Source organism: Mesocricetus auratus, unplaced genomic scaffold, assembly GCF_017639785.1.
Source record: "Mesocricetus auratus isolate SY011 unplaced genomic scaffold, BCM_Maur_2.0 Super-Scaffold_100006, whole genome shotgun sequence".
Taxonomy (NCBI): Eukaryota; Metazoa; Chordata; class Mammalia; order Rodentia; family Cricetidae; genus Mesocricetus; species Mesocricetus auratus.
Genome location: NW_024429190.1, coordinates 78,682,296 through 78,797,126, shown reverse-complemented (window position 1 = coordinate 78,797,126; position 114,831 = coordinate 78,682,296). Strand labels below are relative to the sequence as shown.

The 114,831-nt window shown below is 40.2% G+C and overlaps 1 protein-coding gene and 1 pseudogene across 1 annotated transcript; both read left to right on the top strand.

Annotated features, from left to right (window-relative positions):
- The first annotated feature begins 30,526 nt into the window (after window positions 1–30,526).
- Window positions 30,527–71,148, top strand: LOC101830879 (ATP-binding cassette sub-family G member 3-like). Its single transcript, XM_005076380.3, has 15 exons — window positions 30,527–30,729; window positions 32,547–32,606; window positions 33,192–33,306; window positions 34,002–34,154; window positions 37,473–37,609; window positions 42,312–42,463; window positions 43,467–43,568; window positions 44,837–45,087; window positions 47,692–47,774; window positions 53,085–53,174; window positions 54,490–54,614; window positions 63,571–63,725; window positions 66,733–66,822; window positions 68,652–68,737; window positions 70,854–71,148. Exons 1-15 carry the CDS (start codon window positions 30,527–30,529, stop codon window positions 71,038–71,040), a joined length of 1,989 nt encoding a protein of 662 aa, XP_005076437.2. The 3' UTR covers window positions 71,041–71,148.
- An 8,696-nt stretch (window positions 71,149–79,844) lies between these two features.
- On the top strand, window positions 79,845–85,049 carry LOC121140991 (annotated as a pseudogene).
- Window positions 85,050–114,831: the final 29,782 nt, after the last annotated feature.

The window sequence follows — 114,831 nt, the reverse complement described above, 5'->3', positions numbered from 1 at the left end:
CTTAACAGGGAACTACATACTGTTAATTATCATTTTGATATTATTTCTTTTTGTTTTGATAATTTTTGGTTTATCTCTATAAAAGTTGGTTTATATGTGTGCTAAGATCCATGCCTGAGAAAAATTTATTAACATAGATTTTAGAGATTTACAAACCTAGACAGATGAATTACATGAATAAACAAGTTCAGCATTACATTTTCAGGTAAAAAAGGAATACTCTAAGGTCTTAAGAGAGACAACTTTAATATATCCAGTAACCTTACAGTAAGGCCAAATGAATCAGGTTCTATAATAACTACTGGGAAGTCTGTAACAGTGTTAGATTTAGGGAAATTCAAGGAAGTGATAGTCTCATCAATTTCGAAGAAGATGATAAACACATGATCAGTTTGTAACAGGGTTATCTCTATAGATAGGCCTTTAAAAGCAAGATCAGCACCTTTGGATGATTGGTTCCTGAGATAAGATTAACATAGATGCTCATAACCATGATGAAGATACATGGTTAGGTGAGGTGATTCCAAGAGGTTTAAAGAAAAATCAAAATGTCAAAATTTTAATTGTGGAAAAAAGGGTCACTTGAAAAGGGATTGTAAACAGGACATTTCTAGAAACAATGCTTTTTGTAAATGTAATCCAAACAGAGTGCACCTCTCTTCTGGATTATGCAGAAGGTGTGTCAAATGCAGGCTTTGGACAAATGAATGCATATCAACAAGAGATTATGAAGTTGATAGTGTGCCTTTGGGAAATGCCTTAAGGGGATTCTCAAAAGCCCCTATGCCAAATCACATTGAGTCATTTCCTATAATCATGGAAGAAACTTCTTCACAGAGCAATTAAAGAACCTAATGCCAGCTGGGTGGTGGTGGAGCATGCCTTTAATCCCAGCACTCAGGAGGCAGAGGTAGGTAGAACTCTGTGAGTTCCAGACCAGCCTGGTGTACAAGAGCTAGTTCCAGGACAACCTCATAAGCCACAGAGAAACCCTGTCTCAGAAAAAAAGAACCTAATGCCTAATGTAAGGAACCATACTGATGATAGAAGAGCTTTAGAAGATCAAAGAAAAATGTCAGGAGAAACCATGAATCAAAGTTGATAAATAGATAATAGATTAAGAACACCCCCAACATCCTAAACAAACTTCTTGCAAATTTAAAGAACTTTGGACAAATAAACATCCAAAGAAGAAGGGGGAACTACCTGGAAAATATTACCAAGAAAAGAAATAATTTGACCAAATGAGATCTCCGACGTCTCCAAAAAGAAGATTGAATCCAAGCATGGCAGAGGTCATGTATGCCTTTAATCCCACCACTCAGGAATAATAAGCATTAGAATCTCAGTGACCTCAGTCAAGTCTGGTCTCCAAAGTGAGTTTCAGGACGTCCAGAACTGTTAATACAGAAAAACCCTGTCTCTAAAAACAAAACATACAACCAAACAAAAAAGATGGAGCCACACAATGACAATTTCATGAGGACTGTGACAACAACATTAAACTGAACAACTCTAACTATAGATTGGCTTTGCATCACAGACTCGGCTCAAAAACATTTCAGGTAGCCAGTTTAGGTGATTCAGCCTCACAGACTACTCTAGCCAGGGCTTGAAATAAGCCCTCCGCTTTCTCATTATGCAGACTGGACAAAAATGATACAGCTTGACAGTTAACTCAGGATCCACTAAGTATGTCATTGCCCGCAGACAGCAGGAAATAACTTTAAGAACATAACATCCATATTACTAAAAGTTGGGGTGGGTGTTTTTTGGTCACTCATCGGGTTATGGGTATTTGTCATTGTTTTTGGGAATTTGCTACAAAATGTTATTGGTTGTGGTCAGGAAGAACGTTGAACAAAGGGGACTAGATTCGAGTATTTTGTCCTGAAAGTAGAAGAATACAGATGTTGGACAAAAAGGTAGATTACTGAATCTACTTTTAAAAAGTCTCTACTAATTTTAAATATTTCCCATTGGATTAGACTTCTGAATATTGTCTACACATACTGTATATTGATGCAAATTTGAAATCCATTGGTTAAAACATACTGTGCATACATTTCTAATGTTGTTCAAGGTATTGTACCTATACAGCTCATTTATCAATGTAATGTAAATATCTAGTCCTTGATAGCTATTTTTAGCAACTACATAGGATAATAAGGAAATGCGGGTTAGTAATCAGTCATCTTTTACTATAGAACTTGTAGTCAACCTTATATATGTTTTCAACATCAAACACATATATATTTTAGAAAGACAAGTCATCTTCAAACACTTCAGAGATCTACAGAGTATGGCATTTAAAATGTCTTGATAACATAGGTTTTTTTATGACAATGGGACATGTCTGTTGCTGGCAGCCCCAATATACTTCAGAGAAGATGATATGCATCAAAGAAACTACAGGGAAGATGATAGGTATTGAAGAAACCCATATGGAGTTTACTTTGCTTGTGGCAAAAGTAAGCCACTAGACAAGAAAGTGCCCTTGCCTTGACAGCTGACAATATGTGATCCAAATTGTACAAGTAGGACATGAATGAGAGTAACTGCCAAACCTTGCCAAAATACGGTTGAACAGACTTTCCAAAATTCTGCTACACAGAAAACTCTGCCATGCTAGACCTACATGCTGAAGATGGATGCCCAAAGTAGCAGAGGAACCTTGAGTGATGGTCTATGCGGCTAGCTGTTTTAGCATTTCTCACATATTCTGGAAGTTGAATTTCCTGCTTACTCAGTTAATATTTTTCCCTTCTTCTGTCTCTGAGGGAGTCGAAAACTAAATAGTTATATTTATAGTTTTCCTTGTTTACCAAACTCAGAAAAGAAATTCACTAAAGAAATGTACAGTATATAAGGTTTGAAAGACATAAAAAGATAATTTGATAATTCAAATTAGACTGGAAAGTAGACTAGGTACAAGACTTTGGACTAACTACAATAAGAGAGATAATGAAGTATTATTCTCTGAATTTGACAACTGCAAATGGACTAGATATTTTCTCTGGATTTGGCAAATGTAAGTAAATATATATTGCTAATGTACTTATTGCTTGTATACATTGCTTATACTTATTGTTTATATATTCTCTTATGTTAGCTGGTTAGCTGTAGCCTTTTTTTTCTATTAGACTAAAGAGGAGAATTGTGGTGATATATTATTTATGGTTTATTAAAGCCACTGGAGATCAAAATAGCAAAGCAGCCATACTAGTTAAGCATCGAACCCAGGCACTGGTGGCACACAACTTTACTCCCAGGACTCAGGAGACAAAGGCAGATAGATCTCTCTGAATTAAAGGACACCCAGGGCTATACAAGATTGAATCAGTCTAAAAGAGTAACAGAGCTCAAGCCTTTAATCTAAGGCATCATGAGAGAAGTTTAAGACAAGAACAGGATCTCAGAGCTGGCAGTTATTCTCCAGGCCCATTGAGGATAGGAAGATGCTTATTCTCCAGCCACATTGAGGAAAGTTAGCAGTCTGAGGCTTGATGAGAGGCCATGGAGACAGGAGCATCCATTTCAGCCTCAGGTAAATGTAAGAGCTAATGACTTCTCTGGGTTTTTATGTTACATGCTATGGTTATATACATGATATTTAAGATAATTATGTGAACTATGTATGCATGTATGTATGTATGTATGTATGTATGCATGTATGTATGTATGCATGTGACCTGATATTTAAACTTGTGAATAGCAGGAATTGTTTGACATGGTCGAATAATTACCTATGGAGTTTGACATACCTTCAGGAAGAACTGAGTTGATATTTTGGTATATTTATTATGAAGAAAGTCAATGGTTTGAAATATAGTTAAAGTTGTACATGTTCTAGTAACTTGAGAACTCACCATCCTCGCTGCTGAGAAAATTACTGGTTTATCTTGAAAAATAATCTAGTATATTCAAAACTTACATCCAAATGTGGCCAGAATAGCTTCTAAACAACAAGGAGTAAGGAAGAAAGATATGGTCTGATTAGGCCATAGTTTGATCCCTGATACACACTGCTAAAATATTATCATAGAATTTGGCACCCTTTAACAAACTCATTTATATTTCCTCAGAAATTTGCAACTCAAAAAGTGAATTGAAGTAGTTTCCATAGCTTCTTGACCGGACATCTTTCTCAGGAGGGAGAAAAGACATCCCTTAGATGCTGTAGCATCTCTTTCTGTGCTCCATAGAGAAAAGACTAGCTCCAATATGAAACTTTCAGGTTGCAATACCACAAATGCTCTTCCAAGAGAAGATAAGAGACTAAACACCCAACAACTATGGCCAAACATAGCAATTCCAGCACCATTCTCACCTCCTCCGACATTCCCACTCCCCTGACACTTCAAAGACATTTACTCACATTTGTTTAACTTTGTGTTCCTGCTTTAGATCCTGGTGTCAGAAGCGACATCAGGAGTGGGAGACCCTTGGTTTCACTGATCCATCTGCCTAGGACTTGCAGAAAGAGTTCCTGCTGAGGGGTCCAGCACAAGCTTCAAGTGCTGAGAACTCAGGAGGGAAGAGCCCTGTGCCACACAGGAGTCCTGGAGAGTTCAACACTGAGGCTTAGGACTGGAAGATTGTTGTTACTGTTTGTTTATTTAATTTGTTTTTAGTTTCATGAAATACTACTACATTTACATCATTTCCACCCCTCCATGTCCCCCCAAATAAACTCTTGTCTTCCCACATCCTCTCAAAGTCATGACTTCTTTTATAAATATTGTTACAACTCTCTCTCTTTCTATCTCTGTCTCTCTCTCTTTCATGTGTGTTTGTGTATTTGCATGCACATGTGGGTGTATGATCCACCAAGTTATTCAATGTTACTGTATGTATACTTATTTAGGACTGACCAATTAGTTTGGACAATGTATCAGGAGCTCCTATTTGGAGAACACTGACTCTCCCTCTCAGCAGCATTGATTGTCTGTAGTTCTTCATCTAGGTGGTGGCTTTTGTTGAAATGTTGGACTGCCATTGTCATTATACTTACTGGTCTTGCTTAGGCAATCATGTTGCTGTGATTTCATGGTTCAGCATTCCAATCAGTTCTATAAGACATTTATTCGCTGTTGATAGGATTGCAAACTGGTTCTTCCACTGTAGAAATCAGTGTGGAGAAATCTCAGAGGACCAAATTAGATCTACTACATGATCTATACTGTTCCTCTGCACAGACCCACTGGAATCAATATCCTACTGCATATGTACTTGGTCAGCCATGCTCGTTACTGCCCTCTTACAATTGCTAGGAGATGGAATCAGCCTAGAGGACTAGATAATAGAGATGTGGTCCACGTGCACTGTGAAACACTATTAGCTGCAAAAAAGTGAAACACAGATAGATGGATAAAACTGGAAACCATTACACTGAGTGAGGTAATCCATATCCACAAACACAAATGCCACACATTCTCTCTCACTTGTTAACTCAGGTTCCAGCTCTTTGGGAATATATAATGTAAAGTAACTGCAGAAACCAAAATACATAAACAAATAAACAGACAGATAAATAAAAGGATGCTGCAGAGGCAAGTGCTCTAGTGTAGGCTTCAACGGACGAAGATACCAAACCCAGAGGAGCCAAGCAGTCTTCAGCCGCTGAACTGGAAGCCGAACTCCAGGAAAAGAGACTGAGACTTCCTGTGTGCTGTCTTTTATACCTTCCCCCGTAACGCCCCCTAGCCATGCCCAGAAGTGGGCCTGGCTAGTGACATAGTTCCGCCTACGTACATATACGTCTTTAGTCCTGCCTAAAGTGGGTGTGGTTAGCGGTGTGGTAAACCGCCCTTTTATTACCTCATCTGTATGCGCCTCTAATAAGTCACATGTTTAATGGCGGCATCAGACTTCCTCCTACACTCTAGCTATAGAGAAAGGGATAGTGGAACAGGTGATATAAAGAGAGAAATAGGAGAAATGGTGTGTGGACTTTAATTGGGAAAGGGAGGGGAGGGTAATACAAGTGGGAGAGATAGCATGGAGAAAGAAATGGCACTAAAGATGTTTGAAGAAGCTATAAGGAAACACTGTGTTGTAAATTAACAGATAATCTGTCTGAATATATATATATATATAATTAGAAATTATATTGGTTTAGGAAATGACAATGGTAGAGTCTCTCTGGGGTCCATGACCACTCCAGCCACAGGTTATGTGCTAGTATTACTAAGGCAGTCCCGCCTATGGAATGGGCCTTAAGTGCCAATGAGAAACCTCCCCTCAAATTGTTCATCAGGAAGGATCCAAGAGTCTCACAAAATAATCACAGCTGCTATCGTTGGCATTCGATGCCTTCTAAAAGTTGAATATAAGACGTCCATGCTTCAGACACCACACTTAGAGGGACTGACCTGGAGCTCACCTTGCAGCCTGCTCCATGAGGATTTGCTCTCATGGTATCAGAAGGTGCTGTGTAAGCTGCCAGGGAGAAAAGCCATCAGTAGTCCTACCCAAACCTATCTGACAGCTTCCTTACATCTGGCAGGCTCCAGCTCCTCAACCGTACTGCAGATAGCCTAGCTTTAGAGTAGCAGCAGCAGCCATAGCCACAGCAGAAGAAATAAACCACTGAACTACTGAAGGAAGGCATGCACCAGTAACCAGGTAGCAGGCACCAGGCTGCAGAACACCAATGCTGCAATAAGCAGCACTTATATCTTGGGGTGGTCAACAGGTGTCTAATTGGACTTTATATCAACTGAATAATAAAAACATAAAATGAAATATGCTATCTGCGTACTTTAGTCTTCACCATGGACATTTGAAATCAGGCAGACCTTTCACAAGTGCTCCTGTGGATGGATGACTGCTGAGTCGGAGAACTCTGAGTAGGTGCTGGAAGATTCTTTGGTTTCTGAAACTGCCTCATGAAGTTGTTGGTCAATGACTTATTCAGGGTTTCTATTACTGTGAAGGACACCATGACCATGACAACTCTTACAAAGGAAAACATTTAACTGTTGGCTCACTTACAGTTCAGAGTTTTAGTCCATCTTCAACATGGTGGGACATGGTTCCTTGAGGCAGACATTTTGCTGAAGAAGTAACTGAGAGTTCTTCATCTTGTGCAGGCAACAGTAAATAGTTTGTCTTGCTCATATATGAGTCCACAAAGCCCATCTCTACAATGATGCACCTACTCCAACAAAACCACACCTACTCCAACAATGCCATACCACTTACTAGTGCCAATTCCTTTGAGGGACTTTTTTTTCAATAAACCACAGTCACTGACTGCCAAGACTTATGTGCCACTCCTACACCCACAGGGTCATTGTACAGGTTATCATTGATGTGGTTTGTGAGTGTCATTGTTACATAGTCTGGGCTGTTGTTGCCTCTCTACTTTGGAGTTTTTATGCCTTCTAGTAACATGAAAGATAGTCCTCAGGACAGGGCAGGGCGGGGGGGGGGCATCCAAGTTAGGTAGAGCTCAGGGGACTCTGGGTCTTGTGTCTGAAAAGCATGGTGTCTTTAGCAATATGGAATTAGCATCCACCTCTGGGGGATAACTAAGGGTAATAACAATAGACTGTATGTCCCAGGAGTGTCTTACAGACCTTGTCAACAACTCAAAAGAGGTCTTCTCATGTCTAGTACTTATTTTGTTTTTTGTTAGGGAGTTTTTGGGAGTTCCATTAGCCTAGATGAGAGATGAGAAAAGTTCACTAAAAGTATTTATGTATACACTGAATTGTGGACATTATAGCTTTTATTATTTTCTGTAAACAGTTAATAGTGTGAATCCTTGAGGCTATTTCATCCATCCATATTGTTATTTTTGCATGAATTTCTCCTTCTATTGTGTTTATTTCCCTCCCCCTTTCCCAAGCCTGTGCTTGGGGTCTGCCACTCTGGCTTCCATCCGGGCAGACGGAGCCAATGCACAACACCATCCAAGTCTCCTGCTCTACCTATGGGGCTAAGTAAACTGGGCCCATTCTCAGGCCACCTGCCTGGGCTTGGGGTCTGCCACTGCAGCTTCCATTGCAGCAGAAGGAGACAACACACCCCAGCATCCTAGTCTCCTGCTCAACCCAAGGGACTAAATCAACCAGGGCCTGTATCCAGGCCGCCCTCCTATGCCTGGGGTCTACCCCTGGGACTTCTATCCATCCTGGAGGGACACAAACGAACCTAGCACCCTAGTCCATTTCTCCAGCCACAATACCAGGCAGAGCAGAGCTACCAGAGCATTGGACTTGCCTACACCTGCCTGAAGAAAACTCTGGTCCCGTACCCACCAGGAGAGGAAGATGCTCTTTCTGCACCCACTGGAAGAAGGAATGGGAAAGAGACAATATAAAAATACACACAGCAACAGAAACCAATATGACGCTGCCAGAGTCTAGAGACCCTACACCAACAAGACCTGAACACCCCAACGCAAATGAAATACTTCATGAAAGTGATAGAGGGTATGAGAAAATCCCTTAAAGAGATGGAAGAAAAAACAATAGAAAAAATGCAAGAAATGGAGGAAAAGACAAAACAAAAATTTCAAAAACAAAAAAACCATTTCGAACAGTGCAAGGGCTGAAATATGAAATAGAAATGATAAAAAACACAGTCTGAAGAAATGCTGGAAATAGAAAAGCTGGGCAAATGGTCAGGTACTACAGATGCAAGCAAAACCAACAGAATACAAGAAATGGAAGAGAGAGTCTCAAGTGTTGAAGCTACAATAGGAGAAATAGATTAATTGACCAAATAAAATTTTAAGTCCAACAAATTCCTGGCACAAATATTCAGGAAATATGGGACACCATGAAAAGACCAAACTTAAGAATAATAGGTACAGAAAAAGGTGAAGAAACATACCTCAAAGGGCCAGAAAACATATTCAACAAAATAATAGAAGAAAACTTTCCCAACCTAAAGAAAGACATGTCAATGAAGGTGCAAGAAGGTTACAGACCACCAAATAGAGTGGACCACAAAAAAATTGCCCTTGCCACATAATAATCTTGACCCCAAAAATACAGAATAAAGAAAGAATATTAAGAGTGGCTTGGGTAAAAGGCCAAATAACATATAAAGGCAAACCTAAGAGAATTAAACCTGACTTTTCCATGGAAACTCTGAAAGCCAGAAGGTCCTGGATAGATATTCCACCAACACTAAGAGACCACAGATGCCAGCCTAGACTGTTATACCCAGCAAAGCTTTCAATCACTGTAGACAGAGAAAACAAGATATTTCATGACAAAAGCAGATTTAAACAATACATATGCACTAATCCAGCCCTACAAAAAATTCTGGAAGGAAAACTCCAATCCAAGGAAGTTAACTACAACCAGAAATACATAGGCAATAGATAATCCTACTTTACCAACAGGCAAAAGAACAATGGGTAGAAATCCACATACAATTCCACCAACAACAACCATTCCAAAACAAACAAGAATGAGCAATTAATGGTCATTAATATTCCTCAATATTAATGGTTTTCACTTGCCCATAGAAAGACACATGGTAACAGAATGGATTCGAAGACAGAATCCATCCTTCTGCTACATACAAGAAACACACCTCAGCATCAAAGATAGATGCTATTTCATGTTAATGGTTGGGAAAAGATTTTAAAATCAAATGGAACCAAGAAACAAGCTGGTGTTACAATCTTAATTCCCATCAACTTAAACTTTAAAATAAAACAATTCAAAAGAGATGAAAGCGGTTATTTCATACTTACCACAGAAGAAATCAATCAAGATGAAGTCTCAATTCTGAACATCTATGCCCCAAATACAAAGGCATCCATGCTTGTAAAAGAAACATTACTAAAATTCAAATCTTAGAGTGGGAGATGTCAACACCCCATTCCCACCACTTGACAGGACTACCAGACAGAAACTTAACAAGAAAACAAAGGAACTAATAGAAGATATGACCTAATTGGATCTAACAGACATCTATAGAACATTCAATCCAAACACAAAAGAATACACCTTCTTCTCAGAGCCACATAGAACCTTATCAAAAATCAACCACATACTTGACAACATATCAAATCTCAACAGGTACCAAAAAAAAGTGGAATAACCCCCTGTATCTTATCAGACCATGATGATCAAATTAGAATTCAACAACAATACAAACTGTAGAAACCATGCAAACTCATGGAAATTGAATAATGTGCAAAACAGAAAGCTATAGGACAAAAGGAAGCAAAGTCACTCCAGTGGAGTAGACAGCAGGAAACAATCAAATTGAGGGCTAAAATCAATAAATTAGAAACTAGGAAAACAATACAAAGAATCAAAGTAACAAAGAGTTTGTACTTTGAGGAAATCAACAAGATAGACAAACCTTTATCCAAATTTATGAAACGGCAGAGTGTGAACATGCAAATTAACAAAATCATAAATGAAAAGGGGGACATAACAATGGACAGTGAGGAAATTCATAGAATCATCAGGTCATATTGGGAAAACCTATACTCCACAAAATTCAAAAATTTAAAGGAAATGGAAAATTTTCTGGATAGATGTCACTTACCAAATTTAAATCAATAAGCAATTTAAATAGTCCTATAACCCCTATGGAAATAAAAGCAGTAATCAAAAGTCTTCCAACCAAAAAAAGTCCATGGCCAGATGGCCTAAGTGCAGAATTTTACCAGAATTTAAAGAACAGCTTATAACAATTCTCCTCAAAGTATTCCACACAATAGAAGCAGAAGGGTCTTTGCCAAACTCTTTCTACAAGCCTTCAATAACCTTGATCCCCAAGCCACATAAAGATAAAACTAAGAAAGAGAACTTCAGGCCAATATCCCTCATGAACATTAACATAAAAATACTCAATAAAATACTGGAAAATTGAATCCAAGAACACATCAGAAAAATCATCCACCATGATGAAGTAGGTTTCATCCCAAGGATGTAGGGATGGTTCAACATATGAAGATCCATCAATATAATCCACCATATAAAACAAGCTGAGAAATAAAATCACATGATCATCTCACTCAAAAAATCCTTTGACAAAATCCAACACCCTTCATGATAAAGGATTTGGAGAGATCTGGGATAACAGGAACATACCTAAACATAATAAAAGCTATATACAGCAAACCAACAGCCAGTATCAAACTGAATGGAGAGAAACCCAAGGAATTTCCTCTAAAATAAGAAACATGACAAGTCTGTCCCCTCTCCCCATACCTCTTCAATATTGTACTAGAGTTCTAGCTAGAGCAATAAGACAACAAAGGGAGATACAAGGGGATACAAATTGGAAAGGAAGAGGTAAAACTTTCACTATTTGCAGATGATATGATAGTTTACATAAGTGACCCAAAAAACTCTACCAAGGAACTCTTACAGCTGATTAACACCTTCAGCAAATTGGCAGGATACAACATCAACTCAAGAAAATCAGTATCCCTACTACATACAGATGATAAAAAGGCTGAGAAAGAAATCAGAGAAATATCATCCTTTATAATTGCCACACAACATAAAATACCTTGGGGTAATGCTAACCAAACAAGTGAAAGACCTATATCACAAGAACTTTGAGTCATTAAAGAAAGAAATTAAAGAAGACACCAGGAAATGGAAAGATCTCCCATGCTCTTGGATAGGTAGAATCAATGTAGTAAAAATGGCAATCCTGCCAAAAGCAATCTACAGTAGCACAGACAGTGAGATCAACAATTAATAAATGGGACCTCCTGAAACTGAGAAGCTTCTGCAAGGCAAAAGACACAGTCAACAAGACAAAAAGCCCACAGAATGAGAACAGATATTCACTAACCCCACATCTGAAAGAGGGCTAGTCTCCAAAATTTACAAAGAACTCAAGAAGCAAGTCTCCAAAACACCAAAGGATCCAATTAAAAAGTGGGCTACAGAACTAAATAGAGAATTTTCAATAGAGGAGACACTTGAGAAAGTGCACAACATCACTAGCCATTAGGGAAATGCAAATCAAAACAACTCTGAGATACCATCTTACTCCTGTCAGAATGGCTAAAATCAAAAACACCAATGACAGCCTGTGCTGGAGAGGATGTGAAGAAAGGGGAACACTCTCTATTGCTGGTGGGAGTGCAAACTTTTACAGTCACTTTGGAAACCAGTATGACAGTTCCTCAGGAAAACTGGACTCAGTCTACCACAAGACCCAACAATTCCACTCTTAGGCACATACCCAAAAATGCCCATTCATACAACAAGGATGTCTGTTCCACTATGTTCATAGCAGCACTATTTGTAATAGCCAGATCCTGGAAGCAACCTAGATGCCCCACAACTGAAGAATGGATGGAGAAAATGTGGTACATTTACACAACGGAGTACTAAGTAGGGGAAAACAACAATGGAATCTTGAAATTTGCAGGCAAATGGATGGCACTAGAAGAAACCACCCTGAGTGAGGTAATCCAATCACATAAAGACAAACATGATATGTACTCACTCATATATGAATTCTAGACATGGATCGGGGAGTGCCACCCTACAATCCCATTGCCAAACCTTCATCCAGTAACTGATGGAAACAGAGGCAGATATCCACAGCTAAACACTGAACTGAACTGGAAGCCAGTGACAGAGATGGAGGAGTGATGAGCCAAGGGGTCAAGATCGTGTTGGTGAAACCCACAGAGACAGTGGACCTGACAAGGGGAAGCTATTCGACCCCAGACTGATAGCTGAGAGGCCAGCATGGGACTGATCCAGAGACCCCTGAATATGGTGTCAGTGAGGAGGCCTCGGCAATCTCTGGGGCCTTAGGTAGTGGATCAGTGTTTGCCATGGTGTACAAATGAACTTTGCAAGCCCATTCCATATGGAGGGAACCTCTCTCAGCCTGGACTCATGAAGGAGGGCCTAGGGAGGAGGGGTGGGAGAGGTAGCTGGGATCGACATGTGATGAAAGCACGTTTCTAATTTAAATAAAAAATTATATTGAGAAAGAAAAAGAAACACTAAATTCATTCTTGATTACAATCCTGAACAACCCAGGAGGAATAAATTCACACCTGGGTAAAATTAAGGCTTTTGTAATAATCCTACCAACAGCATTATACAGAGTAGGGAATAACTCAAATTAGTTTCTGTAAATACCAGATAGAGTCAAGGGTGACTCTCTTTCAATTATTATTTATTACAGGGCTTGAATCCTCAGAGAAATAGAACTAGAGAGAGTGTGCGAGCCCACAGGTGACTCAGTTTCCTCCTGGAGTCTATTCTGACAGAAGACATTAGAGTTCAAGAGTTCAAGCTTGCTTGTTTCATTCTCCATGAGAGCCCTGAGAAAGTTCTGATGAAGCCCATGGAGAAGAGCATATTATCTAACTAACGAACTTCTGATGTCAGCCAAAAGGCACATAGAGATATGGAATGGAGATGCTTGATGCTAGCAGGGTGATAGTGAGCCTGGCTAATCCTTAACTTAAGGACAATGCAGGGAGCTGGTTAACTGACTATGCTGTTCTTTGTTCTACTTTGTCTCTAGTCTGTATATAACCAGGGTCTAAATTATACTCAGGCTGTCTGCTGTGTTGAAAGGCATGGAATGGGCAGTCTTCCTGAACCTATCCTGTGTTTCTGTCTGTTTCTTTATTTGGCAATTCTCAATCCTCACGTCCCAGCTGACTCCTTGTAGCAGGCTCTGACTAGACTGACGAGAGAGAGAGAGAGAGAGAGAGTTATTACCCTGTAAGTGGATGAACTGCTTCTATGTTTAAAGTCCCACTGAGGTTGGGCAGTGGTGACATGCACCTTTGATCCCAGCAGCTATATTAGTTATCTATAGAAGCTATGCAATGGTTGTACACAACTTTAATCCCAGGGTTTGAGAAGTATAAAAAGAAAAAGCAAAGTCAGGCTTAGAGAATTTGTATCCAGACACATTGAGGAAAGGCAGCATTCTGGGACTGAAATCAGGATTGGTAGAGACATGACCACCATTTCAGTCTGAGGTAGAGGTAAAAGCTAGTACCTGGTTGCTTTGCATCTCTGATTTTTCAGCTTGAAGCTTGAACCCTAATAAAGGTTTCTGGATGCTAATTATTTGTGCTACATAAATAAGATAGTGTGAATCCAGGGGCGAGGGAACAATCCTCAAGAGCCAGGCTCATCTGTGTGTTGATATCCTGACTTCACCCTCTCCCCAGGTTATGGGCAACCTGACCCTGTTCCTGCTCTTGACTCCTCTCCTTTTCCAGCCCAGTGGTTTCTCATCATCATCATCATCACCCACTTGTCACTCTATGCCAGCCCTCTCCTGGTCCTGAGACTTCTCCATAGGTATAATGATAATCGAGGCTATATAGGGAAAAACAATATATTTATTTATCAGGGAAAGAGAGAGTCGCACATACCAGGAGTTAGAAGCGTGGCTGGCTTCCAGGAGAAAAGAGGGAGGCCCCTTTTTCTTTCACTACCTTTTATCTCTACCTTGACCCCGCCCTGTTGGGCAGGTAGCTTTGTGGGGTTCACTCCTACAATTCCCCTTTTAGTCTAAATAGAAGATTTAAATTTGATACAAACTCAAACATATACAACATATATACATAGAGGGTGATAATTAAGTTATAATCTACTTATCCTAAACTAAACATATCCATTCCACCTAAATTCTAAACTTATCTGAAAAGGATGCCTAAGTCTGAACACCTCCTTCCAGTTCCAACACTAAATAATTGCAAATTACACTAACAGGGGTAAACTATCCTTTATGTCAATAGTAGGGAGAGGGGACGTGGAATTTCTCAAAGTTACTTCCTGCTGAAGTGGGACGATGACAATCATGGGGACCTGTGGGAAAAAATTGTTAGTATAACAAGAGTCTTAAATAGGTCGTTTTGCAGGAGAGGCTTGACTGAAGTTCCGGATTAGATTTCTGATTTTGATTGAAGCTCTTGTCTGAAGCTCTGATCAGATTGTAGAAGATGCACTGTATCAGTTTCTTGGCCTGACGATGTGTCGGGTGATGTAGTTCCAAGCTGGTTTCAGGATGGTGCCTGTCAGGTGGGGTCGATGATGTGGGGCAGTTTAGATGTATCCAGTCGAATCAGGCAGAGTTGGGAAAGTGAATCCACATTGTCTTTCTGAAGCAGTTGAAGATCACTGTCAAGAAATCCCTTTGTCTCTAGAAAACTGAAATATTAATGTTAGCACAGAAATTCTTAACTTCTATGTGTATGAATACTGGAAAAGGCAACCCTGAGGAAGATAATACACATGAAGGAGATTAGAGTTTTAGAAAAATCAAATATACACAGATGACAGTCCCCATATATGTATGTCTTTTTTTGATGTTGTTTCTGTCTTATATCAATGGCTCTTTGATATAATACAGAAAGTCTGAATTACATTTTAACAATATGCTTGGGTTTAAAGCAGGAGAGCCAATCCAACTCCAAAGCCAGCAATAATTAAATGAATTGGGACTCAGGCATATTAAGAAGTGGAAGAAATAGAAATTATAATAACACAATACAGAGATGTAGACATTGATAACACATCACATTATTGCATGTTTGGTGATCCTCTGAGTAGCTATCCTTTCTTCTTTAGGTATCCATATACCTAGGGTTTTCTAATTGCCCTGTAAAGACATAAAAAGAATACTTCTCTTTCCTTTTATGAGGTCTCCTTATGCTTAGCAGACCTTGTAGATGAGCTGTCATCCTTCCTCCTCCTGAGACGTTTTCTGTTCTGATCGAATCTTAATTAATTTAGATGGGATCCAAAGCTTTTCTTCTCCTGTGGAAACAAAAGCATAGCCCCTTCCCCAACGTAACACATATCCTGGTTTCCAGACTGAGGTCATAACATCCTTAAAATACACTGGTTGGTTCAATTCAGAAGTCTTCTCTCTAGTCCAGTGTCTTTCTGCTGCAGTTTGTCCTTTTTCATCAGCATTAAGAAAATTCAATGTTAGTAAAGCATTATGTAACCTGTGTTTAGGGGTCTTTGTTCTCCCCGGCTGTTTATGGAGCATCTCTTTTAAGGTTCGGTTAGATCTTTCAATCACTGCTTGTCCTGTGGGATTGTAAGGTATACCAGTTACATGTTTTATATTATAATATTTGAAGAATTGTTCCAATTTACTGGAGACATATGCCGGAGCATTGTCAGTTTTTATCGTTTTAGGTATACCCATAACAGCCATCACCTCTAAGAGGTGTGTAATAACAGAGTCAGCCTTTTCAGAGCTGAGGGCAGTAGCCCATTGGAATCCTGAGAACGTGTCTATGGTATGGTGTACATATTTTAAACTGCCAAATTCTGGGAAGTGAGATACATCCATTTGCCAAAGTTCATTTCTATGAATACCTTTAGGATTACAACCTGCTGGTAATGGAGTTTGATTGTAGAAGGAGCAACTGGGGCAATTTTTTACTATTTCTTTGGCTTGTTGCCAGGTGATAGAAAAATCCTTCTTTAAGCCTTTGCTGTTGACATGGTGTTTCTTGTGAAATTCTGAAGCTTCCAACACATTACCTACTAACAAACGATCAATTTCATCATTGCCTTGTGCCAGAGGACCTGGCAAACCTGTATGGGACCTGATGTGTGTTATATATATAGGATGAGTCCTGTTTCTGATGGTTTCCTGTAATTGTAAAAATAATGAGGTTAATTCTGTACTATCAGGAACAAATTCTGCAGTCTCAATATGCAAGACAACTCTTTCCGCATACTGAGAATCTGTGACTATATTGAGAGGCTCTGTAAAGTCTTTAAGTACCATGAGAATGGCATATAACTCTGCCTTTTGTACGGAGTTGTAAGGGCTTTGAACTACTTTACTTATATTTCCTGATTTATACCCTGCCTTACCTGATTTGTTTGCATCCGTGTAGAAGGTAAGAACTCCAGAAATAGGTGTTTGTCTCACGATACGTGGAAGAATCCAAATTGTTTTCTTTATGAATTTGATTCTCTCTGTTTTGGGATAGTTATTACTAATAGTTCCCAAAAAGTCACTGCAAGCTATTTGCCAATACTCATTATCTTTCCATAAGGAGGAAATTTCGTCATTTGTTAATGGTACAATAATTTCAGCTGGATCTTTCCCAGTCAATTGACGAAGCCTTAACTTACCTTTTAATATCAAATCAGAGATCTTTTCTACATATGTTTTCAATTTTTTATTCTGTTTATGTGGCAGAAATACCCATTCTAGTATGATGTCTTCCCTCTGCATTAATATTCCTGAGGGGTATTCTCTAGATGGTAAAATAACTAGAAAACAATCCAGGTTTGGATCCACACGGTCCACATGTGCTTCTAATATTCTCTTTTCTACCCATTCTAATTCTTTTTCAGCCTCAGCTGATAGTACTCGTGGGCTGTTTAGATCTTTATCTCCTTTTAAAGCCATTTTCAAATGTTTCAAATCATGCCCTTCTACACCGATAATTGTCTGTAATTGAGAGATTTCACCTAATAGTTTTTGAAGATCATTAAGAGTCCGGTAACGATCTCTTCTAATCTGTACTTTCTGTGGTCTAATTTTCTGAGCATCTATTTTATAACCTAAATAGTTAATAGAATCTCCTCTTTGTATTTTTTCTGGGGAAATTTGTAATCCCCAGCGAGGCAAAGTTTCTTTTACTGCTTCAAACATCTTTTCCAATGTATCCTTATTTGAATCAGACAATAATATGTCATCCATATAATGATATATTAACGAATGTGGAAATTTTTTACGAATTATTTCTAGAGGTTTATTCACAAAATATTGACACAAAGTTGGACTGTTTAACATACCTTGAGGTAGTACCTTCCACTGGAATCTCTGTACTGGACGGGAATTATTATAGGTAGGTACCGTGAAGGCGAACTTTTCTCTGTCGTTTTCTTGTAACGGTATGGTGAAGAAACAATCTTTTAAGTCTATAATTATAATTGGCCAATCCTTAGGAATTAGAGAAGGTAACGGCATCCCAGGTTGTAGAGACCCCATAGGCTGAATTACCTTGTTGATGGCTCTAAGATCAGTAACCATTCTCCACTTACCAGGCTTCTTCTTGACAACAAAAACAGGCGAATTCCATGCACTAGTTGATTCCTCAATATGTCCAGCATCTAGCTGTTCCTGAACTAACTTCTCCAAAGCCTCTAACTTCTCAGATGTCATAGGCCATTGACCCACCCAGACGGGTTCATCTGTCAGCCATTTTAAGGGTAGAGCTTTTGGTTGCTCTGTTGGTTTGGCACTAGCATCTTGCATCTGTACAGCCTGTACATTTGGCATCTGTTTTCTGTACTGCCTTACTTTATTCTTTGTACCACTAAAAGCTTGTCTATAATTCCTAGTTGATACAGGAGGAATGTTAATCTGTGTATTCCATTGCTGGAGTAGATCACGACCCCAGAGGTTTATAGCAATATCTGCAACGTATGGCTTTAACCTTCCTCTCTGTCCTTCTGGCCCAATAAAGTCAATCCATCTAACGCTCTGTTTAACTTCAGATAGGGTTCCAATCCCTAAGAATTGAACATTAGCCTCTTTTAAAGCCCAGTTATGTGGCCAGGACTGCTGATTAAGGATAGTGACATCACTTCCTGTGTCCAGTAGACCGTAAATTACCCTATTATTTACCTTAACTGGCAGCTTGGGTCTATGATATTGTATAGAAGTTTGCCAAAATATATGTTTTGTATCTCCTCCTGATGTAATTGATTCATCCTCTGGAGCTAATGTATTGTCCAGTGCCGTATAATTTACAATGGGCAGTGGATCTTCTAATTGTCCTGGGAGAGGCTGTCCTCCACTGTCACTGGGAATGACCGGATAATCTCTCTTTTTGGGGCTCGGTTGAGCCCCTGAGATCCGTTTTTTGGCTTTAAAGATCTACCTTGTCTATCTGTTGTGGATCTGCATTCATTTGTCCAATGCCGGCCTTTTCCACACCTCCTGCAGAGACCAGGAGGTTGAGGCCTTCTGTTTGACACATTTCTGGTAGAAGAATTATTCCTAGGAATGTGTTGTCTACAGTTCCTACTCAGATGTCCCATTTTACCACAATTAAAACATCTAAAGTTTTGATGTCTTTTAAAATTTCTAGAGATTGCTTGCCCAACCCAATTTGGTATCTCCTCTTGGGTAGGCCATATTTCATCCTGATTCCTCCTAAATCCTTTAGAAATGGCTTCTCCTATCCAAGTTCCTGCCTCTGGATTGTCATACTCAACATTAGTTGTATATAAGACCCATTCCTCCAATGGTGCTGATCTTACCTTTAATGGCCACAGTATCTGTTTGTAATGTGGGTTTGCATTCTCATAAGCCAACGATTCTGTAAGAAGTCGCCTAATATTAGGATCAGTTATTTGTAAATCTACTGCTCTGGATAATCTTTGTAAGAATTCAGAGAATCTTTCTCTCGGACCCTGTATCACTTTCGAATATGCTTCAACTCTTTCCCCTGGTTCACGAACCTTATCCAAAGCATTTAGTGCTGCTGTTTTGCATAAATCAAATGTACGCTCATCATAACCAGCTTGGACCTGCGGGTCAGAAAATTGCTTCTCTCCCATAATCTTACTTTCAGAAGCATCAAAGCCATCCTTCAAACCTTGAAGTTCAAGGGCCTTGGCTTCCTGTCTCCACAGAGCTTTCCACTGTATTTGAGTAGACTGGTCCAACACTGCAGATATTAAATCATTCCAATCTGAGGGAGTTATCTTATTAGTAGTTGCCCATGTGCTTAGTAACTGTTTTACATAAGTACTGTGGACCCCAAAAGTCATGATCGCATTTTTAATTGTTTTCATATCTTTTATGGGAATAGGTTCCCATTTCTGTGTAGTGGAACCAGATTGGTGCCTCCGTGATGATGACCTTTCTACTACAGTTACTGGAAAGGCCACCTTAGGATGTCTAGTAGCCGTATTTCGTTTATTTCCTAGTGGCCTAGCATCCATTGACTCCACTTCTGATATTTCAGAGGATGTATCTTCTAAAGATTGAAATTTTGCAACCATGTCATCCTTTAAGTCTCGTATTTCCTGCATTAAAAATTGTTCCAATTCCTTGGACTGTTCATTGAGGTCTTCTATTTCCTCCATTAAAAATTGTCCCAAGTCCTCATATTGTTCATTAAGGTCTTGGATTTTCTGCATTAAAGATTGTTTTAACTCTTTGGATTGTTCATTTAAACGAGATTCCAAGCTTTTCATACCATCCTCCCTAAAAACTCCAAAGGCATCTATTTTTCCTTCCAGAAAACACATTCGATCCACTAGATTGCCATTATTATCAGACATAGATTGAATCGACCCTGCTAATTTTGAAAATTCCTCCTGGTTAGATTCCATCTTAGCCATAAATGTAGTGGACATCGAATTGAATGTGCAGGAACCGTTCCTGGTCATGGGACCTCTCTAATCCTCGGGTTCTTTCCCTGACACAGGATTGCTCTTCTCTGGGTGACCTTCCCTCCACCCCAGTATCTGTCTTCACTGGGTGATGGCTGCTCACCCTACTCCTTGTTGATATCCTGGCATTATGATGATAGCTCACAGACTGTCACAAGTTGATAAACTCAGTTCTTTTTTTTTTTTTGCTTGTTTTGAGACAGGGTTTCTCTGTGTAGCCCTGGGTTTCCTAGAACTTGCTCTATAGACCAAACTGGACTCAAACTCATAGAGATTTGCCTGTCTCTGCATCCTGAGTTCTGGGATAAAGGCATGCACCATTACTATGTGGTAGTCAGATGTATTATATTAGGGAAAACATGCTTTTATAATTCCCATTTGGGTGAATGACTTGAATCCAATAAATATTTAGCAGTTAAATTTCTGGATTCTATGTAGAGTAGTTAGATATTAGTGAACAAAACAAAGGATTTTCCTTCTGATAATCCTACTAGTTTCATTGAGAATTCCACTTGTGTGTACTCTGATATAGTCCATTACCTGAAGAGAAGCAGGATGCAGAGGGGAAGAGCTGTCATGGGGCAGCCTCTGACCTCTGAACTTCAGAACTTTTGAGCTAGCCTGTGTTGGGTCAAGGGTGTTGAGTCTCTATCTGTCATGCCTACCCACCATAGGAAGTCTGCCCTGGAGGCCTTTGTCATTCAAAGAGAATGAGAGCTGTTGCCCATAAGAACTCCCATAACTGGAGGAACAAGGACTTCCGTTTTTAAATGTGACCCTGGCAGCACAGTGTTACTTCTACTAGGGGATGCTTTGATGAGAAGGTGAATGACATCATCTAGGAGCACTTAGGTGAAAGAATGCTTTGATAAGAAGATTGATGACATCAGCCCATCTTAGTGGATGAAGAATGACTTCTGTCTTGTCACCTGAGATACCTACAATACATTTTGGGGTGGGTTAAGGAGTTAGGTTTCTATATTTGAGAGATACTTTTATTTTGTGTAGTATGTATGTCTGCTGTGGTATATGCATGTGAATACAGATATCTTTGGTGTTCAGAGGCTTTAGATTCCCCAGAGCTGGAGTTACAGAAAGTCAGAAGCAGCCTGATGTGGATGCTGGGAACAAAATTCTGTCCTCTGGAAGAGGAGCAAGGGTTCTTGCCACTGAGTCATCTGTTCAACTGTCAATGGACATTCTGGAAGTTCTTGAGAGAGATAACTCTATATTGTTTCCAACATAATAACTACTTAGATGAGTTTGGTTTTCTTAAGTAGTTGAACTGAGTGATTAAAAAAACAAAAAGCAAAAAACTACTGTTGTTGTATGTGAGATGTTGTGTGTTTCACTGAGTGGCTGTGTTTGTGTGTGCCTGTAGGCACATGCCACACCTCTTTCCACCTTCATCTGGGTTGTAGAGATTAAAATAAACTGGCTGTAGCAGTGAGAGCCTCTCCACCCTGTGTCATCTTGTTTGCTGATTCATCCTTTATTCCTTCCCCGGGTTTTAGACATCTGAGAGCAGTGTCTAAATTCACAGGTTTTCCATTTTCCTGCAGAGAGGCATTAGTAGCACAGTGTCTTTGTATTTGGTTCATGTCATGTAGCCCACTGCTCTAAGGTTTATATGTATTGTTTCCAATGGCAGGCTTTCTTTCCTTTTTAAATGCTATGTTCCTATTCCACATGTCTTTACCCATCCAGCCACTGAGGAGCATTCTTTGTAGATCAACACTTGGATTGTTCTGAATTTTTGGGAAAGAAACATGGTGTTGTTCTTTGCTGCATTTTCAGGGGATGTATCAGAAACCTTCAAATTCAACAAATGCACTGGGAGTTTATTGGGAAAGGGAGAGAAGGGAGGGTTAGGTGCAGAAATGGAAAGAGAAATAACAGGCTGGAGAGGCTTGCTTAAAGGGGAAATGGAGCTGTTTAGAAGGAGGTTCAGCCTTCTCTGTTCATCCCTGAACTCCATCTTCCTGATCCCTCTTGTCCTCCTTCCCCCTCTGCTTCCTCCTATCTCCCTCCCTCTTTGTGACCCACCCCCACCATGTGTTCCCAATTTGCACAAGAGATCTTGTCCCTTTCCCCTTTCTCCAGAGGTCCATGTATGTCTCTCTTAGGGTCCTCCTTGTTTTCTAGCTTCTGGGGCTGTGGATTATAGGCTGGTAATTACTTGCTCTATGTCTAATATCCACTTATAAGTGAGTACATACCTTGTTTGTCTTTCTGTGTCTTGGTTACCTCGCTGTGGATAGTTTCTTTCAGTTTCCTCCATTTGCTTGAAAGTTTCAGGATTTCATTGTGTTTTTTTGTCTGAGTAGAATAGAGAAGGAAAGCAAGAAAAGAGATACCTTAAGAGAAGGTGGAATTGCAGGTTTAAAGAGAAATCTTGCACTAGAGAAATATTCAGGGATCCACAAGGATGACCCCAACTAAGAATCTAAGAAATAGTGGATAAGCTACATTAAATGCCCTTCCCCTATAATGAGATTGATGACTACCTTAAATGCCATCCTAGAGCTTTCATCCAGTAGCTGATGGAAGCAGAAGCAGAGATTTACAGCTAAACACTGAGCTGAAATTCATGAATCCTGTTGTAGAGACAGAAGAGTGATGAAAGGGGTCAAGACCATGCTGGCGAGACCCACAGGTATAGCTGACATGACCAAGTGGGAGCTCACTACCCCAGTATGGTAGCTGGGGAACCAGCATAGGACTTAATCAGGCCCCCTGAATATGGGTGTCAGTTGGGAGGCCTAGGCAATCTATGGGGCCTCTTACAGTGGAACCAGTATTTATCCCTATTGCATGAATGGACTTTGGGAGCCCATCCCTATGGGATTCTCTCTCAGCCTAGATACATTGGGGAGGGCATAGACACTGCCCCAAATGATGTGACAGACTTTGATGATCCCCCATAGGAGGTCTCACTTTCCCTGGGGAGTGGATGGGGTGTTCAGATGGGAGTTTGGTGTGTGGCATGGGAGGACAGGAAGGAGAGGGAATTGGGATTAGCATGCAAAATAAGATTGTTTTTAATTTAAATTAAAAAAGGAGGCTCTATACTTGGGGCCTTTGGAACTGAAGTCATGGAGCTTCCATTGGCCCAGCTCTGCATGGCCTCAGCTCAGCAAGGTTTCTGCATGCAGAGTCCTTACACAGCCGCTTAATACTTTGTACTATGTAGTCATGCAACATAATCCTGTCTCTAGCAGTTCTGACTCCAGTCCCAGAATGTTGTCTTTCCTCAAAGTGACTGGAGACAAATTCTCTAAGTCTGACTTTGCTTCTTCTTTATATAGCTCCCAAATCTTGGGATTAAAGGTGTGTACCACCACTGCCTACCTTCTATAGACAACTAGTATGACTTCTGGGATTCAAGGTGTGTCACTGCCAGATCTCTATAACCTGTGACTGGCTTTGCATCATGAACCCTCACGCGAGCTTTATTAAATCATAAGTAATATAAACCCACATACCTACTTTCTGTTTCTTTGACCAAATAGCTGACAACAAACAAAAACAAAAGACTAAAACCTGACTCACAGGAGAAAGGGTTTGTTTTGTTTGACAGTTCAGGAGGACACAGCCCATTGAAGCAAACAGCAGGACCGTGAGGCAGTTGGTGAAGTTTCATGAAGTAGAGGAACAAAGACTCATTTTCAGTTCTCTTCCTCCTTTTCCATGAGCTTGAGTCACAGCAGATTGAACAGCATCACTCATCTTTAGGACAGGTCTCCCACACAACCTAATGTGACAACCCTTCATAGAAATACCCAGAGATTTGTTTCCATGGAGATTTAAAATTCCATCAAGACAACAATGAATAGAAATAAGATATTTGGATCACACAGAACTTGTATTTTTATTATTTTAGGAAATGCTCTAATACACTGCAGAGTGTCTATACTAATTTTTATATTATCCAATGGCAAACAGTGTTCACATTTTCTCTACCTTCTTCAAAACTTGTTATCTCTTGTCTTTTACTGAAAATCACCTAAAGACCTCTGATGATTCTTCATTTCAATTTTGGCTTACAGTTCCCTGAAGACCAATGATGTTCTCTATCTGCCAATAAACTAAAAGTCATTGTGTGCTTTTCTTTTAGATATACGTATTCAAATTCCTTCTCATTTTTCATTGTGTATTTGATTTTTTATGTTGACTTATATGATATTTTTATGTATTTTGAATATCTCCTAGAAAACATGTGGTTTGCAAATTTTGCTTTCCCATACTGGTTTGTATTTTTCTTAGATATTTCTTCTCCTGGCAGTTAGCCTTTTGGTTGGATTTTGTCCTAGTTGTATTTTTTATTTTGTTTCTTGTACTTTTTGTGTCATAGCTAAAAATGCCATTGTCCAGGTTAAGGCTTAGAAACTATGTTTTTTCTTCTCATGGTTTTATGCTTTCTGTACATTTCCTTTTTTATGCAACTGGAATTTTATGGAATTTGGTTTTTTGCTTGTTTTTAGCTATATCTTTTGCAAAAGAGAAAGTTTTTTTCTTTTTTTTTTTACTCTAATTTTAAATAGCTTGCTTCACATGTCAATCCCAGGTCCCTCTCCCTCCCCTCCTCCCGCACATCCCCCAAATACCCCTCAGCCTCCCACCCTGTCCCCACTTCCTTCCACATAGGGGATATCCAGAGTCTGTCATTTCACTCAGGGCAGGGTCCAGGCACTCCTCTAAGAGTCCAGGCTGAGAGAGCAATATCCCCTCCTCTAGACACAGGTAGCCAGGCTTCTGTTATTTCTAGCCAACCTTTTAAGATTTGTATGTTCCTGGGATCTTGTGGAATTTGCCTTTCTGTGTCCAGGTATTCCACTTACCTAGCTGCTTGCTGTGCTCATCTACATGTTTATATCACAGGATTTCTTGTTTTGTATGTCTGTATCAGTGTCCCTTGCAAATGTATGGCATGGTTTCTTTTCTGTTCATTACTCCATGCTGAGTCTTCCTTGGCTGTTGAAGATGCAGCTCTTCCTGTCCTGTGCTGGTCTGATGCCTTTGCACATGCACACTGGTGGATTGCTGTGTCCAGTTTCACATCGTAGCACTTAACTCTGTGTCTGTTTGCTGTCATTGTGTATAGTGTGCATAGGATTTAATTCTGCCTCTTTGAATGTGGATGCCATTTCTCCACCACTATTTGTTGAAGACACTGTTTTCTTCCTTCTATGTGTTCTTGACACTCTTGGCACACATCAGGTGATAATTAATTCATGGATGTATTTCTGTGTCTCTTATTCTGATCCATTGGTGTATATCTTTGTTTTGTTATTACCATACTAACTCTATGCCCCTCCCCCACCCAACAGAGCACCTCCTCCACAGAACCTCCTCAATAGCAGCCAATCCTGGAGCTCCACTTCCTCTTTTCTTTGGGTGTCACCCAGGTCCCCGCCCCCTGAAGGCGGGCAGCATAGGTGGCCTGGAAGCAGAGGCTCCTAGAAGCTATAGGGCAGAAGTCTTAAGTATAAGGCCAGAGCTGCAACTCTCCTCCCATACTGTACACAAGGTGACTGAGCCCCTGCTTCTGACCCTGGTGAGTGTGGGTAGACAGGGCTGAGAAATCCTGTTTGCTTCATTTGCAAGTGTGAAATGCAAACTAATGGTCATGTCATCTGTCTGTAGAGGAAAGGTATGGTGTTTGGGGTGCGTTGAAAATGTACAATCGCTGTTCTTCAAATGTATGAAGGTAAATAAAGCTGGTGACTAAAAGTTTTATCAAACAGGGAAGTTACCACAAGTGCACAGGAAATTGGTTACCACCTGTGTTTTAAGGGAAATGAACAATTCATTCTTTTTCTTTATCAGGTGATTTAAAATGTGTCCAAACATCTCTCATTTGCTATACAGATATTCATGAATGTTTTACAACTCTTAATCAGATAGTCAGGAAACAGTTTGAACAGACAGAGAAATTAAAGGTAAAACAACTACATTGTAAAATTTTCAGTGTATTGTGTGTCTGAAATGCTAGCTTCTTTTCTTTTCCATTGCAATACTAGAAATGTAATCACCTTGCTAGTTTTATAAACAGGGAAAATTTTATAGTAACATATATTTATGAAGCACCATATGTCTCGGCCTCGGCATTTCCATGGAAGAGTCCTTCTTATGAAATTGACATATATCTTTCCAACAGTGCATTCTCTTCAATCAACATGTAGTAATATGTATACATAAGCAGATCTTTTTCCTGCTCTTAACTGTGGTTCAGTATCTGTAAAGTATTTGGAAGAAGAATAAATATGATAAGTGGAAAATAAAATAAAAGGTAGAATGGAGAATTGTTGTGAGAAAGAATATCAGAAAACACAAGCAGCTACATTCATTGAGTTGAGTTACATTTTTAGTGATCTCGTTTTTATTTGATGTGTATGAGTGTTTTGCTTGCTTGTGTGTAAGTCCACTGCATGCATACCTGGTGCCCGTGGAGGACAGAGATATCCTTTCTCATGTAGGTCAATGGATCCCCTGGAACTGGAGCTGCAGACAGTTGGATATCTGCTTTGTAGGTGCTGGGAATGGAAGTCAGGTGCTCTGCAGGAGTGGTGTGTGCTCCTGACTGCTGAGCCTTCTTTCCAGCCCCTTAAGTTGCTTTCTTGGGATCATAGACAGAAGAGGATGATTAGAATCACAGCTCAGGAGCAAGAAGGGGAAACGTAGCTTTTTCAGAGAAGCTTCTCCTGGCCTTTGCTTGAGAGGGAACATCTCTTCTGTGTATTTTATGAGATGGTGATGAGATCAAAGGAGGGCTATTCCTACAACCATCCCATAATGCCAGTAGCAGTGCCTCTGCAAAGGTAACCTGTAGCTGTCATTTCCTTCCCTGACTGTTACATATACCCTTGATAAACAGGTATTACTTAAACATAAATCAAGGTTTAGTATGCGTTATGGGAAATTCCTGCTCTTGAAATAATTACCTCACAACCACATTGCATGTAACCAGGTGACATCTCAGTGCATTTGAACACTGTATGATCAGGATGGTTTTCAGGGACTTTTTCTGAGGTTCAGCAGTACAATCCAGAGACTTCTGTATGTTAGGCAAGTATTCTCCCAGCCCAGTGGAATTTTAAACATAGAAGCATTTCATCCACATCCACTTATAGGGTAATTTGCTTTCTTCCTCTCTCTGTCTCTGTCTCTCTGTCTCTGTCTCTCTCTGTCTCTCTTTCTGTCTCTGTGTCTCTGTCTCTGTCTCTGTCTCTGTCTCTCTCTCTCTCTCTTCAAATCCTCCATCAAGGAGTCAACTGGGTTGCCTGAGCAGGGACATGAGAATTGAGAAATGGCACATAAAGAAACAGAGACAGAAATACAGGATAGGTTCAGGAAGACTGCCCAGTCCATGCCTTTCAGCACACCAGACACCCTGATTTTAATTTAGAGCCTGGTTATATACAGACTAGAGGCAAAGCAGAACAAAGAGCATCAAAGTCAGTTAACCAGCTCTCTGCACTGTCCTTGAATCAAGCAGCAGCCAGGTTCACTGTCTATCCCATGAGTCCTGCTAACAGCAAACAGCTGCATTCCCTGTCTCTAAGAGCCTTTTGGCTAGCATCAGAAGCCTGTTGGTTAGATAATAAGCTCCTTTGCATGAGCTTCACTAGAATTGTCATGACTCTCAAAGAGACTGAAACAAGCAAGCTTTAACTCTAATGTCTTATGTCAGAATAGACTCCAGGTGGAAATTGAGTCACCTGTGGGCTCCCACACTCTCTAGTTCTGTTTCTCTAAGGATTGAAGCCATGTATTATATAATAGTTGAGGGGTGGTTGCCCTTGGCTTTATCTGTATTTAGAGGAACTAATTTGTGTTATTCCCTAATCTGTATAATACTGTAGATAGGATTATCACACTAGCCTTAATTTCGTCCAAGTATGAACTTTATCTTCCTGGTTTGTTCAGGGCTATAATCAAGAATGAATTTAGCTTTTCAAAACTATCTATTGTGAATACTATCTTGTAGGATACAAGAAATTACCTTTTTATTTGTTAAAACTTGAATTACAGCTTAAGATGTGATCTGTCTTGGCAAAAATGAATGAAGTGTTCAGAAGGATGCAAATTCACAGATTGTGTAGAATATTCTGGAGAAGTCTTCTGAGTCCATTTGGTCTATAATTCTGAAGTTTGTGGAATTGTAGGTGCCTGGAGACTGTATGGATGAGAGCAGGGTATTATACTAAACCTGGGAGGACAGAGAATATTATCATTTCCCCTGTGGAAGGAGGACACACAAATTGGTGGATTCATATTTTTAGGATACAACTTATCTGATAGGAGAAAAGGTGTTCTCCTTAGGAAAGGGGGAGGGAAGTAAACACAGGAGAAGGAGAGGTGCAAGCAAAATAACAATATGGATGGATGAAATAGCCTCAAGGAATCTCACTATTAACTATTTACCTAAAACAATAAAAAACTATAATGTCCACAATTCAGTGTATGCATATATGGTTATAATGAACCTTTCTCATGTAGGCCAATGGAGCTCCCAGAGACTCCCTAACAAAAACCAAAAACTGATACCAGGCATGAGAAGCCCTCTTTTGAGTTGGTGAGGTCTGTCTAAGACACTCCTAGGACATGCAGTCTCTTGCTATGGCCCTTAGATACCCCCCAGAGGTGGTTGCTAATCCCACATTTCTGAAGACACCATGCTCTTCAGACACAGAACCCAGTGGCCCCTGAGCTCTAACTGATTTAGATGCTCCCCTTCCCCACCTTACTCCACCCCAAGGACTATCTTTCATAGTTCAAGAAGGCATAATGAAAACTTCCAAAGGAGAGTGGCAACAACAGTCCAGACTATGTATCAATGACACTCACGAACCACATCAATGATAACCTGTACAATGACCCTGTGGGTGTAGGAGTGGCACATAAGCCTTGGCAGTGACTGTGGTGGTTTGAAAAAATGGTCCTCAAAGGAATTGGCACTAGTAAGAGGTATGGCATTGTTGCAGTAGGTGTGGTTTTGTTAGAGGAAATGCATCACTGAGGTGGTGGGCTTTGTGGTCTCATATATGAGTGAGACAGATTACTTTCTGTAGCCTGTGTTAGATGTAGCATTCTCAGCAACTTCTCCTGCAAAATGTGTGCATGCATGCCACCATGTCCCACCATGATGATAACAAAGTAAAACTAGACTCACAGATATTTGAAAACCTTGTCCAAGATAACAAGCTAGTGTGTTTGTCCAAAACACGCGAGCCATGAGCTCTGCAATGCCCTAACTTGCCTCATACTCTGAGCCATCATCAGGCCACTGGGTATATGAATCACTAGCTACAAGTAAATGAACTCTCAACTCTGTCCCAAGGTCTTCTGCTTATCATGTTCATCCCAAATTGAAGTGGCTCACTTGAACTCACAATTGTTCACACCTCTTATGCCTGAAATCTATGCTTTGAATAAATCTGCACTTTGAGCTATCTCTATATCTTGAACTGATACCAAGCCTTGAAACAATTGTGTATATTGGCCAGCCTGTTCCAGAACAGCTTTTTCTGTAGGTGCATGTACACACACACACACACACACACACACACACACACACACACACACACCTCATGATCATGCATACATTATATACATAAGAGATGTGGTAGCCTTTAATCCCAGCACTCGGGAGGCAGAGGCAGGCGGATCTCTGTGAGTTTGAGGCCAGGCTGGACCGACAGCCTCCAAAACAGAGAAACCCTGTCTCGTAAAAACAAAAAAAAAAGAGAGAGAGAGAGAGAGAGAGAGAGAGAGAGATGTGGTAATGGTGGTCAAATATTCTAATTCTGAACTTACATAATATCATAATATGCTTTTGAAGTAAGAGAAATCTGACATCCCTTCATCCTTTATTTATTATGAATACCGTCATTTATACTATACTCAGTTGGACTCATTTGTTTCTTAGGAATTTGAAATCTCAGGGGCAGTGTATATACTCAGTTATGTCTGCTTCTCATTGGATCATTAGGTAATCACAGAAATATGTAGTACTAATTTGGAAACCATTTGCTTGTGGCAGCACAGTTTAAAACAACCTGTAAATGTGATGTGTTGTGTCATAATGTTGTTCATGTAGACCATCAACTTACTATTGCTGTTCCTTCTATAGGAAGGAAGAACCTGTCAATATGTCTTCCAATAATGACACTGCTACAATCCCAATGACAGAAATAAATCCCAATGATGTTACTGGAATGGAGACCAGTGGCCAGAAGACATTGAGTGAAAAGTTTGTGTTAAGTTTTCACAACATCAGCTATCAAGAAACAGTGCAGAGTGGCTTTGCATTTTGTAAGAAATCTAGCAAGATAGAAAAACTATCAGATATCAGGTATGTGCATGAAATAAAGTATATTGAACAACTTTTTTAACAATCATAGAATTCTCTACTATTATTATTCTGTGTTTCTTGTATGTGCATTTGTGTACATGTATGTTTTACTGTGTGTATGTTTGTATAATTTTATATGTACGCATGTTCACATGTGCAGATGTGTGGGTGCATTGGCACACCCCAGCACAAGGCCATGAAAGGAAAACCTTGAGCATTGGCATAGAGAGTGATGTTACAGGTGCCCACAACTGCACCCAACTTCATGTGAATTCTGGATGTTTACTTAGGTTCTCACCCTCGCACAGGAAGTTCCTCACCCATTGAAACATCTCCCAGTCTCACTTGTTATACATGCAGATAGACTCATGATCACAGTGAAATTAATGAGATGGAGACTAAAAGAACAATATAATGGATTAATGACACTAAAAGTTGCTTCTTTGAAAACACAAGCAAGCTTGACAATCCCCCAAATATACTTTTAAAAATTCAATAAAATTATGGATGAAAACATAATATAAAAGATGTCCTGTTAAACCCAAAGGATTATGCAGATATGAAAATTTAATTCCTAGAAATTTGAATATGTAAAAGAACTGTATATGGGTCTATGTGATCATGTACTTCCAAAACTGACCTCAGAGTTTATAACAGGCTGACTGGGGCAGTTACAAGTGATGAGATGGAAACAATGAAGATGTCCCAACAGCAGAAAGTCTGGGTCAAGAGCTACAAAGAGAGAAAAATAACATTCTACACTGTTTCATAAAATAGAGAAAGAATGCTTCCAACCAAATCTAAGGAAAGAGCAAACACAATGAGAATTTGTCCATCTCAGTTGGCATAGCCTCTTCCTCCCTATCCCTACCATTGCCCCTCTTCTTGGGCACTGATTGTTTCTTCTCTTGCACCTACAACCTCCATCATTTTCTTACCAAGAGGGGAATGGGCAGGGAAAATAATTGACACATTGTCTTGATATGAAATAACAAATGGGAACAGAGCTAAGTTTCTATAAGAAAATGCCTGTTTATCTGTATTCAATCTGAATACTCACTACTGTGAATCTGTTGGCTGACACAACTTGTATTTGTGCTGTACCTATTAATCAATTAAGAATGTCCTCTTCATCAGGGATTTCTCCCAACTATAAACTGAGCATATTCTAATCTCTTTATCATGGAAGGAAATTATCATTTTGTGTGTCTGTATTTAGCTTTTCTGTTTTGAGTCAGGTGGTTTTGTTTTCCGGTTTTGAGTGTTCAACTTGGCAGTGCACTCCTGTTCTGTGGAGCACTTCTTTCTAATTTTTGGATGCCTACATAAGATGCATTGACTTTGATTTTATTCTATTTTAATAGTAAGGACACATCCACTGATATCCCTTGACTTTTTGTTTTCATGTGATGAGGTTTACTAGGGAGCAAGCAGGGCTATATGAAGATACTGATCATCAAATATTAGCAAGAGGCTATTAAATACATGACACATACAGGTTGTATGTATGTGTAATGGAGTCTTGATGAGAACCTGCTACTTGTTTCAAGGAACACTGAAATTAGAAGCACCGTGTTTCAAAACAGACGAGTCATTTAAATAATAATCAAGGGATTTTGTGATATGTCAGCCATTTTCTGATGAGTCCCCACTAGCAATTGACATATTTTATAAATAATAGACTTCTACTAATATTTTACTTTTTATGAGTATTTGCTTATTTTCTTTGTACACTTTCATTAGAATATTCAGTGTAGGCACTTACTTAATATTTCTTTTAAATAGAAAAATCACCCAGTTTGATTTTGTGTCTGCAGTGGGATCATGAAACCTGGCCTCAATGCCATCATAGGACCTCAGGACGGGAGCAGATCTTTGTGAGTATAATGGAAAGCATGTGCAAGCCCTTTGCATCCAGTTTCCATGCTGTAAAACCACTTCTATAGGAGTTATCTAGGTATTGTGTGAGTGTATATGTGTGAGTCTGTCCCATGTACTGTGGATAATGTGAAGGATGTTGCATTCTCATTTTCTAGCACCAAGAGAAAGTCTTACTAGGTCACTTTCCTGATGGGAAATAATAGAGCAATTAACATTTGCTATTGGGACATATTATTATTTAATGTGGGGGAGATAGTATTAAAATTGAAAAGATGAAGTAGAAGTTTCTAGGGAAAAGAAAGCATCATCAGGCCTAATTTTCAAAATACAGAAGGACATTACCTGTTTTAGTCCCCAAGGTCAGATATCAGAGAGGGACTCCTGGTCATGTGGATCATGTCTTGCATTCATGTGTCTGGGCTGTATTAGAGAACACAGTGAACAGAAAGTAGTGTGTGTGTGTGTGTGTGTGTTTTCAGCTAAACTTTTGACATGAATAAATTTTATTCTGAGTGGTTGAATGGTTATAGCTGTTACTGAAAGGAGAAAGTAAACTACACAACATATGTAACCCTCTGTAGGTTATTAGATGTCTTAGCTGCAAGGAAAGACCCACGTGGATTATCAGGAGATATTTTGATAAATGGAAAACCTCGACCTGCTAATTTCAAATGTACTTCTGGTTATGTCCCACAAGTAAGTGTTGGGTTTGTAATTTTAGATTTCCTCTGCTTCTGTATATTTAGATGTTCAGATTGTAGATTTGTATTTCCAGTTCATTATATGACACATTTATAAACCCAACTTTCTCTACAACAGCTTTCCCTAATAACTCGTTAGCCTGAGGCTGACATTATTAAATAGGAAGATGTGGAGAGATAGAGTGTGACATCTGTGGTACAGTATTAGTAATTGCAGCTATGATTTAATTCTTCAAAGGACTGCTGTTGTTCAACATTGCCCTTCCTCCAACTTTCTCCACTGCTTAGATGTTTTATGCAAATAATTTCAGGTAGCAGTCACCCAAATCCCTGAGCTCTACTTGGAAGGCAAATGGGAGGGTGGTGAAAGTGGCATCAGGCACTGTAGTTGAAACTAGTAACACTGAAAGGCTAATTTTCTTTTCTTTTCTTTTCTTTTTTTTTTTGGTTTTTCAAGACAGGGTTTCTCTGTGTTGTTTTGGAGGCTGTCCTGGAACTTGCTTTGTAGACCAGGCTGGCCTTGAACTCACAGAGATCCACCTGCCTCTGCCTCCCGAGTGCTGGGATTAAAGCCCGGCTAAGGCTATTTTTCAGTAGAGTATTAGAGTACAGTTGTCTGAGGATTAGGTTACATTTGTTACACTGATTGTCTTCATGATAACTATGATTAAAATTATGTTTACTCTTAAGAAAGATGTGGTGATGCACACGGTGACTGTGAGAGAGAATGTAGAGTTCTCAGCAGCTCTTCGACTTCCAATGTCTATGCCAAGAGATGAAAAAAGTAGGAGAATTAATGAGGTCCTTGAACTTCTGCATCTGGATGAGGAGTCAAATGTCAAGGTAATATGAGGAAAAAATCCTGAAAGTCTCAGAGGAAAAAAAAATCCCTGTGTGGATAATGTTTCCTATAGTGTGTGTGTGTGTGTGTGTGTGTGTGAGTGTGTGTGTGTGTGTGTGTGTGTGTGTGTGTGTGTGTGTGTGTGCATGTGTGTGGTCAAGTTTGCTGTTCTCTGTGTCTGTGAGTGAGTGACTGGTTACATGATGTGAAGAGAAGATTAAGCTGGGAAACCTTCAAGCAATGGTAAAGCCTGGGAATAGAGTTGATCCTGCAGGAAAGGTGTTCCTCACATGGCCATTTCTGTGTGTGCCTCACATGAGCCTCCTCTTCCTTCAGCCTTAAATTCAAGACTCTTTAGAGAACCTGACAAGTGAGTTCTGTTTCTTGTCTCTTCCTCTCTGAGCCTTACTCCTTTGTTGTTTCAGATTGTATTTCTGGACTGACATAGGATGTGAGATGGAGGACTCTGGTTCTTTGTTTCACTCTGCATTCATTTCCCTTCAGGGTTGTACTTGGCCTCTTTAGCATTTACTTTTACTTGTTTGGTGCCTGTTATTTCCTGTAGTCTTTCTCTCTGTGTTTTTATCTCATCCTGTTTGTGCTGGCTAGTTTTAACTGTCAAGTTGACACAGTCTTGAATCACATGGAATCACCTAGCAGAGTCTCTAGGAGGAATTGTAGCCAGGTTGCCTTGAGGGTATCTTTGTATGTGATTGCCTTGATTAAGTTAAGTGATGTGAAAAGACCTAGTCCATTATAGGCCATTCTTTGGGTTTGGGTCCTGGGTGGCATGAGGATGGAGAAAGTGATTTGAACACTGACAGGTATGCATACATTCATCCTCTCTGTGCTCTTGACAGGATGTAACCAGCTCCATCAGCTTCCTGCCTTGACTTCCCTGCAGTTGCGGATTGTACTTTTGAAATGTGCAGAAATAAAACCCCTTGCTCCTTATTTACTCTTTGTAAGATTATTTTATCTTAGCAATGAAATGGAAACCTAGCATATCCTTTTGCCTTCACTCTCTGCTTCCTTATCTTTTGTCAAAATTTATTGCCATCTTCTGTGTTAAATATGACCTGATGATTCTCTGGATTTCCTCACTGTCCGTTGTTATGTCCTCCTTTTCGTTTCTGATTTTGTTAATTTTCATGTTCACACTCTGCCATTTCATAAATTTGGATAAAGGTTTGTCTATTTTGTTTTCTTTCTTTCTCAAAGAACCAACTCTTTGTTATATTGATTCTTTGTATTGTTTTCCTAGTTTCTACTTCATTGATTTGAGCCCTCAATTTGATTATTTCCTGGTGTCTGCTCATCCTGGGTGAGTTTTCTTTCTTTTGCTCTAGAGTTTTCAGTTGTGCTGTTAATTCTCTAGTGTGAGTATTCTCCAGTTTCTTCATGTGGGCACTTGGTGCTATGAACTCTCCTCTTAGCACTGCTTTCAAAGTGTCCCACAAGTTTGGGTATGTTGTTTCTTTATTCTCATTGGGTTCTAGGAAGACTTTAATTTCTTTTTTTATTTCTTCTTTGACCAAGGAATGGTGCAAATACACATTGTTCAATTTCCATGAATATGTAGGGTTTCTGCAATTTGTGTTATTGTTGAATTCTAACTTACGGCATGGTGGTCTGATAAAATACAGGGGGTTATTTCAATGGTTTTGTACCTGGTGAGGTTTGCTATGTTGCCAAGTATATGGCCAATTTTTGAGAAGGTTCCATGTGGCGCTGAGAAGAAGGTATATTCTTTTTTATTTGGATGGAATGCTCTATAGATGTCTGTCAAACCCAATTGGGTCATAACTTCTATTAGTTCCTTTGTTTCTTTGTTAAGTTTCTGTAGTCCCGTTGAGTGGTGAGAGTGGGGTGTTGAAGTATCCCACTACAAATGTGTGAGGTTTTATATGTGATTTAAGTTTCAGTAATATTTCTTTTATGAATGTGGATGCCTTTGTATTTGGGGCATTTGTTTATCTTAACAATCCCACACTTAACTATCAAGATGCCCTGTCAGAGCTATAATCATTCACATTCCCCAAATGTTCTTATTATTACATTGTTTGTGGAACCTGATAGGTACTGTCTTTGTTACATGCTTAGAGATTATAATATCAAGAATGCTTCCTTCTTGTGTCCTTGTGTCCCATTGAGAAGATCATATGTAGATGCGTGATGAGCAGACAAGTGGGGGTACAGATGAAAATGGTTTCCTAAAATTAGGATTCCCATGGATATATGTAAAAGGAGTCCTTAACTGGTATAGATAATAAACAGCCTGAATCAGATATAGAGGGAAATTCTGAGAGATCAGAGAGAAGGAGCAAGCCACAACACACCTTAACTCCTAAGTTCCTCCACCTAGAAGAGAGCCATTTTCTGTTTGTTCTTGCTTATATCCCATTACTGCCCAGCTACATCATTTTTTACAGATCCCCAAACCTCTATGGTTAGCTAGTGGCAATGTCCATTCTCTGACCACCAGACAGGCTTTATTTGTACAAGAAAGATATCACCACTGATTAACTTCTGTGCTGGCTGCACCTTAGAGACTGTAAGGAATAGGTAGATACTGGTTCTTAACTCCCATGACACATCTAGGCAGTCATTTATGAGACTTGTTTGTCTTGTTGGGAAGAGCAATAGAAAGGCTGACATTCATTACACTTTCCTTTTTCACAAGTGATGGAATTTTGTGTGTTTTGGCACTATTTAATAATGTTGTTTTATATTCATAATAAGATACTTTTTCTATGTTTATGAATAAGCAATCATTGTCTTAAATTGCTTATTGGTTTTTAATAGACAACATATAAAGGCATTTACTAACTTTTTGGAGTCATGAAATGCAATATATTTCAAAATTTCAATATAACTTAAAAAAAAGGTATGTGTGTGTGTGTCCTTACACACCCCTCAAAATGCTTGAGTGTGTGTGTATGTTTGTGTGTGTGTGTGTGTTGGGAGGGTGGTAATTGAATATTAATTACGAGAGATACTTCATCTTCTCCTGTCCTGTCATCCCTGTTCCTTAGACAATGATTCCACTGTGCCAGTCTGGGATTTTGATAACTCATTGCCCTTGAATATGTAACTTGATAAATAATAAACAGTAATTGTCACAGGCTTCATGTCAACTCTCACATGATCCTCTTTCTACTCCCTTGGAAAAGAGGAATGTCCTGCTTCTTCTCTCAGATGCCCAAACTCTGAATCTCAGGATATTGATATAAAACATCCTTTTATTGCTGGGACAGGAGAGTTCCCCAAATGATAATGACTGTGGTTGTCCTTGATATTGATGGCTGTTGGTGTTTTAGCCTAGATCTAAGAAGCTCTTGAAGAGGACCAGTATAGCAATGGAGCTAGTCGCCGAACATCCCATTTTGTTCTTGGATGATCCCACCACTGTCTTAGACATGATAACTGCTATTGATATCATCTTAGTCCTGAGAAGGTAAGTGCCTAAAGAACATTAGTTTTATTCAATAAATCTCTGGTCACTTGTGTGCATTTTGGTTCAGGAAATTCAGAAGAAAGCAAGAGAATTTCTTCCTTGTTTATTAGAGGGAAATTTCAATTAACAAGGAATACAAACTGAGAACAATGAGAGAAAAGCATAGGGAAAGATGGCTGTGGTGAAGGTGGAGCCCTGCTTTAAATAGTGTTGTCTCCATAACACCCAAGCACATGACAAGTGAGCTGGGATGAGTGAGTGGGAGCTGAACAGAGTTCTGGGCAGAGAAAGAATCATTTGTTCTCTGAATAAGCATGTTTGGTGTGTCTAGAACATTAGAGAGACAGAGTGGACTGGTTCCCAGTGACCTGAGGAAAAGAAAAGTTGCTAGTTAACTGCCAAGGACACCACAGACTGGGTGGTGTTAAATTTCTTACAGTTCTGGATCAGATATTAAGTTTCCACAGACTGTGTCTGTTGCAGCCTGGGTCACTGATTGTGAATGGTGTCCTCTCACTCTTCATGTGTCTATGTCCTGATCTCCAGAGGGACACCAGTTACATTAGGACACACTAGCAATCTAATTTAAACTTAGTTACCTTTTAAAGACTCAGTATCCATTATAGCCACATTCTAAGTTCTTAGATGTGAGGTCTTCCACAAATGAGTCCTTGGATGGGCACAATTCAGCCCTCACATTCATAATAGGAGTGAGAAGGGTTAGGTGGGTTGGGTGTAGATTGCCTAGACTAGCTAGGCCACTGTAAGGACTAGGGTTTTTCATGGTGTGGAAAGGCTTCTGAGTTTAGATCAGAGCAATACATCATGGAGAAGGTTGTGCAGTTGCACCGTGGGACATGAAGATGTAAGCAGGAGCCTGAGGTGTGGGGGTTCCTTTGCTTTAAAATGATGGGTTCTGGATAGTTTCAAATAAAAAATAAAATGGATTGTCTGTAGGAATAGCCCTGGGTTTGATGGTTGAGGAATGACTCCTAAAGTCTGAGCCCTGAATCTAGAGAAGGATGAAGGAAAAGATATGGCATTTCCTTCTCTCAATAAAGAAGTCTGTGGCTGAAGTAGTGATACAAAAATATGTAAGGATTAGGTTTTTTCATTTTAAAATATAATAAGAAGTACCCCAAGAGCCATATAAGGGTTAACTCATTTCCATGACATATGTTCCTGGCAATGGAACTTACTGATCTATGTCTTTCTTTTCTTCCCCCTGTACTTTGGTTTTGGCATCATGGTCCATCACCTTAAACACTCCACCCTGTACCCCCATAGTCAAGATGTCTCTATCATTGTTCCTTCCCAGTGAGGAATTCAATAACGAGACCTTGCCACCTTCTAGTCTGTAGACTCCTCAGGCATCAACACTTTCCCTGTCTGTCTCCTTTCCTGTCTGCTTCAGTATACTCTAAGATCAAGTTCTTGTTCATTTTCCAGTATAGAACACTTCTTTCAGTCAGTGTGTCTTATTCCATGGCTTGTCTTAGTGCATTGCACAGGGTCATCCTAGTTGTGGTTTCTCCCCATGTTCTGGGAGCAGACTCAGGCCCTGATATGTTGTCTTCTTCTTCGTCTCCAACACCTGGTAGTATACCCTCTACGGTAGAAATATTTCCAATTTTTTAATTTATTTGTTTGCTTTGTGTGTGTGTGTGTGTGTGTGTGTGTGTGCGTGTGTGTGTAGGTATGTGTGTGTATCTATATGTTTATAGCTTTCCTGCAGAAGTCAGAGGAAAACTCCACAGACTTGTTTTTTTCTCTTTTCCAGTGGGTTCCAGGGACCGAACTCAGGTCTTTAGACTTGGAACGAGTTCCTTTACCTATTGTGCCATCTTATTATTTTCCTGGCTTGAATCTTAATCATTTAATCATGCTGGCAGCTGCTGTGTTATATGATATGAAATTGCCATTTTCCCTTTTGTGGCTTATTAATATTCTGTCAGAAAAACAATTGGCAGTTGTGTCAATATTCTGATGTTATCTTTCTCTAACAACCAGTTTTAACATGATTTAGTAACTTCTGTTCTTGTGTTAGTTACTTCAGAAGCTGACATGACCTTCTGTGTGGAAATGTTTCTCTTCTCAGTTCCTTTTTTATACAATGGTCTGTAATATTATTCTTCTTTATTCTAAGTATTAAACCAATCTCAGTTTGGCTAAAGGAAGTCCCTTAACTGTGAGGTTTATTATGTTTTTAAGGAAATTCACACAAAGTATTTCAATTCTATTTTTCCTTGGAGATGGTTTCACATATTTAAAATAATAATGTTTAAAGTAAATCTTTGACAAGAGCTGGTGAGATGGATTAAGAGCACTGGCAGCTGTTCCAGAAGACTCAGGTTAAATTCCCAGCATCCATGTGGTGACTCACAACTATTTGTAACTACAGTTCTGGGGGATTTTATGCAGTCTTCTCGCATCCACATATCTCAAGGACACAGGATATGCAGACATTCATTCAGATAAAACACGATGTACAATAAATAAATATTTTTTTGGTTTTATGAGACAGGGTTTCATTTGTATTGTTTTGGAGGCTGTCGGTCCAGCCTGGCCTCGAACTCACAGAGATCCGCCTGCCTCTGCCTCCCGAGTGCTGGGATTAAAGCCATCCAGCTTAAATAAATATTTCTTAAAGAAACTGCTGATGAGGATACATATTTTTAAAACACAATTTTACTTTCATGTAAAAAAATCTTCAATTTCTGTAGGTATGATTCTGTCTGAATGTGTGATCCTGTAGGTGTGATCCTGTAGGTGCGATCCCATAGGTGTGATTCTGACACTGCCAAGGATTCCAAACTGAAGGCTCTGGGAGGAGATACTGAGGCCGCAGACCTCGACAAAGTCTAGACCTCACTTTGAAGAAGGCTCTTGCCATGTCTGCTCTCTGCTCTGAACCTTTGCAAGCTCTCTCCTAACATCCACCTAATGTTCCAGCTTCTGACAGAAGGGCTTTTCCTGCACCTGAGCTGTTCATACAATGTCTTTCAATATTAATTCCACACCTCTTATTTCTCTCTCCCTCCATCTTTTTTTATCTACCTCTGTCTTCTTCCTTGTCTCCCCTTCTCCGCACTTTCTCCTTTTCTTAAACACATTCAGGCACACACAGTCCTTGCTGTGTAGCAGTGAGCTCTCATAGTTTCTTGGATAGACATTTCAGTTCACACTGTGTACAATAAATAAATATTTTTTTGGTTTTATGAGACAGGATTTCATTTGTATTGTTTTGGAAGCTGTTATCAGCTGGTTATCTCTCTTAGTACTCTGCTTTACCTTCAGTCAGGGTTGCAAGTCTATTTTGCTTTCCAGCAATCCTTGTCTATTTCTGCTCCACCTGCATCATATTATTAGCTGCCTTGATTGTCTTTGAGGCACTCTGTCTTTGGACACACTGACACCTCATAGTGTATGCTTATGAGATGCTTTTCTTGAGGTTTCCTGTTTTTTTGTTTTTTCATTTTATTGTGTAGCCCAGGCTGATTTCAGTTTCTTGCCTCTGAATGCTAAATCCTGGCATTCAAGTTGTGTCCTACATATCAGTTTCTCATTCTCTTTTCCTTTTCTCCCTCCTTTGTTCCCCCTTCTCTCCTTTCTTTCCTTCCCTTCTTACTTGCTCCTTCCCTCCCTTCCAAACCCTCTCTTTCATTCATTCTTTCTGTTTGTTTTTTGAAACAGGGTCTCATGCAACCTAGGTGGGCTTTGAACTCCTGATCTTTCCAAGTGTTAGGATATTACAGATGCGCCACCACACACATCTTTTATAGAATATTTTCATAACAGATTTAAATACCGTTTTTGATATTGGTTCTCCTAACAGAAGATATGACATCCTGAAATGATAGATCAGCTTATTTTTCCCTATCATGGAATTAAAACAATGATTAAATAGCAGGTTTGCCCCTCACAACTGTGACCACTTGGTCTTTTGCTTGAAATTTTAAGCTTCATCAACAGAAAGGTGAAATTATATTAGAATTGCCTTATGCTGATACTGTGAAGATTGAAATGAGGTTATTGCTGAAGTGTTTAGCAGGGAGAGCAAGGTTAGGAATGTGAATCACATTGTCAGAACAGTGAAAACTGATTCCTGATGAGGCAGAAAGTAAATGATTAGAGGAAATTGTGCATACAGCCATAGTTGTAATGTTTGCGCTATCATTGGTTATCAAGCTTCAGTGAGCCTGTCCATCACCTGGGCTGCCTGTTCATAATATAGATTCCTTGAAATGACTCCCAGATAGTTTCATTCAGTGTCTAGAAGACTGCCAGGGATTTTCTTTGTCAGTAACATTCAACTGAACCCTGGACTACTGACACTTCACCTGTTGGAAGTCCTAATCTTCCATTTATTTATTTATATAATTTTTCATTTTTCAAGACAGGATTTCTCTTTGTAGCTTTGTAGACTAGGCTAGCCTCAAACTCAGAGATCTACCTGCTTCTGTCTCCTGAGTGCTGGAACTAAAGGCTTCAGCCACTACAGTCCAGCTTAGTCTAAATCTTTAAATAAAAGCTTTAGCCTGGTTTCCTATCAGGTGGTCAATACAAGTGAGATGAGGTGTTTCTAAGGACAATTCAAGCTGAAATTGGAACAAAGAGTATAAATTCAGGACTGAAACATTTTGCTGAGACTCTCAAGGTTCCTCTGTGCAGTGACTTACAGTTTCTCCCTCTTTAAACTTAGGATGTCTACGAGGGGACAGACAATCATCTTCTCCATTAATCAGCCCCCATACTCCATCTTCAGATATTTTGATAGCGTCACCTTAGTGGCCTCAGGAAAACTCATACTTCATGGCCCTGCACACAAGGCTTTGGAATACTTCGCATCTACAGGTATGGCTGACTTTTGCTGTGAGAGCTCCTTCATTCACACAATCTGGGAGGAGGACAGGGGTTCTCAGGAATGTGGCTTGACCCTCCTGTAGACATGCAGTGTGTGTTTCTCCATTTTGAGACCTTTGGTTAATGTGGTGACAGGATTCTGATAGTTGCAAGGCCTGAGCTTGTTGATCATGTCTCTCTTCTTTCTCCTGTCCTGTGTCACCTGTGTCACAGTGTTTACTGAGCCACTTGTTCTGCTTCCTGGTCAGGTGACCCTCTCGATTAACATGCTGGCACCAGGCATGGGACAGCTTTGGAAAGGCCCTGTGTCCTCATGTTGTTACTCACTTAGCAGATTGTGGCTTTGAGTTTTCCCTTAGCTTGATCAGACTGAGGAGCTATGGATACCTTACTGTATTTTGCAGTAACTTTGCATTTTACATTTAGGCTATGCTGGAGGCTATAGAGGCAAAAGACTGGATTTTATGACTCCTGTTTTTTGTCTGCCTCTTTTGTTCAGAGTCAGATCCAATGATGACATATTTTTTATTGGTAGGTGCTATCAGTTTCATCTTATTGAAATATGAGTTGATTTATGGATCATTCCCTTGACTCTAAATATAAATTTAAATATTTGCTGTCTATCACTCTTTGTTTTTGATTAATCTTTGTCATTTAAAATTTTGTAAACATTTGTGATTTTTTTGGAGTCCTATAAAAATGTAGGTCACATTCAAATAATACTTTCATAAGAAGAGGTCACATATGTATGTATAATATACACATAAACATATATTCTTTAATGTGTTTAAACATATAATATATATGTATATATGCATATATACTGGGAATCAGATATTTTTGAAATATTATGAGTGCATATAATAATAGGAAAGGATACAGTAATTGGAACAGGGACAAGCAGAGGAAGTTGTTAGATTTTGTCTCCCCTCCCCTTTCCCACTCTCTGAAAGAGGGGCCTCAGGTTTGTGTTCATGGCCTACCTTCTTTGTAGGTCTTAACTATGTCTTCCTTAACCACCCTGGAAACTTCCTCCTGGACATCATTACTGGAGGTTTCTCTGCTATATTAGACACAGAAGAAGATGACCATGAAGGTATGTGAGTCTTCTAGAGTCAGAATTTTGCCTAACTGATTTCATTAAAACACAACTGTGGTTCATTAGAATTGAGCTTTTTATGTGAATTCAGTGTCCTCAAATCAGATAATAGCCATTGCTGTCTGTGCTTTGTGTTTTTTATTTAACTTATGAAAGTAAATGTACTCATTGTTTGCCCTATTGTTCTTTATATTGTTTTAGATAATTTGATTATTATAGCCAGACTGGCTTGAATGTGTGTCCCTTCTCACTCATTTTCAAGCACAGGTATACAGGGTAAATTGCTAATTTTACATCAATTTGACACAAGCTAAAGTCCTGAGATGAGGGAACCTCTGTTAAGGTAATACTTCCTTGAGATTGGACTGTGGGGCATTTTCTTTATTAGTGACTGATAGGGAAGGGCCCAGTCCATTGTGTGTAGGGCTGTCCCATGGACTGGTGGTCCTAACTTCTATAAGAAAACAGGAAGAGCAGGCCTCAGGGAGGAAGTCATAGAAACAGCCTCCATGTTCTTGTCCTGTATGACTTCCCTTCCTGACTTCCTTCAGTGATGCAACACAGTGTGGAATTGAAAGTGAAATACCCTGCACCACCACAACTTGCTTTAGTTCATGTGGTCCATGACAGCAACAGAAATGCTAACTAACACACAGGGCTATGTCACCCTGCCTGGCTTTGTTTATAACATGCTAAAACAAGACACTTGGCAATTTATGCATTTGCATAAACACTTACTTGTACATTCAGTTGAAGCAGAAAGGAGGGACCAGAGTTTAATGTTAAGAAGCATAGATCCATCAAGGAAGGACGACTTTGTTAAGAATCAACGATAGGAAAAGGCCATTTAGTTATCTGTGTCCATGAGATAATGACAGTAGTCAAGTAAATTAGGAACAATTTCCTAATCTGTAAGGGAATTACACGGGAGTAATTTTATTATGTTCAAATGCAGTGGGCTGAAGATGTAGCTTGGCTGATGGAATGCTTGCATAGCACACACAAAGCCTTCAGTTTTTTTTCCTTGCACATAATACAGTGTGAAGGTGCATGCCTGCAATCATAATGCTTGAGATAGAAACAGGAGGACCTGAAGATTTGCAGTCACCCTTGACTTCATGCAACTTTGAGGCCACTCTAGGGTACATGAGATTATTTCAAAGAAAAAACTGATACATAATTTATGTGATATTCATGAAAAGTGTCTCAGAAAAATCAGTTAAAATATTGTCTGTTTCTTGTCTTTATCCATTTTTATCCTAAAGCCAACAATCATAAAGAACTTTCTGAGAGACAGCACCAAGTCACAGAACAATTAGCCAATATGTATGTCCAGTCCTCCTTATACAAAGAAGTGAGAACTGAACTGGATCCACTCTTGGGGGAACAGAAGGCCGGGAGGAGCTCAGCCTTGGAGGAGGTCACGTGTGTCACCCCTTTCTGGCATCAGCTCTGGTGGATTATCTGTCGTTCATTCAAAAACTTCCTGGATTTTTCATGGTTCACTACAATTCAGGTAATCAGATGAATTATTTTAATTGTGTTGTGGAAAACTCCATTGGGAGCAATTTGACTCTGAGTGAGTCTACTTCAGTCACACTTACCTTCTACTCCCTTCCATGTATTTGTCCTCTCATATCTACTTGGCTCATAGAAATTTTCAATAAAGCAAGCAAAACCTAATTAACTTTTTACTTTTGGAATGTTTTTAGTGATTGATTTTATTTAGAGGAACTATAGTGACTAATTCAAGTAGGAAATTTAATTCAGGGAGTACAAATGGTATTTCATCCCACTTGAGAGTTCCTCGCATCTGTTTACTTTAATTCACTGTGTATCTTACAAGTTCAAGTCCAGGGCTGAATAAGGGAGAAAAAGGCTTTTTTTCCTGATGCAACTGTTCCTGTGGGTGGATGGATGGTAACTGGATAAATAGATGGATTTGTAGAGTGTCAGATGGGAGAATGGACTTGGAGAAAGTTAAAGTAAAGAAGGGGTGGAGATGACTGGAGAGAGGAAGGAGAGTTGATCTGTAGTTGAAATTGTGAGGTGAGGAAACAGGGCCATTGGACCACTTTGAGGAGTCTGTACATCTACTGCCTTACAGATGAGTCTTCTGTGGGATGCTTTTCCCTTATTGGAGTCTAAGGTGTGAAAGCAGTAGCTACTCACAGAGTGCAGTTCACATACAGAAAGTAACTGGACTGAACTTTGCTCTCCCCTGTCAGATAACTGAGAACTGGGAGGAAGTGACATTCTTCCTTTCTTTAAACTGGCTCTATAGCAAGCATCATCATATCTGTTATTTTAACTGAATGACACACAGATATGAAGTTTTTCCAGCTCATTGGGCCATCACTTACTCATTCATTTTTATTCAGGAGGTCAATGATTCTACTGTGTTAGTTATTGATCCCAGGGCTTTAGCCACTGGAGGGCAAACACTCTTCCCTGGACCTACATCCCTGGCCCTGTCCAACCAGAGCATGGAGTCAGTTCTTCTTTTAGTGTCTTGTTATTTTATTCTCAGGCATTTAGTTTCTGCCGAATACTGAAAGGTTGGATGTTGTTGACTGTAATAGAGGACTGTTCTACATATGATTACCAGCGTTTTCATATTTAAATATTTCTGCTTTCCCGCAGTGTATGTGAATATTCTTTCCATTTGAGTTATACTGTCTGTTGCTCCAAATACTTTGGTTTTAATCTTGTACGTTTATATAATAAAAGGGGTATTTTTGTGTTTGATTTCTTTGACAACCAAAGATTTGATATGATTTGTATTAGGTGAGTTTCACTCATCAAAAAGGGTTATTCATTTTGTTTAACACTGAGCAGTATCATAAGATAAAAATATGTGTGTTGGCAATGCTAGAAATTGTGGAATAATTTTAATTAATTATTTATTTATTTCATGTTGGTGTTTTGTCTGCATGTATAACTTTCCATCATATGCATACACAAAGGCATCAGGTTGCTAGGGGCCATTCAGGTGCTAGGAGCTGAATTCTAGGTCCTCTTCAAGAACAAGTGTTCTTAACTGCTGAGACCTATCTCCAAGTCCAGGGATTTGAGTTTCTAAATTATCAAGTTAAATGGTAGGATGCTTTCCCTTAGATAATAATTTTCTAAACAGTAGTAGAGGAATAATATTTAGAATCTTTCAAATAAGTTACTGCATCATGTATCCTTACACCTCTGGTAAGTGCAGCACCTTTTAAAGCCATTTTAACCCAAAACCAAAGCAGCGACTATCTGCACAGATTGAGTCAATGGAGGTAGATGAGAGGCTGGAAGAGTTGACAGCTTAGCACAGACTGCTCCAGCGGAGGTTGATGGAGCAGCAGTGACAGAGACGATGGGCAAGGGACCATCAAGTGACCCAAAGGACGCTGTGTGTATACATTGGTGGCAGCAATACAACAATAGTTTTCCTTCCCACACAGGCACAGATTTCCCAGAGGTGACAAAGGTGAGGACCAACTGACCCCTTCTTAGCACACAAAATCCCATTGCTAGGAACTGTGTCGCGAGTCATTTTTAATTTCCTTATTTGGTTTGCAGTTGAGGGGATCAGAATCTCCTGTATATTGTTCAGGGCTCTGCCCCCAAGCTGTCCTCCAGGCCTGGGGTGTATTTGTTTCTAACTACAAGAGTAAAAAGAGCCTGAAGTCTTTTCAGTCACTTGAAGTAGAAAGTTGCCCATGCTCACTGGCATCAGAGTTGATATCTCAGTTTTTGTGAACACTTTTTGTCACTTAATTTGGTGTGTTTCCTAACCTCCCAGGTGCCTGCCTTCTCTTTCTGCCTGTGTCATCCGTGTTTCAGTGCCCGAACTGAGCCCTTCACTGGCCCTTCCCGGTGGAGGACTGGGAGAAGTCTAAGCTTCCCAGGGTCTGTCCAGTCAGAGCCTCAGATTTCAGAGACCTGAATTTTCAGTTTGACTTCCAAGCAGTTTATTGACATATGTGTTTTCTATTCTCCCAGTATCCTGACCAAAACATAGTGTTTATCTTACTGGAGAGATCTGATTAAGAAACTATGTATCTGAAAATAATGGACAATGTGTAAAACAATTTCTACTCCTAATGGAAAATTTTCCCCTGTATTGTTTTGAAAGGCAATCAACTCAGTCATGGTGGCCATAATTGTGGGTACTATCTTCCATTTCCTACAAGATGATTGTATTGAAGTCCAGAGGAGGTAAGCAGATAACAAAATGCTGTTACTTTTTGCAAACTTATATAAATCCATTAAAAGTTGGGATTTTCCGAGCAGTGATGCCAGCACACCTTTAATACCAGCACTCAGGAGGCAGAGGCAGGTGGATCTCTATGAGTTCCAGGTCAGCCTGTGGTACAGAGTGAGTTCCAAGACAGGCTCCAAAGCAAAACAGAGAAACCTTGTCTCAAAAAAAAAAAGAATTGGAATCTGTAACAAGAACAGAGTAAACACCTTACCATGTGATAGAATGTGTTCATATATTGAAGACTGAGTGGAGGAATTCACCTTTTCACAAATGTTTCTGTGTAGATAATATGAATCTATAACACCACACATTTCACGTTTTATTAGTTGTAGTATATGGAGAAGCTTCATATTATGCGACCATCATCACAGTCTAAATGTAGGGCATTTCTTCATCTTCCTGAATGGCACCCCATAGATCTGAAAGAAGAATCCCCAAAGGACCCAATTAAAAAGTTGGGGACTGAACTAAATACAGAATTCTCAACAGAGGAGTCTAAAATGGCTGAGAGGCACTTGAGAAATTTTTCAACATCCTGAGCCATCTGGGAAATGCAAATCAAGACAACCCTGAGAAATCATCTTACTCCTGTCAGAATGGCTAAAATCAAAAACAAAAATGGCAGCTTATGCTGGAGAGGATGTGGAGAAAAGGGAACACTAGTCCATTGCTGGTGGGAGTGAAAACTTGTACAGCCACCTTGGAAATCAGTATAGAATTTCTTGTCAGTATAGAGATTCCTCAAGAAAATGGGAATCACTCTACCACAAGATCCAGCAATTCCACTTTTAGGCATATTCTCAAAAGATGCCCATTCATACAACAAGGACATCTGTTTCACTATGTTCATAGCAGCATTGTATGTAATAGCTAGTTCCTGGAAGCAAACTACATGCCCCACAACTGAAGAGTGGATAGAGAAAATGTGGTACATTTACACAATGAAGTACTACTCATTGGAAAAAAAAACAATGGAACAATGAAATTTGCAGGCAAATGGATGGCACTAGAAGAAACCATCCTGAGTGAGGTAACCCAGTCACAAAAAGTCAAACATGGTATGTAATCACTCATATATGGATTTTAGACATGGATCAGGGGAGTGTCAGCCTATAATCCCAGGGCCAGTGAGTCTGTGAAACAGGGAGGTTCCCAGAGATATGTATTATACCCCAGAGAAGTGGAATGAGGCAAGATCTCCTAAGCAGATTGAGAACATGGGGGAGGGGAGAGGAACCAGAAAAAGAGAGGGGGATAAGAGGAGGGGAGAAGAAGACATGGGGGAGTAAGTCAGGGTAAGAATAGAGGAGAGCAGGATGAGATACCATAATAAATGGAGTCATTATAGCTTTGAAGAGAGAGCTGACACTAGTGAGATTTCCAGAGATCTACAAGGACAACACCAACTGGCAAACTAAGCAACAATAGAGAGACTACATTAATAGTCCCTACCTGATGATAAGGTTGATGACTACCTTATATGCCATCCTAGAACCTTCATCCAGTGACTGATGGCAGCAAAGACAGATACTAACAGTTAAACACTGACTGATCCCCTGGAACCCAGTGGCAGAGATGGAAGAGTGATGATCAAAGGGGTCAAGGCCATGCTGGTGAAACCGACAAAGACAGCTTACTGGACAAGGGGGATCTCTTGAACCCCATACTGATGACTGAGAGGCCAACAGGGACTGATCCAGACTCCATGAATGTAGTGTCAGTGAGGAGGCCTCGAAATCTCTGGGGCCTTGGGTAGTAGATTAGTGTTCACCATGGTGTAAAAAATGAACTTTGGGAGCCCATTCCACATGGAGGGATGCTCTGTCAGCCTGGACACATGGGGAAGAGCCTAGGTCCTACCCTGAATGGAATGACAGACTCTGCAGATCCCCTTAAGGAGGGCTTCACCCTCCCTGGGGAATGATGTGGGGATTGGGCTAGGAGAGGGGAGGGAGGGGGCTGGTGGAGAGACAAGTCAGGAGGGGTGGGAAAGGGAGCTGGGATTGACATTTGAAGCATGCATGTTTCTAATTTAAATAAAAACATAAAAAGAAATAATTAGACACAGACATTTATCCTGTGCATACTTATATGACTGTTGAAAATCATTTATCCAAAATGCTTGTGATGTCTGAATTTCATTGGAGTTTTAGACACAGTAACCCAGTTAAGGAATTTAACTGTCTTCCAACAGATAGCTGGTACAGAAAATGTGATTTGGAATGCTGCTTATCTTTAAAATGAGAATTTGTAACAATATGGATAGAATTGAAGATTTGAGGAACATCATGTAAAGTAAAATAATCCAAACCCAGAAAGACGCACATGTTTCACTTACATGTGAATTACAAGCAATTGTCCTCCAAGCAGCATACTGTACACTACAATTTTCCATATAGGTTAAGAGTATAAAATCTGTTAAACATGAGAATTAAGATTTTATTCTTTTAAAATAAATTATACAGCACATTCAATCCCAGCAAATATTAATATACATTTCAAAGTTTTTGAGATATATTTCTAATGTGTTCCCATAAAAATGATATATATTTCTAATGATGGACAGCACCTAATTTAGTTTGATATAATTTATTTCACAAAATTATTCCTGAATCATATTAGTTTTATACATAAAATGTGTAGCTGTAGGTTGTGAACCTACAATTTTAATATCTAAAACTACAGATCAGAAAGTAGATGTTATATAAATGGCTAAGTATAGCCAGGGCCACAATGTTACTGCTTTTGTTGATAAAAACATGAAAGTAAGTACAGATGGAACTTGAGGACAACTTTTGGAGACAGAGAGATGGAGAATTCCCTGGTTATCGGGGAATGGGTGTGTGTGTGGGGGAATGGAAGAGTGGAGAGAGTGAAAATTGTGTATTTAGTAAAGTTAAACAGATGATCCTTGAAAGCAAGACATGCTCATTAGGAGAGGAGGGTAAACCCAGGTCCTCTGCTCTGTGGGTCGGTCATGGGGTGCCAAGGCCCTCTGCACTGTTTTTGGCTTGTAGTGCCCAGGTTTTCTGTTCTGTTATTGGTTATGGGATGCCCTGGTCCTCTGCTCAGTTGTTGGTTATGGGGTGCCCATGTCTTCTGTTCTATGTTTGGACCATGGAAGCAGGGCCACAGTTGTGACTGACAGTTCCAGACCTTGTCATATAGCCCAGGCATTCCTCGTGCCCCTGTCTTCCAAGTTCCAGGAGTCCCACAGTTCAGGGTTTCTGATCTTCTCAGAGTCTTACCCATTCTTAGGTTGTCTTTTCTTTTCAATACTTTCTCTTTAATCTGACTTTGCTAAAGTGCAAAATGGAATTTTTCTTTGATGCAGGAGGAAACTACTCTCTCCAATAAGATCTCCCTCACCTGATCTGATGTCTAATTGTGAACCTAGATAGTCACTGACCCCTGACTATCAGTTGAAAAGGTGTTATATAGCAAGCTGTTAGGCCCCACTGATGCTAGTGATGCTGTATGTCTTAGAGGAAACTGACATGTGTGTCCAGGAAACAGCTGCAGAGGGCCTTTTGTTCCCCATCCTCCTGTTTACCATCCCCTATGCAATGGACACAAACAATTTCTTCATAAGAAAATATAATTGAATTCATATTTGAGCTCTTTGGAAACTATGCAGAAAGTTGTTGACCTATTTTAGGGACAACCAAGTCTTTAAAGATGTTTCCACAATCCATGACTACAGTAAGCTGCTGGGTGGGAATTCCCCCACTCTTTCATATTCTGTGAAATCAAAGTGGCCAATGGAATATAAAGATCCCTGGGAGTTTTATTTGTCTTTATGTTTCTCTCTTTATACATTAGGAAAGATGCTTACCAACTTTGTTAGTTAAAATGAAGTGATGGGTTAGGCTGCCATAACTACATACCACAGGTCAGAGGATTTAAAAGTAAATCACACCACTGTGTGAGAGTCTGAGGTGAGGACTCTCCCCCAGGTCTTCCTGTCTGGTCACCTCTTCTCAGCCCTTTCCTGGCAGCCACTGCATTTCTGTTTCTTCCCATGATGAGGACAGAGATTATATCATGGGGCTCCACTCTCATAATTTCACTTAAACCAATTAAATTATAAATTTCATTCTTTAGGAACATTATATTAAAGGTTATTATCAAACTGTTAGATATCAAGGGAATAATTAAATTAATAGACACTACTGAGGGGACAAAAAGTAAAATAATAATGGGACTCATAACACCTGACCTTTTAACCAGAACACTTCCACATTTTCCTTCTTTATTCTTTAAATACTTGTTTTACTTTTATGTGTATGAGTGTTTGCCTTCATGCATGTCTGTGTGGCTATCAGAAGGAGGCATTGGATCCTGTTTTGGTTAGGGTTACTATTGATCAGATTAAATACATGACCAAAAGCCAAGTTGTGGAGGAAATGGTTTATTCAGCTTTTGTTTCCACATTGTAGTTCATCACTGAGGGAAGTCAGGACAGGAACTCAAACTAGGAAGAAAGGAGGCCATGGAGAGGTTATGCTTACTGGATTGCTCCCCATGGCTTGCTCAGCCTGTTTCCTTACAGAAGCCAGGACCATCAGGTCAGGGATGTGCTGTGGAATGACTTTCTGTAAGCTGTGAATATGTATTTCTCTTATTGGTTTATAAATAAAACTGCTTTTGCCTCTGGCAAGGTCAGATAAAGCCAGGCAGGAAATCTAAGCAGAGATACAGGAGAAGAAGAGCAGAATCTGCAAGACGGCCTCTAGCTGCCCAAGACACAACATGCCAGCAGCTAATAATAATCCTGAGCTATTGGCCAAACAGTTATAATTAATATTAACCCTTTGAGTGGTTACTCGGGAAATGGCATGGTGAAGAAAAATGTTCAATTACAGCGATGTACCACCCACAGTGGACTGGCCCATTCTTCATCCATCAGTAACTAAGAAAATGCCTTACAATGGACCTTATGGAGACAATTGCTCAATTGAGGTTCCCTTCTAGATAACCCTAGCTTGTGTCAAGTCAGCATAAAACTAGAAACTAGGAAGCACAGGCTCTCTAGAACTGGAGTGACAGAAGGCTGTGACCCACCATGATTGTGCTGCCAAACATTCCTGGGTCCTTTGCAAAAGCAACAAGCACTCTTTACTGCTGAGACATCTCTCCAGTACTCATTTTTTTAAAGAATAGATCTGTGTAATGTTATTCAATCTACAAAACACGATGTGTTACAAAGAAACCAACCTACTGTTGAATTTACTGTTGCTTTTGTTCCCATTCTCCTCTGGCAGAGCCAGCCTACTATTCTCACTCACCGTCTTCCAGTGTGTGATAAGCATGTATCCCAGGAACCTCTTTGTGATCGACAGGAATCGCTTTCTGTGAGTAGCTCCTGCCCCAGGCACAGGCATCAGGGGCTGGTGATCAAGCTGATTATGTTCATGGTTGTGCCTAGCATGTCATTTCATAAATTATCTGTAATTCTGCCATTTATTACTTATTTAGTTGAAAATAAACACATTATGAAAATTTGAGTTTATCATATGGTATCATGATTTTTGAAATATAAAAGAGATTACTGATATTAATGAAATTTGGATGGGAAATCAGGGGCAGAGGTGTCTGCTGTTCAGAGAAAGTTTCAAATTTGGGGTGTGGTCACCAGATCTCAGTGCTGCAGACAACACAGCAGGAGGGGACGAAAAATCACAGGAAATTTGTGATCTCCTCCCCCCAATAAAGATGTCAGGGGTTCATGGCACTTCCATGTAGTGGGTTCAGCTGCACACTGGAACTGGAGAGTTGCAGCTGTGTAATAATGAGAGTGTGCACAGCCTGGGGATGGAGAGGTGGAAAGAGCCAGACAGCAGCTGTGTAGAAAGAGCTGTTCATCTCCTGTGTTTTTCACACATGAAAGAACCTTTTCCTGATGGCCTATTCTTAGGATTCATTGCTCACAAAGATGGCCAAGATTTGCCCCAAGTACATGCCAAGGAGAGGAGACTTCAGACAGGAGCTGAGGACCTCACTCAGTTGATAGAGTGTTTACTTTGTGTGCATGAAACCCTGTGTAGGTTCACACACACAAAACCATGAGCATGGCCATATGGGGGTGGAGTAGAGGTAGGAGAATGGTCATTCTTGGATACATATAGAATTTAAAACCACTCTGAACTTGGGATTCAGAAGGACCAGCAGGGAAAAGATTAGGTTTGGTATCTGGTAAAGACTTGTGGTTATAAAAGAGAGTAATGAAGGAATAAATCTGTCCTAAAACAAGAGTAGCTGAAGAAAAGGATGTAGTGTCCTGAAACTGTACTGTGACCTCAGAGTGACAGATGACCACTGTCTGAGATGAGGTACAAATGAACTTCTCTGGGAGACAGCTCCAGAGGGGCAGAGACCCTGAGGAGAGTGGGCTCATCAGACTGTTTCCATGGAAGGACACTTGTGTGCCCAGAGTAGACAAAAGAGGGGAGAGTTTTTTGATGGGGAGAATCAAAGTGACAATGTTATAAGGATGATGGCCCAAAGATGCTGGTCCCTAAGATGGGGACATGTATGGGAGTCAGCCTGGAGCATAGGGGACACTGTCCTGTTAGGTTCCCTGTGGTAGCAGAGGTCAGTGTAGCCAGCATCTCACCTGTCCCTTCTGGACTAATTTAAGGATGTATAATGTTATCTTTGTCTCTGTAGACACGAGCATACCAGTGGATACTACAGAGTGTCATCATATTTCCTTGGGAAATTTCTGGCTGAGCTGGTACCCAGGGTGTTATTGCCAAGTATCATATTCACTGTTGTGGTAGTCAGCATAGCAGGTAAGTGACAAAGCAAGAAAATGCATCTTTACTCTTGGGGGACTATGTTTTGGTTTGTGCAACTCTGGCAAGCTTAAAGTAGAGAAGCATAAGTAGAAAAACATGTTTCCACCATATGCCATCTAACTTATTACATATCTATCCATACCTTTTGCAATGTTACTACCTTGATCCTAATGACTTCCTCTGTCTGCTATCTTTTTAAAATTTTTTAAAATTTAATTTAAATTAGAAGTTTTCTTCACATGTCAATCCTAGCTCCTTCTCCCTCCCCTCCTCTCTCACCCCCTTCAACCATCTCCCAATCCCAATTCCACACTCCAAGGAGGTTGAGGCCCTTCTTGGAAGATCTGGAAAGTCTGTCAAAAGATCTGGGGCAGGGCCTAGACCCTCCCCCATGTGTCCAGGTGGAGACAGCATCCCTCCAGGTGGAATGGGCTCCCAAAGTCCATCTGGATAACAGGGTTAAATGCTGATTTATTGCCTAAGGCACCAAAGGATTCTGAGGCCTCCTCACTGACACCCACACTCAGGGCATCTGGATCAGTCCCATGCTGACCTCTCAGCCATCAGTCTGGGGTCTATGAGTTCCCCCTTGTTAAGGTAAGCTGATTCTGTAGGTTTCACCCGCCAAGTCGTAACCCCTTTGCTCATCACTCCTCCCTCTCTGCAACTGGGTTCCAGGGATTCAGTTAAGTGTTTAGCTGTGGGTGTCTGCCTTTGCTTCCTTCAGCCACTGGATGAAGGCTCTAGGATGGCATACAAGGAAGTCATCAATCACATTATAGAGAAGGGCATTAAAGGTAGCCTCTCTACTATTGGCTAGGTTGCCAGTTGGTGTCATCCTTGTAGGCCTCTGGACATCTGGACATCTCACTAGTACCAAATCTCTCTTCAGACCTTTAATGGGTCCTTCTATTATGGTATTTCTCATTTTTCTCTCCTCTATTCTTCCTCCTACTCAATTTTCCTGCTCCCCCATGTCCTCCTCTCTCCTCCTCTTCACCCCTGTCTGTTTCCCAGCTTCCTCACCTCTCCACCCAGGCTCCCAAGCCCCTCAGAAGATTCTGTCCTGTTTCCCTTCTCTGGGTTACCATGCATATCACCCTTAGGGTCCTGTTGTTTCCCAGATTTTCTGGCTGGGGATTGTAGGCCGTCACTCCCATGTTTCAGGCCTAAAACCCATATATGAGTGACTATATATTATGCTTGTCTTGTTGTGACTGGGTTACCTCACTCAGGATGGTTTCTCCTAGTGCCATCCATTTGCCAGCAAATTTCAAGATTCCATTGTTGTTTTCCCCTACTTAGTACTCCATTGTGTAAATGTACCACATTTTCTCTATCCACTCTTCAGTTGTGGGGCATCTAGGTTGCTTCCAGGTTCGGGCTATTACAAATAATGCTGCTATGAACATAGTGAAACAGATGCCCTTGTTGTATGAATGGGCATCTTTTGGGTATATGCCTAAGAGTGAAATTGCTGGGTCTTGTGGTAGACTGATTCCCATTTTTCTGAGGAATCTCCATATTTATTTCCAAAGTGGCTGTACGAGTTGGCACTACCACCATAAGTGGAGGAGTGTTCCCCTCTCTCCACATCCTCTCCAGCATAAATTGTCATTGATGTTTTTTATTTTAGCCATTCTGACAGAAGGAAGATGGTATCTCAGAGTTGTTTTGATTTGCATTTCCCGGATGGCTAAGGATGTTGAGCACTTTCTCTCAGCCATTTTAGACTCCTCTATTGAGAATTCTCTATTTAGTTCTGTAGTCCACTTTATAATTGGATCCTTTGGTGTTTTGGAGAGTTGCTTCTTGAGTTCTTTGTAAATTTTGGAGATCAGCCCTCTATCAGATGTGGGATTAATGAATATCTTTTCCCATTCTGTGGGCTGCCTTTTTGTCTTATTAATTGTGTCCTTTGCCTTACAGAAGCTTCTCAGTTTCAGGAAGTTTCATTTATTAATTGGCGATCTCCGTGTCTGTACTACTGGTGTTATGTTCAGGGAGCAGTCTCCTGTACCAACTCGTTCATGGGTGCCTGCCACTTTCTCTTCTAAGAGTGTCAGTGTGGTTGGATTTATATTGAGGTCTTTGATCCATTTGGACTTAAGTTTTGTGCATGGTGATAGACAAGGATCTATCTGCAGTCTTCTACATGCCAGCATCCAGTTATGCTGGCACCATTTTTTAAAGATTCTATCATTTTTCCAACGTATTATTTTAGCTTCTTTGTCGAAAATCAAGTGTTTGTAGGTGTGTGGATTAGTATCAGAGTTTTCAATTTGATTCCATTGTTCTACATGTCTATTTTTGTGCCAATACAAAGCTGTTTTCAGGACTATAGCTTTATAATAGAGCTTGATGTCAGGGATACTAATGCCTCTCGAAGCTGCTTTATTGTACACGGTAGTTTGGGGTATTCTGGGTCTTTTTTTCCCATATAAATTTGAGTATTGTTCTTTCAAAGTCTGTGAAAATTTGTGCCAGTATTTTTATGGGAATTGCGTTGAATCTGTAGATTGCTTTTGGCAGGATTGCCATTTTTACTATCTTAATCCTACCAATCCAAGAGCATGGGGGTTCTTTTCATTTTTCTGGTATCTTCTTTAATTTCTTTTTTTAAAGACTCAAAGTTCTTGCTGTACAGGTCTTTCACTTGTTTGGTTAGCATTATCCCCAAATATTTTATGTTGTTTGGTGCTATTGTGAAGGGTGATGTTTTTCTGATTTCTTTCTCAGGCCATTTATAATCTGTATATAATAGGGCTACTGATTTTTTTGAGTTAAACTTGTATCCTGCCACTTGGCTGAAGGGGTTTATAAGCTATAGGAGTTCCCTTGTAGAGTATTTCAGGTCACTTATGTAAACTCATATCATCTGCAAATAGTGAGAGTTTTACTTCTTCATTTCCAACTTGTATCCCTTTGATCTCCTTTTCTTGTCTTATTGCTCTAGCTAGAACTTCAAGTACAATACTGAAGAGATATATATAGAGAAGACAGCCTTATCTTGTTCCTGATTTTAGAGGAATTGCATTGAGTTTCTGTCTGTTTAGTTTGATGTTAGCTGTTGGTTTACTGTATATTGCTTTTCTTATGTTCAGGTATGTTCCTGTTATCCCTGATCTCTCCAGGACTTTTATCATGAAGGGGTCTTGGTTTTATCAAAGGCTTTTTCCACATGGAGTGAGATGATCATGTGGTTTTTCTTTTGCAGTTTGTTTATATGGTGAATCACATTGATAGATTTTCTTATGTTGAACCATCACTACATCCCTGCATGAAGCCTACTTGATCATGGTGGATGATTTTTCTTTTATGTTCTTGGATTAGATTTGCTAATATTTTATTGAGTATTTTTGCATCAATGTTCATGAGGGAATTTTGTCTGTGCTTCTCTTTCCTAGTTGTGTCTTTGTGTGGCTTGGGTATCAAGGTAATTGTAACTTCGTAAAAAGAGTTCGGCATTGAACCTCCTGCTTCTATTGTGTGGGACACTTTGAGGAGTATTGGAGTTAGCTCTTCTTTAAATTTCTGGCAGAATTCTGCACTGAAGCCATCTAGACCTGGGCTTTTCTTGGTTGGGAGATTTTTATGACTGCTTCTATTTCATTAGGGGTTATAGGTCAGTTTAGATTGCTTATCTGCTCTTGATTTAATTTTGGTAAGTGGTATCTGTCCTGAAAATTGTCCATTTACTTTAAATTTTCAAATTTTGTGGAGTACAGTTTTTGAAAGTATGACCTGAAGATTCTCTGGATTTCCTCAGTGTCCGTTGTTATGTCCCCCTTTTCATTCCTGATTTTGTTGATTGCATGTTCTCTCTTTGTCTTTTAGTAAGTTTGGACAGAAGTTTGTCTATCTTGTTGATTTTCTCGAAGAACCAACTCTTTGTTTCATTGATTCTTTGTATTGTTTTCCTAGTTTCTGCTTTATTGATTTCAGCCCTCAATTTGATTATTTCCTGGTGTCTACTCCTCCTGGGTGAGTTTGCTTCATTTTGTTTTAAGCTTTCAGTTGTGCTGTTAGTTCTTCCTATGACTATTCTCCTGTTTTTTCATATTTGCACTTAGTGCTATGAACTTTCCTCTTAGTACTGCCTTCAAAGTGTCCTATAAGTTTGACCCAAGAATGGTGCAATTGCACGTTGTTCAATTTCCATGAGTTTGTAGGGTGTCTGCAATTCGTGTTGTTATTGAATTCTAACTTTAAAGCATGGTGGTCTGATAAGATACAGGGAGTTATTCCAATTTTTTATACCTGTTGAGGTTTGCCATGCTTCCAATTATGTGGGTGATTTTAGAGAAGGTCCCATTTGGTGCTGAGAAGAAGGTATATTCTCTTGTATTTGGGTGGAATGTTCTATAGATGTCTGTTAAACCCAACTGGGTCATAACTTCTGTTAGTTCCTTTGTTTCTTTGTCTCGTAGTCCTGTCTAGAGGTGACAGTGGGGTGTTGAAGTCTCCTCCCACTATAATTGTGTGAGGTCTTATGTGTGATTTGAATTTTAGTAATGTTTCTTTTACAAATGTGGGCACCCTTGTATTTGCGGCGTAGATGTTCAGAATTGAGACTTTATTCTGATGGATTTTTCCCGTGATGAATACGAAATGACCTTCTTTATCTCTTTTGATTGATTTTAGTTTGAAGTCTAATTTGTTTGATACTGGGATAGCTACACCAGCTAGTTTCTTGGATCCATTTGACTGGAAAATCTTATCCCAACCCTTTACTCTGAGGTAATGTCTGTCTTTGAAGTTGAGGTGTGTTTTTGTAGGCAGCAGAAGGATGTAGTATGCTTCGTATCCATTCTGTTAGCCTGTGTCTTTTTATAGGCAAATTAAGACCATTAATATTGAGGGAAATTAAGGACCATTGAGTGTTAATTCTTGTTTGTTTTTGATTTGTTATTGGTGGTGTAATTGTTTGTGGATTTACCTCCCTTTTTCTTTTGTCTTTTGGTAAAGTTGGATAATCTATTGCGTATGTTTTTGTGAGCATAGTTACCTTCCTTAAATTGAAGTATTCCTTCCAGTACTTTCTGTAGGGCTGGATTTGTGGGTATGTATTGTTTAAATCTGGTTTTGTCATGGAATATCTTGTTTTCTCCATCTATAGTCATTGAAAGCTTTGCTGGGTATAGTAGTCTGGACTGGCATCTGTGCTCTCTTAGTGTTGGCAGAATATCTATTCAGGACCTTCTGGCTTTGAGAGTTTCCATGGAAAAGTCAGGTATGATTCTGATATGTTTGCCTTTGTATGTTTGTAAAGAGAAGCTTTTTCCTTGTGAGAAGCCTTCCTACCAGCCTGGTTCTAGAGCCACATCAGTCCCAAATAAACACACAGGAGACTATATTAATTATGAAGCTGTTGGCCTTGCTTGTTTCTTACTGGCTAGCTCTGACTTAAGTAATTACCCCATAATTGTTAATCTAAGTATGTCTCTTACTGGAGAAGTTTCCGGGCTTCCTACCCCATGGCGTTACATCTCGACTCTCTGTGTTTCTCCTTCCCAAAGTTCTCCTGGACTCCTAGCCCCACCTATCTTGGTTCCCTGTTGGCCCAACAGTGCTTTATTGACATATACATAGGACTTCCCCCATCATCTCCTCTTTTCTGTCTAAACAAAAAGAAAGGTCTTAACTTTAACATTGTCAAATTATATATAAAAGAACAGTTATCAAGTAATAACACAGTTACAATATTTTGTCTATCAACATTAAGCAAGATTTAAAGAAAATATTATCTATCTCATCCTTGTGAGTCCAAAAGTCCAATATGTAGCTTATCTTTTATCATAACTAAGGAAAACTATAATTATAACAATCTGTCTTCAACTCCATCAAAGACCACAGAAGGATAATATATAAGCACTAGGATTGACAGAGACATCTTACTGCAGGACAGTCACCCGAAGTTCCTCTGTAACGTTGGGGCATCCATCTTCAGCCCATAGGCCACAATGTATCCAGAAGATTTCTCAACAAAGCAGGAAATTTCATACTGTCCATCTGCATTGGCAGTCTATCAGTCATTTTTCTTTGTCCTGCAGAAAGTCTTGTAGACTCATCCATGAAGTAGGAACCCTGTAAGACTGAGTTCAGTAGTCACTTTCCTGTGGGTCCTGTATGTCCAGTTTATACAGCAACAGTCAAACAATCTAGGCAAGAGCAGTTTCTTGCCCAAATGGCTAATCTTGCCATGTTGAAAGCAAACTCCGTAACAAGTTTCTTCGATGCCCATCTTCCTCTCAGATGTAATTGGCGCTGCCAGGAGCAGACATTTCTCATTGTCAAGAAAAACCCTAAACCATTTTAAATGCCATTTTCTGAAGGTCTTTTAAAGGTTTGAAGATTGTCTATCTATCTCAAATATATTTCTGTATATCTAGAAAACCTAACTTACCTAACTATAAATTCTATTATAAGTAAATATCTATAGTCTGTATTCAGTTATGCATTATGTTTTAAAAGATCAGTATGAGCACAATACTTAATCAAGAGGAAAAATATACACATCACAAAACTGACCTTGAGTTTGTATCAGTAAATGAAAAACCATACCCATTCCATAATTCCCCTTTTTACCATTAAAAAGAGATTGGTTGTGATCATTAACCAATTATAAACAATTCCATTTAAGTGAAAACAAAGGTTTATAAACAAGATGGGAATTAGGATGTCGCTCATTCCAAACTGCTTCATGCTGGAAGGGGGTGCTGTTCATACCATGGGGATCATGACAAAACTCAGAAACCTGTACAAGTCCTTATTTCCGTGGTCTGTAAAGCTCCATCATCTTAGCTGTTTTAGTGGTTGGAACACCTGGTCCACTGTTTCTGGAGGTCTTGGTTCATCAAACCACAGAAGCCTGGAAGGAATCCTCAGCTTTTCATTTTCTGTAGAAACATAAACAAAAACTCCTTTCCCAAATAACATATTCTTATACTTAAATTTTGAAGTCAAGGCATTTTCAAAAGATATAAGTTGAATTAATTCAGTAGCATTTATAATCAAGTGTACTTTAGCAGTTGTTCCTTCCTGAGCAATCAAAAAACTGAAAAACACAATAGCGTACAGTAACCAGACTCTGTGTATTTTCCATCTTTACGTGGCTTATTTATTTATCTATTATTACTCTTTTACTCTCTGTGTTTCTCCTTCCCAGAGTTCTCCTGGACTCCTAGCCCCACCTATCTTGGTTCCCTATTGGCCCAACAGTGCTTTATTGACATATACATAGGACTTCCCCCATCATATGTTAGTTGGCCTTTTTCCTTTGCTGCTATTAATATTCTTTCTTTATTCTGTATGATCGGGCTTTTTACTATTTTGTGGTGAGGGGACTTCTATTTGTGGTCCAGTCTATTTGGTGTTCTGTAGACTCCTTGTACTTTCTTTGGCATGTCTTTCTTTAGTTTTGGAAATATTTCTTCTATGATTTTGTTGAATATGTTTTCTGTACCTTTGAAGTGGATTTCTTCACCTTCTTCTATACCTATTATTCTTAGATTTGGCCTTTTCACAGTGTCCCATATTTCCTGGATATTTTCTGTTAGGGATTTTTTGGACTTAACATTTTCTTTGGTCGATGAATCTATTTCTCCTAATGAATCTTCAACACCTAAGATTCTCTCTTCTAACTCCTCTATTCTGTTGGTTATGCTGGCATCTGTGGTTTCAGATCGTTAACTCACGTTTTCTAGTTCCAGCATTGCTTCAGACTGTGTTTTTTTTAATTGTCTCTATTTCAGCTTTCAAGCCATGCACTGTTTGAACTGTTTCTTGTAATTTTTGGTTTGTCTTTTTTCCATTTGTTTAAAAGACTTTCTCATTTCTTTTTTAAGGGTCTTTATCATCTTCATGAAGTTGTTTTTAGGTCATTCTTTTCTGTTTTGTCTGTGTTGTGATGTTCAGATCTTGCTGGTGTACATTCCCTAGACTCTGGTGGCATCATATTGTTTTTTCTGTCGTTGAATTTGTTCTTGTCATCTTCCCATACATTCTTTCAATGGGTACAGATGTGATCTCTTCCTTTCCTGGTTAATATGGGTACAAGGTTCTCTTCTGGTGTGTGCAAGCAGGTCCAGTTCACTGATGGGTACTGATGGGTCTCAGACACTCCCTCTCTCAGTGGGTGGGAGCTCTGCTCTCTGCACTCTGCACTCTACCCTCTGCCCTGAGTGGGGGTAGGCTAAGGCAGGCTCTCTCAGAAGGCTCTTGGTAGCTCTGTTTTCAGGGGGCCAGTAAAGCTTGCTGCAGTTCCCAGTCCAGGAGATCCTGGGGAGTCATCCTGCTTTCTTATAGAACCCAGACCCATCTGCCTAGTGATACCATCATCCAGAGTTGTCTAAGACTGCCCACATGAATTATTCATCAAGAAAATGCTGGCATAGACTTGCCTTAGGGCCAGTCTAAAGGAGGCATTTTCTTAATGAGGTTGGCTCTTCCCATAAGATCCTAGCTTGTGCTATACTGACAAAAAACTACCAGTAAGTCCTGATTCCAATTTCATTACTAATGCAATTATATAAACACAAGAAATGTGGACATGAACATGTTCTACTGCTGATTTCTCCTGTAAGACAATGCAGTAAAATTTTAACCAGTTGTGTTGCAAGTAGCCCTCCATTCCAGGATCCCATAAATTGTTCATATTTATGTGTAGAGGAGAATAGGTAATATATGAAAGGTATTTTGTAGCAAGTATAAAAATAAAACCATATGATAGCACTGGAGAAATGCACATGGTTAGGAAAACATGCTGCTCCTCCAAAGTCCCCTAGTTTTGTTCTAAGCATCCACATGATCAGGTAGTAGATTCAGACTCAGAGAAGTTGGATGACTGTGAAGCTGTTACTGGTCTTGTTGGTTATTAAAGTATTATCTGGAATATGTACAATTCCCTTGACTTAGGTAAAAGAACTGACCCCACTTTTAACTTTCTAAGGAATCATAAAAGATCTGAAGAGATTCTTCACTATGTTGTTTACCATCATGATATTGGCTTATTCTGCCAGTTCCCTGCTGCTCTCTATAGGAACAAGGAATAATAAAGTGACAACACCAACAGTACTTATGACGACCTACTTTGTGTTCATGCTGGTGAGTGTGAATTGTGTTTTCCTGAAAGGAAAATTTTCCTTGTGTTCCTTCTTGAACATGTACATGTTTGGCACATCTGGATTTGAGACATGAGGCCCTTTGCTAAAGCTTATTATGGTCTTTAGGAGAGAAGGAACAGCCTTTCCTTCAAGGCTTTGTGGCTACTGCTCTGATGTCAGTTTGATGAGTAAGAAAACAAAGAAAGACAAAAGAAAACAAAACAAGAAAGAAAGAAAGCTTTCTTGGATACACAAGTAAATGTGTCCCATGTTGTCCACTTTGGGGATTCTCAAAAGGAATCTAACAATACCTCATTCCCTAAAGGACATGCATATTGTTGATAGAGTTTAATTTTTTCTACTTTTGATAAGTGTGATTGCAAAACTGATGTAGAGATTGAGTACTTAGGTAAACTGTGTTAATTGTACAGCATGTCAGCATGTGCCCAAGTATTACTCCTGTGCAGTAGGACATCTCCAGACTGATGTCCTTTTCCTTTCTGTGGGACCTTGGTATGACCAGAGCAAATGGCATGATGCCCTTTGTATGGGGTGGTAAAATGTGCCAGAGTCCGTTGTGCTTATTCCCAGATATGCAGGCAGGCCTAATGAAAGTCACTTATCAATAGAGGAGATGAATCATTCCTTACACAAAAGGGGGATGGGTTCTCTCACCACTGTTTTGTTGCTCAGAATTGTTCTGCTAATCAAGGACTTTTGTATTTCCATGTAAAATTTAGTATTTTTTCAATTTATGTGAATTGTATTCTAATTTTCTTGGGAATTGCATTGAATCTGTTGATTTCTTTTGGTAGGATGGTTATTTTTATATTTATACTACCAACCTATAATCATGGGAGGTCTGCCTATCACCTGGTATCTTCAGTTTTCTCTTAAGCATCCTAAAGTTTTTATTATTCAAGTATTTTATTTGGCTACATTTTTTCAAGATCCCCACCTTGTTTCTTTCCCATTATGTTTGTAATTTGTACTTGGAAAAGCTCCCAACTTCTCTGTGTGCCATAGTGTTTTATCACAGCCAAAGGAAAGGAACTAAGACAACAGGTTATTGTATAAAGTTTCTATGTGGGACCTTATGAAACCAAATGTTTTCTATATAAACATTTGGTCAGGTGATGGTGAAGTCCTTCTGTGTATATGTTGTCTTATTGATTTATTAAATAAAGCACTGTTGGTCAATAGGGAAGCAAGATAGGTGGGACTAGGAGTCGAGGAGGATTCTGGGAAACAGAAGCACAGTCTGTCATGATGTAGGATGCAGAAGAAGTAAGAGGTTTGGACCTTTTTCTCCGGTAAGAGAAGATTAAGTGGAAATATTCTCATTAGCAGTTATGGTTTAATAATTAAGTCATTGCTAGTCAATAAGAAACCAAGAAAATGGCTAACAGATCCATAATTAATATAGTGTTTTGTGTGTTATTTGGTGACTGAGACAGCTTGGGACACAGGCAGCTGGCGGGAAGACTGCAAGTTACAGTCAGGTGCAGTCTGAATGTATGCACACACAGTCACTGTTTTGCTTATTCTGGTGTACTTGAGTAGATAGGACAAGTTCATTGTGAACTCCATAGCTGCCCCTTGTCCATCCCCATCAGTGCTTTCTGGCATCTCCATGTGATTCTGTGGTTTGGCAGCTTTTTAAATGGGGATTTGTCACTTTCTGTGCTGCTCTTCACCACACTGTGTGGTTTATCAGTTCTAGGATTGAGTTTTTCTGAAGGTAGTATTTTAATTGAATCCAATATTACTCCTAATGTCATGAATAGAGAATCAAAACTCATAAGTAACAAGACTTATTGATTCTTGGAAGTAGAAATGGGTATGTGAGGTTCAGTGTTTTTTCTACTTAGGGTTTCTATTGCTGTGATGAAACACCATGGCCAAAAAGCAAGTGGGGAGAAAAGGGTTCATCCAGCTTACACTTTCATATCACTGCTCATCACTGAAGGGAGTCAGAATAGGAACACAAACAGGAAGGATCCTGGAGGCAGGAGCTGATGTAGAGATGATGGAGGTTGCTGCTTACTGGCTTGTTTTAGTGACTCACTCAGTCCTCTGTCTTCTAGAACCTAGGATGGCCAGACCAGGGAAGGAAACACACACAATTGGTCTTGGCCTTGTCACCTCAATCAGTAATTTAGGAAATGCCTCACTGGCTTGCCTAAAATGATACTATCGAGAGTTTTTTTAATTTAATTTACTTAATGTTTTTTATTTATTTTACAAGCTGATTACAGTTTCCCTTCCCTCCTCTCCTCCTATTCCTAACCCTGACTATCATCTACCCTCTTCCTACCCACCCCTTCTCTGTCTTCATTCAGAAAGGGGCAGGTCCCTCATGGGCCTGAACAAAGCAAGGCACAGTGTGTTGAGGAAGGATTGAGGCCCTCCCTAGAGAATTTCCATTCCCTGCTCTACAGTGAATTTAGCTAGTATCCAATTGATATATGATGTTCCAAGACAGTTTTCTTCTAACATGGGTTCCGGGATGGCAGCAGTTTTATTAGAATAATCACTACAGTTGGTCTGTCAGCTTGTCAAAGATTCAATCAATCACATGTTGAAAATATATGATACAAATGATTATTCTGCTGGGAATATCACCATCCCCTGAATTATGCCGTATAAACTATATAACTACATAAATTAGATATTATAAGGAATCTAAAGATAATTTTAACTATGTAGGATGGGTGTATTTAAAATTAAAAGAATGTTCATAGGTTGTATGCTGTTTTAAAGATAATGTCATTTCTGTAGGTTTGGCTTCTTCAAAGGGGTGTCAGGATTTCCTTTTAAAAACACAAAGATGCTTGGCTCTGTAGAGTGAAGAATCCTGTTTCTGTTTAGAGTTAACTGAAAGAATGATTTAAAGAGCTGGTCTCAGCAAAAATGACCAGAAGGATTAGGGGGTCTTGAAGAGGAGGATCTTGTCTCGAATTCTTAGTCAACATACTGGTTCTAATTCCTGATTTTGCTCTTCACAGTTTTTCTCAGCTCTGGAAATATATTCAGGAAGCTTACTACCTGGACTTTCTCCCATTCAATACATTAACATTCCTCATTATGGATTCACAGTAAGTTGTTATGTCTGTTACTGCACTTGACTTCTCCAAATGTAGCACCTGAAATGATTCCAAACCAAGTCCTTTTCCCAGCTGTAATCTCTAACCAGATCCTTCCCAGGATTCTCCTTCCAGGAGCTAAAGATGTGAACTTTCCTGTTGGTTTTACCAAAGGCCAGTGAGTCATGTTGGGTTTTCCCCAGTCATGTGTTATTTTGGGGAAATAAATGGTGAGAAAAATCCCAGGATAAACAGGAAAGATAGATGACATTATGAAAAGTATACAGTTGTGATTCTATCCAATAAGGAAATAAAGAAAGGATTAGGGACTATAATACATAGTTTACATCAGGAAGATGAAAGAAACAGAAACATGTGATATCTGTAGGGAAAAGGGACCAGCCAAAGAAACACACCCAGAGCAGAGCCAAAGAAACATACCTTGGCCCTGCAGCTAGAACCAAAGAAATGTACCCTGACCCTGAAACCAGTGTTGAAGACTCACACTTTGTCCCTGGAATCAGAGCCAGTGAAAGAAATGCACCCTGGCCCTAAAACTAGAGCCAAAGACTAAAAAGGACCAGAGAAGGAAACACACGTTGGCCCTGAAACCAGAGCCAAATCTGACCCTAACCCTGTGCAGAAAACTAGCCAATCCCTGAGCAGGAGATTTAAATCTGACCAATCCCCACCCTGGATGCCATACATAAACCCTGTGTTTGTTCAGCTTGTGGCTGTTGGTTCTGCCCGGCTGTCCTCCACTCTCCTGGATTCTTCCCTCCCAATAAACCCCTTCAATGAGCTTTGGGTGAAGACCTTCTTTTGCAGCAGAGCAGAGGTGACCCTGGGCAGAGCAGAGTAAGCAGGGCTGCAAGACTTTTGCCTTGGCAGAGTGGAGTTGTTACACTCTGCTCTCCACTCTCCCTGGAGCAGAGCTGAACTGTAGCAACTTTTCACTCGGGAACCTTCTGCTGGAGTAAAAATGTACACCAGGCAAACATGCCCAGCTGGAAGGCCCTCTCCTGCTGGAGCAGAGGTGATAACACTGGGGAAGACTCTCCCTGAAGCAGGGCTGTAAGCTGCTATGCTTACTGCAGCCTGTGGTAGTCCTTGGCTCCCGAGCTCCAGGATACCTTTCCATCTGAGCTGTGTAACACAGTATTCTGTGACTCCCGAGTGCCAGAATACCTGTCCTATCTGATCCGTTCAAAATGCCTACAATTCCCACAGCCATACTGGCATTGTCAAGCTTTCTCTGCAGTAAAGTGTATCTTAACAGACTTCATTATTGCCATAATCACAACTGGTTTTGATGAAAGCAACAAGAAATATTGTTACTATAAATCAATGGTATTGTTTTAATTACCATGTTTACATGGTTATGTACTGGGAAGAGAAGTAGGTGCCTGAGGTAATCTAGTTAGAGTCCACCTCTTAGTAGTTGGGAAGTTCCTTCATTTCAATCCTAAACCTCCCAAGAGGGGAAGGAGCACTGCTTTGCTGGGCAGACTGAACTTGGTGGGGTTTTTGTTGTTTAAATGTTTTTGAGCCTGATGGTGGTGGCTCCAGCATTTAATCCCAGCACCTGAGAGGCAGAGGCAAGTGAATTTCTGTGAGTTCAACACCAGAGTGATCTACAGAGGGAGTTTCAGGGCCAAACGACAGAGAAACCCTGTCTGGAAACACACACACACACACACACACACACACACACACACACACACACACACACACACGAAATTACAGTCAAGATTGTATTTGAAGTTATTGCTGTGTTTATTCTTTGGAAAACTATAAAAATATTAAACTATTTGTCTGTCCTGTTTTTGTTTGTGTTACAGGCTTTGCTACACAATGAATTCTTGGGGCAAAACTTCTGTCCAGAGCACAAAACAGCAAAAATAAGTAGCTGTGAGAACTATGTAATGTAAGCTGTAGTTCTGGGTCACAATGGGGACATAGAATGCTTCTAGACTTACAAGGGAAACCCATCCATTCATGATTAACACTCTGTCCCTTGCCCATTCCCCACAGTGAGTCATTATAACCAATACACATATAGCTGTGTTTCCATCCTACTGTTCAGTGGTGTAGACAATGTGCAGAAAGGGTTCTTTGGGCCTTTAAAAATGGTTTTGGTGTCTTGATTGTGGGTTTGAGTTCCTTGATTCAGAACATTTGAGTCTGACATAGGCTGCTCTGATAAATCACAGGGCACACAGTTTGTACATGTGTAGATTATGGTTCCTGTGAGCAGAGCCCAAGAATGTCAGGGCAGCAAGGGCAGCAAGGGCTGAGCTGTGCCTGCCAGATTCCAGAGTCTTCCCTCTGCTCACTCTCTGGGAGACTTCAAGAAAGCAAAGGCCAGTGTGTGTGTGTGTGTGTGTGTGTGTGTGTGTGTGTGTGTGTGTGTATGTGTGTGTGTGTGATGAAAGAAACACATATTTCAGTATTTTGAGAAGGAAATCTTATTTGTGTCTAATGCCATTAAAATAGAAACACAGGTTTATAAAATTAAAGTGTATTGTTTTAACATTACAGTACAGCCTTCTCTATGATTGTTCTCATTGATTTGATATTGATATATCAATGAGAGAAGAACATGATGACAAGTTAAATCTCTCATGGATGTTTAAAATAATAATGAAAAATAGCAAAGCAAACTTATGTTTGAATTACTGATAGGAAAACAAGTATAGAAGGAATATCTTTTTTAAATTATTTTATTTTCAAAAGAATCTTATTTTTACATATCAATCCACCCATTCCCTTGCTCCCCATCCTCCAATGCTACCAACAGACCCCCCAACCCATCCCCACCCACTCCCCCACATCCCCACTCCCCAAGGATAGTGAGGCCCTCAATGGGGGAGCATCAAAGTCTGTCATATCATTTGGGGAAGGACCTATGCACTCTTTTCTGTATCTGGGCTGCTGATAAACACTGGCTCCACTTTTAGAGGCCCCATAAACTTCCCAGGTCTCCTAGCTGGCACCCACTTTCAGAGGACTTGGTTAGGTCCAGTGCTGGTTCCCCAGCTTTATGACTATAGTCTCTGTGCTCTCACAAATCTCCTCTCTGCTAGTGTAGTCTGGCAACCTTCTAATACAAAATCATTACCATTTTCTTGTCAGAAGGATGGGGATGGGTAAAGTGAATCACCAATCTCATCCTCACTAGAGGAAGAAATCTGACCTTTCGGCAGATTTTAGAACAGTTAAATCCTAAGAGATACAAAGGATGGAGACACAAGGATGGACACACACAGGCATGGATGTACAGAGGGATGGATACACACAGGGATTAAAACACACAGGATGTGTATACACAGGGATGGAGATACACAGCAATAATTGTAATTTATCCAGAATTTTTAGCAGAAGCTGCTTTTCTATCCTGTATCAGGGCTTCTGCATCCTGCTGTGCTCCAGCAGCTACTAAGGCTGTCTGTAGCCATGTGCAGCTGGGAATGTTCCATAGCTGAGTATCTATGGTTGTTACTGCTGACTTAATATAGCAGCTGACAGGAATTGACTGACTCCTGTCAGAAACCCTTATTCTCCTCTGGTCCTCAGTCTAGATTTTGAAGCTGTGTGTTCTTTTGCATGGCTCTACTGAGTCAGCAGAACTGCACAAAGCTTTGTTCTCTTAGAGTGTCTGTGTCATTAGGAAGCTAAGGTTTTTCCCTTCAGGAGAAACAAGACCTTCATCCATGCCTTTGTCCTTTGAAGAGAGAGCAGCATTGTAGATTGAAAAATGAATGACATAGTGAAGAAAACAAAGATGGATTTTAGCATGACTCTCTAAACTTGCCCAAGTTCACCAAGCATTCTTTCTCTATGATTCTAAATAAATGTGACAGCTACACCTCTTTGGAATGGTTTTTGAAATTAACAAAGGGACCTGATTCAAGCAGTTTAGATTTCATAACTAGTAACTTCATTATTACTGTTCTCAAAAATAAGAAATTTTAATGATATGTAGAAGAAAGTGAATGTGCTGAATGAGCTTTGACATTATTTTTGTGTGTGTTGAATTACAGATGTACTGGTGAAGAATTCTTGATGATCCAGGGCATTGATCTCTCACCATGGGGCTTCTGGCAGAATCATGTGGCCTTAGTTTGTATAATGATTATCTTCTTATCAATTACCTATGTGCGGTTATCAGCACAGAACAAAGTAAAAGTTCTTAAGTCTTGTTGGAGGAAGTTTCAACAGTTGTTTTAAGAGATGTGATTCCAAACTATTCTAACTATGTATACTCATGGACAAAGGCTACCGCCAACATTACCAGGAAAAAATTCCCATTGTAATGACCTGTGGTGAGTACAGAGACTCATGGCATCTCAAGGTACCAGAATAAGTGTTTCACCCTAAACAGGACAACTATGTCACCCCCTCTAAAGCTTAGAGCTGTGAGAAAGAGGGCTGTCACATTACAGGAGCCAGAAGATCAAAAGAAAGATGGGAAATGCTATGTTGTGTGCATGAAACACACAGCCATTGCACATTCATGTGTGCACGCGCACACACAGCCATTGCAACCATGGTCTGTCTCACAATACCTACTGCTACCTGCACAAGACATAGTCTCTCATCAGCATGGCAAGTGTTTGAAAGGGACTCAGTGGGACCATACTTCCTTGTGCTGAACTATTGCTACTGGTAGATTATGGAAAATAGGCAGTCTCTGGTTTCACTCTAATACTCACAGGAGAGCAGCACTGCTCCAGTGGATAGTCTAAAGTCTAGTGTCCCAAAGACAGCTCTGGTTAAACTCAGTGGATCCCAAGATAGTTCCCAGATATTAATGTGAGAAAGGGACTCATAAAGAGGGGCATTTGAAAAGCTTGAAAGGGAAATAAGAAAGGTGGGAGGGAGTGAGCATGGCTGAAATGCATTATATACATATATGGAATTGTCAAATTTTAAAAATATTATAAATATAAAATGGAACTTTTATGTAAATTATCTAATTGAGACCTTTTCTATTTGTTTTCTATTATACTATAATTCAGCAATGACTTTTTTTTAAGTTTACAAGCGCAACACATTAAATTATAAGTAAAAGAATCCTAGGCTCAAATTAATGTTATCGATAATAATCACGAGATGCAATCAATCAAATTATTTGACTTAGAAAAGGAGAACTTGTCCAAGAAAAACTTATGTTGTTAAGATCATTTGTATCAGTTGTTCTCATCTTTACAGTGAGAACATAAAGTATCATCCTCCAAATGTAATAGCCAATAATTCCTACACCATAAAAAATGCATCAACTCTCTAAAACATGATATAAAGACTATGTTACTTTTATTAATAAAAAATAATCAACTTGGTGTGGAGGTCCATACTTGCTGTCATGACTTGGGAGGAGGAAGACAGGAGTTCAGGGTCAGCCTCTGCTAGGTGGTATGTTTGAGGCTACCATTGAAAGACCTCGGCATCAAAGCGCCGGGCACTGAACCGAACCCTCTGCCCAAGAACCAGGGCCAGATCACTGGCTGCAAATGCAAGAGGTGATTTATTGAGTGTAGGTGTGAACCCCACAAAGCTATCCACCCATGAGGGCGGAGACATGTAAACTGACACAGGTAGATATAAAAGGAAGTGAAAGAGGAAGGAACCTCCCTTTTTCTCCGGGAAGCCAGCCATGCTTCTAACTCCTGGCCTGTGTGACTCTCTCTCTCTCTCTCTCTCTCTGGTAAATAAATATATTGTTTTCCATATATAGCATTGAATATCCCGCTTCTGACAACCATTATGTTAAGAGAAGCTTTTTCTTGCTAGCCGCTTTGGTATATCACCCGCCAGTCGCCTGAGCTCCGCCACATTGTAGTCCCCAAATAAACACACAGGAGGCTATATTAATTATGAAGCTGTTGGCCTTGCTTGTTTCTTACTGGCTAGCTCTGACTTAAGTAATTACCCCATAATTGTTAATCTAAGTATGTTTCTTACCGGAGAATAGTTCCAGGCTTCCTACCCCCATGGCGTTACATGGTGACTCTCTTGTATTTCTCCTTCCCAGAATCCTCCTGGACTCCTAGCCCCACCTATCTAGATTCCTATAGGCTCAACAGTACTTTATTGACAAATAACAGGACTTCCCTCAACAATGAGTGACCATAAAAACATCTTTGATGAGCTCATTATATAAGATTTATGGATGGTGTCTTGTTAGAGTATCTATTGCTGCAATGAAACCCCAGGACCTAAAAGCAAGTTGAGGAGGAAAGGGTTAAATTGGCTTGCAGTTCTACATCACTGTTCTCCACTGAAGGAAGTCAGGATGGAAACTCAAACAGGGCAGAAACCTGGAGGAAGGAGCTGATGCAGAGGCCATGGAAGGGTAATGATTACTGGATTGGTCATCATAGCTTGCTCAGCCTCTTCCTTATACAAGCCAGGATCATCATCCAAGAGCTAGCCCCACTCACGGTTCCATAGCCCTCCACTACTGATAATTAATTACAAAATGCTTTACAGCTGATTCTCAAGTAGGAATTTCCACACATGAGGCTCTCTCCTCTCTGATGACTTTAGCTTGTGTCAATTTGTCATAAAACCAGCTGATGTAATGGCTCAGGAGTCTTGACTGGGGCCTTTGGCTACAACTGCAGTAAAGACATAGGGTCCTTGTGTTATGAAATGGTTCTTGTGACTTTTCAGGGGTGCTCTGATCTTTTCGTGCTTAACTCAGTGGTGCATAATTGTGCAAGCAGCTCTCCTGAGGAACATTGCAGAGACACAAATGTTGGGGCCCTGCCTTGCACATCAGCATCTGTAGAAACTGCATTTCAAAATAATTGCCCTTTCCTATATTTTCTGGTTTCCAAGATCCTTGTAGCCCTGGAGATTATGACTATGCTGCTGTATCTGCACCGTCACAGTTCGTTATTTCCCTTGGATTTCTATAATTTACATTCATAAATTCTTCATTCAGTCTTTTTGCATAAAAGGAAAGTAATATGGGTGTTTTTAAGCTTCTTACATCTGATGCACAATGGAACAAAAAGTCCAGTTTGGCTCTTGATACAGACTCAGTGTGCCCCTAGTTCTTCCTGTTGGCCCTTTCAGTGTTCCTTCTAGCCCATCTGTATTCCTTGTGACTCTGTTGACCCAGCCTCTCTCTAGCAGGGACCCACAGCTGCCACAATTAGCTAGTATTCAGGTAGGGGACCTTCATCCATCTTCCTGTTCTCCATTCAGGTCTCTCTTAACTTATCCTCAGTTCTGGTGCAGCCTGTCCACATGAGCTACCACACACATGAGCTACCATGAGCCTGTCTCCACCCACTAGTGTAGCATGAGTTTTCTGGGTCCTGCCGCCCTTGAGCCCCAAGTACACACATGGATATTATATTAGTTATAAAAGTGTAGGCCAATGCCTAGGACTTCTTATTGGCTAACTCTGTCTTAATTATTAATCTATTTCTATTAATCTATGTATTTCCATGGGGCCTTGGATTACTGTAGAACTCCTGAATCTGCTAAGTCTTTGCTGGCTACATGGTGATTCCTATCTGCCTACATACACCAGAATTCTCCTCATCTAGTAGCCCTGCTTGTCTTTCCTGCCTGGCCAATCATAATTTTACTCATCAACCAATAAGAGAAACATATGTACAGCAGACATTCCCCCATGACCCTAGGGACCCAATCTTTTGTTAATGACCCAGAGAACTCCTAGCTCTTCCCTGCCACCCTGTCAGTATTTCCTTCTAACCAAGCTCTATTCCTCTAGGAGTATCTGCTGAACTGCACAACAGCTCTCCCAATAGGTTGGAATTTAGGACCCACACATTGGCCACACTTGGCTCGGAGCAGAGTGGGCAATAGCAACCACAAAGAGAACATCTACCCAATGAAGACAATACCAGATATTTACACAATGAAACACATCAAATACTATAATTCCAGATGCCTAGGTCCCAGTGCATAAAATAGAAACATGACCAACCAAGACATCATGCATCCTCCAGAATCCAGCAACCCTGTCAAAATTCTAAAGAATGAACTAAAGTAAGATCCAGCTAGAATACTCTTGGTTATGGACTACATATTACTCCAGAGATACAGGTTTATCAATCATGCTCACTGCTTCTCTATTCATAACACCTGAAGTTGAAAACAGACACAATGTCCATCAGCTGGTAAAGAGAAACTGAAGCTGTGATACATTTACACAATGGAACATTATTCTGACATTAACAAAAATGAATTTCCAGATAAATGAACTCATGTAGCAGCAATTTATCTGACAGAGTTAACCCAAACCACAGAACGAGAAGTACATGCTTTCCTTTAAATGTGAGTGTTAGCTTTTATGCTTCAGGCATGTGTACTTCAATATGAATAAGAACAGACATTAGGTAGTTGCTTGTAAGGGACCAGGGGTTATGAGAGCATCGTTGAAAAAAGAGAAATAAGAGTATAGTGTTAAAAACAGGTAAATGGAAAACCATAATAGGACAATTTCATGTGGAGGGATATGGGGGGACAAGGTAAAGGAGGGAATAACAGAAGGCATACCTAACAGTAAAGGCTATTTGCAAAGTCATATACATACTTACTACCATAGAAGCACCCTAAATATATATACACATAAGAAAGAAATTTAAGTGGAGTCACAGTATAATGGAAGAGACAAGGCCCCAACAAGACATTTTATGTCACCTAGAGTGCAATTAATGGATTATATCATGTTGAACCTTTTGTCAAAGGAGTTCCTATAGGTCTCAATTATCACAGATTATTTATAAGACTGTATCTTTGGGGTGTTAGTGACTGTAGTAGCTTGATTTACCAGGTCAAGGTGTTTCAAAATGACTTCATGGTAACTCAGTAAACCACCATCCCAAACAGGCAGTTTCATAAGGCCAGCAATGGGTCTGGGTTCTCAATCCTAGTTTATCAGACACTTGAATACTCACCAGAAACTCTCTCTGTCTGAGGATGATCTATGCTGACATGAAACTGAAAGAAATGTCCATCCTGAAAGGCACAGGGAATTGGCAACTTCCACAGGAACTGTAGCTCTCTCCAGGGAGGACAGCCTGTTTGAAGCAGCCCATGGCATTGGAGTGATTCTCTCATTGCCCATCTGGAAATAAAATGGTAACAGATGTCTAAAACAATGGGCATGTTGCCACCATCTACTTTATATAGTTTCCACACTCTGTGGTCTGAGGTCTGCACAGTCCAACTAGTGGCATTTCAGTGGGCACAAGTATAGGAATGTCTGCATACCTGGGCTAGCACTACATCAAAAACACACACTATGTGTCAACATCAATGAAGTGTCAACTATCCTTCTCCACAATATATAGGCCTTGTTGTTCTTTTGTTTAAGTTACAGAGCGTGATGGAACATGAACCAAGAGATTCATTAACCACGTGGAGTTTATTAGTGAGAAAGGGAAGTGAAGGGGGAAGGGAGAGAGAGAAAGAAGCAGAGAATGAGACAGAGAAGGGAGAGCATGGGGGGGTTGGAGAGAGAGAGAAAAAGGGAGAGAGGGCGGACATGTGGAGGTGCTCGATTAAAAAGGGAAGCTTGCACATGCGTACAGAGTCCTTATACAGCCCCATAACGGTGATATAGCTATGTGTGTCTGGCCATTTGTCAGTGAGCAGGGTCAGCATAATGCTGAGGTTCCAACAATCTCACCTCTTAGAATGAAAAAGGTGGGGAGTTAGGTTTGGCAGGTTAGGGAATAAGGGTGTCAAGTTCTCAAGACTTCTTCCTGCTGATCTGCGGGACACTGACCATCTTTGGGGAACCTGAGAAATCTGAGGTTCTAGCACATCCTGGGGTAACTGTTTGTTTCATTGCAGTCCAGGCTGTATGGAACTCTGGCTTCTTTGCAGATCTGGCAAGATGTAGTGGACAAGACCAAGTTTGGAATTTTTTTCTTCAGTCCTGGTACTTGATGGGCAGAGGATCATAAGATGAGGAAGGGGTTACCAATAGGGCCCCAAGATAAGGAAAGGGAGTCTTGGGACCAGGGAAAGATTGACTTCTTTAGGGAGAACAAATTGGAAAGAAAATCTGAAGAGACACATGCATTTCATTACGAACTCAGTCTTATAGATTCCATGAAATGCTGGGAAAATAATAAGCAGTAATACGTTGTTTATGATCTAATAAAGCTTGTCTGCATATGAGAATGCAAAGCTAGCTACGGCATAGAGGCTGGCAATGAGGACACACACCACCCATACCAGGATTTAGGAGACAGAGGCAGATGAACGCCCCTTAGACGCTGTAGCATCTCTCTCAGTGCTCCATAGAGAAGAGTCCAGCTCCAATACCCATGCTTCTATTTTCATGTTACAATACCAAGAGAAGAGACCAAACACCTAACAACTGTGGCCCAACATGACAATTCCAGCACCATTCTCACTTCCTCCAACACTCACATCCCCAGTCACTTCAAAGACATTTACTCACACTTGCCTAATTTGCATTGCTGCTCCCTTTCCTGGGTCTCTCTGATACTTCCTGTCTTTGCAAGCAAATGTCTCCCATTTTGTTTGTGACTTTACCAATAACTAGAGACTTGTAGAGATAGGTGCTTGCTAATTGAGACAAAAGAGTTGGCCACTAAACTCTTTGGCACTGAAAAGTGGGCTGAGAGACTTACCACCTAGGAGTCAGGCTGAAGAGTCAACACCAAACTTGGATGCTCTGTTCACACTGAGTCAAGTAAAGAGACTCCAGTTGTGTGGATACAGACTGGAGGAGGCCCACCTAGAAGTCACTCCAGAAGAGGCCAGGTTACATTCAAGCAGGCATAGTTCTCTCTGGGCATGAAGGAGGCATCCTGTTTCTGAGGTGAGGTGAAACTCTGCACAAGGGTTAGAGTTCTGGCTGAGAACTCCAGAGGAGATGTCCAGCCTAGGGTTCAGGAGGTGAAAGTCAGGGCAAAGTGTTCACAGAGGAGTCTGGGTGGGAAAACTTGGGGGCTGAGGAGCCTAAAGCTTGAGAGCTACAGTCAGGAGTGCTTTAGAGCCTGGTGTTAGAAGCAACATCAGGGGTGGAAAACACTTGGTTTTACTGATCCATCTGTCTAGGATTTGCATAAAGAGTTCCTGCTGAGGGGTCCAGCACAAGCTTCAGGTGCTGAGAACTCAGGAGGGAAGAGCCCTGTGCCAAACAGGAGTCCTGGAGAGTTCAACACTGATTCATAGGGGTGGAAGATTGTTGTTATTGTTTGTTTATTTGATTTGTTTTTTAGTTTCATGCAAGACTACTACATTCACATCATTTCCACCCCTCCACGTCCCCCTCCAAATAAACTCTTGTCTTCCTGCATCCTCTCAAAATCATGATCTCTTTCATAAATATTGTTACAGCTCTCTCTCTCTTTCGATCTCTGTCTCTCTCTCTATCTCTATCTCTTTCATGTGTATTTTTGTGTTTGTGTGTGCATGCACATGTGTGTATATGATCTACCAAGTTGATTCAGTATTGCTGTATGTATACGTGTTTAGAGCTGACCAATTAGATTGGACAGTCTATCAGGGGCTCCTACTTGGAGGACACGGACTCTCCCTCTTAACAGCATTGATTGTATTTGTTCATCTAGGTCGAGACATTTGTTGAAATGTTGGACTGCTATTGTCATTGTACTAGCCTTGCTTAGGCAACCATATCCTGTGATTTCATGGGGTTCAGCATTCAGATCAGTTCTAGAAGACATTCATTCACTGTTGTGTTGATGGGATTGCAAACTGGTGCTGCCACTGTAGAAATCGGTGCAGAGAACTCTCAGAAGACTAAATGAGATCTACCGCATGACGTGTCTATACTGCTCCTCTACACAGGCTTCCTGGAAGTGCATATGACTGAAATCCATACACCTGACCATGGCATCAAGCATACTGTAGTTGTGTACTGTTGACTGAACAGCAAAAGGCTAGATTTGATTTCTGTCCCAATCATTCCTTTGTAGCAAAGGAGCTGTGGGACCCAAAATAAGAGCTAATAGAAGAATAATAGAGTATTATAAATAGCAACATTAGAATTACATTCCTCACAAGGCTTCACTCATCAACTCCACTTGGGCTAGTAACGTCCATCCAAATAGTTTACACAACATTGATATAAGAAGACACATCTGTCGTTACTTTGAACACAGCTGTTTTGCTCACACCATAACTAATCCAGCATTAAAAACCAATGATAGCCAGGCGGGGTGGCGCACGCCTTTAATCCCAGCACTCGGGAGGCAGGGGCAGGCGGATCTCTATGAGTTCCAGGCCAGGTTGGACCGAAAGCCTCCAAGACAAACCCTGTCTCATAAAAAACAAAAAACAAAAACAAAACAAAACAAAAAAACAAAAACCAATGATAAGTCACTGGTGAAAGGTGATTTAATCACCTATAAAATCAGTGTTTAAACAAATAAACCTGATATATTCTATTTTCATAGGGGATATTTTCATTATTTCTATATTATTTTTTGAATGACAACATGAAATGTAATTTGGAAATTGAAGTAGTTTGAATATAAACACTAGTGATTAAACTGTGCAAATTGATACAATCAAGAAATGACAGACCCTGAAAATCCCTCATGGAGGCACTTGCCCTACCTGGGGAATGGAGGGGGGATGAAGTGGGGGTGAGAGGTTGAGAGGATTGGGGGAGGTGGGGAAGGAGGGGAGGGAGAGGAAACTGAAAGTGACATGCGTAAAAAGCTAAATAAAAAATATATGGAAAAAAGAAATAATGTGATATGTTTTCTTTGTTAGTTCATACAATCCATTTTCCTTTAAAGTTTTAAATGCAAAATTATATTATATTTTTTATACTCTGGAATTTATTAGGTGAAGATAGATATTAACTTTTGGCATTATGAACTAGAAAACCACAAATACAAAGGGACAATGTGGAAGACATTGATGGTTTGCTGAAGGAGGTGTGTGTGTGTATGAGAGAGTATGTAGCTATGAGAGATTTAGAAATGTAATCTAGTCTTACAGTCTTGGATGCCATTCACTTATAATATTATATTAATCCCCTAAAACTCCTGATGATGACCTACGTGGAGGCCATCAACAGTGGAGCAGTGTGTTGTCTGGATGATGCTTTGACAACTCTGGCCCAGCGTGAGAACTCAGCAGCTGTGCAGCAGGCAGCTGACCACTACAGTGAGCAGATGTCCCAGTGACTGAGGCTCCCACAGACATGCTCCAGGAGCTGCTGGAGAGCACACAGCCTGTGAGAAGGAGGCCATTGCTGTCTTCATGGAGCACTCCTTCAAGGATGAAAACCAGCAATTCCAGAAGAAGTTGTTGCTAATGTTTGTGTCATTAACTGTATGACTCCAGTACGACTTCATGACTGTAGTGAGACTGCTACTTCTTTGACCATGGGTGCTTGTCTCATTCAGTGATAAGTATTCTGTGTGTTCATAGTGAGTACAATTGTAAAAGACTGCATGTCCTCTTCTACAGTTCACCTGATTTTCCCCCAAGAAATCTATAAAGGATGGAACAATGAGTATATACTGTCCTAAATCCTTCACCCAGATGATGTCTATGGATTGCAGTTCTGCCCAGGACACCTATAGCTCATCCCTGAACTTCCTGTATTCTTATGTTTCTATGAAACTGTTTCTCACTAGAGTCTCACTGCAGGCCACTGCTCATCTATAGCTCCTTGTTACATCATGGTGCCACTGAAGGTAGAATTACAAGATGTGACATCCACAAGGAACCAGAGATGTAAGATGCAGATCCATCTTTTTACAGAAGGTTAGGAGGGTTAGGAGCCTAAAGGACATTTACTGTGGACTTACATAGATTTTTTTTGGAATCCTAACTCAGGCTTTAGCATTTCACACTCACTTGAGGTCTTATTACACTAGAATGCTTTATCTTGGGAAATAGAATACTCTTGTCCAGTTTCTTGGAATTTTATCTCTTCTGTTCCTTCAAGGGTCAGATCTCTGTATATTTCCCTTGTGGAAATTGATAGGTGAGAAGAAAAGAATTTTTATGATGAAAACTGAAGACACATCAGATAAATACAGCCAGGAAGAACTGAGTCAACTTTCAAAGGCTTTTGTGGAAAAATATGTCAACATTTTCTATTCCTGGAGCATACGGACTCTACACGGAAATGATGGGGAAGATTGAACACGATGACTGGCAGGTGCCCAGGAAATGGGTGAAGGTGAGGAGCAGAGAGCATAGGACAATGGTGAGGAACAGGGAGTACAGGAAATGACTGAGGATTAGGGAGCACGGGAAAGGGGTGAGGAGTAGGGAGCACATATGCTAAGCACAGAGAAAAGATGGTGTCATAAAACATGAGCACACAGCACTGCCTAAGAGGAATAAGAAAACATGAGGATAGCAGGGCAGCTTTAGTTTCATGTCCATGTTTTCGGCCAAAACCATTGCTTTGCAAGGCAAGGCAAGTGCTTTACCCTCAAGTCCCATCACCAGAGCCATGATCAGCTAAATATGCTGTTAGTTACTATTAATTCTTGGTAATATTAACGAAAATATTCTGATTTATCACTTGGTGAGTCTGTCAGGTTCTTCTATCTATGGGGTGCTAGTAAATTTAAGAACACCTAACATATTACTCCATTTTGCTAATAACAGCATGGTAAGTTTTTTCCTTAGAAATTTCTTTACTTATCTTATATACTATGGGTGATGTCCAACACTATTGTGGACAGTTTACACATCTGTTCATGGCCTATGAATACATACAACAAGAGCAGAGATAAGCTTAGCCCATGCAATTATGCAGTATTTTACTTGGGAATACAATATTTGAGAGCATTAGAGGTTGCAGTGAGCACTTTTGCACACGATCAGGGCGGACTGGATCTGGGAGAATTGGAGGCAGGTGGCACTAGCAAGGATGACTCGGGGACCCATGGACCAGGAAATATGAAGTCCAACTGAAGAGCATGGGCATCTGCAGGATGCACCATAGCATTCTAACAGTGAGGTACAGGGAAGACTGTGTAGACTCACACAGGTACTCTTCCAGGATTTATCAGGGTTCTTTGCTCCTTGGTTCTGCAGGCAAGTGAATTCTTCCAGAGCTTTCTGCAGTCACAGACCACAATCAAGAGTTCCATCCTGCAGGCAGATACAGCCCTCACTGATGGGGAGAAGGCCATTGCAGGTACAGTGCATGCCTCTTGGCTTTCAGGGGGGTCAGATAACCACAATGGCTTCCTAATAGAAGCCACAGTAAACTCATCCCCAGATTAGCAGCCCTCTATCCTTCTGTGGATCACCACTCTGAGAGCAACAGGAAGTCCATATGTGTTTCAGTCACATAGGCAGGGTCTCCTCCATCACCTCCAGAAACTCTCTCCATGGTGTGGACCAGTGTGGAGTCTGTTGTTTCTTTTCAGGTTTGAATTGCTCTCTGGGTTCTGGAATGTAGACATTATACTTGACCCATCACTTTCTTCCCCTCATCCTCCCTGAATCTCCCATCACTTCTGCCCTCCCTGATCTTCCTGGGGCAGAGGAGCGGGTTCAGAAGGAGGCAGCTGAGAAGGAGCAGGAGCTGCTGAGACAGAAGCAGAAGGAGCAGCAGCAAATGATGGAGGCTCAGGAGAGAAGTCACAAGGAAAACCTAGAGCAACTGAGAACGAAGCTGGAGCAAGAGAGAGAGCAGCTCATCAAAGACCAGAAAGTTATGCTGGAGAAGCAGCTTCAGGTGGGACTCCTCATCCCCCAAGTGGTCCTCATCCCCTGGGGAGCAGGAGAAAGTTTGTAGCCAGGTTATGAGAGGAAGCACCACCAAAATGTATGGTTGCTATTGAGTTACCCCTTTAGGATTTCAGTTGCTCCTTTGGGGTTTTAGTGACTATAATAGTTTGATTTACTGTCAGGATATTTAAAAATGATCTCATGAAGATCAGTGAACAAACTCCCCAAACAGGCAGTTTCATAAGACCAGTAATGATCTAGGTTCTCCAGGCCCATTTATTAGGCACCTGAAAACTCACCCCACCCCCTCCCAATCCAAAGATGGTCTATGCTGACATAAAATTGAAAGAAATGTCCAGATAAAAAGCACAGGTAATTAGCAGCTTCTGCTTGTTGCGTAGCTGTCTCCAGAGTGCACAGCTTGTTTGAAGCAGCACATGGCATAGCTGTCAGTATTCAGGCGTCTGTACTGGATTCTCTTTGGGGTTCTGACAGGAAATGCCCTCAGCTGCAGCCACTAAGAGCACCACCCATACACATTCACTATGTTCTGCTTTAAAAGGACCCTGCCTACCTCCCGCCCTTCTCTCTTTCTTTCTCTCCCTCTCTCTATCCATCCCCCTCTCTTTGTCCCTTCTTCTCCCCCTCTTTCCTCTCACTCCTCTTTCCTCTCACCCCTCTTTGCTTTCTCCTATCTCCTACTGTTCCTGTCTCCAGAGGCCAGTCTTCCCTCTTCCGTTTCCCCTTTTATGATCCCTTTCCCTAATAAAAATTCCTTTGTTTGAACCTGTTGTATGGCATCTTTATCTCATGTGTGCTTTTTAAAACTGAAACAGTTGGAGTGAGTCTCTCATTGCCCATCTACAAGCAAAATGGTAACAGATATCTAAAACAATGGGTATGTTGCCACCATCTGTATGGTATGGTTGCCATGCTCTCTCCATTGTTTGAGGTCGGCACAACCCAACCAGTGGCATTTCAGTGGGCATTAGTATAGGAATGTCTGCACACCTCTGCTAGAACTACAGCCAAAGAGACACTATGGGTTAGCATCACTGAAGTTTCAACTATCCTTCCCTACAATAGGTAAGCCTACCTCAGAGAATGTTCTTCATGGTAAGGACTATCATTTAGAGGATACCAAGCACTGCTTCCTAAAGGTTTGAAACTAAAACTTGTAGATGCTGGGATTTTACAATGTTTAATTCTCTCTTGTGTTCATTTTTTCACAATCCAAAGGCTTTGCTTAAAGAAAGATTTGGGAAGAAATCTGTGGAAATAAATGGAGAAATATAGCAATTGAAGGGCAATGTCAATGATATGAAAAGAAACCATGGTTCTGTTTTAGAGGATATTATAAAAGGATTTGATACAGTAATTTGTGCTCCTGCATTTTTAGTTGTGGCAGCTGTAAAAGGGTCTTTTGTTCAATGTTTAAATAAGACTCACACTTCTTTTGATGAAATGAGAGACTGTGAATATATACTTTGTCTTATTTTCAAGCTTCATATTTTCATTCAGCATATTTAAACACAAAAATACTGATGAGAGAACATCTATGCCTTGCCCAAATTAGACAGACCACATATATACATGTTTGCACAGGCAGTGTTTTACTTTAGGGAACAAATTTTTAGAGCCGTTCATATGGAATATGTGTGACTAGTCATTGTATATTCTGACAGTTACTGTTGGTCAAATGGACTGGATATAGAATCATTCAGGACACTCGCTCTCCTGCATCCTGTGAGCCTTGTCTGCTCTAGGTTAGCTTGTGGGGATCACATCAGGTTACTATGGTAGGAAACCCATCCCAAACATGGACAGCACCATTCTTGTGGGCTGGGGACATACTTACACAGTGAAAGCTAGCTGGGCAGTAGCATCTACTACATGTGACTTCCTTACTGTGGATGCCATGTGATCAGTCAGCCTCAGCTTCTTTCCTATGCCTTCTCTACAATGCTAAATGTATCATGTGGAATCAGGAACCAGAACAAATCCTTTTTTTCTTAAGTTTACTTTGTTGAGGTATTTTGTCACAGCAAGAAGAAAAGTCACTGATATCATTGTAATGGTGATAACTTTGGAAACTACTTAAACATCATTGATTATGATTGATAACATTTTAGTGTGTCTTGATCCTGGAGTGCTATATAGTTAAGAAACAAATGTCTGTCAAGATTTCTATGTACTAATGTAAATTGAGTTCCAAGGTTTCTTATAAAATAAAGTCAAAACTCCACATAGTAGTGTAATTATTATTAAAAACGCTACTATTCCATGTCCAGGAACACAGATGAGGTGCCTTCTGGAATATTAATGGAAAAACTGATCCTTTGGCTTCCTCTAGGGAGAACAAATTGGAATCAAAAGTTGAAGGGATGCATGCATTTCATTATGTACACAGTCTTATAGGTTTCATGAAAAATGCTAGGACAACAATATACTTACATTTTAAGAGCAATTAGTTAAAATTCACTATTACATGATGCCATTTCTGTTTCTAGAAATTGCAGAAACTTTTAGAAAACCACTAAGATGAGGACTTGAGTTCCAGGAAGCAAAATGTTGGCATCTCAATACTGTTTTTTGTTACTAGCTTTTAAAGATAATTTAAAAAATAATCTTATGTAACCCAATATATCAAAATATTATTTCCACAAGCAGTCAATCTAATTTGTGCATACCATTTTAATGTTAAGTTTATTTATTTGCAAAGCTGGAAGGAAACTGTATTCACAGAGAAATGCTAGTGCAGAGAAACAGAACACATGGGAAAATGAGAAGCTGGCAGCTCAGACATGGCCCACTGGTCAAGCATGCACACTGCTCTCAGAGACACTCACCACACAACATCCTCATGGTTTGGCTCACAGCTCCCCATAATCCCAGCTCCAGGGGTTTTGACTTCCTTTTCTCACCACCAAGGGCACCAACACTCCCATCACATATCCCTGACTCCCACATACACTTACTGAAATAATTTTAAAGGAATATCCTGTCAAAATTGACAATGGGCCTTATGAGTGAAGATATTCAAAGACTCTTCCTATTGCATCGATGAATACAATGTATTTAGATTATGTGTACTCCCCCTCCCAATCCTCTAAATCTTCTTTAAGTTGGAATTGTTCAGCTCTATGGTGTTGTCATAGTCCTGGTGAAATTGTCATTGTGAGGCTGCATCTTTTTGCTTATGTTTTTTTGTATGTTTGTTTGCTTGTTTGCTTTTAGAGACAAGGTTTTTCTGTGTTAACAGTCCTGGATGTCCTGCAACTCACTTTGTAGACCAGTCTTGAACAAACTCACTGAGATCCTAACGCTTCTGCCTCCGAAGTGGTGGGATTAAAGGCATATATGACCTCTGCCAGCCTTGGAATCAATCTTGTTTTGGAGACTTCAGAGATCTCATTAGGTCAAATTATTTCTTTTCTTGGTAATTTTTTCCAGGTAGTTCTCCCTTCTTCTTTGTCCAAAGGTCTTTAAATCTGTCAAAATGTTTGTTTTGGAGGTTGGGGGTATTCCAAATGTAATATTTGTCAACTTTGATTTATGATTTCTCCTGAAATTTTTCTTTTGTCTTCTAAAGCTCTTCTATCATCCAAAGCAGCATGGCTTTTTACATTAGGCATCAGGTTCTTTAATTGGGAGTTTCTCCCATGATAATAGGAAATGACTGATTTTGGCATAGGGGGTTTTGAGAGGCCCCTCAAGTCATTTCCCCAAGGCACAGTATCACCTTGATAATCTCTTGTTGATGTACATTCATTTGTCCAATGCCTGAATTTGATACACCTTCTGCATAATCCAGAAAGGAGGTGCATTCTGTTTGGATTACTTTTAGAAAAATCATTGTTTCTAGAAATGCCTGTTTACAATCTCTTTTCAAGTGGCCCTGTTTGCCACAATTAAAACATTTGACATTTTTATTTTTCTTTAAAATCTTGAAATCACCTCACCTATTTATGTATCATTATCATGGTCATGAGCATCTATATAAATTATATCTGGGATCCAATCCTCCAATGGTGCTGACATTGCTATTAAAGGCCTAGTTATCATTTTGCATTTGGGCATTAGCATTTTCAAAATCCATAGTTTCAATTATTGTTTTTCTATCTTCTCTGTCTGATATTGTTAGACTGACTGTTAATGGCAGCCTTTGAAAGAAATCTGTGAATGCTTCCTCTGGGTCCTGTATAGCATTTTTATTTTCAATTTTCTTTTCTGCTTCTCCAATTCTGTCTCAAGCATTCAAAGCTGCTGTATGGTATAATCTCAAGAGTCATCATACAGACATTGCCTTTCTAAAGTAGCAAAATCTCCTTCTCCAAGAATTTGATCTTGGGAGATATCCATACCTCTTGCTTTATCCTTTTGTTCAATATTCTCAGTCTCTTCTCTGAACCAGGAAATCCATTGTAATTGTGGTCTAGGCTCTAGGGCAACTTTAAACAAATCTATCCAATCTATAGGGATAACCCTATTACAAACTGCCCACGTGTTTATCATCTTCCTCACAAATGTGATTGTATGCCATATGAAGCTACTGCATACTTGGATTTCCCTAAATCTAACATTGTCACAGGCTTCCCAGTAGCTTTTCTAAAACATCCTTCATGTGGCACTTACTGTAAGGTTACTGGACATATGAAATGTAATGCTGAATTTGTTTCTTCATGTAATCCCTCTGTCTGGGTCTGAATATCTCTAAAATATACTTTAATAAGTTTTTCTAAGGCCTGCATCTTAGCACTCATATAAACAAAACTTTTTAGAGTAAACCAAGAAGTGTCAAACCAAAAAAGAAAGATTGTCAAAATGATAATTATCAATATTTCAATCCCTGTTAAGTTGATTAGGACAAGGAGTGCTCTACCTGGATCTTACATTAGGTTATTTTTCAGAGTTTTGATAAGGCTGCTTGATCCTATGAGAGGCATAATGTGTTGATTGGTTATGTTTGTATTTTTCTGCACTAGAACCTAGGCATCTGCAATTAGGATATTTGAAGCATTTCGTTGTGTAACTATCTAGTATTGTCCTCATTGGGTGGATGTTCTGTTTTTGGTTGCTGTTGATGTGTGGGTCCTAAATTCCAGTCTATTTGGAGAGTTGTTCTGCAGGCCAGCAGATACTCATAGAGGAATAGGGCTTGGCTAGAAGAAAATACTGACAAGGTGGCATGAAAGATCTAGGAGTTGTTTGGGTCATCATAAAAAAACTGGGTCCCTAGCATGTAGAGATAGGCTTTGTGCTGGGTTTGGCTAGTATTGACAGGCTGTAGCAAGACTGAGGGTTAATGCAGAAATATTAAACTACATAAAATAGGGATGACCTATGATATTTCATTGAAAGAGAAATCACTTACGAGAGAAGCCAAGAAAGGTGAGAACCAAAGGTCCATATGCTGCTCTCCAGGCCAAAACTGAAACCCAAAGAGAAAGTGTCTCCTCCACCTAGCTCTTTTTATCCCCCATATGTTCTATGTAGCTGTGAACACGCCCACATTGGTGTGGTCAGTGCTATGGGTACATAAGCTCCCTCCCTACAATTCCTCTTTTAGTCTAAAGAAAAGATTTAGACTTGAAACAAAACTAAATGTGTCAATGTACAAAACGTCTCAAGCATATATAAAGCATATGTACATAGAAGATATCCTACCCTAAGCATATCTATCCCATATAATCCCTAAATTTATCTGAAAGAGATGCCCAAGTTTGAACACCTCCTTCCAATTCCAACCCTAAATAATTGAAAACTGACCCTATCAGGTGTAAACTATCCTGCAATATCAACAGTAGGGAAAGTATTATTCTCAACATTACTTCCTGCTGAAATGGGATGACAATACCCTCATGGGATCCTGTGAGAGGAAAATGTTAGTGTAGAGAAAGTCTCAAGTGGACGGGCTACAAAATTTGCACTCAGTCTCTGTTTGGTGGGAGACGCTTGACTGAAGTTCTTGATTGAAGTTCTTATGTTGATTGAAGTTCTTGTCTGAATATCTGACCAGAATGTAGAAGGTGAATCATATCAGTTCATTGGTCCAGAATTGTGTCAAGCGATGTAGTCCCAAACCGGTTTCAGGATTGTACTTGTCAGGTAGAGTCGATGATGTGGGGTTCCATTTTCTTTCCAAAGTTTTTGAAGATTGCTGTTAGGAAAGTCCTTGTTCTCTGTGGAAACTCAAATATTAATGTCAACAGAGAAATTTCAACTTTTATATGCGTTCATACTGGGAAAGTCAACAATAAGGAAAGTGGTAAGTATGAGGAAAATTATACTTTCAGAGAAAGAACTGAGTATAAACAGATGATAGTCCCTATATTTTGTTTTCTTCTGCCTTACATCAATGACTACTTGATATAATACAGAAATTCTGCATTTCATATGCTTGCATTTAGAGAAGGAGAGCCAAATCCAACTCCAAAGCCAGCTTCGGTTTAAGTGAATTGGGACTAAAAGGGCATTAGGAAGTAAGGAGAAATAGATATTATAAGAACAAAGTTGAAAGAGGCAGACATTGATACCAAACATTAGATTCTTGTTTGTTTGATGGTCCTTGGGGTAGCTATCCTCTCTTCTTCAGGTAACCATATGTTCAGTATTTCTTGTTGTTTGGAGATAGGTTTTCCAGTGAAGACAAAAACAAAACACTTCTCTTTCCCTTTATGAGGTCTCTTTATTCATAGTAGAATATGACTTTGTGGATGAGCTGTCATCTTTTCTCCTCCTGAGGATCAATTTTGATGGAATCCAAAGCTTTTCTTCCCCTGTGGAAACAAAGGTGAAGGCCCTTCCCCATTGTAACACATATCCTGAGGTCATGACATCCTTGAAATACACCAGCAGATTTATGTTTTTTGTTTCCTCCAGTTACAATTGGTTTATCTTCAGTAGCTAATCTATCATCCAGAGTAGTATTATTCTTTGCAATAGGCAGTGGATCTTTTAATTGTCCTGGGAGAGATTGTCTTCCACAGTGACTGGGAATGACCGGACGACTTTTGACATGCAGCCTACTAACCATTGTTTCTCTGAGTGGTTGAACTTCCTGGGTCAAAATGTTTCCTAAGGATTCATAGGGTCTGTAAGTTTCTTGGATTCACCATTTATACATGATTCCAAGCATTTAATGTTTTCATCCTTAGATATTATCTGAATGGCATGTAAGTTGCCTTCTAGGAACAGTGTTCTATCTGTTAGCCACTCATTAGCCTCAGACATGGAATGAATTGTTTCAGTAAGTTCACCAATCTGATGTTTCAGATTTTGAGTTTTATTAGTCGAGTGATCAGACATGGAACGAGTTGTTTCTGCAAGCCTGATAATGTCCTGTTGAATTGATTATATTTTGGCCATAAGGGTAGTGGGCATGGAATCAACTCTGTCTTGTAAGTTGTTATGTTTTACTATGTTAGACATTTCCCCCATTGACCTGAAGATTTAGAATTTTTCTCTAATTTACCAATAGTTTGCACAACTTCCCTCCTTCCTGCCCTATGATCAAGCCCTCTCTTCCAAGATATTATAAGGATTATGAAGCTAATTGTTAGCATTAGACATAAATATATTTAGGACATGTTATAATCTTCTCCCATGATGTCACTCATGTAATATGCAATGAGATCGCTAACATTCTGCATCATAAGATTATCTGCCATGGTATAGAGTAGGCAATCTTATCCCAAACTTAAACTACCAGAATGTAAAATTTATCTCCAATGATCTCCCATTAGGGAAAGGATATTTACCTGCAATAATTATGCCTGGCCAGCAGGTGGTGCATGTGTGCCACCAAACAGCTCCACCGCTGGTGCTCTGTATTTTCTCCCATGGAATCTGAAAAATCCTAAGTAGCTTTTGCAAAGTTAGCAAGGAGGATATTATTAAAGGAAGGGAAAGAGGCCCGTGCAGATTGTGGGAACCTGCAAATATGGAGTGCTGTGGAACCTTATGGGCAGGAAGGAAAGTGACGCTGCATGGCTTTCATGAAGCTCGTTTTGGCGACTGCCTATAGAGAGGTATAGCTTGCTGCCAGGAAAAGCCTCGGTGTTTAGCAGCTGTTCAGGGCACCCATTCCGCAAGTTCCCTGGGGACCAGGGCTTGTAAGGCTGGTGCAGCAGAAGTGTTGCTTTCTGGGCGGGCTAGAGGGCTGCAGAGATGTGCGGTCTCTGGGAACGCCAGAGGTCTTTTGGTGCGGCTGGATGAACAAAAGGGATGGAATCTGGTTCGGCTAAAGAAAACAGCACCGAGCAGAAGAACAGGACTGAGTTGGAAACCCAGATGACTTAGGAGAGCCAGCAGGATCATCTAGACTCAGGGCCCGCACCTGGCCAGGGAGGGAGGCAGAGGTAAGCTTACTTACTGACACCAGATAATGCAGAAATATTATGATATACAAAATAGGGATAACCTATGATAATTTATTAAAAGAGAAATTACATACATGAGAAGCCAATGCTTCTCTCCAGGCCAAAACCAAATCCAAAGAGAAAGAGCCTCCTCCCCCTAGCTTTTTTTATCCCCTGTACGTTCTATGTACTTGTGAACACACACAAGCAGGCGTGATCATTGCTATGTGTATGTAAGCTCTCTCCCTACAGAGGGTAAATGCAGAGAGACCAGAATTGAGGAAAGAAATGAGAATGAAGGTTCCCTACCTGGGGTACTAGCCTAGTGTGGCAGACATGGGTCCCTGCTAGAGAGATTCTGGGGTCAACAGAGTCTCAAAGAAATACAGATGGACTAGAAGGAACACTGAAAAGGACCAGCAGGAAGAACTAGGGGCACTCCGAGTCTGTACCAAAAGCCAAAGTGGAGCCAAATTTGGGGACTTTGGAGGACCACACCTTCTCCTATCCAATGAACGTTTCTCCAGCCCTGTGAGGAGGGATCTTAGGTACCTGTGCCGCTGACCATGCCCACTTTGGGCATGGCTACAGGTGCATACAGACTTGGGAAATAAAGGGCTGTGCAGGGGAGATGCACAACTCTCTTGGGGTTCTGGTCGAGTCTCGGAGAGCAGCTGAGCACCGACCTTAGTTTCCTGGTTTCTCATGTAAGTGACTTCTCCGCAACAAAATATCATATGACATCCCTAGCCTGCTTAGCTTAATATTCCTCAATACAGCCCCATCACATGGCTTTATTTTTGTTCTTGCCACAAAATAACTTTCCTTATATTACCTGTTCTCCTCCATACAATATTATGAGCAATTTATGGGATCCTGGTATGGAGAATTACAGGCCACAAAATGACTAAAAGTTTACTGCATTTTCTTACAGGAGAAATCAGCAGTAGAACATGTTCATGTCCACATTTCTTGTGTTTGTATAATTGCATTAGTAATGAAATTAGAATCAGGCCTTTACCTGTAGGTTTTATCAATACAACAACACAAACTAGGGTTTTATGGGAAGATCCAACCTCATTAAGAAAAAAACCTATATTAGATTGGGCCTTAGGCAAGCCTGTGCTAGCATTTTCTTGATGAATGATTCATGTGGGCAGTCTTAGACAACTGCGGATGACGGTATCACTAGGCAGGTGGTTCTGGGTTCTGTAAGAAAGCAGATTGAGGAAGCCATTAGGAGCAAACCAGTAAGCATGTAAAATGTATATGGATGAATATGTAATAATTGACTTATTCCATTGGCATTGTCTCAAATGTATGTTATTTGTTCAGTCATTATTCTACACAGACTCTCTTAATTAAATCACAGTTTCACAAACAGCATTTGTAGTATTTTGTGAACAAGTCTTGGAGACATTCTTCTCACTTAACACTGTGTGAGACGGCACATGGTGGAGAAATATTTTTCTACTTAAATCCTTCTCTACTTTAGGCTTTCCACAGTTGTACAAACCAAAACATGCTCACCCAAGAGTAAAGATGCATTTTCTGGCTTTGTCACTTACCTGTTATGCTGAATACCACAACATTGAATATAATACTTGGGAATAACCTCCGGGGTACCAGCTCAGCCAGCAATTTCCCAAAGAAATATGGCACTGATGTGCTCATGTCGACAGAGACAAAGATCATGTTATTCATCTTTAGATTAATCCAGAAGACACAGGTGAGATGCTGGCTACACTGACGTATGCTACCACAGGGATCCTAACAGGATAGTGTCCCCTATCTTCCAGGCTGACTCCCATACAAGTCCCCATCTTAGGGACTAGCATCTCAGGTCATCATCCTTATGACATTGTCACTATGATTCTCCCCATAAGAAAACTCTCCCCTCTTTTGTCCACTCTGGCCACACAAGAGCCCCTCCAGGAAACAGTCTGATGAGCCCTCCCTCCTCAGAGTCTCTTCCCCTCTGAAACTGGCTCCCTAAGGAGAATCTCCTTCATACCTCACCTCAGACAGTGTTCACGGAGACTTGTGTCCTTCCAGTTCTCATGAAGAATTCGATGCTCTCACTCTGAGGTCACAGTGAAACTTCAGGACACTACATCCTTATCTTTGACTGCACTCATTTTAGGACAGATGTATTCCTTCAATAGGCTCTTTGGTAACCACGAATCATTACCAGATACCAAACCTAAACCTTTCCCTTTCTGGCCGTTCCAAGTCACAAGCTCTTCCCCTCCCAGTGAGTTCATTGTAATTCTGATTATTTTTTTATATACAGGATCACCAGTGCCTGCTGACCTTAAATTCCATATGTATCCAAAAATGACCATTCTCCTGCCTCTACTCAACCCCCATATGGCCATGCTCAAGTTTATGTGGTACTGTGAATCTAAACACAGGGCTTCATGTACAAAAAGTATACACCCTACCAACTGTTCGAAGCCCTCAGCTCCTCTCTGATATCTACACTACTTGGCATGTACTTGGGGCAAATCTTGGCCATCTTTGTGAGCAGTGAATCCTAAGCACAGGCCACTGGGCACAGGTTCTTCATGTGTGAAAAACACAGGCAATAAACAGCTCTTTCTGCACAGCTGCTGTCTGACTCTTTCCACCCCTCTACCCCAGGCTGTGCACTCTCTCATTATTACACAGCTGCAACTCTCCAGCTCCAATGTGCAGTTGAACCCTCTATAAGGAAGTCCATGAAATCCCTGACATCTTCTTTGTGGGGGTCATGAATTTCCTGTGATTTTTCAGTTCCCTCCAGCTGTGTTGTCTGCAGCAGTGAGATCTGGTGACCACACTCTAAACTTGAAACTTTCTCTGAGCAACAGACACTTCTGCTCCTGATTGTCTATCCAGGTTTCATTAATCTCTTTACACACATCAGAAATCATAATATCACATGATAAACACAAAGTTTCCTAAGCGTACTTTTTCAACTAAATAAATACTTAACGGGGGAATTACTGATAATTCATGAGGTAACATGCTAGGCCCAATTATGAACTTAATCAATTTGAACACTAGCCCTTGATGCCTGTGCCTGGGGCAGAAGATACTAAAAAAAATGATCCTTGTTGATCACAAAGGCGCCCCGGGAGACATGCTACGACACACTGGGAGACTGTCAGGCAGAATAGCTGACCTGATCTGCCAGGAGAGAATGGAAGCAAAAGCAACAGTAAATTCAACATTGGGATGGTTTCTTTGTAACACACCTTGTTTTGTAGATTGACTAACATAACACAGATCTAGTTTTAAAAAAACAATACTGGAGGGATGACTCAGCAGTAAAGATTTGTGGCGGCTCTTGCAAAGGACCCAGGATTGATTGGCAGCACCCACATGGGTGGGTCACAGTCATCTGTCACTCCAGTTCAAGAGAGCCTGTGCTAGCTAGCTTTATGCCGACTTGACACAATCTAGGGTTATCCAGGAGGGAGCCTCAATTGAGAAAGTGTCTCCATAAGATCCAGTTGTAAGGCATTTTCTTAGTTACTGATGGATGGGGATGTGGCCAGTCCACTGTGTGTGGTGCATCCCTGTAAATGATGTAAATTAACATTTCTCTCCCACCCCCACCCACTTCCCAAATAAACACTTAGAGGCTTAATGTTAATTATAAATGCTTGGCCATTAGCTCAGGCTTATTATTAAAGACATTTAAGTTATCCCATTTCTATTAATCTACGTATTGCCACCTGACCATGGCATTACCAGTCTGCTGGCATGTTGTTTCTTGGGCAGCTGGGGGTGACTTGTAGATTCTGCCTTTCTCCTGTATCTCTGCTTGGATTTCCTTTCTCACTTTATCCTGCCCCGCCATAGGCCAAAGCAGCTTTATTTATCAACAACTGAGAGAAATACATATTCACAGCATACAGCAAGGCATCCCACACAGCATATCCCTGACCTGGTGTTCCCGAGTTTTATAAGAAAGCAGGCTGAGCAAGCCAGGGGGAGCAAACCAGTAAGCAGAACCTCTCCATGGGCTCTGCAGACTCCTGCCTAGTTTTAGTTCCTGTCCTGACTTACTTGAGTGATGAATTACAATATGGAAATGTAAGCTGAGTAAACACTTTCCTCCATAACTTGTCTTTTGGTTATGAATTTCATCAGATCAATACCAATCCTAAGAAAGGATCCAATGACCCCTCTGATAGACACACATCTTAGGGCACCCACATGGCACAGAGACACACATGTGGTTAGACACTCATAAACATAAAAATAAAATAAGTATTTAAAAATAAAGAAGTAAAATGTGGAACTTTTCTGGTTAAAATGCCAGGTGGTATGAGTCCCATGATTCCTTTCCTCTCTGTCTCCACAGTGGTATACTGAAGTGCGTTCCTTAATACCTAACAGTTTGATAATAACCCTTAATATAATGATCCTAGAGTATGCAATTCATAGATTAATTGATTTAGATGAAATCCTGAGAGTGGAGACCCATGATGTCATCTGTGTCCTCATCATGAGAAGAAACAGAAATGTAGTGTCTTCCAGGAGAGGACTGAGAGAAGGTGACCACACAAGAAGACCTGGGAAAGTCATCAACTCAGACTCTCACCCTGCAGTGGGGAGACACTTTTACTTTTAAATCTTCTGACCTTTTGAGTTAATCTTGTATCCTGCCACTTTGGTGAAGGTGTTCATCAGCTATAGGAGTTCCTGTGTAGAGTTTTTCAGGTCACTTATGTAAACTATCATATCATCCGCAAATAGTGAAAGTTTGACTTCTTCCTTTTCAATTTGTATCCCCTTAATCTCCTTATTGCTCTCGCTAGAACCTCAAATACAATATTGAAGAAATATGGAGAGAATGGATAGCCTTGTCTTGTTCCTAATTTGAGAGGAATTGCCTTTAGTTTCTCTCCATTTAGTTTGATGTTAGCTGTTGGTTTACTGTATACTGCTTTTCTTATGTTCAGGTATGTTCCTGTTATCCCTGATCTCTCTAGGACCTTTATCATGAAGGGGTGTTAGATTTTGTCAGGGGCTTTTTCAGCATCTACTGAGATGATCATGTGGTTTTTCTTTTGCAGTTTCTGTATATGGTGGATTACATTGATAGATTTTTGTGAAGAAGGCTTGTTTCTAATTTAAATAAAAAATAAAGGAATAATTTGAATAAAAAGAAAAATAAATAAATCCACTGATCTATGGTATTTAGTCATGACATCCCAACCCTTCACTTCAATTTAACTAACAAAGTTGGGAAGCAATTTTCTAATGTATAAAGAGAGAAACATAAAGACAAATAAAACTCCCAGGGGTTTTCATATTGTGTTAGCCACTTTGATTTTACAGAAGGGTAAGAATGAAAATATGGAACAGTAGAGGAATCCCCACCCAACAGCTTACTGTAGTCATGGACTGTGGAAACATCTTTAAAGCCTTGATTATCCCTAATATAGACAGACAAATTCCTACATTGTTTCCAAAGAGTTCAAAAATTAATTCAGTTATGCTTACTTGTGAAGAAATTATTTGTGTCCATGGGATAGGGCATGGTAAGCAGCAGGAGGGGGAACAAACTTCTATGTTCAGTTATCTGTTCCTGGACACATGTCAGTTTCCTCTAAGACAGTCAGCATGACTGGAGTCTAACAACTTTCTACATAACAACTTTTCAACTGACAGTAGGAGTCAGTAACTTTATCTAGGTAAATAGTGGTGGTCAGACATCAGATCAGAGGAGGGAGGGCCATATTTGAAAGTAGTTTCCTCCTGCATCAAAGAAAAATTCCATGTTATATTCTACCCAGTGCCAGATTAAAGAGAAAGGATGGAAAAGGAAAAGACAACCTAAGAATGGGTAAGTCTCTGAGAAGATGAGAAAGTCTGAACTGTAGGACTCCTGGAACTTGGAGACAGAGGCATGAGGACTGCCTGGGCTACATGGAATGTTCTGGGACTGTCAGGTCACAAATGTGTACCTGGTTCAAAGGTCCAAACATAGAACAGATGACATGGGCACCCATGACCAACAAAATAACAGAGTACCTGGGTACCATGTGACCAATTGTAGTGCAGAGGAGGTAGGTACCCCATAATCAACAACAGAGCAGAGGACCTGGTCACCCCATGACCAACCATAGAACAGATGACCTGGTCATCCCATGACCAATTATAGAGCAGAGGACCTGGGCACCCCATGACCAACCATAGAACAGATGACCTGGTCACCCCATGACCAACCATAGAACAGATGACCTGGGCACCCCATGACCAACCATAAAGCAGAAGACCTGGGTTCCTCCTCCTCTCCTAATGAGCCTGTCTTGCTTTCAAGGATCATCTGTTTAACTTTACTAAATACACAGCTGTGTCATTCTCCACTCTTTCATTCCCACACATACATCCATTCCCTGGTGACCAGAGAATTCTCCATCTTTCTGTCTCCAATATTGTTCCCAAGTTCCATCTGTACTTACTTTCATATGTTTTTATCAACAAAACAAGGGATCTTGTGGCACTGGCTATACTTAACCTTATATGCCACATCTACTCTCTGATCTGAATTTTTAGATATTAAAATTGTAGATTGACAACCTACAGTTACACATTTAATGTATAAAACTAATATAATTCATGAACAATTTTTGAAATAATTGTATCAAACTAAATTAGGTGATGTCCTTCGCTAGAAATACACATCATTTTTATGGTAACAAATTAGAAATATATTCTCAGAAACTTTGAAATGCGTATTAATATTTGCTGGATTGAATGTGGTGTACTATTTATCTCAAATGAATAAAATCTTACCTCTCATGTTTAAGAGATTTTATACTTAGTCATATGTGTCTCCTCACTCTCCTCCACTGCCCTGGAAATCACTAGTGTACTCTATGCTGCCTGGAGGTCAATTGCTTATAATCCACATGTAAGTGACACATATGTGTCTTTCTGTGTTTGGATTACTTTATTTTACATGATGTTCCTCAAATCTTCAGTTCTATCCATATTATTCCAAATTCCCATTGAGGTTCCTTCTCCCATATGACTCTTGCTGGTGCCATGTTGGCAAAAAACTAACCAGCACACTGACCAAAAGAATCAACCACTAATAAGAACAACTAAAATAAACCACACACAAAGGTCATTGTCACACAGTCCAACTTCTTGTAAAATACCAGTCATAGAGGAAGTGAAAAATGCAAATTAAGAACTTTTCACCATTTCCAAAAAGAATATGAAGAAGCAGTTAATAAAGCTCTTCTTTACATCTGCATTTTTCAAGAATATTTCCACATCACATTTTTCAGAGTTTATGTCTGAATGCTTCCTGTGACAGTGCCTACACCATCTATCCTGTGACAGTGCCTACACCATCTACCCTGTGACAGTGCCTACACCATCTCTCCTGTGACAGTGTCTACACCATCTCTCCTCTAACAGTATCTACACCATCTATCCTGTGACAGTGCCTACACCATCTACCCTGTGACAGTGCCTACACCATCTCTCCTGTGACAGTGTCTACACCATCTCTCCTCTAACAGTATCTACACCATCTATCCTGTGACAGTGCCTACACCATCTCTCCTGTGACAGTGTCTACACCATCTCTCCTCTGACAGTGTCTACACCATCTACTTGTGACAGTGTATACACCATCTCTCCTCTAACAGTATCTACACCATCTCTCCTGTGACAGTGTCTACACCATCTCTCCTCTGACAGTGTCTACACCATCTCTCCTCTGACAGTGTCTACACCATGTCTCCTGTGACAGTGCCTACTTCATCTCTCTTGTGACAGTGTCTACACCATCTCTCCTCTAACAGTATCTACACCATCTCTCCTGTGACAGTGTCTACACCATCTTCCCTGTGACAGTGTCTACACCATCTATCCTGTGACAGTGTCTACACCATCTATCTTCTTGTCTATGCTGTGCTAGGTTAGGATGTACCATCTACACAGGATGCAAACCAAGTACTAGAAGACTTGGGAAGCTTTCAGATCTTGGTCTCCATGGAAGGAGAAAAGACAGCAGACTGGAAACAGCTGCAACAACCATCTCACTGCAGACTGACTTCTGATCCACATAGAAGGAAACTCACAGAAGAAGGGATTTTTATGTTTATTCTTTTCTCCAAAATTAATTGGTGTTTTCCACACATCAAAACAGATTTGTGGGGATTTGGAGCTGGCCTTCAGAAACGTGTCTACCATGCAGCCATGAGGACCTGAGTTCAGATGTCTAGAGCCCATGTTAATGTACCCAGGCACAGCATGTCACATCTGTAACTCTGGTGATGAAGGGTACACACTTGGATGCTTGCATCTCATTTGCCAGTCAGCCCAGCAAATGAGCTCCATATTCAGTGAGGGACCTGCCTTGAAAAAGAGATTGGAGGGTGGTCAAGGACAAGCTGGCATCAATGTCTGACCTCCACATGCAGACACAAGTATACTCACCAACATGTTCATGTGTACACACCCACATGAAAAGAACTACATTCCATAAACTACCAGGAGGGGGTAGTCATCACCCGGAACAGAGGTGGCCCAGCAGACATTTGGCCTCTTGACCCACTGAATGGAGCTTGAGTAGAATTGCAGTCTCTTCATTGTATTTGCTGAAGCAGAAGTTATTTTTGCATTTTAATATTTCTTCTAAATGTCTCTGGTAAGGCAAACTGACACACTGGGTTGCAGTGTGGTTCAGAGTTGAGAGAAACTACGATCACTAGAAGCCTGTACCCAAGTGGAATGACCGAAGGTAGATTCTTTTTGTTCTTGTCTTGTTCTGTTTCATTGAGAGAGGGTCTCACTCCGCATGACCAGGCTAGCATGGAACTCACTTTAAAACCCAGGCTAACCACAAATTCAGAGTAATCCTCTTGCATCAGCCTTCCTGGTACTAGATTAGAGGCATAATCCCTGTAGGTAGACTTCCAATACTTTCTCATGGTCAGGAGACTGTCCCATTCCTACAGCAGGGACCCATTGTGCAATGTTCAATTTCCATGAGTTTGTAGGGTTTCTGCGATTGGTGTTATTGTTGAATTCTAATTTTAATGCATAGTGGTCTGATAAGATACAGGGGATTATTCCATTTTTTTTGTATCTGTAGAGGTTTTCTATGTATCCTATTATGGGTTCAATTTTAGAGAAGGTTCCATGTGGCGCTGAGAAGAAGGTATATCCCTTTGTGTTTGGGTGGAATGTTCTAATAGATGTCTGTTAAACCCAGTTGGGTCATAACTTCTTTTAGTTCTTTTGTTTCTTTGTTAAGTTTCTGTCTGGAGGCCCTGTCTAACTGTGAGAACAGAGTGTTGAAGTCTCCTACTACTAGAGTGTGAAATTTTATGTGTGAATTGAGCTTTAGTAGTGTTTATTTCACGAATGTGGGTGCCTTTGTATTTGGGGCATAGATGTTCAAAATTTAGACTTCATCTTGATGGACGTTTCCTTTGATGAATATGAAATGTCCTTCTTCATCTCTTTTGATTGATTTTAATTTGAAGTCTAATTTGTTAGATAGTAGGATTGCTACACCAGCTTGTTTCTTGGGTTCGTTTGATTGGAAAGTCTTTTCCAAACACTTTACTCTGAGGTAACATCTGTCTTTGACATTGAGATGTGTTTCTTGTATGCAGCAGAAGGATGTGTTCTGTCTTTGTATCGATTCTGCTAGTCTGTGTCTTTTTATAGGCAAGTTGAGACCATTGACGTTGAGGGATATTAATGACCACTGATTGATGATTCCTGTTTGCGCTTGATTTATTGGTAGTGCTGTTATTGTGTGTAGGTTCTCCTCCCTTTTTCTTTTGGTGTTTGGTAAAGTGGGATTATCTATTGCTTATGTTTTTGTGAGTGTAGTTATCTTTGTTGGGTCTAGGTTTTCCTTCTAGCACTTTCTGTAGAGCTGGATTCATGAATACATATTGTTTAAATCTGTCTTTGTCGTGGAATACTTTGTTTTCTCCATCTATGGTAATTGAAAGCTTTGCTGGATATAGTAGTCTGGGCTGGCATTCTTGTTCCCTTAGTGTTTGTAGGACATCTCTCCAGGATCTTCTGGCTTTCATAGTTTCCATTGAGAAGTCGGGTGTAATTTGGATAGGTCTGCCTTTATATGTTACTTGGCCTTTTCTTTAGCTGCTCTCAATATTTTCTCTTTATTCTGTAGGTCTGCTGCTTTGATTATTATATGGAGAGGTGACCTTTTTCTGGTCCAGCCTATTTGGTGTTCTGTAAAAGTCTTGTATTTTCATAGGCATATCCTTCTTTAGGTTAGGGAAGTTTTCTTCTATGATTTTGTTTTCTGTACCTTTGAGCTGTATTTCTTTGCCTTCTTCTATACCTATTATTCTCAGGTTTGGCTTCTTCACGGTGTCCCATATTTCCTGAATATTTTGTGTTAGGGATTTGTTGGTTTTGAGATTTTCTTTGTTTGATGACTGTATATCCTCTAAGGAGTCTTCAACACCTGAGATCCTCTCTTCTATCTCTTGTATTCTATTGGTTCCTGATCGTTTACCCAGCTTTTCTATTTCCAGCATCTCCTCATTCTGTGTTTTCTTTATTGTTTCTATTTCAGCTTTCAATCCTTCAACTGTTTGAGTCATTTCCTTCATTTGTTTAGTTGTTTTTCCTTGGTACTCTTTAGGTTCTTTAAGAGATTTGTTTATTTCTTGAATTTTTGGTTTGTCTTTTCCTCCATTTCATGTATTTTTGTTTGTTTTTTCTTCCATTTCTTTCAGGGATTTCCTCATTTCCTCTTTGAGGGTCTCTATCATCCTCATAAAATAATTTTTAAGGTCTGTCTCTTCTGCTTCATCTATGTTGTGCTTTTCAGGTCTTGCTGGTGTTGGCTCTCCAGATTCTGGTGGAGTCATGTTGGTCTTTCTATTGCTGAGTGGGCTCTTATTCTGTCTTCTTCCCATCTCTTCTTCCAGTGGGTCTTTCTGTCTTCACTGGTCCTTCGTTCCTGAAGCTGAAGCTGGTGATGCTGGAGGGTGGAGTCTGGAAGGACTGATGCCTTTCCTGTGTGGGTGGGTCCTCTGGATGCCAGGAGCAGGCCCCTGGAAGATTGAGGGAGTGGGTGATGGCCAGGGGAGTATTCCCAGAGGGACCCAAGCTCACCTGAGGCTGGGCACTCAGAGGTTGGTGTCTGGAAGGACTGATGCCTTTCCTGTGTGGGCAGGTCCTCTGGATGCCAGGAGCGGTCCCCCTGAAGATTGAGGGAGTGGGTGATGGGCATCAGGGCGGTCGTCCCAGGGGTACCCAAGCTCACCTGAACCTGGGGATGCTGGAGGATGAGTCTGGAAGGCCCCTCTACATTTCTTAAAAGGAAATTTTAGGAAAGGCTGAAGAGAAGATTTAGCAGGAAAAGCACTTCCTACACAAGCCTGAAGCCTGAGTTCATTTCCTGGAACTCACATATAATAACCACATGCAGTGGCAAGGATCTGTATTACATCAAGCCATGATTACAGTGAGATTGGAGGTGGATCAGGAGCACCAGACATGTGTAGGGCATCAGCAGAACAGGACAGACCCTGCCTGAATAAAGTGGGGGAGGAGAGAATGGACCCTAGAAAGGTGTCCTATGCCCTCCATGTGTGTGCTATGGCCTTCAGGTATGGACACACACACACACACACACACACACACACACAGACCTTTTTTGAAAGTTATCATTAAAACTTATATTGTAATTTTTGCGATTTCTTACTTTTCATGACTCCAAAAAGTTAGTAAATACCTTTATATCTTGTCCATTAAAAACCAATAAGCAATTTATGACAATGACTGATTATTCTTAAACATAGAAAAGAAAGTATTTTATTATAAATATAAAACAACATTAGTAAACAGAGCCAAAACACACAAAATTCCATCACTTATAAAAAAAAAGAAAGTGTGGTAAATGTCTGCTTTTCTACTGTTCTTCATAGAACTCAAACATCTCATAAACAACTGCAGAGAATTATCATGGGAGTCAAGAGCCAGGATCTTCCTATTCCTCGATGCCTCAAAGGCACAGCCAGCATAGAAATTATTCCATGAGAATCCCAGTCTGGGGAGACTATTTTCATTGTACCCCCACTTGTCTGCTGAGCAGACATCTACATATGAACTTCCAAACAGGTTGAGGTCATGTGACAGGTAGGAGAGCTCAGAGGACACAAGAAGAAGGAAACTATCTTGATATCATACTCTCTAAGCATATAAATAATACAGTACCTATCAGGCTCTACAAACAATGTAATAATAAGATTTGTGAAACATAATTGGTTCAGACCTGACAGGGCTTAGAATATCAAAAATTTGTTCACCTTGATAGTTAAGTGTGGAATTGTTAAGATAAACAAATGTCCTTGTATTTAAAAAATTAAGATAATTAACTATTCAGGAATACAGGACTGCATAATGTTCTATTAAAATATGTGAGTAAGAAACTAGTTAGATGGGGGGAGGCAGGGGATGAGTGGAGGGAGAGGGAGCTGGAATTGACATGTAAAGCAAGCTTGTTTCCAATTTAAATAAAAAAATGAAACAAAGAAACTAGTTAGATGTACAGTTCAGTCTATTATCACTCCTGATCCTGCACAAATTTTCAAAGGAGTCTCTAGGCCTATTTGTTGTGGCTCTTGCTTATCTGTACCAATAACACCTAACACAGGAGATGGCATAAATAATGACAAAAGATAAGGAAGCAGAGAGTGAGAGCATAAGGATATCCTAGATTTCCATTTATTTGCTAAGATAAAATGATCTTACAAAAAGTAAGCAAGGAACAAAGAATTGTATTTCTGCACAGTTCAAAAGTTTAGTCCCCCATTGCAAGGAAGACAAGGCAGAAAACAGATGAGCTGGTTGCATCCAGTCAAGAGCACTGAGAGGATGCATGCATGCATGCCTGTCAGTGCTCAACTCACTTTCTCCATCCTCATGCCAGCCAGGACCCACACACAAAGAATGGTGAGGCCTATGATGGGCTGGGTCTTTCCACATCATTTAACTTAATCAAGACAATCACATACAGAGATGCCCTCAAGGCAACCTGACTACAATTCCTCATAGAGACTCTGCTAGATTATTCCATATGACTCTAGACTGTGTCGACTTGACAGGGAAACTAGCCAGCACAGACAGGATAGGATATAAACACAGAGAAAGGCTATAGGAAATAACAGGCAGCAAACAAGTAAAACTAAATGCTAAAGAGTCCAAGTACAAGCCTGAAGGGAAATGCATGCAGAGTAAAACACAGAGCCAGAGCTCTCCATCTCAAGTCCTATGTCAGTCCAGAAATACAATCTGAAACAACAAAGGAGAAAGTGCTGTAGGGGAAGAGAAAAGAAACAGAAGAGAGCACTTGTCAAGTTCTCTAAAGACTGAAGCATTTCAGGCAGAGGGAAGAAGATGCTCATGTGAAGGAAACACTGAAAAGGTCATGTGAGGAACACACAGAAATGGCCATGTGATGAACACTTTTTCATCCTGCATCGCACTCTATTCCTAGGCTTTACTTTGCTACAAGGTTTCCCATAGGGCTTAATCTCCTCTTTACATCAGGTAACCAGTCACTCACTCATAAACAGAGACAGCCACCTTGACCACACACATTATAGGAAACATTATCCTCACAGGGATTTTTTTTTAATCTGAGTCTTTCAAGATTTTTCTTCGCATTTCCTTGACATTTGACTTCTCACGCAGATGCTTGCTGGAGTTCAAGGACCGCATTAATTCGCCTTCTTTTTCATCTCTTGTTATAGACATCAGAAGTCAAAGGGCTGCTGAGAACTCTACATTCTCTCTCACACTCACAGTGAGCATCACCATGTCATCCTTAAGCTTACATGGAATTTTAATTAAATGTAGTTATCACAAAGACAATCACTCTAACAAATGTAACCTAATCTTCATATAAACAATACTCTAATACTCTACAGAAAAATAGTCTTTCGATATTAATAGTTTCAACTACAGAGCCTGATGCAATCCTTTTCACCCCTCTTCCATTCGCCTTCCAAGTAGAGCTCAGGGATCTGCGTGACTACTACTTGCAATTATTTGCAGAAAACATCTAAACAGTGGAGGAATATGGAGGAAGGTCAAAGTTGGACAACAGTAGTCCTTTATAGAATTAAATCACAGCTGCAATTACTAATACTGTACCACAGATGTCACACTCCAAACCCTCCACTTCTTTTTATTTAATAATGCCAGCCTCAGGCTAAGGAATCATTAGGAAAAGCTGGTGTAAATAAAGTTGGGCCTATGAAAGTGTCACATAATGAACTGGAAACACACAAGTCTACAAGCTGAGCATCTAACCATACAGAGGCACCAACACTTACTTGTGGGACATAACCAGAAGTACATTTGAAGTTAGCAGGTCTAGGTTTTCCATTTATCAAAATATTTCCCGATAATCCACGTGGGTCTTTCCTTGCAGCTAGGACATCTAGTAACCTACAGAGGGTTGAATATGTTGTGTAGTATAATTTCTCACTTCAGTAACAGCTATCGCCATTCACCCCCTCAGAATAAAAATTATTCATGTCAAAAGTTTGCACAAACACACACACTCACTCACATGCTGCTTTGTGTTCACCTTGTGTTCTAATACAGTCCACAATTATGAATGCAAGACATAATCCACATAAACACCCAGTCTCTCCATGCTATCTGACCTTGGGAACTAAAACAGGTAATGTTCTTCTGTATTTTGAAAATTAGGCCTGGTGATGCTTTCTTTACCCCAGAAACTTCTCCTTCATCTTTCTAATTTTAATACTATCTCCCCACACTAAATACTAATAAGACCCAACACAGTATGCCAATTCCGATCAAGAAAGTGGCAGAGTAAGACACTGATGGTGGCAGAAAATGAGAATGCACCCTCCTGCACATTATCCACAGCACCTGGGGCAGACTCACACATACACACTCACACAGTACTTAGATAACTCCTATAGAAGTGATTTTACAGCATGGAAACTGGATGCAAAGGGCTTTCACATTCTTTCAATTATACACAAAGATCGCTCCCGTCCTAAGGTCCCATGATGGTGTTGAGGCCAGGTTTCAGGATTGCACAGCAGATACAAAATCGAACTGGGTGATTTTCATATTTAAAAGAAATTATATGGTGTTAGTGTCCACACTGAATATTCTATTGAAATTGGATGAAATTGTACACAGAAAATCAGCAAATACTCATAGAAAAATAAAATATCAATAGAGGTCTATTATTTATAAAAGATGTCAATTTCTAGTGGGGAGTCAATAGAAAAATGGCTCAGATATCACAAAATCCCTTTTGTTCATAATACAAATGAATTATTTGTTTTGAAACATGGTGCATCTAAGTTCAGTGTTCCTTGAAACAAGTAGTAGGTTCTCATCAAGACTCCATTGCACATACATACAGCCTGTATGTATCGCATAAGTAATAACCTCTTGCTAACATTCAATGATCAGTATCTTCATATAGCCCTGCTGTTGCCTAGTAAATCTCATCACATGGAATATCAATAGACATGGCCTTACTATTAAAATAGAATCAAATCAAGATCAGTGCATTTTATGTAGAAATCCAAATCTTAGAAAGAATTGTTCCAGGGTACATGAGAGCACAGTCAAGTGTAACACTCAAAACAACAAACAAAACAACCTGACTCAAAACAGAAAAGCTAAATTCAGACATCCAAAATAATAATTTCCTTCCCTGATAAAGAGATTATATTGCTCAGTTTAGAGTTGGGAGTCATCCCTGATGGAGAGGACATTCTTGATGGATGAATAGGTACAGCACCAAAGCAAGTTATGTCAGAAAACTGATTCAGAGTAGTTAATATCCAAATTGAAAAAAGGCTGTTTTTTATTTAATAAAAAAGCTTGTCTCTGTTCCCGTTTGTTATTTCATATCTGGGCAATGTGTCAATCTTTTTCCTTGCCCATTCTCCTCTTGGTAAGAAAATGATGGGAGTTGTCGGTGGAGGAGCAGAAACAACAGTGCCCAAGAACAGAGGTGATGGTTAGTTTGGGGACGAAGAGTCTATGCCAAGTGAGCTGGACAAACTCTTGGTGTGCTTGTTCTGTCCTTAGATTTGGTTGGAAGCATGGCTTCTCTAGTTTATAGAAAAATTTGTAGAATGCTGGTTTTATCTCTTTGTGGCTCTTGATGAATTCTGAGCAAATACATGAGGACACAGACTTTCTGCTGTTGGGACTTCCTCATTGCTTCCATCTCATCACTTGTAATTGTCCCAGTCAGCCTGTTATAAACTCAGGTCAGTTTGAGGAGTACATGATCATATAGGCCCATATACAATTCCTAGGAATTAAATTTTCAATATTAATCCATTATCCTTTGGTTTTAACAGGGCACCTTTGATACTATGTTTTCATCCATAATTTTATTGAATTAAAATCATGTCTTAGACTTTATAAAATATATTTAAGGTATTGTCAAGCTTGCTTGTGTTTTGAAAGAAGCAATTTTATGTCATTAATCCATTATATTGTTCTTTTAATCTGAAACTGTCTCATGCAGTTGTTGGTCACTGTCTTATGGTTTCTATTACTGTGAGGAGACACCATGACCATGACAACTCTTACAACTCCGAGTTTCACTTTGTTATCATTATGGTGGGACATGGTGGCATGCACGCACACATTTTGCTAGAGAAGTATCTGAGAGTGCTACATCTAACACAGGCTACAGGAAGTAGTTTGTCTCACTCATATATGAGACCACAAAGCCCACCTCCTCAGTGATGCACTTTCTCCAACAAGACCACACCTACTGCAACAACGCCATACCTCTTACTAGTGCCAATTCCTTTGAGGACCATTTTATTTTCAAACCACCACAGTCACTTCCAGGGCTTATGTGCCACTCCTACACCCACAGGGCCATTGTACAGGTTATCGCTGAGGGTCATTACTAGATAGTCTGAACTATTGTTGCCTCTCTCCTTTATAAGCATTCTTTATGCCTTCTAGTTCCATGAAAGATAGTCCTCATAATGGGATAGGATGGGGAGGGGGAGCATCCAAGTCAATTAGAGCTCAGGGGCCTCTGGGCCCTGTGTCTAAAAAGCAAGGTGTCTTCAGCAATGTGGAATTAGCATCCACTTCTGGGAATAACTAAGGGAAATAGCAATAGACTGTATGTCCCAGGAATGTCTTAGATAGAAATCACCAACAAATCAAAACAGGTCTTCTCATGTCTGGTATTTGTTTTTGTTTTTTGTTAGGAGGTTTTTGGGAGCTCCATCAGCCTAGATGAGAAAGATTCACTAAAACTATTTATGTATATACTGAATTGTGAACACTATAACTTTTATTGTTTTAGGTAAACAGTTAATATTGGGATTTCTTGAGGTTATTTCATCCATCCATATTGTTATTTTGCATGCATCTCTCCTTCTGCTGCATTTCCTCCCCCCCCCTTTTCTAAGGACAACACCTTTTCTTCTATCAGATAAATTGTATCCTAAAAATAAGAATCCTTTACCAATTTGTGTGTCATTATTCCATAGGGGCCATGCTAACATTCTTTATCCTTCCAGGTTTAGTATAATACCCCACTCCCATCAATGCAAACTCCAAGCACCCACAAGTTCACAAACTTCAGAGTTAACTGTGCTATAGATCAAATGGACTCCAGAATATTCTATACCACCTGTGAGTTCACAACCTCCTCAACAGCTCATTTATTTTTGCCAAGACAATCTTATGCTGTAAAGCAAGTTTTAACAAATAAAAATGTTAATTTCTTGTATCCTACCAGATCATAATCTCAATAGATTGAGTCTTTGATAAACTAAAAATCATTCACGATGACAACTGTGAACAATTCAGGAGGAAAAATTCTCACCTTCACATAATTAAGGCTAGTGTGATAATCCTACCAACAGCATTATACAGACTAGGGAATAACTCAAATTAGTTCCTCTAAATACAGGAGAGAGTTAATGGTGACCTTCCCTCAACTATTATTTAATACAGGGCTTGAATACTCAGAGCAATAGAACTAGAGAGAGTGTGGGAGGCCATTGGTGACGAAATTTGCACCTGGAATCTATTCTGATATAAGACACTAGAGTTCAAGCTTGCTTGTTTCAGTCTGCTTGAGAGTCATGAAAGTTCTATGAAGCCTAGGGGAAAGAACACATTTTCTAACAAGCTTCTGATGCCAACCAAAAGGCACATAGAGATAGGGAATGAAGATGCTTGCTGCTAGCAGGACTTATGTGATAGTGGACCTAGCTGCTCTACTATTCAAGGGCAGTGCAGCGAGCTGGTTAACTGACTATGGTGCTCTTTGTTCTGCATTGCCTCTAGTCTGTATATAAACAGACTAGACCCAGGCTGTCCACTGTGCTGAAAGGCATGGATGAGTCAGTCTTCCCGAATCTATCCTGTGTTTCTGTCTCTGCTTCTTCATCTGGCATTTCCCAATCCACATGTCCCTACTCAGGTAACCCAGCTGACTCCTTGGAGCAGACTCTGAATAGAGAGAGAGACAGAGATAGAGGGAGACAGAGACAAAGACACACAGAGAGACAGAGAGATACAGAGAGAGAGAGAGAGAGAGAGAGAGAGAGAGAGAGAGAGAGAGAAATGGGAAAAAAGAAATCAAATTACCATATAGGTGGATGAAATGCTTATATGTTTAAAATCCCACTGGGCTATAGAGGTTGGGCAGTGGTGGTACACACCTTTAATCACAGAATTTGAGAGGTATAAAAAGAAGGAAAAAAGTCAGTCTTAGAGAATTTGTCTCCAGCCACATTGAGGAAAGGCAGCATTCTGGCACTGGGGTCATGACTGGTAGAGACATGACCACCATTTCAGTCTGAGGTAGAGGTAAGAACTAGTACCTGGATGTTTTGCTTCTCTGATTTTCAGCTTGAAGCTTGAACCCTAATAAAAGTCTCTAGGTATTAACTATTGGTGCTACATAAATAAGATAGTGTAAATCCAGGGGCATGGGAACAATCTTCAAGGGCCAGGCACATCTGTGTGTTGATATCCTGGCTCTTCCCTCCCCCGGGTCCTGGGCAACCTGACCCTGTTCCTGCTCTTGACTCCTCTCCTTCTCCAGCCCAGTGGTTTGTCATCATCACCCACTTGTCACTCTATGCCAGCCCTCTCCTGGCCCTGAGCCTTCTCCATAGGGAACCTTTCCTGGTCATGGGCCCTCTCTAATATTCAGTTTCTTTCCCTGCCACAGGATCACTCTTCTCTGGGTGACCTTCCCTCAGCCCCAGTATCTGTCTTCACTGGGTGATCGATCCTCACCCTACTCCTTGTTGTATCCTGGCATTATGTTGACAGCTCAAAGGCTGTCACAGGTTGATAAACTCAGTTCTTTTTTTTTTTTTTTGAGACATGGTTTCTCTGTGTAGCCCTGGGTATCCTAGAATCTAGAACTTGCTCTGTAGACCAGGCTATTCTGAAACTCATAGAGAGCTGCCTGTCTCTGGCTCCTGAGGGGTAGGATAAAGGCATGCACCATTACTATGTGGTAGTCAAATGTATTATATTAGGGAAAACATACTTTTATAATTCCTATTTGAGTGAATGACTTCAATCCAATAAATGTTAATTTAGCAGTTAAATTTCTGGGTTCTAGGCACAGTAGTCAGATATTAATGAACAAAACAAAGGGTTTTCCTTCTGAAATCCTCCTAGTTTCATTGAGAATCCCACCTGTGTGTACTCTGATATAGTCCAGTACCTGAAGAGAAGCAGGATGGAGAGGAAGAGCTGTCACATGGCAGCCTCTGACCTCTGAACTCCTGAAGGAGAGCTGGGCTGGAACTTTTGAGCTAGCCTATGTTGGGTCAAGGGTTTTAGTCTCTACGTGTCATGCCTACCCACCAAGGGAAGTCTGACCTGGAGGCCTTTGTCATTCAAAGTACTGCCATATGAGAGCTGTTGCCCATCAGCACTCCCCTAACTGGATCAAAAATGTCATCCATTTTGAAAGGTGACCCAGACAGCACAGTATTACTTCTACTAGGAGCAGTTAGGTAAAGTTGGCTTTGATGAGAAGGTGAATGACATCATCTAGGAACAGTCAGGCTGATGGATGTTTTGATGGAGGTGGATGACATCAGCCAATCTCAGTGGATGAAGAATGACTTCTGTTTGTCACCTGAGATACCTACAATACATTTTGGAGATGGGGTTAAGGAGTTAGGTTTATATATTTGAGAGACTATTTTTATTTTATGTAGTATGTATGTCTGCTGTGGTATATGCATGTGAGTACAAGCATCTTTGGTGTTCAGAGGCTTTGGATTCCCCAGAGCTGGAGTTACAGAAAGTCAGAAGCAGCCTGATGTGGATGCTGGGAACAAACTTCTGTCCTCTAGAAGATCAGCAAGCGTTCTTACCACTGAGTCATCTGTCCACCCTCTTGGGTTCACATTTTTTTAAAATAGCGAAACTTAACAGTCCATGGGCGTTCTGGAAGTTCTTGAGAGAGTTAACTCAGTAGTGTTTCTCATATAGTAACTAATTAGATGAATTTGGCTTTCTTCAGTAGTTGAACTGAGTGATTAAAAAAGAAAAAAAACTACTGTTGTTGTATGTGAGATATTGTGTGCCTCACTGAGTGGCTGTGTTTGTGTGCCTGTAGGCACATGCCACACCTCTTTCCACCTTCATCTGGGTTGCAGAGATTAAAATAAACTGTTTGGCTGGTACGGTAAGAGCCTCTCCACCCTGTATCTTCTTGCCTGCTGATTCATCCTTTATTCCATCCCCGGGTGTTAGACATCTGAGAGCAGTGTTTAAATTCACAGGTTTTCTATTTCCCTGCAGAGAGGCATTAGTAGCACAGCATTTTTGTATTTGGATCATGTCATTTAGCCCATGGCTCTAAGGTTTATACATATTCTGTCCTTGTTAAATGCTGTGTTCCTATTCTTCATAGTCTTTACTCATTCAGCCACGAAGGAGCATTCATAGTCAATCAATATTGTGACTGTTCTGAATAATTGCACAAGAAACATGATGTTGTTCTTTGCTGCAGTTTTGGGGTATATAATAGGAAACTTCAAACTCAACAAAACCACTGGGAGTTTATTGGGAAAGGGAGTGAAGGAAGGGTTAGAAGCTAACCTATGAATTGTGTACAGAAATGGAAAGAGAAATAAAAGGCTGGAAGGGCCTAGTTAGAAGGGAAGGGAGCTGTTTAGAAGGAGGCTCTGCCTTCTCTTCTTCCCTGAACTCCATCTTCCTGACCCCTCATGTTCTCCTCCCCCTCCACTTCCTCCTATCTCCCTCCCTCTTTGTACCCTCCCTCCCATCTCCCATACCCGTGCTCCCAATTTGCTCAGGAGATCTTGGCATTTTCTCTTCTCCAGGTGTCCATGTACATCTCGCTTAGGGTCCTCCTTGTTTCCTAGCTTCTGGGGCTATAGATTATAGGATGGTAATCATTTGCTCTATGTCTAATATCCACTTATGAGTGAGTACATACCTTGTTTGTTTTTCTGTGTCTGGGTTACCTCATTCAGGATGGTTTCTTCTAGTTTCATTCATTTGCCTGAAAATTTCAAGTTTTATTGTATTTTTCCACTGAGTAGAATAGAGAAGGAAAGCAAGAAAAGAGATACCTTAATAGAGAGAGCCATTGTAGATTTAAGGAGAAATCTTGCACCAGGGAAATGTCCAGAGATCCACAAGGATGACCCCAAATAAGAATCTAAGCAATAGTGGATAAGCTACATTAAATGTCCTTCTGCTATAATGAGATTGATGACTACCTTAAATGCCATCCTAGAGCCTTTGCCCATTAACTGATGGAAGCAGAAGCAGAGATCCACAGCTAAACTCTGAGACAAAATCCGGGAATTCTTTTGTAGAGAGGGAAGAGTGATAACAATGGGGTCAAGACCATGCTGGGGAAACCCACAGAAACATCTGACAGGACTAAGTGGGATCTTACTACCCCAGTATGACAGCTGGTGAACAAGCATAGAACCTAATCAGGCCCCCTGAACATGGGTGTCAGTTGGGAGGCCTGGGCAGTCTATGGGGCCTCTGGCAGTGGAACCAGTTTTTATCCCTAGTGCAGGAATGGATTTGGGAGCCCATTCCTATGGAGGGATACTCTCTCAGCCTAGATTCATTGGGAAGTGCCTAGGTACTGCCCCCAAAAATGTGACAGACTTTGATAATTCCCCATGGGAGGCCTCATGGAGTGGATGGAGGGTGGGGCTGGGGGTTTGTTTTGTGGCATGGGAGGACAGGAGGTAAAGGGAACTGGGGTTGGTATGTAAAATAAGATTGTTTTTAATTTAAATTAAAAAAGGAAGCTCAACACTTGGGGCCATTGAGACTGAAGTCATGGAGCTGCCATTGGCCCAGCTCTGCATGGTCTCAGCTCAGCTTGGTTTCTGCATGCAGAGTCCTTACACAGCCACATAATACATGCACTATGTAGCCATGCAACATAATCCTGTCTCCAGCAATCCTAACTCTAGTCCAGAATGCTATATTTCCTCAAAGTGGCTGGAGAAAAATTCTCTACCCCTGATTTTACTTCTTCTTTGTATACCTCTCAAGTCCTGGGATTAAAGGTGTGTACCACCACTGCATAGATTCTATACTAGTGTGGCTGCTGGGATTAAAGGTGCATATCACCACTGCCCAAACTCTATAGACTGTGGCTGGCTTTGCATCATGAACCCTCAAGCAAGCTTTATTAAATCATAAGTAATATAAGACCACATACCAACATTCTGTTTCTATAACCAAATAGCTGACAACAAACAAGCAAAAACAAAAAACTGACTCACAGGAGAAAGGGTTTGTTTTGACTGACAGTTCAGGAGGACACAGACCATTGAAGCAAACAGCAGACCATGAGGCAGTTGGTGAAGGTTCATCTACAATCCTGAAGTCGAGGAACAAAGACCCATATTTAGTTCTCTTCTTCCTTTTCCATGAGCTTGAATCAAAGCAAATGGAATAGCATCACTCATCTTTAGGACAGGTCTCCCACACAACCTAATCTAGATAACCCCTCATAGAAATACCCAGGGATTTGTTTCCATGGTGATTTAAAATTCCATCCAGTCAACAATGAAGACTAACCATTACTTATGCATAGAAATAAGATCTCTGGGTCATACAGAACTTGTATTTTATTATTTTAGGAAGTGCTGTAATTCACTCCAGAGTGTCTATAACAATTTATGTCCTATCCAATAGCAAACAGGGTCCACTTTTGCTCTATATTCTTCAAAACTTGTTATCTTTGGTATTTGTACTGATAGTCACCTAAAGACCTCTGATGATTCTTCATTTCAATTTTGACTTCCTGTTCCCTGAAGATAATGATGTTCACTATCTCTCCGTTAACTTACCAGCCATTTTGTGCTTTTCTTTTAGAGATATATTTAATCAAGTTCTTTCTCATATTTAATTGGGTATTTGAGTTGTTTTGCTGTTGAGTTACATAATATTTTTATATATTTTGAAAACCTGTGGTTTGCAAACTTTGCTCTTCCATTCTGGTTTCTACTTTCCTTGGTTATTTCTTCTCCTGGCAGGAAGCCATTTAGTTGGATTCCACTCCACTTGTGTGTTTTTTTTTTATTTTGTTTCTTGTACTTTTTGTGTAATAGCTAAAAATGCCATTGTCAAGATAAATGTTGAGAAACTGTTTTTTTTCTTCTCAGTCTTTTATACTTCCTGTGCATTTCCTTTCTTATACAACTGGAATTTTATGGATTTTGTCCAATATCTTCTGAAGTATCCCCTCCTCCAGGCACTGGCAACCAGCATTCTGCTTCTTCTAGTCTACTTTTTATGATTTGTATATATTGGGATCTTGTTGACTGACTTTTCTGTGTAGCGTGGATCCTTTCTTCAGGTGGATGCCCTGTTTCCCTAACACTGTTTGTTGAAGTTGATGTCTTTCTGGTCTCTGTGT

Coding starts and splice junctions, on each gene's coding strand:
- LOC101830879 (XM_005076380.3), top strand. CDS start 30,527: ATGTCTTCCAATAATGACACTGCTACAATCCCAATGACAGAAATAAAT. Junction 42,464..43,466: donor GGAATACTTCGCATCTACAG/GTATGGCTGACT, acceptor CCTTCTTTGTAG/GTCTTAACTATGTCTTCCTT. Junction 53,175..54,489: donor ATCGACAGGAATCGCTTTCT/GTGAGTAGCTCC, acceptor TTGTCTCTGTAG/ACACGAGCATACCAGTGGAT.